This window comes from Canis lupus, chromosome 18, assembly GCF_048164855.1.
Source record: "Canis lupus baileyi chromosome 18, mCanLup2.hap1, whole genome shotgun sequence".
Classification (NCBI taxonomy): domain Eukaryota; kingdom Metazoa; phylum Chordata; class Mammalia; order Carnivora; family Canidae; genus Canis; species Canis lupus.
In genome coordinates, this window is record NC_132855.1 from 53,993,741 (window position 1) to 54,137,919 (window position 144,179).

General features: G+C 40.8%; 1 protein-coding gene across 7 annotated transcripts; it reads right to left on the reverse strand.

The window, feature by feature from the left end:
- Positions 1-664: 664 nt before the first annotated feature.
- Positions 665-109,794, reverse strand: UBE2H (ubiquitin conjugating enzyme E2 H). 7 transcript variants are annotated; one of them, XM_072784550.1, is made up of 7 exons: positions 109,282-109,779; positions 45,545-45,621; positions 44,817-44,891; positions 27,658-27,697; positions 26,282-26,334; positions 9,987-10,115; positions 665-4,985 (listed from the first exon to the last, which is right to left on the reverse strand). In XM_072784550.1, the coding sequence occupies exons 1-7, from the start codon at positions 109,332-109,334 to the stop codon at positions 4,861-4,863; spliced, it is 552 nt and encodes a 183-aa protein (XP_072640651.1). In that variant the 5' UTR covers positions 109,335-109,779; the 3' UTR covers positions 665-4,860. The 7 variants fall into 7 exon arrangements, with proteins under 7 accessions (XP_072640651.1, XP_072640652.1, XP_072640656.1 ...); XM_072784551.1 differs by lacking the exon at positions 109,282-109,779 and adding an exon at positions 108,790-108,929; XM_072784555.1 differs by lacking the exons at positions 45,545-45,621; positions 109,282-109,779 and adding exons at positions 34,548-34,810; positions 38,579-38,621 and having other exon boundaries at positions 44,817-44,886.
- Positions 109,795-144,179: the final 34,385 nt, after the last annotated feature.

Consider the following 144,179-nt stretch of genomic DNA (forward strand, 5'->3'; position numbering starts at 1 on the left):
CTGTTTAGGCAGATCACCCAGGCAGGAAGCTGCATTGCCTGTGAGCTCCAGGCCAAGTGGATACCCTTCGTTCAGCATTAGCTGACCGGCAACATGGAAGCCATACCTGTTGATCCACGTGGGGGCAGTGGGGTCCTTCAGGCTACAGGACTTCACAGAAGAGAAGGCCTTTCAAGGCTGTGGAGAAGCCTCACAGCCAGCCTTGTTCATATAGTCAGCAGTTACCTGCCATTCCAGGTACAGAGATGGGACCTGGAGGTGGAGCCTCTTAAGTTATTACTGCCTAAAGGTGACACTCCCTTCCTAAACTAACCCAGTCACTTGCCTTTGTAAGAGCTTCTGTCAAAAACAAAAACAAGGGGCACCTCGGTAGCTCAGTGGTTGAGCATCTGCCCCTTGGGCTCAGGGTGTGATCCCAGGGTCCTGGGATCAGGTCCCTCATCGGGCTCCTGGCAAGGAGCCAATGCCTAGGTCTCTAGGTCTTCTTCCTCTGCCTAGGTCTCTGCCTCTCTGTCTCTTATGAATAAATAAAATCTTTAAAAAACAAAAACAAGCCAATGTCTGCTGCTGAGAGGAGTCAGATGAATAAGGAAGGTGTTTGGTGGTGCCTTTTTAGGGCTAAGTAGTCATGGAGGCTATCATCTTATTGATCAAGGTCCAGCCATTTGCCAAGGTATATACACATTTTATTTAAAAAAGTTTACAGTTTTCATTATACACAACTATTAAGAGGTTATAGTCAGAGGAGGCATTTGTCCTGTTGACAGAAGTGCCCGCTAGATCATCACAATGCAAGGAAAAAGGTGGAAGAGAGGAGATAGGGCAAGGAAAAAATAAGCGGTAAAAAGCTTAGATTTCAATTAAGGGCTGGTAAGTCCCTTTTCTCTCTTCAAGTATCACACAATATGTACCAAATACAATCAGTAAATAATGGCCATTTCTTCCCAAGCCCCCAGCCAAGACGAGTATTTGCTGAAGTGAGAATCCTGGCCCTCTCTCAGGTGGGTGGAGAACTTGCCCACCCGAGGGCTGTTAGCTTCCCTTCCCCAACGGGCCTCCACTCCAGTCCCTGATGGAACAGCCAAGGTGTTCCATGGCCAGAGAAAATATGAACATGGATTCAGAAGTCCAAAGAAACGCAGGTCTTTGCACCCAATCGGAAATGATTTTAGTCAAGAAGGCCGTGAACCTGGTTAGGAAGTTGGTACAAGGAAATGGAACTCTTGCTAACTCTTGTTAATGGCTTTCACTTTTCTGATTGAGTCCCTAGAACGTAGAAGGGCCAGGCGCCATTTAAAATCAAACACCAGTTCCTAGGAACTTGGTGTCTAGCAACTTTACCCATGAAGGCTAGCAGAGGATCTGTCTTTCATGATTCTCAGCCATAATAGGAGGCCTAATAAAAAGCAAGTGTCAGGCCAAGGCCAACCAGGGCTTCAGGGAGCATTTTGAGGGGGAAAAAAAAAAAATCCTTCGAGGGGAGACCCTCCTCAGGAGCTTAGATCAGCCAGTTGGCAATCAGAACAGCTTCTGAAGTGGAAGAATGTTAGGTACTGGAGAGACATATGGCAACTTCTGAGAACTACCCTAGTATAAAATGCTGGTTGAAACTGCACAGTAACCTCAAGGAGGGCGAGAAGACTGAAGACAAAAGAGCGAAATGCCAGCATCTGGCTTGGCTACCACTAAATGCAACCTGCTGGGCCCCGGGGCTGGGGCTGCGGCCACCTCGCTTGTCGGTTTTGGCAAGAGCTTGAGCCCGGTCATTTGAACGGGGGCAGAGGATGGCTTGCGCTGGTAAACCACAAGGTAAAACTTCAAAAACTATGGGTACACTAAGAAAGGGAGGGAAACCGCCAGAAGCAACGCTGACCTGCTACCACCACCTTTAAGGGCAATAGTGTTCAGCCCTTCTGAGGGGCTCTGGATGCTTTTGAGTGTTATGATGGGAAACCTGGAAAAGCTTTTGGTGCTGTAACATCCCCTCTTCTAAGCCTTACAGTATCATCTACTAGTGGGGGCAGAATCCTCTGCTTCACAGCCAGGCCTTCTTCCAGCTCCCTCTGCACCTAGAAGCATGGTCTCCTTGTCCTACCCAGGTACAGGAAGGGACAAAAATAATAAAAAGGGATTCTGCTCAACCCCTCAAAACCAGTTTCTCAGAGGATACGAAGAACCCCACACAGAGCCAAAAGCTTGGCTCCCCCCAAGGTTAATGCCCAAAAAGGACAGATCTCCACAGAACGAGAGGGTACAGCGTGATTTGGGTGGCATTTCCAGAAGCTTCTGTGCTAATGGGAAGCCTAATTACACCTTCATCAGATGGACTTGGATGGACAAACATACACGCACACATGCTGCAGCCATGCTCAGATCTGCGGCTTCACACCTGCAACCTCCCCCAATATGTCTTCATTCGGAAATTCCACACCACCAAACTCCCAGTGCCAGAGCGTTCAATCCGCGACAAGCTGACTTCTTTTTTGTTTGAGAAAAATGTTTTCAGTTGGGGAGCAGAGCTGTGGCTCATATACATTCCCCCTCTAAACTTGGCTCTATTAGTTTGATGGGTTTTGTTTTGACAAGATTAAAAGCAATTATTATTTGGACATTATTTTTTTTTGAAAGGTAATTAGAACACTATTGTTTATACAATATTGAAAAAATACAATTTTTTATTGTTTGAACTCAAATCACCACCCAGCACTTTAAAGCCTACCCTAAGTCGCACCTACAATTTAAACGGTTATAGCACAAGCAAACTGCTAATTCGGCAGGTAAGCAGGTTAGACAGTGCCAGCAGAGACCCTCCCTCCCCCAAAATAATGAGAAGACAACGCGCTAGAAAAGTTAAAGCACACCATTCCATGTTAAATAGTTAACACTACCCCTCCAACAAGCCACAAATGCTAGATAGATAACTCAGTACGGTTAACTAACCACAGCCCTACATAACTGCACTTTAAATTTTTTTTTAAAGAAAACCTTTTGCTTCATGCCCGTAATTAACATAAAATAAGTAAATTCTTTGTCTTTTATTTAGGAAAATAATCATGCTAAAAGCAAGTTGTACTTTATATAGATTTTCAAAGAAAAGATTGATTGTGCTTTTTGAATAAAAAAAGATAGGATATCTTCCAACCTCACGGACTCAAATCTTGTAGAATAGATAGCACTTCTAAACTAAAAACACACATTAGAAAGAAAAATTCAATTATCCCGGTGGGACATTCAAAAATGGTCTTTAGAAGGTTTTAGGATTGGCTAATTCTGCTATTGTCCTATTGGTTGTGGCAAAAAAAAAAAGGTGGGGGGGATACAGACTTGCTGTCTAAAGTTCTCCAAATTCAGTAGGCAACACTCATATCTGAAAGAAACTCTGCCGGCAACCTGGACATATGGTGAGCTAAGTAAACATTTGATTAGCAGGCATTTTCAACTGTCTGATTTCCTCTTAACAAATACAGGAGAGAATATGTTCTTCCTTCAAAACCTGTTCTACTGCATCATATTTCCGAACTCTTTCCTCCTCTTCAGTCACACTCTGAAAAAAGTGGTTTGTTTTTCTCGTGTGGAGTCACTTTGGGTACAAGGACCTTTATATGTTCCAATTATTACTCATTTTAAATTTAGAATGTGTGTTGGTCTAAAAACACCCGTTTCCCACTCCCACAAGCAGATGATGACCAGACTCCTGCCAAGAGCAGCAGCAGAAGGGAAAATAAACCCCAAACATGAATGAGAGTACCCAGGAGTAACAGCCACAGGTGGGTCTTCTTGCTGAGTCTAATGGTCCACTGAGCGGCTATCCAAGGAGGAGGCCATCTCTTGGTAGGTGAAGATTAAATTTGCAACCTAAGCACAATTCACATGCACACACCAAAAAGAAAAAAAAAAAAGAAAGAAAAAAAAGAAAGAAAGAAAGAAAAAGGATGGGGGGGAAGCTCCAACCCAAACAAAACCACCCACAATCACCCTCAAATTTAAAGCTCTTAGTCCAGGGTAGTATCACAAAGTGGCCAATAAGATGAGGATGTGACTCTGCACGTGCTGGATGAGATGAAATACCTTCCCAGTCACTTTACTCCTCCTGTCCTGTCCTCTCAGAAAGGTATGGATTTCAAGCTCCACCCCAAGAAAAAGAATCAGGTTCAGAAAACACTTCCAAAAGGTTCTCCAAAGCAAAAACACTTGTGGGCTGTAGGGCCTGATAGCAAGACAGGCAGGAATCTACATATAAAAATGTACTTAAAATTCAGAGTCAAATGGTTTTAGGTTTCAACACTCCAATTAGCTCTCTGTCTTATACCGTTACTCCACAGAAATGGGGCCACCCAGGACTCACAGGAAGGAATGGCTGTGGCTCTGACACGGCTGGCTCTACACCTTCCCACAGCAGGCCTTTTCCTCCCCTGGCTCCTCCCGTCCATTTTGAAAAAGCACTATTCTATCTTCACGTCCAAGAGCTGGTTGGTTTGGTTTGTTTCTTTGGAACCATCAATAAAAGAAGCAACTTTTTCCTGTTAGTTTTACTCATGTCTACCTATCAGAGCGGCTATTTCTTTTGACAGTTCAGTAGCACACAGGCTGACTTGGCCAAAATGGACTTATGAATGCATGCATTCAGACCGCATATTGCTACCAAAATGGAATGTGGGAATATGCTATGCACCTCAGGTTGAGAAATGACCAAGAAATCAAGATCTAAAGGGTGATATATAATATATATATATCAATGCTATTATTCATAAAAACCTTGTTTAGTAATAAAAAAAATTGCTTTGTTTAAATATGAATATTATAGTCTGCTTCTCATGGTTAGGAAATAATAGTCTTTCTGAAAAGCAGGTGCTTTTTCTACTACAACTCCATATCCTGGGCCTCATCTTCCGAAAAGTCAGACATAGAACTCTCCGACGAGCTGTCACCGGTACCCTCTTCCTGCTCTTTCAGTGCCTCCTCCGTGGCGTATTTCTGGATGTACTCTGCATGGGGGAGGGGAAGGGGGAGAGGAATAAAGAAAACACAGGGGTGGTGACCAGGGAGGCAGGTGCTTCAGTGAACCCAAAGCTGGCAAAGTCCCAGGGAAGTTTGAGCCTTCCTTACTTGTTGGGGAGCCTTCCTTACTTGTTGGGGTGGGCTGGGCGAGGGTAAGAAAGGGGACCTTCTCATGGTCATTAAAGCTAAGGGGAAAATCCCATGGAAGACGTCTTTGGAGTTCATGCCTTTTGCCCCCTTAGTAAAAGAGGCAAAAGTAGCATGTCTGATATATACACACATATATACACACATACACACACACACACACACGCTGCACCTCCATCCCAGAACTCCCTTGGGCCATCACCTCCCAGGTGTGTGAGCACCTCCCAGGTGGATGTGTACAAGGCAGCCGACCCACCCCGGGCAGTGTCTGGTGTTGACTGGCCTCCCCTCCTGCTGCGTGGGCACCCTCACTCTTGCCTTGTTGCCTATCCATGTGGCTGCATTCCTCCAACCTTGCAGGACTGGGGAAGTGCAAACCCCATCCTTTCTTTTTCTCTCTCTGTTAATAGAACTATTCACCTCCCAGGTAGAGCAGGACTAGTTATGATTCCATAGTAATTTATAAGGAAATCCCCCATCATTTTTAGACTTGCAGTTATATAATTACAGTCAGCCCAAATCTATTATTTTAGGAAAAGATTTTAGTCTAAACAGATCCTGCCTGTCAGGTTTTTGAAGCAGCTGGTGAAAACAGTCTCTCAATCTGCTCAGGAATGAGCTGCTATCTGGAGACACAGTGAGCCCAAGTGACTTGATCATCTATTATTTACCTGAAGATTTATGCATCTATAGCCTAGGCTGAGAGAGAATTTTAAGAACTGCTGAACAAACAAACTTGTTCCTAAAAACTCTAAGTGCACACTGTTCTTAAGTAAATAGCCTACACACACACACAATATGAAAAGGTAAGACAGACCCTATCCAGAGCGCCAGAAGGGGGGAAACACGCCGGTCCTTACGTTTTGTTTCTTCTCCTATGGAATCACAGGGGCCAAATGCCAAAGATGAGGAACATGGTCAAAGGGGCCTGCCAAGTTTGAATGATGTCACACAGGGGCTAGCTAAGAATCTTTTTTATGTTTAAAGGGTTATATTTTTTAGAAGATTTTATTTATTTATTCATGAGACACACAGAGAGAGGCAGAGACACGGGCAGAGGAAGAAGCAGGCTCCATGCAGGGAGCCCAGTGTGGGACTGGATTCCCGGACCCCAGGATCACAACCTGAGCCGAAGGCAGATGCTCAACCACTGAGCCACCCAGGCGTCCCTGTTTTTTGTTTTTTTTTTTAAAGATTTTATTTACCCATTCATAATAGACACAGAGAGGCAGAGAGAGAGGCAGAGGGAGAAGCAGGCTCCACGCAGGGAGCCCGACATGGGACTCAATCCTGGGGACTCTGGGATCACGCCCTGAGCCAAAGGCAGACGTCCAACCACTGAGTCACCCAGGAGTCTCGGGTTATTTATTTTTAAAGATTTTATTTATTTACTTGAGAGAAAGAGAGTGAGCAAGCATGAATGGTGGGGGGAGTGGCAGGGGGAGAGGGAGAAACAGACTCCCCATTGAGCAGGGAGCCCAATGTGGGACTCAATTCCAGAACCCTGGGATCATGACCTGAGCTGAAGTCAGATGCTCAACCGAGCTATCCAGGAGTCCCTAAAGGGTTGTTTAAAAAAAGGGGGGGGGAGGGGGAGGAAAGAATATGTGACAGAGACTCTATTTGTGGCCAAATCTGGCCCTTTAGAGAAAAAGTTTGTAGACTTCTTAGAACCCTACAAACTCATTATAATAAAGTTTTATGTGGAGATGAGGTTCTAAAAGCTTCTGATTAGGTAAGAACTTACCTGAATTTATTCTTCAAAGAGAGAGAAATGTTTATTACAGTCTTAGAAATGTTATTTTTACCCTCTACTGGGTCAGCTATGTCCCTGCATTTGTAGAAAGCTGCTGCACTTTGATATTTCTCTCTGACGCTATAAGGTGATACTATTAGTCCTCTTTAGTATATTTGAGGAAATAAATAGGTCTTAAGTGCTAAGCTTACTAGGACAAGGGTTTTTAGGAGATAGAAGAATAAAGAGCAAGGTCACTAATGAGCAGGAGACACAGATGCAGATAAAAGCAGTTAGTGCCACCGGAGGGAAGTGTGGAGGAAGGGACCCTGGCCTCTGAGAGCCAGGAAGCCAGGCACACCTGACCTGACCCTGGAAGGAATTCTTAGCTGCAGCATAGGACATGCCACTCCAGGGGAATGCACAGCCTTGCCAAAAGCACAAGGGAGAAGGCCATGGCCGGGAGGTTAAAACAACACTGAGAACTATGTTTATATCTGAAACAAATAAGGCAAAATGTATAGGTCTTGCTGTAGTTAGATGGTGAGCATATGGTTAAGTTATTTTCTGGGTTTTTTTTGTTGTTGTTTGTTTGTTTTTGTAGGGTTGCAACTTTCCCTAAGGAAGGGAATATAGTTGGCAAACTCATCCAATTTGATGGTCACATAGTGATACATTTAGGAGTAAAGGCAAAGATGGAGCTCACCACACAGTGAGAGAGAGCCATGAATGGCAGGCTAAGATGTCACTCAGTAAAGGTTTCTAAGCAGGCAAGTGTCCTATCCTACAGGCAGCTCATACTTACACAATTTAAAAAATCAACTATATATGAACATTGACTAAAATCCACAGTAAGAAAGGTTACCAAGCGTGGAAATGTCTGGTAGCAGCCTGGGAGAGAAGGCCCATCTAGACACATTTTTGGAAATCACCTACCTGGAGGTAGCTGTGAAGGGTGAATCAGCTCCCCAAGTGGGGAGGGAGAGTGAGGGTGGGTTAAATGACTGAATCTTAAAAGAATGACCATTGACCATGTTTGGGAATGGAATGAGAAAGGTTTTCAGGAAGGGAAGGGGCAAAATAGCAAGGCTGCAGAGAAGTCTGGAAAATGGTTCTTGAGCAGGGTGCATATGATTAGGAAGAAATGAGAACACAGGAGGAGGGAAAACAAACTAGACCTCAGGAGTTTAGGGCAAGGAAGTGAGGAGTTTGAAAATGACAGGAAATAAAGAACAGGACTCCTCAAGAGGTCCATGGGAGCAGACACAGGCTTCTGAAGCAGGGATGCCTCTGACAGGCTGGGTGCAGGAGAACTGGGAGAACAACCTCAGGCTGGGGGCCAGGGGAGCGTGTTTAAGCAATCAGCCCTGATTTTCACATTACGCAGGAAGACAAAATGATAGCCAACACTGACATTTCAGGAAGCTCAAATTCCCTAAGCTAGAGCTTGCCATTCTAAAATAAAAACATAGGGTGCCTGGTTGGCTCAGGTCACACATGATCTCAGGGTCCTGGGATCCAGCCCCGCATCTGGCTCCTTGCCCACTGGGGAGTCTGCTTCTCTCTCCCTCTATCCTCCCCGCCCCACCCCGCCCTGCTTACGTGTGCGTGCTCTCTAATAAATAAATAAAATCTTTAAAAAAATGTAGATTGGATTCCTTTTGTAATTGGTGCTAGAGCAGATATGTACTAAAACAAGAATCATGTTGCTGAGGCACAATGAATGTAAGAACTAGAGAAATACGCTCTGCAATGAGGTATCTGTGGGCTGCAGATACTGTTAAGTGATGTTTGTGTCACAATTTTAACACAGTCTCATAATAGAACTTTATCTGGTTGAAATGGACTTTTTTTCCTTTGAAATACTTGTTTGGCTATACAGATATTCTGCTACATAAATTAGGTATTAATTTGCAAAATACCTGAGACTTAAGTAAATTAATTAGAGTAGATTTATTTCTATTTTATCTCAACAGAAGCGCCAAACAGTACCCTACAAAGATCAGGGGAGAATGAGAAAACAAAAGGAAAGCGTGAGATGTGCCTGTCTCATACCAGCACAGTTAAGAGGGAAGACCTATATATTCCAGGCGCTCGTAAATTATTCCTACTGCCATCTCCCGCAGATGGGCCCCAGAGGGGCCACACAATTGGCAGAAGTCATGCTAAAAATTAGGTAAATACCAATGCCTGTCACTTGGTAAGAAGAGCAGACCTACTTTCATGGACTCTGAATTCCTTTCCTTTCTGGTGGAACTTTATCTAGACTTTTCACTATGAAGGATCTCAAGCATGCAGAATAAAAATGAACACCAGTAAGCCAGGGTGAAGCTACAGATGTTCTCTTGAAACCAAAAGTTCATTTTAATGAACTTTATGTCTCATTAGCAGGTAAACTATTTAAGAATGAGAAAATAGTAGGATTCTAAATCCTAAAGGATGGACAAACTAGCACTACTACTACCAGCACACTTCTAACTTTGAACAGTACATTTCACGTTTTACTAGAAAGCTGGGCCCTGGGGCTAGGTATCTACAGCAGATAAATGTGCCCAGATGTAAACTTTCCAAAGTAAAAGAAAATCAGTATGGGGCCAAGAAAAGAAGCCAGCTGGGTATTCTTAATTCAACAGGTAAAATGATACAATAAAAAAAGTATAAGGATAAATTTGGCATTTCCCAACTTCCAAAGTTAACTGCTTTTCTGAAAGGCCAGGATGATACTATCTGTAAACAAATGTGAGATTATGCCCTTCAATTAATATTTCATTCTCGAATCCAATTTTCTAATTTTATAGGACAAGAGGAAACAAATGGAGGCTAAGATTCTTTTGTACAGAGGTCCATGGGGATTTCCGGCAGGGTTACATGTACCACCACCCAACAGGTGTCTCCCATTTTCTCATCTTTCCTTTTGCTCTTTCTCGCTCCTTCTCCTCTTCCTTGCTGGGACATTCAGGGGCCAGTGAGCTCCGCTCCAGCCCACAGACAGTGGTCTCTTTAAAGGCCTGAGAAAAATTATTAGTAACTAAGAAGGGCTTTTAATGATGAAAGCCCAGTACATGTAAGTTTTTCTGTCTCCAGGTTAAACTATTTGCCTTCTTACCTTTAATTTTCTGCTTGTATTCTTCTGGTCGGTGGAGATACATGGCTGCAGCATCACCATTGAGAGGATCTATGGGGTTGGGATAGGCCAACAACTGGGGCAGGAAGGACTCAAATATATTGGTAAGATCTGAAAAACAAACAGAAATATGTCATGCATGGAAAAAAACAAGTCACCTAAAATTCACTTGAGTTCAGTAGTCAAAACCGCTTATCTTCTGAAATAATCAACCACATGAAAGTGTTCCATAAAAGTGTGCTCCATTACATGTGATCTCTATAACATATTCCTTTTGATACCAATTTTAAAATTTAATATTTAATTTTAATTTAAAGAACCAAATAAAGGTATACCTGATACTCCACTTTCAAAGGCAATCATCCCAATTTGAATTCACTCCATGTTTTAAACCAAGAATTCAGAAATAGTACATACATCATTTAATTAAAATGTGTACCCCAAAACTCTACCACTCTATATCCTTACAAAATGGGTAGTCTCTTAATATTGCCTCTTTCTACAAATTTGAAAATCCCCACTCTGAAAAGTATTCAAGCACCAGATCTCAGAAGAACACAATTTTATAGGCCTGATGTTTAATTCAATTCTCATCACCTTCAATGGAGGTAAATAGAACCGGTTTTTAAATTCTTCTGGCTAATGAAAGTAGGAATCTACATAGGCCACTTAAAATCATAGATAATAAGACAGAGAAGTACCAATTTATTGAATTTATTGACAATCATTTTAATAAACATTTACTAACTCCCTTCTTGCCAGATGCAGCACAAGGTGCTGGGTATACACGGATAACATTTACACACACAGCAGAGTCAACAAGAACTCTGCCGTCATATAGTGTTTTATAAAGGAAATAGGCCTTGCAAACCTGTAAAATAAACTACATGTTCCCATCACTTCAGAGATGCTATAACTTCCATTCTATTTGCTGCTCAGCAGACGGTAAACTGTGGAATCTTAGTGCTTCCAGCTCTCTGCCCTAGTCCAGTTACTCTATCATGTTTTATAGAAAAATTTCTGTTTCTGGAAGGAATGCTAGAGTATAGCAGCATAAAACTATTCTTTTATTTATTCTGCTCTCTTAACATATTTTTTCCCCTTTAGAGTGAGCACTTTTATGCAGTATTATAAATGAATGTTTGGTCAAGCCACATCAATTTAGCTTAGTGATTCTTAGCCAGGGGTGATTTTGCTCCCCAGCAGACATCCTATAATGTCTGGAAAGATTTTTAGTTGTCACACCTGGATGGGGAAAGGGGACAGGTGGTGTACCAGCCGTTGTGGATAGAGGCAGTGATGTTGTTAAACATCCTACAATGCACAGGAGAGCCCTTTACAACACCTAATTACTTGGACCAAAATTCAATAGTGCTGAAGCTGAGAAATCCTGGTCTAGAGAAAAGGGATTGACTGACTTTTTCATAAATGGCCAGAGTAAATTAGACTTTGTGGGCAACATCTGGACTCTGTTGCATGTATTCAACATTTAGCTCTACCACTGTAGCACAAAAGCACCCACAAATGGATATGGATGTGTTTCAATAAAACTTTATATACAAAACCAGGCAGCCAATGTTTGTCATCTTCTGCTTTAGAAAACCCTACAAATATAACAGAAAGAGAAGCAGGCTCTACGCAGGGAGCCCGATGTGGGACTCGATCCTGGGACTCCAGGATCATGCCCTGGGCCAAAAGCTCAACCACTGAGCCACCCAGGCTTCCCTAATTTATATTTAAATAAGCTCAGGTCTAGACAGTAATGTCACGGAGAGTCCCAGGATGTCTAGCATAGTCCCATTCTCATGCACCAGGTACTGACAGAGCTTGTTTACCTTGAGCCCAGGTAAAAGAGACTTGGTATTATTACACAGACTGGAGCTATTTCTCCTTCATAAAGCTAACTTCCCAAATAACCACGATTCCCATACACCAGAAAATAAATGCAGAGATTCCTAATCAAAAAAGCAAAACAAAAATAACCTTTCAAGATAACTCAATCACACTGCTATTTTACTTACAATTATTTTTTTAAAAAGGAAGCAACATGTTCAACAAATCAGTAATTATTCATGGTATAAAACCACTGAAAACTATTCAAAGACTAGAGAATAAAATATACTTATTTTCCTTTTTTTTTTTTTAAATTTATTTATTCATAGAGACACAGCTAGAGAGAGAGGCAGAGACACAGGCAGAGGGAGAAGCAGGCACCATGCAGGGAGCCCGACATGGGACTCGATCCCGAGTCTCCAGGATCACGCCCTGGGCTGCAGGCGGCGCTAAACCGCTGCGCCACGGGGGCTGCCCTATACTTCTTTTCCTAATGTCAGAGGATAAAGTCCATAAAATGGTATGCTCTAGGGCAGCCCAGGTGGCTCAGCAGTTTAGTGCCGCCTTCAGCCCAGGGCATGATCCTGGAGACCCCAGATCGTGTCCTACATCAGGCTCCCTGCATGGAGCCTGCTTCTCCCTCTGCCTGTGTCTCTGCCTCTCTCTCTCTATCTCATGAGTAAATAAATAAAAAATCTTAAAAAAAAAAGGTATGCTCTATAGAATTATAACTATGTACAGTACGTGTGCATAAGAACATCTAAAATGTTATCTCAAGGTAATAGGCTTACAACTTCTACTCTTCATACATCAAGTGACATTTTGCTTTTTTTACCTTTAAAAATAGCATTTTCCTATGAATGTCCTTTCTACTTCTGCACATGTTTGAAATATTTAAATAAAACAGAAGTCTAAAAAATTAAGGTAAATAAACTCAAAAGAAAAAAAAAACAAGAGGAGAAGGTGGGCAGGTTTTACAAACACCATGAGTTGGGAGCAGAGGAGTTAACACAGGAATGGTAGCAGGGACAGTCTGCACTACAAGCCTTGTAAGTACTTTACATGCACTCTTAGGGTCACTATAGCCAATGAGCGAGGTACCATTACTATCTCCATACTGCACCTGGGAAAATTGAGGCACGGGGTGGGGGTGGGTAGGTAACTTGCCCAAGGAACTCGGTTTCAATCCTGGGCTTATCCACCACGCTGCCTCTGTCAACAGATGAAATGAGCATTGCCTAAACCTTCATGAAGAAACAAACTACCCACATCTTGGCATTAAAATTGCATATCCTCAGAAATGGCCAACCTCCCTACCACAAAGTCTTCCTTTCTTACAAGTTCAAGGCCAGAAGGGTGATCTTTAAGCAGAGAATGTTAAGGCATTTCTGTGGCTGAAATGTTTGATACTTTACAGAGGCCATGTGCTTGTTTCCAAGTAGCTAAACCACAGAAAAGTAGCCCACAGCTGTTTGCAGATACCTGCAGGTGGGGACCTGGGAGTTCTTCTGTCACACTGGCATTACAGGCTCTACTCAAAAAGATTAGCAGCTGAAAAGTTATCAAACAACATCAAAAACCTTTAAAATACACACACACACAGCCCCCCCCCCCCCGAAGTATAGGTTTTATTCTCTTTTAAGTAATGTTAAGGAGTGCTTTAGGACTTGAGAATATGGCAGACAACATGTTTCATAACTAGGTGCTTCCTGTGTTCCAAGAAGGAATTTTTATACCCTTTCCCCACTATTTTTAAGTTTTTCAAGCTACCGATAAGTGTCTTTGCCTAGATATTTGTTCTCAATAAGTAAAAGAATCCTCAATTATTTGTTCTACCTTCCTATGTCTCTCGTCTTCCTGCATTAACACACTTCTGGTCCATTTTACAGATGTGCTGTGTCACGCCTGTAAAACAGAAAAGCAGAAAAAGGAAAGTACCACAGCCCAGTTGTGGGCAGAAGAGGACAGAATTTGAAGACCAGGAAGTTGTGGTTATGGTCATTTTTATTTTATTTTTTATTTTTAGATTTTATTTAATTATTTGAAAGAGAGATAGCACGAACAGGGGAATGGGCAGAGGGAGAGGGAGAAGCAGACACCACATTGAGTGGCAGCCAGATGCGGGGCTCATTCCCAGGCCCTGAGATCAAACCCTGAGCCAAAGCCAGACATTTAACTGCCTGAACCACCCAGGCGCCCTTGCTATGGCTGTTTTAAAGCAGTTAACACAGCCCTGAAAGTGGCTAACAAAGTGATTCCTACTGAGAGGGTCTTCCCCAAGGAAACATCTCTCAAAAGTTGCAGATAAAAATCTTCTTTCAAGATAAATGTTGACAAAGAAATCTAAACTGTAAACTGAAAGTGAACTAAAGATAGTCACCTTTGGAAAAATCCATCATAAAATGAGTATTTTCCCCCTAGAATTGTTTATAATAGTAATAAAACTTCAACATCTTTCAGTTCAAAAGTCTCTTAAAAATATATTAATCTTCCACTTTTTGAAAGGGAGAGAACCAGACACACAGAGCAACCCAATCTCGAGATTATAGTCAGCTGGTTTCCATTACTGGCTGCCTTAATTTTTTAAGGAAGTCCAAAGACCCCTGAGAAGTACAGTTTATGATGAGCAAACAGCTCTTACTTTTGCTTTGGACTAAATCAGCACTTACAAAAATGCAGTCCATTAAGACAGATTCTTCAGCCTGATCTTACAGTATTAATATTAACAATATTACAACACTCATTCCTCAGTTTAGGTGCTTCAACTAATAATTTATATTCATATTTCATTTTTTAAACACTCAAATCATACTGATCTTTCATCAAAAGCAGCACCATTCACCCCCTTTAGTCCAGAGCAATGGTTCCTGGTGAGTCTGGATCCTTGCTGTTTGTCCATCAGAATTACCTGTGGCATTTTTTCAAAACATGCATGCTGAGGCCTCATTACCTACCCCATGGATTCTGACTTAGACAAGCTGACATCATTGTGTGTGTGTGTATGTGTGTGTAGAATTGCACAGCCAGGAAACACTACCTACCCTATACACCCCTAGCCCCAGAAAACAAAGAGGGCTGTTTGCTTGCAGGTTCTCTGAAAATGTTCAGGACTCTCAATTAAGCTGCTCAGGAGGCTCTAGTGAAGCCAACTCCCTGACCCTTTCAGTACTCCTTCCTGCATGATGCTATCATTGTCACTTCCTCTGGGTGGAGGTATTCCAAACTAAAGGTAGGAGAAAGTGAATCCATTTTTGAGGGCAGTAAAGGGCTGCTTCAGAGCATAAAGGGCAGCAAGAGATACCACCTAACACATTGTGGACATAGGGTAGAGCAAATTCCATTAGACTGAACTGTTTCTAGCAAAAGTTGTAAACAACAGATGGGAAACCTACAAGACCACAAATCTAATCTCAGGCCTTCCACTGACTTGCTCTCTTTGACCTTGGGCAGGTCTCTTCCTCTCTGCAACTTAATTTCTTCATCTACAAAAAGAGAAGTATAATACTGTAGTTCCTTACAAGGAAGAATTACACATTACTAAAAAGGACTATAAAACAGGCTTCATATGGCATCAAAGGACTAAAATTTTCATAAAAACATGCCATCTTCTTAGAAATTTCAGCTATCTGTATCCTTCAAAGAATACACATTAATTAAAATGAGTCACACTGAAAAAAAAAATGCACCAATTCTTAAAGTAAAGCCACCCTACTTCAGGTGACTCACAAAAAGATGGGACATGGCTTTAAGGAGAAAACACAGGAGGGGATGAATCACAGATCATGTTTTATTCTTGGCTGTTTATAAACCAGTGACCAGAAGTTATTTCTTCTTCCTCTATTTCCTTTGAATGTTAAAGTGGAAATTTTGGTAAAGCATGCTGCTATCTTCAGGTTAAAGCCCTCCAGATGCCCAGAGCTTGACGTGGCCTGCCCACCAGGAACCGTACACCAGGGACCTGTATCAGGCAGGCAGTCACCCCAGAGACTTTAACTTGCATAACATTCATCTGTTTTTCAGATTTAACACCTAAAATGCTGTAACTTGGAAACCACGGCCATCACACAGTACAGTCATGGCTACAGTCATGGCTAGGTGCCAAGTCGTCAAAGCCATCCCCCTCCTCCCACATCTCTTCAAAGGCCATCTATCCTACTCCTTCAAGATGCCCAATGCCCTGGGTTCCTTCCATTTAAAAGCAAACAACATACAGAAAAACTTGCTCAGAAAGACATCATTCACTTGCACAGTGTGTGAACTCTGTGGTGTTTATAATTTAAGAAGTAGCTTCATATACTCTTACTCTGGGAAGCTCATCATTTTACAATTTTAAAAAAATAAGTCTATGCTGTTAACTACCAAATCTTTCTAATCAGTCCTTTATATTTCTGGTCTTACCAATTAGACATGCTTAAAATTATTTCCTTGAAAACCTAACCTTTTCTCCTACTACCTAGGTAGACTCCAACACCCTTGTTCCTAGGCTCTAGGACTTTGATTAGGCTTTCTCCTTTATTCCATGTACTCAGTTGGTTTTCCAGACTCACTAATTGTCCTAACAAAATGCCTCTAGTTCCTCTTCTGTTTTCCCTCGCATGTAACTACACCAAGCCCAATGTACCATTCCACTTTGGATCAGGGCAACCACCTCCTTGATGGCGCTCTAGGATTCAAACTCTGTAATCAGAGAAATTTCCTTAAAACAATCACTCAGGTAATTTCCCTTCAAAAGCAAGTTCCTCTTGTTTTCCTTCAAAACTCTTCATATTCTAGAAGCATGCTATCCAAACAAACTTAGAGTTCATTGGCCCCTCTTCTCTGATGGAGGACCCCTGGCTTCTCGAGTTTCACTGTACCACCCACAACTCCTTATGGTATTTATTTGTTCCATAATTCAACAAGGAGCAAGGCTGAGAACAAGAAAATAAAGTCCTACTCATAATTAGAGAGGTTAAAAAGATGGAGAAAAATCACAAATTGTTGGTTCTAGTGGTCTAGAACTAATGATTTTCTAGAACTCACACAGATCTCCTATGTCTGTGGACTTCTGGCTATGATAGTTGAAGCTAATGGCTAAACAGTTGAGATCACTTGAGAATTTGAACTGTGTTATTCATATCCTTGATTTATTAGAGAAAAATCAGCAGCTGCCCTTTCAAAACCCCCTAATTCACTTTTGCTCATCTTATAAGCAATTGTAATTAATCAATCATGAAATGGTAATAGGCAAGTCATAAACCTATGATATATATTCATAATAAAAACCATAAAATTCCATTTCATTCTTTTTTTTTTTTTTTAAAGTTCTGGCTCTTTTTTTTTAAATTTATTTATTTATTTATTTATTTATGAATGATAGTCACACACACGGAGAGAGAGAGAGACAGAGACACAGGCAGAGGGAGAAGCAGGCTCCATGCACTGGGAGCCCGACATGGGATTCGATCCCGGGTCTCCAGGATCGCGCCCTGGGCCAAAGGCAGGCGCCAAACCGCTGCGCCACCCAGGGATCCCTCATTTCATTCTTTTTTTTTTGAAAGCTTTTCAAACTTTTTTTTCTTGGAGGGGGAAGAGGTATCTACTAGATGCATAAAAAATACATACAAATGTATATTAGTTAAATTTTTAACTAATTTAATGTAGTTAATTTTTTTTAAGATTACAACAGGGCAAATAAAATTTCCAGATTTCCTTCTGTTATTTAATAATTTTGGTTAACTAACTGATGTTTACTTTTCCACTCTTTAACTAGGTCCTAAGAAGTTTGAATATTAATAATGGATTTTTAAAATTTCTCCTGTTTACAGTCTGTGAATATGAAAGGAAGTGAAATTCTACCCTTACAAATGAGGAATCGTCAAAAACCTATATAGTTCTTCAACCCAAAGAACTGCATTCATATGATCAAGCAGTTGTTCTGTGTGAAGGACTCAGCAAGCAGGGGCCCTAGAGGCTGACAGATATCTTGAGGAAAACTTCAAAAAAGCTGGTCAGGAGGAATGCCCTTAGGTTGGGTAGGTGGACTTGCAAGAAGAAATGGCTTTGAAATTAAAAAATAACATTCTCTAAAATAACTAACTTGAACCCAACTTCAATGAGGAAAGCCTAATCCTATAGCTGCTTTGAGGGCACACACGTGGTGAGAAGCAGACCACTACAAAGACCTCCTGTGGTACTATGGCACAGAACCAGCTGGCCAACAGGGCTTGCCACGCCATATTTAGTTTACTGATGGCTGACATGCTGCTAATGGAATAGTATATCAAGCCACCAATCTGCTGGATGATAAATTCAAGACTGTATCCAATTACTTAACTGAGAGGGCCTTCTGTGTTTCTGTGTGGATAAAATATATAAAAAATATGAATTCATCAGATTTATAAATGTTCTCAAGGTTAGTCCATGCAGATCTTTTATTTTTTTAAGTAGGCTCCATGCCCAGTGTGGAGCCCAATATGGGGCTTGAATTCACAACCCTGAGATCAAGACTTGAGCTGAGATCAAGAGTTGAATTCTTAATCAACTAGGCCACCCAGGTGCTCCCCACGGCGATCTTTTAAAGACAGAATAAGGTCTTACTAAGAGGGTCATGCAAGCAAAAAAAAAAAAAACAAAACACACCTCCCTCTTCACATCTTTCAAGAAAAAAAAGTCCAATTAGGAATTAGTAAGAATTAGTAAATATTTGGGGGTGCCTGGGTGGTGGTTTAGTCAGTTAAGCATCTGCCTGTGGCTCAGGTCATGATCCTGGGGTCCCAGAATCAAGCCCTGTGTCAGGCTCCCTGCTGAGCAGACTCCCCTCACCCCACATGTGCTCTCTAAAATAAAATCTTTAAAAAAAAAAAAAGAATTAGTAAACACTCAGAATTTTTGCAATATGATTGATATACTTAATCTCATGAGGGGTAGCATTACAATTTTTAAATATTCCAAGGTAAACACAGGTATTTTTGCTCTATGTTTGAAATAGCAATGTCAAAGACATAGGGCCCTAAAGCCTGGAAGACTACCAGATACATTCTGCTAAGTGCCAGATCACCAGGCCATCAACCAGAGGTGTGTAGTTAAAAAACACAGAATGTTTTAAAGTACTCCACCAGACTTAGAAAATCATCTTCTGGGGCAGCCCGTGTGGCTCAGCGGTTTAGTGCCCGCCTTCAGCTCAGGGCCTAATCCTGGAGACCCGGGATCGAGTCCCACATCGGGCTTCTTGCATGGAGCCTGCTTCTCTCTCTGCCTGTGCCTCTGCTTCTCTGTGTCCCTCATGAGTAAATAAATAAAATCTTTAAAAAAAAAAAAAAAAAGAAAAGAAAAAGAAAATCATCTTCCATCCGTTGCAGCTCCCTCCCCTGAAGTACTTAACCTATAGAGGTCTGCAGAGCAAAATGAATGCTGTTACAGAGATGAGAATGAAGGAAACAGGCTCCTATTCCCCAAAGCCATTTCCCTTGTTGCCTTGTTGATCTCACACACCCCTGCCCCACTCAGGTACTCTTAAGAGGCCGTTCATCCTAATTCAGACATGGTATGACCTTGCTTACCTTACAAGACTGCCAGCTAAAACATAGTAATGGGATTTGTTATTAACTTTCCAGAAATAAGGGCAGTTAATGTACAATTAGCTAGCTAGTACTCTTACAGTCATACTAAAACTCATTATTAAAGTTTTTAATTACTAGACAATAATTCTGTTTGTCTTTAAGGTCAGGAAAAAAGATATTTTGTGCAATTACAAGGTAAGTGGTCACACACGGGAAAGAATTTACCTATACAGGGTGATCACAAGCAAATGGAAAGAAAACAAATCTACATCTTCACAATTGAGCCCTGAAACTACAGCCCCAACGAAGGTAGAATACAGCTGTGGCTATCTTTGGAGGCCACAGCCCGGCTCAGATCCCACCATCCACAAAACCTGGACCACTCCATGATCCTAATGCTGACTCTCAGCGAACATGAATGTGGTTTTTAATAAGTTTGTTAAGTTGTTTAACCTAAGATGATCCTGTTTTTTTGTGTATAGCTAATTAAACTCTTGGGCCACATACCAACACCACATCTGAGTAACTCCAAGCAGCCTGCAGAAGAGGTAGGCCATGGAGCTAGCTAAGTACTGTCCAAGCTGTCAAATCCCAAACTCAACATGTTATATTTTCTATAGCTGACATTTCCCCCACGGTACTAAAGAGAAATTGCTCCACTTGGCCTCTGTCTAGAAGACTCGTAATGACATCCAGCTATTCCAAAGGCATGATGACATTTTAGGATTCCAACGTGCACAGATCAATACCGAGTTCTCAAGCCTGTTCTCAGACAGTAGTTGTTGGCCAATCACCCATGCAGACAGATAGATATATCTCTTGTCTGTGTAACTACACTAAAAAGGGCTAGACACATAGTTAGCAAACACTAGTGGAGCATAAAGCATTATTTTAAGACACAGTTACCTTTGGCCAGAATTTTGTTTGGTAAGATTCACAGGCTACCTGACTGAAAAGGGGATGGAGTAAATATTTCCAACATGAGAAAGCTTAAAATTCATGAGGCCCACAGTATAGCATATTAAATAGATTTATGGTCTAAAATTCTCTAAATGCCTAGTAAAAGAAACTTTTGTTTCTCTTGTCTAATTTTAATCTCAAAGTCCCTGAAGCATTCCTTTTGTTGTAGTCAACTTCATTTGTCTGTGATTGACTCCCCAGATGACTCTAGGGGAAGTACTTTCCCAAATGTTGATTTTTCTCACCAGCAAAATAAGAGGAGTATCCAGTCCATTGGCTAGCAACCCTAAAGGTGAGAAAGAATAAAACTGTAAACTGCCCAATTTTATAAGAAAAGTGTTTTCGACCTTACTTGTCCACAACTTAATCCACAAAATAAGTAATCTACCAAGTCAGTCGAAAAATGAGTAAAATTAAATTGGAGAGAAACACAATTTACATGGTGCTGGGAAAATTGGACATCCACATGCAGTAGAATGAAACTAGACCACTCTCTTTCACCATACACAAAGATAAACTCAAAATGTATGAAAGATCTAAATCTGAGATAAGATTCCATCAAAATCCTAGAGGAGAACACAGGCAACACCCTTTTTGAACTCGGCCACAGTAGCTTCTTGCAAGATACATCCACGAAGGCAAAAGAAACAAAAGCAAAAATGAACTATTGGGACTTCATCAAGATAAGAAACTTTTGCACAGCAAAGGATACAGTCAACAAAACTAAAAGACAACCTACAGAATAGGAGAAGATATTTGCAAATGATGTATCAGATAAAGGGCTAGTTTCCAAGATCTATAAAGAACTTATTAAACTCAACAGCAAAGAAACAAACAATCCAATCATGAAATGGGCAAAAGACATGAACAGAAATCTCACAGAGGAAGACATAGACATGGCCAACAAATACATGAGAAAATGCTCTGCATCACTTGCCATCAGGGAAATACAAATCAAAACCACAATGAGATACCACATTCTCACACCAGTGAGAATGGGGGAAAATTAACAAGGCAGGAAACCGCAAATGTTGGAGAGGATGCGGAGAAAAGGGAACCCTCTTGCACTGTTGGTGGGAATGTGAACTGGTGCAGCCACTCTGGAAAACTGTGTGGAGGTTCCTCAAGGAGTTAAAAATAGACCTGCCCTACGACACAGCAATTGCATTGCTGGGGATTTACCCCAAAGATACAGATGCAATGAAACGCCGGGACACCTGCACGCCGATGTTTCTAGCAGCAATGTCCACAATAGCCAAACTATGGAAGGATCCTCGGTGTCCATGGAAAGATGAATGGATAAAGAAGATGTGGTCTATGTATACAATGGAATATTCCTCAGCCATTAGAAATGACAAATACCCACCATTTGCTTCGACGTGGATGGAACTGGAAGGTATTATGCTGAGTGAAATAAGTCAATCGGAGAAGGACAAACATTATATGGTCTCATTCATTTGGGGAATATAAATAATAGTGTAAGGGAATAGAGGGGAAGGGAGAAGAAATGGGTAGGAAATATCAGAAAGGGAGACAGAACATGGAAGACTCCTTAACTCTGGGAAACAAACTAGGGGTGGTGGAAGGGGAGGAGGGCGGGGGGTGGGGGTGACTGGGTGGCGGGCACTGAGGTGGGCACTTGACAGGATGAGCACTGGGTGTTATTCTGTATGTTGGCAAACTGAACACCAATAAAAAATAAACTTATTATTAAAAAAAAAAAAAAGAAAGAAACACGATTTACAGGGGACAGATGCATGGAAGGGTGCAAGAGAAATTTAAAGCTGTATTGCAGTGGAAGTACCAGAGCCTCCAAGGGTGTAGGCAGAAAAGCCAACAATGGGTAAAATATATATTTGTAAGTAAAAAGGAAAACTGGAGTATAGTAAGGAAGCTTAAAAAGCTACCTGTGGCTTAATGAACTTTCCTTCCATCACTCTTTAAAATTACAGTTGTTTCTGAAACTAAAATCCAGATCCCCTTGGCTGAATTTTAAGTTTTCCAGAGCTTTTATCAGTGCTGTCTGGAAGAGCAGGAAGGGATGCTAAAAAAAGAAAGAAGAGGAAAGAAAGAAAACAGAAAGAAAAAACAAAGAAAAAGATGCTATCATACAGGAAATGAAAATGAATCAATTTTGTTTTGTTTTGTTTTGTTTTTGTTTTTGTTTTTTTGAATCAATTTTGTGATGGCATCTGCTACTTTCCTTTAAATGTCACAAGAGTAACAATAGTTGACTTTATACTCAATAATTTCATATGCTGACAAGCATCTTTACAAAATTAACCATATTACCCACTATAATTAGCTCTCTTGCAAGGTTAAATAATATAAAATTGAAAATTACTGGGTGATTACACTACAATCATACCAATTCTAAGTTTGAATGAACAAACTATATGGACACTTGGCAAAGGAAAACAAAATAAGCACAGAAGCAATGAGTGAGAGGAACTAGAGGACTAAATTTGTTACAAACATGAACACTGATTAATAGCAGGTTATGCTAAGTATAAATCTGAAGTTTTAACTGGCAATTGCTGTTATACTATAACTATGTATATCCAGTGCACAGTCCATGCCTTGGGGCAAAGTTAATTGCAGGAAATTTCACAAGTAACTCCCTGCTCCTTACTATATTATATAGTAGAAGTGTTGAAACAAGTTTGCCAGGCTAAGCCTTTTGGTTTTTAGCTGAGTATTTGTGTTAACATGCCAACTTTCTCCTGTTAGTTGTCTTATATTAAATTAGTTTTTTTTGTCCTTTGAACTAAGATTCTCTCAAGAATCACAGGAGGAAACAGAATGACTCCAAATTCGCCAATTACAGACTAATCTTCAATGCCAAAAGCTTTAGCAGTTTGCAATAAAAATTCAGTTTCGACCTCAGGATCAGTTAAGCCTAAAAGAAACTTCAAGGTCATCTTGTACCAACCATCTCTATGTACTTTTATATAAATTGTAATTACCTGTTCTAAAACTTTCCATGAAAAAAAAGTTGAATTTTCTTGAGTAGTAGTTTGGGTTTGAACAAAATGTCAGCACAATTCTTCCTTGTTGAGTATATCTTAAGTAGGCTCCACACAGAGTGTGGAGTCCAATATGAGGCTTGAACTCATGACCCTGAGATTAAGAGTCAGCTGCTTAACCAATTGAGCACCCAGGTGCCCTAGGAGTATTTTTTGACTACATTCTAATAATACTTGGGTTCTTGCACTTACCTACAATGTTAGTGTTGTCCATGTTTACGTATTATGGAACACTTAATGGTAATTCATGCACATGTAATAGGGAAATAAAAGTTCACTTTGACCAATGTGATTTAATCCTTGTTACTTACTAAATGCTTTACAAAGCAATGCTCTACTAACATTCTATATATGGGATGAAATCTTAAGTCATATTGGGCTTCTGTTCTGAACCTCATACACCCTGCTGGTAAGAAAGCAAAATGGTACAACCACTTTGGAAAACAGTCAGTTCCGCAAATGATTGGCCAGAGAATTACCACGTCACCCAGCAATGCTACTCCTAGGTAGACACCCAACAGAAATGAAAACACACGTCCACATAGAAACTTGTGCACAAACATTTATACAGGCATTATTCAAAATGGCCAAAAGGTAGAGACAACCCAATTGTCCATCATCTGAGAAGTGGATAAAAATGTGATAGCTATAAAATGAAATATTATCTGGCCATACAAGGTATGAAGTACTGATTCACACTACAACATGAAAAATCTTGAAAACATTAGGGAACTGAAAAAAGCCAGTCACAAAAGACCACATATTATATATTCCATTATTAAAAATTCCAAAATAGGCTAATCTATAGAGACAAAAAAGTAGAATAGTCATTGCCTAGGGTTGGGGAGGAAGGTTAGGCGGATGAGGAGGTGAGAGCTAAAGGGTAAAAGATTTTTTCTTTTTAAGGTGAAGAAAATCTCCTATGATGAAAATGTAGTAATTGTTGTATACAACTGAGTTTGCTTAAAAACTGTCAAATTACATGCTTTAAATAGGTGAATTTCATGTATATGAATTATAATTCAATAAGCTGTTATTTTAAAAAATCTGTTCTGTGAATGTAAAGTACTTGATAATCAGCAAATCTCTTCCACAAAGCTCTTCTGGTCAACAGTCAAAGAATTAGCTGAAGTCCAATTTACTTTACTGTAATTGGAACCAGCTCACAGTATTTTGTTATGTACATTTCTAAAATGTGAATGCAGTTTAAGAAAATACATCATTACATCAGCTATTCCAGGCAGTCTGCCATGAGACATTTTTACAAAAAAAAAAAAAAAAAGAAAGAAAAAAAAATCTTAAAAGGAATCCATTTAACCAACCTCAGAGTATATGTTCTTTCTTGTTGCCTCATCTCCTTATAAGCCATCATATCCCTAAAATTCTCATGCTTAACAATACTAGGCATGATTTAGTTATTAATTCAACAAATATCTGAACCCTTATTGTACACCACGCACTGCTTCAGGCACTTGTATACCTTTGTACACACACATACACACAAGTACCTGCTCTTGTGGAGCTTACAATCTAGTAAGATAAAGAATAAACAAATGCTGGTTTTAAAGATAGGTTTTTAAAAAACAGAGTGCTATGCTATGGAGGAATGTTGTTTTTGATGGAGTATTTAGGAAAGGAGGCTTCCCTGAGAGATGTTTGAGGTGAGAAAAGAAGGTACTCAGCCATACAAAGACCAAGGAAGAGAACTCTAGGCAGAGGAAATAATTATTGAATGGCAGAATCAGGAGAAAAAAAAAACCAAAACAGAAGGATTAACCATATTTTGCCTGTGACAAGCTTCTGCTGTGAATCTCATGCACCGTCCTCATACAGGTATGTCTGGCAAAGCGGCTTGCCAAGTGCGGCTTCAATAAGATGTCTCACAATTGTTCAATAAGAAAGGTCACCTCTGGTTAAGTCCTGCTTAAAATGATCTTCTTGGACATCAGCGGTTTATTATGTGTACCTCCCATTCTTTCACCACACATGGGTACAAGGTGCTATATAAGAAATGCTGGGACACAGAGAGCAATCAGATACGCACTTCAGTTACTCCTATGGCAGATATAATCTAGTGGCACAGAAAGGTAGGCATGAACAACACACATAGCTAAAAAATAAAAGTGGGACACAAAAAAGAGATAAAAAATGTAGGAGCGTGCAGAAATCGCCTGCAGCTAGAGCATCAGGGGAAGCCTCATGGGGTGAGGGCATGAGAACAAAAAGTCTATGAGGCCTGAGAATTTGGACATGTTCGGGAATACAGATTGGTTTGCTGTATCCCTAATTAAGTATATTTCAAAATATTTTTAGCACCCCAACCAAGTTACAAGCTCAGGGAGAGAAGGCCTGATAGTCCTTACATCTCCCTGTGATACTTAGCATTGTATCATGCATGTGTTGATTCATCATAAGAGAGGAGATGTTGATTTATCATAAGAGAGGAGATGTTGATTTCAGCACTGAGGCAAGGCTAGATTATTATTTGCTTCATAACGAGGCTTTGGGCTTCAAAACAGAGGACTTCCCAAACCTCTTAATACACCATTTCACATCACAGGGACATTCCTAGAAGTTTTTTCAAAATTCAAAGGTTATTACAGGTAAACAGATATACAGTGTGCTTCTGAATATATACACATAAAATGTTTACATGTGTATTTGTATGTCTACATACATACATCACTATACCTTAAGTTCAGAATCTCACAAGATTATTTTAAACTTCTGCTGCTAAATCAAAGTTTATACTTGAGAGATAATATACTGATCAAACTTTCCCATCCAGGCCCTCATAATCCCTTCCCATTCCCAACAAAACATCTTAAACCAGAGAAGAAAAGCCAAACAACATTTTTTAGGCAGTGTCTCAACATCTCTAAAAATATGTATATATATATTCCATGGCCAAACTCACCATAGAGAGCTGTCCAAGTTTGATTAATTACATCTAGACACACAGTTCCTGACCTGAAACAGATGGAAAGAATGGCATTTTTTTAAAAATTAGAAAGCTAGTTGCATGTATCTGGCAACTAATTTTATTTATCAAGAAAAGTACTTTTAATAGATCAAAAAAAAGAAAAAGAATCCCAATTAGGGAAAGTATGAGGAGGAGCAGAATATATACAAAGTCTTAGTGTTTCCTGAGAGACTGAAAGGGAAACCAGCGACTCAACAATGGAGAAACCAGACAACACCTTCAGCAGGTGAGAATTCACACTGACAACCAGGAGGTAGACAAACCTATGGCCTCCCCAGGACTGTGAGGACACAGTCACACTTTGTGGTTTTCCGGGCCTTAAGTGCATCCTCGGGATCTAATGAGGAGGAAACCCCAGACAGCCCCGAATTGAGGGACAGTCTCTAAAACAACTCATCTATTTTCTTTTAAAAATGTCAACTTTAAAAAAGCTGAGGAACTATTCCGGATTAAAGTAGTTTAAAGAAACATGACAAGTAAATGCAATACATGGTCCTGGGCTAGACCCTTCGCTGAGGTGGGGAGTGGGGGGGTTAAAAAAAAAGGTACATTGCTAGAATGTGGCCATAGATTAAAAAGTACTGTATTGATATTCAATTCCTGAACCTGACGACTATACTGTGGTTACATAACAAAACATTCTTGTTATTAAGATGACTGATACACAGAAGCATAAAAAGACAACGAGGCATGACGTGTGTGTACAACCTATTCACACAGAGTTCAGAATATCTCATGTATATGTGTGTGTAACAGTAAAATTTAGATGCTGTGACAAGGAAAAACTGCAGAACAAAAAATCACGTATTGCAAACAGCATCAGAAGTACACAATAGGAGGCATTCGTATCACATTTTAAAATATCACTATAAAATATTAGAAGGAAAGGGTAAGTAAGATTCATTAACTGAAATGAAACTACAGCCATTCATGTTTGCTTTACTCTCAAGAACTAAGAAACACTGTAAGGGCTGATAATAGTAAATCTGTATGCAGAAAACTGATCTCTGAATTGTGTCTACACAAAGAGAATGGAGATGTGGAATATTACAAACGCTAGATACTTATCAGAGGGAACGAAGGACCCACTCATGACAATTGAAAAACTAAGCAGCCCAACAGCAGAATTTGCACTAAGTGGTTTAGAATATCATAACCCTGGGACTCCATAGTTTAAGTGACCATAGAGTTTTGTTGATAAAATCTGAAAAGATAATAGATTTTTAAAAATTTAATAACTGAGAGAGAGATGAATACTAGTAAGAGAGCAGTCACTGCTAAGATTTAAACATTTTTAAATAGTTACTTACGCTTCATCAATGTTGGGATGGAAAATTTTATTCATGAATCCTGTAAAAAGAGATGTTCATTAGCAGCAAAAAGTGTCCAGAGAACAATTCGTTTTCAAGTATTTCAGTACTGGAAACAATTTCAGTGTTGGAACAAGGAGATGATACCCATAACTCATTACTTTTAATCTTAGATGTTTGGTTACTGGTAAATTACATATTCTCCTGACAGCGTCAATTACTTAAAACTTCAGAGTTCTATTTAAAAAATGAGTAAACTGAGAGCAATGCAGCTTCTTATACAAAATAATCAGAGAAACTGTTTTCTGAGCTATGAAGGTACTTGCCAAGAAAATTTGTAGTACTAAATGCTGACTACTTTTATCAGAAAGTTAAGAAAGCTACTCTGACTTTCCTCCCAAAGGTTTTATTGTTCAGTCTCTAAATTTAGAGGTCTGCATTTGAACTTCTCCTTCTGAAGTTCAGTTACTGGTATCATACTGCTACACTGTGTGCGGAACATGAATGAAGCTGTTGAAACACTAAAGGAGTGCCGCTTCCAAACCACAAAGGATTTCATAAGAACAGTGACCAAAATATTTCCTTTAACTTTAGTCTACTCATTCCAGGAAACCCAGTTTTGATTAAAATTGGGGCAACCAAGAAATGAGGCAAGGAGTTAAAAAAAAAAAAAATCTGTCAGATAGCTATATCTGTCAGGGATTCAAGTTTTTTGATTTATTCCTAGAAAAACAAGCCAAGACTTTAACATACATATTTTTTAAGATTTTATTTTTAAATAATCTCCACACCAACATGGTACTCAAACTCACGACCCTAAGATCAAGGGTCGCACGCTGTACTGACTGAGCCAGCCAGGCATCCCTAGACCTTTTTTTTTTTTTTTTTTTAAGATTTTATTTATTTACTCTTGAGAGACACACACAGAGAGGCAGAGACATGGGCAGAGGGAGAAGCAGGCTCCACGCAGGGAGCCTGATGTGGGACTCAATCCTGGGACTGCAGGATCACACCTTGAGTCGAAAGCAGGCACTCAACTGCTGAGCCACCCAGGTATCCCTAGACTTTAATATATTGACATTTAAATTCCAAGAAGAAATTAATTTTTCTCTAATTAAAACCAGTGACTTAATCAGTTTGTGTATATGCAAATGACAATGTGCTAAAAACAGAGGTCCACTGTCAAAGCTGTCATCATCCTTATCTCATTTCAAGACTTCCTTATTCCATTTCATACTTTAAATAAGTTGAAGTTCCCTATAAAAGTGACCATCATTATTGTCCTTCCCAATCTCACCCTCCCTTCCCTCACCCCTACCTCATATTTCTCTTTCCTTTATTCAAAATATATTTGGTCAACACCTATTTGTCAGGCATGAGCTTGTTCAGAGTACAAGTAAAGCAGTACATTATTCTCCAGGAGGTCACCGCAGCAGTGAGACAAGACACAAGGAAGTAAGTGCAATGTGCACAAAGAATGGACACAGCTGAGGGAATGAGAAGGGGAAGAGGAAGATATCAGGGAAGATGTAGAGAAGTGGCTTCGGAAGAAGATCCTCAAGGACAAGTTCCAACAAAGGTCATCTCAGGAAATCTAAGAAAGTTCTCTAGACTTAGGAAACAGGGATAAGACAAAATCTCAGGTTCCAGTCTTTGTTTGCTCTAGTGACTCCAATACTATGTTTCTAACTTTGTTTTTTAACTTTTTGTGTTGAAGTAGCTTCATGTTTTCTCAATTGCTCAAGCAACGTTTAAATTACTAATGCAAAAGAAATGCCTTGTGTCCAATTACTATTGCATATTAATTTTTCATTAAGGAAATAAGATGTTTCCAAGTCTAGATTTAAGAAGTATGTGTTTATTGAAGAGATTAAACTAAGCCAATACAAACGTTCATGTCTTAATGTTAGGAGGATAAAAATTCTGTATGACCCTAGGAAAACACTAATAAATGTATCTAAGAAGACCCACAAGGATATTTGTTCTAGCCCTATTTATAAAAAAGCCAAGAACCAGATGCAATCCTATCCAAAGGGACTGGAAAAACTATACTACATCCATACTGTATATACTGGGAGTTTTACACAGCTAAGGTAATAAACTAGATTAAGTATCAATTTGGATAGACCCATAACTGAGGAGAGGAAAAAAAAAGTTGCGGAATAATATTTACAGCATGATACCCTATAGATAAATTAAAACAAAGCAATACTACCTATATCTATGGTAACAAGTATAAAAAACTGTACTGGACCAACATATATCAAACTTAGAAAATTGTTTCAGTGAGGGTGCAAGGTCAAGGTCACGGTGTGAACGGGGAACAGAATAGGAATGGTGATTAAGATGAATCCATATATAATACTATACTCCTTTTAAGAAGAGGTAATGTGCTTGTATATTATTTGCTCTTGTTTTTTTCTTTTTTTAAAGTGTGCATACAGTTAGGAAACTAGAAGCAAACATATACAACTGTTAATAGTGTGTAATTCTTCATGGAGGGAATACTTTCTTCATTATACTTTTCAAATTACATCACCACCCTGCTCCTCAATTCTGTACCAGAAGGTGGATCAAAGCAATGTAAAAAAGCTAGAAGGAAACAACCAAGTGTCAATAGTAGTCAACTTTGAGAGACTCCCACATTATTTCTACTATTCCTCTTCTGACTTTCCAAAATTTCTACATTGTGTAATTTTAATAGTTGGGAAAAAAACCTTCCAAGCTAAGAAATTGTAAACAGTAAACATTCTAAAGTGACTTAATTATACATAATCTAGTGCTGAATCATTTTAAGGAAAAGAGTCAGTCACTATTATCAACTATTTTTTTTATCTCAAATCTTACATACTCTTGTTTAAATATTCTGAATTCATTACCAAAAAAAAATTAAAAATATTCAGGTTATATGGTATGTGGTCCTTAAGATCTGTTACAAATAGGAATATACTGCTATCACAATTGCCAAGAAACTTTTTTTTTTTAATTTTTATTTTACTAGCCCTTCTTCAGGGCTCTTCCTTTACATCTGACTTTCTGATCTATATAATGTTCCTTCTTTCTAAAGAACTTTTTTACTTATTTATTCATGAGAGACACAGAGAGAAAGACAGAGACACAGGCAGAGAGAGAAGCAGGCTCCATGCAGTGAGCCCGATGTGGGACTCGATCCCATGACTCCAGGATCACACCCTGAGCCAAAGGCAGACGCTCAACCACTGAGCCACCCAGGTGCCCTGCCAAGAAACTTTCTGATGAGTGGGAAACACTATTAATGTTTAGCCACTAGATGGTTTAATTTAAGAGATTCATTCTATTATGTGAAAAGTATTTTGGCTTGAGACTACAATTAAGAACTTAAAATTCATTCTTGATGCTTAAAATTCTGCTTCTGATAGATTTCTCATGAGTAACACCTAGTGAAGCAACATCTATGGCAGAGGTCCCAATGCTATGGGTTAAGAATCACCTGGAGAGTTCTTTAAAAACAGAAGTGCTATGCTAGAAGGTGCCAAATATTATGGAGAAAAACACAGCAGAGAAGGGGACTCAAGATAGAAATGCTAAGGTGGGGGCTTCAGTTTTAAATGGGATGGCACCTGGGTGGCTCAGTTGGTTGAGCATCTGCCTTCGGCTCAGGTCATAATCCCAGGGCCTTGGGATGAAGCCCTGTGTCAGACTCTCTGCTCAGTGGGAGCCACCTTCTCCCCCTCCGTCTGCCTGCCATTCCCCCTGCTTGTGCTCTTTCTCTCTGTCAAATAAATAAATAAAATCTTTAAAAAATAAAAAAATATGTGGGATGGTCAGGGAGGGCCTTATGGAGAAGGTGTCAATTCGAAGGAGATAAGAATCATTCAGTATCTAGGGGATGAGTATCTACAAAACATGAACGACCAAGTACAAAATGCATCAGGAGTTCACCTGATGTGTTTGAAGACCAGTGCAGAGACTTGTGAGACTGAAGTACAGTGAAGAAGGAAAAGCCTAGAAGTAAGGTCAGAGAGGCGACGAGCATTTGTGGGCCCTTTTGAGGATGTGGATTTTCATTGAGTGAGGTGGGAAGCCAGAGGCTTAGCTAGAACAGTGACACATAACCATCCCTCTTTGAGATTTTTGTTTTCAACAAAAGCCTGATCTCTCTCTCTTTTTTTTTTTGATCTCTTTTTTTTAAAAACAGTTTATTTATTTATTCATGAGAGACACAGAGAGAAAGAGAGAGAGGCAGAGACATAGGCAGAGGGAGAAGCAGGCTCCATGCAGGGAGCCAGATATGGGACTCGATCCCGGGACTCCAGGATCACGTCCTGAGCCAAAAGGCAGACACTCAACCACTGAGGCTCACCCAGGTGCCCCAGTGCTGGGGACAGAACAGAGACCTCAAGCAAAATGGAGTGGGCTGTGTCTCCTACATCAAGAATGAAGCTTCAACAGTTTGATGTCACAGGAAACCTCAGAGGTTTAAGACTAGAAAACAGCCAGGGTCAAAAAAAGTTTTCAATGTTTATTACCAAAACGGTCTCTGAAAGATTAAGATGCCTCGCTCCTGGTACCATGCCTGGAGATTACATTTGAAATCAATGAAGTTTCCACAATGTTTTCAATAAAGTCAAGATTTTGGCTTGGTTGAATCCAAGAGTACATAACAGAGAGGGCCAAAAAAAGGACTTAGTAATAAACACACTCTTAGTAACAAATGGGTTGGAGCCCAGTCCCCAGTGTCCCTGCTAAGTATGAAATATCATCTAAGCTCTGAGATTAAAAAAAAAAAAAAAGCTCTGAGATAGAGGGCAAAAATCAGGCTGGATAGAGAAAAGTAACAAGGACTTGAGTTCTAGTCCCAACCTTACTATTATTTGCAGGCCTTGGGGCAAATCACTTCACTTCTATGGGCCTGTTTCTTTATCTGAAATAGTTGGACTGTATGATCTCCAAAATCTCCATTCTTATTCTGTTAATAAAGTGACTATCAGTTCTAAAAATCCAGGATTTAAATAATAACAATGGCCAGAGCTCTGACAACAGAGGACTTTAGGTCCCTAAAGGAAATTAATTCTGCAAGGCAAAATTTTAGGTACAGAAATATTCAATACAAAACTAACAACATGCTAAAATACCAAGAGACACAAAACCCATGGCCTATTCCAAAGTAGGCAGAAACAGAGTTTATAACCTTGCCTTTGAGGAACAAGTTCAGCCAGACAGATTCTATCCAAAAAAACAATCCCCAGACTACAACGATCCCTTTCCATACCAGGCTTTTTCAACTGTTAGAAAAATACCCAAAGCAAATAAACAGAAAGGAGTATATCTCCTTTACATTTTACATTTGCTCTTGGACAAGCTGTGAGGAGCGTTTCTGGCAAAGCCAGTCAGTCACTTTCTGGATAATGATGGCAACAATGGCACTTCTGGACGAGGAGGGGAGGAGACGGAGAAAAGAACAGGCTAGGAATTCAGAAAAGGAACATTCTCAGGACGGAGCGTGTTTGCCCTGGCATGTTTTCCTTCCTTTTGGCAATGCTATCACCACACAAATGAATACGTCTGCAACAAGAGAATTTTCCCAACACTTGTTTCCATTCAACCAGGAACTATTTTGAAGATATTTTAAGAAAACATATTTTGAAAACTGCTTTTATGAAAACACGGTAAGTGGAAGCAGCAAGTCATTTTTAATCTACATGGCTTAAGATTTTATTCACTACCAGACATTTTCTAATCATATATATATTTCAGTGATTTGACCCGATAAAATCCAGAACTCCTTCAAATCTTTTAGACAATTATTCTCTGGCATGACTCAGGCACTTGTAAAAGGGAGGACAATAGGAACAAAGGTTTATAGCTAAAGAGCTCACCACCTCTGTTCTCTATCTTTCAGCAGAAGGGAATCAGGTGATTTATAACTCTGGAGGAGGAATCCAAATCATGCTTAGTTGATGTAAAAACAAAATCTACACATCTTAAAAAATAACAGACTATTAAAATACAAAAATATGCCACGCTTTTGCCTGTTACACTCCAATACTCAATTGTTCTAGAATAACAAATCTTTTGACCCACAGGCTAATAGGCAGAGAAAGTAAATAACATCATGCCAAGTCATGCTGAAAACTGGTTTTTATTTTGGCCTGTTTCTGTGTCTACTCCCAGGAGGGGATCTGTACAAAGTTGTACATACTTTCAAGTAACTTCTGATAGTGGGATCAATATGTAAATAATAAATAAAAGTGGCAAAAATTCATCACTTCTGTTTTACTTGTAAGGATATTTTTAATGATCAACATTGTGGACAGAATGAAATACCTAAGGCCAGTCATCAATACAGAAATTCCCTTCAGAATAGTCTTAAGAAGTGAGAGGTCAAACAAGTGACTCATGAAACAAGGTAAACCCACCCTAAGTTAAGTAGGTGAAAAGCACCAAAGATCAAACTGGTAGCTTCTATCCTAGGGATAAAATGAGCTTGGACTGCAAATGGTTGAGGCAGCTGTGGCTGATACAATTTAATTATAAGTTTATGAATTCCTGTGAGAAAACAGTAAGTGAATACATTCAATTATTCTGATATTCCATCTTCATGATACATGCCCACATAAAGTAGACCATTCAGAATCAAACTAATTGTATTTTTTAAAGTAGATATAATTGTTCAAAATATATTTATTAAAGATTGAATCTTATCACCCCTAGCAGTATCTCCAACTATACTTTTTTTTTTTTTTTTTTTTAGGTAATAACTTGGATCTCCATTCCTAGCATGCAAGGAGGTGACCAGGGTTGGGACGTTCCAGCTAAAAGGGGTGGTGGAGGTGTCGCCAGCTTCACCAGCAACAGCCATACTGCCAGCTTTGTGCATGAGTGCACAATCAGAGAGATTGTCATCTTACCTCAGACAGCTAGGCCCAGCCCGTGGCAGCCTGCACCCAGGCAGAAGTCTCTTCAGAGAGCTGAGCCTTTCCTACTCAGGAGAGATGGACCTGGGCCGGTCTCTTCTTGGGTGAGGAACCAATCAAGGAGCTCACTCTCAATGCCCTGTGTCATGGGAACTTCTGAACTGATCCTGTGTGTGTTCAGGAGATCTAAACTCAACAAGGGGTCCTCTTTTCTGTTTCTTCCTTTCTCTCTGATAATATGGAATCTGAGGAATGGGCTGGATGGATAAGAAAAGTTCATTTATAACTAAGAAAAGGTGAAGTGTTATCCTTCAACAGCCTAACCCTGTTACCAACCTAGCAGATTACCAAAACCTACAGCTCTAAATCTACTCTCCTGTAGTTTCATTTTTGGAAGATTATAATATCTTTTCTGGCTCTACAATTTATCGTTCACTCTCCTGGTCATCCTTATAACCACACTGTCTGAATCAGGCAGTATTTATTCTCATGGTTAGAGGCAGTATAGAACACACGTGGCCAGCCACTCTTTATAAACAAAGTCGTGGTTAAAAGATGAGGCTCAAGTCAGACTACCTAAATTCCATCTGTGAGCCTCCGGCCAGTAAGAGTTACTCAATCTCTTTGCCTTTGTTTCTTTCTTCGTAAAGCTTCGTTGAATATCGCTATCTACACATTGCAGGACTGTTATGGAGAGTAAGTGAATCCAGGTACGGCATCTGATCGGCGACAGGCCCACAGTAATCACTCAACGTCACTATTAGCTTCATGAGCACAGGCAAGTAACTCCATCTCACTTTCCTCGTCATGAGGATGAAAATATCCACCCCTACCTACTCCTCTCTGAATCCTTTAGCAACTGTCCAGAGCATTAGAGGATATGTTGATTACTGGATATGAGGCGTTCTATAAGCCCACACTGGAAATAGCAAATACAGTGAGCTACTCTAACATTTGGTACTATAAAGACCATTCTAATTGCATTTGGTATGGGGGGAAATACTAGACCAGAAAAAAGAAGGCAGACTCTACAACTAACTGATAGTGATTTATCTCCACTTTCATATTTTTACTATCCTTAAAATGAGGCAACTGGGTGATAAAATCTGTGACATTCTTTCTAGCAATATGGTTTTCAGGGCTATGAACAAATCTTAAATTGTGGTAAACAAGCTTTTCAAAGGAACTAAGACCTCATTCTTATTTGTTTCTAAAAGAATCGCAGTTTTAACTAAAGAAAGAGGAAGCAAAGAATCCATGTTTTCATTGTAACAATCCAAAAAAGAAGGAGTCAATGCCAAAAAGATGTCAGAATTAGTAACTAGCTCAAAAACTAGAAGTCACTTACTATAATTAACGTAGGAAACAACCTAAAGAGCAAGTTAGATAGAATTCTTATACAGCAAATGGAAAGATCATACAATCATGAATCGCCAAAGGCAGAATTAAAATTGACATAAGCCAGCTTCAAGAAGAAAATGGACAAATCCTCTGACAGAAACAAGCCTGTACAGAGGCAAGACTCCCCTTACAGGTGGCCTGGGGGAGGAAAAAGCAAACTACTGTTTTTACTCTGGCTAATAGCAAGAAGAAGGTGAATGAATTTAGATATTGCAGACTGCTAACGGGATTTTTGTTAATAGGGCCAGTATGGCCACTAGTTTTTCCTTCACTGAGGACTTCAGTACCTGGTCTCCAAGTCTCTCTCTTGTCATTTTTAGTGACAGGTCATCTACACAGACCACACTACTGAAACTCTGTCCTCTCAGTCTCCGAAGCTTCTCCCCAGTGACCTTTTCCTCTATCACAATTCATTTACACTGCCAGGGCAGGGCATACCTTGAACTTTGTCATCTTACAGCCAGCTTCACCTCCAAAACCACAGACGCCTCCCGCCCACCAGTCTCCTATGAACTTGAATCCACTGACTCTCCCTCTTCTACCTACCAGTCCTCCTATCTTCACTCCTCTCCTTGCTTAGTTTAAGAGCCATCGCCATCATCACTTTGTAACAACCCTCTGCAAATCCTGGGCCCTCTCCCCTCTGAAACGTCCAGTTCATACTTGGGCTTGAAGGCACCACTAAATACTCATTCATTCACTTCCTTACTCCCTCACCTCAATACAGAGCAGGCAATGTATCAGAGGTGGAATAAGGAATATTAGTAGAACAGACCCACAGATGCCTTCACAGAGTTTCTATCTACCGGGTTGGCAGCAGGGAGAGACATAGGTGAACGTACCAACTTCAAGAAGTATGCTCAACAGCCTTTTGTGGATTCAACATCACGGATAATTCTCCTTTCTCCTTTCACTAGTGGCCTGTTCCCTATTCTTCAATGACTTGTGCATTGTACCGTTATTCTGCAAACCTCCTGGTTCCCTTTGCTCCTCCATTTTTCACTTTGACTTAAAAGCCCTGCCCATTTGCTTTGAGAAAATGGGAACCAATGAATAGGATTCCTCATTTTTCCCATCAAAATCCTCCCAGCATACATGCTCATTTCTCTTGCCTCAACTGCTCCCTCAAATGTTTAAGGTCTTCTCAAACACAAGTCCTCCATTTGTGTTCTGATCTTATCCCTTCTACCTTCTTTTTTTTTTTTTTTTTTTTTTAATTTTTATTTATTTATGATAGTCACACAGAGAGAGAGAGAGAGGCAGAGACATAGGCAGAAGGAGAAGCAGGCTCCAGGCACCGGGAGCCCGATGTAGGATTCGATCCCGGGTCTCCAGGATCGTGCCCTGGGCCAAAGGCAGGCGCCAAACCGCTGCGCCACCCAGGGATCCCTCCCTTCTACCTTCTTGAAGGCATCATGCCTTCAATCCTTCTTCTGATTCCCAGCATCACCAAGACTGGCCTCTTTTCTAGACAATTCCCTACAACGAACACGTCAACATCCTTCAGAATTTGTGCTTTCCTTCATACAGCCAAACTTCTTCAATGTATTATAGACACCAGAGTTTCTCGATCTCAGCACCATGATCCAAACCACCAGTATTTCTATTTTTTGCCCACAATAAGAGTGATCATTAAAACCTGCTTAAAGCCTTTCAATTATTTTTCCATTGCATTAAATATAAAACTCAAGCCCTTAACCTGGTCTACAAAGCCCTACAGAACCTCACTCAGCCTGCCACTTGGACTCTCTCTCCTATATCACTGTTCACCCATCCTTCCTCCTTTCTCGTGCATGCTAAGCTTCTATCTGCCTCAAGGTCTTTGTCCTCACAATTTCTTCTGCTTCTCATTCCTGACCTTGGAGGATTCAAGGCTGGCTTTCCCTGCTCCCTCCCCTTTTAATTTAAGCCTCAAGTTTAAATATACTTTATCAGAGAAGCCCTTCCCAAACACCTCATCTAAGGCAGCTATTATATCAATTTCACCACATCTATTCTCTGCATAAAGCTATCAGACATTTCAAAATTTTGTTTCATCTTTTTTTCTCAAAAAATATAAGGGTCAAGAGAGCGATCTGTTCACTTCTGGATCTCTAGCATCTAGAATGCACTGCACACAGCTGGTTTCTAATAAATTTATGGAGCTGATTAGAAGAAATGGGGTAAAATGTACCCATATTCTCAGAAAGTAGGTTCTGCTTCAGCTGCCGGACACACTCTTAAAAAAAAAAAAAAATCCATCCTGAAAATGTTCATTTTCAGAATAGCAGTAAAAAGAGCTTTGAACAAGGCCTTATAGTCTCATAGCACTGTCTAAAAAAAACTTAGGAAACTTTCCTACTAGAACTTTGTTTCTCTCTACTGGAATTCAAAAGATATAGATCACTACATAGTAGCAATTATATAACTGAGACAGAAGCTAAATTCACAACCAAGGTCATGAAAGTAGAGAAACAGAGAGGTGATCTGAATGGAATTTTGCTTCCTTAGTCAAAGAATTCATTCTATTTGTAGAAGTATAATGGTATAAACAAGGCTTCTGTTAAATGACTAACCCCAAACCTTTCAGAAATGACTACTCCAAATCCTGGTCCACCCCTGACAACACTGCTCTCTTAACTTACTCAGGGGCTAGTTCCGGAGAAGGTAATTGTATAATGTTTCCATCTAGGAAGACACAAAGTAAAATGGTAAACATTTTAAACTCTATAGTTTAGTCATACCGTATTATAAAATTCCATTCCAAAAACACTGTGAGGTAATTTCTGGCCATAGTGAATTAAAAATTTAGAAGTGTCTGCTATTCTGACAATGAAAAAGGTTAAAATCACTTTCCTTAGTTGCTGGCACAAATAAAAATAAGGTGAACTGATTATCAGAATATCTTCTAAGAACCTATGGCAGATTGGAGATTTAGAAGGTATTTTGATAGGTTTTCTAATCTAGTCTCCTTGAAATAGGAAGATCTAAACCATTCTATTTAGAGAATAGCTGACTTAAGTATAAAGGCCACTGGTTGAGCTCAATATAGTATTCCAGCTTTTGTTATTGTCCATGACCTTTGCATTTTGTCTCCATTTATTCATATGGGTTTGGCTAGCTTTTATTATATACCACTGACCATCGAATTCCACTGCAGAATCAGGGTGGTTTTTTCCTCTGCCCATTTTATCAACATTAAGTGAATTATTAAGCAGTCCCTCCAGAACCTTGTTTCTCAACCAACCATTCTTCTTACTCTGCTCTAGTATCATCACAAATTGCAATCCAGACACACAGCCTTCTCCTGAGAGAGAGTGCTCCTCACTGTTAATATGGAGATGCACATAGTATTTCAAAAGTTAGTTTCTAGACTTGTTAGCTGGATCTTACAATATAGTTTTCTATTTTTAAGAAATATAAATGAAAAAAAAACCCAATAAAGTATAAATGGCGACAGAGCTCTCACACTATAAGGCAAGGTTAAGGTTATTTATAAAAGATTCTAAATACTCCATAGTTCTATCTGAAATTAGTCAAATGCAGTTCTATTAATATACTGCCCATTAATCATTTAAAAATAAGATACAATGACAAATTCTTAATTTTCTCTTGAATATTAGTGTTTAAGTAAAGTAGCTATAGTGTGATGGAAACTACTGTAGATCCTGAAGGAGACTCCAAGGTATTTTTAAGACCTTTAGAGGCTAAAAGCCTTAAATCTAATATTTGTATTTGTATTTTATTAGAAGACATAATTTTTCCCCTGGGCTTAGGTTTATCAAAAATATTATTATTACTATTATTTATTAGCTATGAACAGGGACCTTTTTTGGTTCATATGAAGAGAAAAATGGAGCAAGAGGAAATACAGGTGGAAGAGTCAGGCTGAAAAGAGAAACAGGTAAGAACTGCAGGAGGTAGCATCCCAAGAGGAGGGACAAGGGGGTGAACAGCAATTATGTGTAAAGGTGTAAGGGGTGGGCTCACGATGGAATAAACTAAATTGCAAGCAGAAAAACAAAGGAAAGAGAACAGTCTGTACCCTTCTGCACACACATCATTCAAACTGAAAGGGAAAAAGAAAGGAAACTGTGGGGAACATAAGGGCCAGCAGGTGTTTTAGCATGCTACCAGGTGAGAACTCTGTCCAAGGAGAACTCTGGCCAAGGAAAGCTTCGTGGCTTTCTAGAACAAAGGACAGGAAAAGTGTAGACCCAGACAAAGATGCAGACAGGACATTCAAAAGACACGCATTTGCCATATGTTTAAAAACATATACTTTTATAATATAAAGGAACTTATGATAGAGTATTTAGAAATCATAGAAAAATGTTTTTATAATCCCCTTAACAGCCACGGATAACTGTATCGATATTCTGCCATTCATACCTGAAATTTCAAGGAAACAAAATACAAGTCACACTATAGAAGGTTACCATTTTCCTGTGGGTTCTTTTAAAGATGGGGTTAAAACATAAGTAGTGACTGTAAAACATTCTGTCCATTAAGCTATACCATAATTTAACTATTATCTGCTGGGTCACTTAGGGTGCTTCAAACTTCTAAAAATAAAAGTTTTAAGAATAACACTGCAATATGCATACTCTTGTACATTAATCTTAGTGCATCTCTCTGAATCTTAAGATAACTTAAATAAAAGCACTCAAAGGATATAAAATCTTCATCAAACCACATATACTGCTATGTTGGCTACATCATACCTGCCAATCTGACAAGTCCTATATCTCCCACTTTTAAAAATATGCATTCTTTGGAATAGACATAAAACCATTTTCTATCTTATGCTTATGGGTACTTTTAAATTTTTATTCAAAACTGCTCTATTTTACCCTCTTTGTGTATCAATCATCTTTATTTCAACCCCACAGCAACTGCAAGTCTGTGTTTTCTCTGACTTTCTAACAGCATTCTCGTAATAGATAAGCACATGCTGGAAACTAAACCTGGAGAAGTATGGCATATGGCAGTCTCCACAGCAACTTCTCTGCATAAAACAAAATCTTCATGGACTGCGGATTACTTGGGGTTTTTTTTTTTTTTTTAATTTTTATTTATTTATGATAGTCACACAGAGAGAAAGAGAGAGAGGCAGAGACACAGGCAGAGGGAGAAGCAGGCTCCACGCACCAGGAGCCCGATGTGGGACTCGATCCCGGGTCTCCAGGATCGCGCCCTGGGCCAAAGGCAGGCGCCAAACCGCTGCGCCACCCAGGGATCCCTACTTGGGGTTTTGAAAGAATGCTACTTCTATCTAAAGTCTTTATGCACTTTCACATCTCTGAAGCTTTCCAAAAACTATATTCTCAACACATGAAACATCTTTCTCGTAAAAGCCTATCTCCTTCCATACACACACTCTTTTCCCCAACTGAGGCACTAACTCACACCTCTCCTAAGAATCCATGAAATGTTGTCACTAAATACCATGCAATATTTTATTTACACTGGTCTTATCTCCTAACTACTGAGAGCCTTATGTGACCTTCCTAATTACCTAATAGATAGGTCATCTATCTTGAGGATCTAATATACTGGTCAGTATCAAACATGCAGAGTTCACTTAATTCTAATATCTCACTTTCTAGAAAAGGAAACAACGGTTCAGATGAGTATCATTCTCATGGTCAAGGAAAACCAGAGTGAGAAGTACTCTTTCCTGATAACCAGTCCACTAATGAAGCATACTCTCCTAACTCTACACAGCTGGTAACACCAGCAATACTAGCATTCTAGGAATGTTTCTGAATGAAAAAGATAAAGTCTGAACTTTCAAATAAATCAGAACTTAAAGATTTACATATGATTTATTTCTAAGCAGTCTCTCTGGAAAGCTATGCAAATATTTCAATGATGTTACAATTGATGAGAGGAGTTTTATAATTTCTCTTTGAAAGTGCTGCTTTGGCTAGTTCATGACAAAATCATAATCCTTAAACTTAAGCCAATTTCATAATCATATATCATTTTACACTCCAACTATGTCACTCAGTTTTTCCATTCATCTTATTCTGTGAAATTAAATGACCTTTAGCCATTTCAAAAATTTACATCCAGCTTCAAAGCATCAAGATGATTTCATAAACATCAACACTAATGATACTCAAAAAGAATGTAACATTCCAAAAGATCAGCTTAACATGCTTGAAACGATGGCATTTAGAAAGTTCATAACCTCTTTATATTCCCTATGTAAATAGTCTGTTTATGTTCCTTTTCTTCCCAAAGAGAATTCAAGATAGCTTTCTCGCTATTTTGAGAAAAAACAAAACACTTGTATGATAATATAAATTGTTTTTAAAGGACATTTTTAATTATAACTCAGGCAATAGGGTAACTACTGAAAACTATACAACTTAGAGGAAAGTCCAAAAGATAAGCATGTCCAATTACATTGATTAAATACTGAAATATAAAAAGAAAATTGGGGATCCCTGGGTGGCGCAGCGGTTTGGCGCCTGCCTTTGGCCCAGGGCGCGATCCTGGAGACCCGGGATCGAATCCCACATCGGGCTCCCGGTGCATGGAGCCTGCTTCTCCCTCTGCCTATGTCTCTGCCTCTCTCTCTCTCTGTGACTATCATAAATAAATAAAAATTTAAAAAAAAAAAAAATAAAATAAAAATAAAAAGAAAATTGCTTTAAAGTACATATACTGGAATGTAAATAATGATATCCATTGAGGGACAGGATTAGGAGACATTTTAAATTTTTCTTTATTTTTGGTCACCTGGACCTCCTTAAATTCCTAAGAATATGGACCATTTATACAATAAGTAAACAGCAAACAAATGTTTACATAATGTGTATGTATATTATATTCATATATATATATTTTTTTTTCCCAAGATCTAAGGAGTAAGGATGCTTAATCTAAATTTGCATATCTTACTATTTAAGAGCTCAAAATTTGGCTCAGGAAGAAGAGTATGCCTAGATACTACAGAGGCAGGATTTAAAAAGAATCTTAAGGTTGGGTTTATCTCATCTCTTTGCCCTTCTATATAATTCTACACCTACCTATACAACTCAAAAAGCAAACGTTGCCTATTCTAAATGAGCCAATACCTCTCAAAATGTTTAAAGCAAATTCAACAGTAATTACATTGTTGATGACCTGAAAATGGGTCACCCCCAACAACTGATTATAACTCTCTTATGTAATGTTCCTTTGGAGGAAACAAGCACAGCTTGTACAAATATTTCAACTAGATCTACTTCCCTAAGAGAAGATGGTACACATCTGTAGGTATTACCAAGTTCTGAAAGCACACAGAAAGGTAAAAAAAAAAAAAAAAATTATGAAGAAGTTAAATCAGCCTAGTCATTTGTCCCAAGCAATTTCATATTACATCATTAATTTAAGAAAGTACATAGGCATTGTGTCATTGGTTAATAAATAAATAATGCCTGAAGTTTAGACATGTTTACTTTAAAAGTTATGATGAAATAATTACATTATCTGGAAAAATACATTAAGATAAGGTTTGAGAAATAACTGCATTTCTACAGGATATGCAATTGCTTTTCTATAGTTCACTATTAAGCAGCTATTCTTTCTGACTAGGAATTTAGGGCTCAAAACTAGATTCAGCATGCCAATTTTTAGTCTTTAAGCAAATGGACATATATGAAATATATTTGAAAGAATTTATATGGCTTATACATTCCATTTGTAAGGATTTAAAGATCCTATCACTTAACTACACAAAGGTTCAAATGCCTGTATAGAAAGAAGAGACCAATGGGAGAGGCGACCACAACGTGAAGGAAAAGCCTACCTGGCTGGGTAAGTAACACCAAATTCCATTACCCTGGAATGAATTGGGAAAGACTGCCACCTCATCTATACAGGTAGTAGTAAGTCATAGGGATTATCTTACAGCTCCCTTCCTTCCTAGTTCACCACCTGATAACCCTACAACTCAGAGACCCTTGCAGCAAGGGGGAAATTTCAATCATTCATAAAGTATCTTCTCCATTTCTGAAACTTAGAAAAACCATTCAAGGGACCTTAAAAGGAAACCACCAATTTATTCCTAAATGAACGATAAGGGTTCCCAGCATAAGGAATCACAAGTGCTCTGTATTATTTTTAAATAGCACCAAGCTTGAAAGCAGTAGGGTAGCTAGCTAAGTAGTGGGGAAGAAGCTGCTACATTTGATTGAAAATTAGTCTTGACTGAAAATTAGTCTATGATGATCCTACCTTTCCCACATTATCCTAGGATAGAGGGTGTTGTTGGAAGGTGGGTGGGTGTGTGATGTCTAAACTCCAAGTGACCTGGAATTAGTTCCAAAGATGAGCATAAAAAAAGTGAGCCCATAGCAGTAGCAAGTTGTATGAACCCTGGTAATTCTGAACATGAGGTTCAGTGTGACTGTCAGAGAATGCATAATATATTCCAGTTTTATTTTTCCTTCTTTCTTAAAGTTGGTTAATACTTTATAATATTTCAAAATTATCTTTAGAATTAAAATTTTAAAAGCTAGCTTAACTTAGCTGAGTTACTACCATTCCACGATCTCAAAATCTTTAAAAAATATATCAACCTTCAATCAGATATACTTCTGTAGTGTCTGATGGTAAAACACCTAAATTTGTGTGTCTTAATGGGGGTGATGGGTTAATAATATCACCAATTAGGGCAGAGAGAAGATGACAGGGAAGAAAAAGTACCTCTTTATACAATCTCACTGAGGCTCCTACTCTACTTTCTTCATCTGTTCAGGGGGCTAAAAAGATGAGTAGAAAGGCAAAGGGTGATTTCACTGCTAGTTTAAGTGAACTACAGTTTAAGTGAACAAAAGCAAAGGAGGATCTAGAGAGCATCTTAGTAAGAGAAACTGAGTAGTTACATACCTATAGATGGAGATTTGAAAGGGTATTTATCAGGAAGATCCACTCTAACTTTCCATACTCCGCCTTCATATGGTGCTGAAATAAAAGTAAAAATGTTAAACATTACAAGTGTCTCCACATTAAAAAATAAACTCGAGTGTAAGTGAAACATTAAATCCTAATCTCTTTTGAAAACCTTGCAAATTAATTCTTTCAAGAGTCAGGGAGGTATATTCTGTGTTTAAATTAAAATAATTTTCTTAAAAAGATCTAGAGTTAGAAAATAAGCAAAGATTCTTTTCTCCTCTAAGTTTACTTGATTTTTAAAGTATTAAACACTACTGAACTAGTTGGTAAGTAATAGCCTCCTATTTCAATCTACCCTGTTGACTCCTCCCCATCAAAAAAATAAAAACCACAAACCAAACAAACAAAAAATAGGAAAACACAAAAAACATTCCCCTAAAACCATCCATGTGGCTAATCATTAAAAAAAAAAAAAAAAAAAAAAAAAAAAAAAAAACAGTACTCACAATTTGTGTTTAATACTGCCAGAGATGAAAAAGAAAAGCAATATAAAGTAATTATGGTAAGAGCAAGATTTCCTCACTGGTTCTAGAGTTCCAATAAACTTACTGTTCAAATACCACACACACCTCCACCTGTCACTGATACTCTCACTACCTACTAAGGAGTAGAGGAAAAAAAGAAACTGAAAAAGAAGAACACATATGAACACATGTACTTACTTCCTTGTGGTCCATAAAACTTGACTACAAATTCATTGAGTCCTCCCAGGATCGTAACCTCATGCTTACTCTCAATGCTAAGGTGGAAGGTAAAGGAAAGTACACAGGCTTTATATTACCTGGAAGAACTAAAGATGATATCCCCAAGATATGCTATGTAAAGTGGTATCAACATTTGATATGAAACTGATAAAATATCAAATATACATAGTCACTCTGGTCATTTAGAAGGAAACATACACTCTTGTGAAAAGTATGCCAATGACCTTTAGATTCAGACACTGGTGTTCAAATACTAAGACTGCCTCGTAGTGGGTTTGTGAGCCCACACAACATAATGTAAGCTCACTCCCCAAGCCTTTGTTATCTTTGTCAATCAGGAAATACCACTTCATAAGGTTTCTATGAGGATTAAATGGGTTAAGTATGCAAAACATGTAAACTGCATTTTGTAGATAATGTAAATGAAAGACAGGCACTTAGTTTTCATTTTTCTCCCCTCTGTGTTCTCTTCTCCCCTTTCTACCCCCAGGGAACCTTTAACATAAACTCCATTATTTCCTTTAGTCAAATTCAAAAATTTAGTAAAATACTGATTCTCCTAAACTAGAAATGCTATGCTCCTAAAATTATGGATTTACTTAAGCAAAGTCCCCACCTATTTTCCTCCTGGCTTAGACAATAATCAAATAATTTGGATACCACCTTGCTACAAGTACTGTTAAATGCGAGACCAGGGGGAAAAAAAATTAAATCTTGTCTGTAGTATTTATTTTCACCTACTCTTTCCCTCCCTTCCAAATCTTTCTCCTCCCATTTAGATTGGCCTCTTGTTTCTGGTGTGTTCTGAGGCTCTAATCACAGGAGTAATTCTGTGCTCTCTTCCTCAAAAACTTATCTGTCCCTGAGACTCTTAAATACTTTTAAGACACTAAGATTCATCTGTAAAAAAACAAAACAACCCTTATCAATAGAGAACAGGGCTACTGGTCTAATAGGTACCTGTTTTATGTTTCTTCTTTGTGGTCTAAACAAATAATGACTCAGGAACTTTAGGTGCTGGGCCCTGGGCGGGGCGGGGCGGGGGGCTCAAATCTCACAATGAAATTAAAGAACAAGAAAACCCCAAACTACCAGATATGATAAACTCATCTTACCTTTCTCCACCAGCAGTGCAAATCACAGTTTAATTACAAATACTATTATGCCAAAGAAAAAGCTGAAGAAATTAAAAATTTTTCTCTTACACAGAGAAAAATAGTATTTTTAAAGATTTGAAACTACATATTTGGCTCTCCTATCTGTTCTATAGGCCACAGAACAGAGGCTAGGTGTATTTTTGGCAAAATCCTTGCTCAAGAACCTTGAACACTCTCCATTACAGGTATAAGAAGACCATTTAGTCTATGCTAATTAGACCCCATTCTTTTCCATTTTTAAAAATATTTTTAGGGGATCCTGGGTGGCTCAGCAGTTTAGCGCCTGCCTTCGGCCCAGGGTGTAATCCTGGAGACCCGGGACTGAGTCTCACGTCGGGCTCCCTGCGTGGAGCCTTCTCCCTCTGCCTGTGTCTCACTTCTATCTCTCTCAAATAAATTTTTTAAAATTTATTTATTTATTTATGATAGTCACAGAGAGAGAGAGAGAGGCAGAGACACAGGCAGAGGGAGAAGCAGGCTCCATGCACCGGGAGCCCGACGTGGGACTCGATCCCAGGTCTCCAGGATCGCGCCCTGGGCCAAAGGCAGGCACCAAACCGCTGCGCCACCCAGGGATCCCCTCTCTCAAATAAATAAATAAAATCTTTTTATATTTAAAAAGATTTTTATATCTCTTTTTATATTTAAAAAAGATTTTATTTATTTATTTGAGAGAGAGTGCACATGCATGAGCAGGCAGGGGATGGAAGGAGAGTAAAAGGGAAAGAATCTCAAGCCCACCCCATATCTGAGCACAGAGCTTGATGTGGGTAGGGCTTGATCTCAAGCCCCTGAGATCATGACCTGAGCCAAAACCAACAGTCAGATTCTTAACCTACTGAGCCACCCAGGTGCTCCAGAAAAAACATACACTTTAAAAACATGTCATATTAATGTTATTAACAAAAAATGTCCCTTCTAAACTAAGGATATGTGACAACCATGTGACTTGTAAACATTACTTAATTCTACAGAAAAAGACACCAATAAGTGGAGAAAACACTTTTCATGGATCGAAAACTCAGTATCACACAGGTATCTCTTATCTCCTAGATTACTTAGACTCAATGACATGTCATTGAAAATCCTAAGTTTGACATGCTGATAAAAATTCATTTAAAAGAGCAAATACCCAAGTATGTCCAAACATTCATACAGAAAAAGATTAAGATGAGAAACTGCTAAACATCAAGAATTAAAACCATAATAATGAGGACCATATAGTATATTGGCTCAGGGATAGGCATATTGACTAATGGACTCAAATAGGCAGCTCAGAGGGCAGACTCATGTGTAAATGAAGGTCTCATTCTTTTCTAAATGAAAACTGTTTTAATAGCATGCACACTGAAAGGATTCATATAGTAACTACAATGGAAAATGAGCTTCATTTCTCACTTGGTCAAATGACACATACATAAATACTTTGGTGTACTAAATTCTTCCTGACCTGTCACCCTCTGACACCCGGCAAAATATTCCAAAAGGTAATGCTAATGTAACAGATAAAAGCATAACAGGGGCACCTGGGTGGCTCAGTCAGTTAAATGTCTGTCTTTAGCTCAGGGTCCTGGGATAGAGCTTCACATTGGTCTCTCTGTTCAATGGGGAGTCTGCTTCTCCCTCTTACTTTCCCCCTGTATGCTCTCTTTCTCTTTCTACCCCCCTTTCAAATAAATAAATTTTTAAAAAATGTATAGAAGTACAACAGATTAAAATTGTTTTAAAACAAACAAAAAAACACCTTGAGTTAGAAGTTAAATCTAGTTACAATAAACAAAATTAAGTATGAACAATAAAGCCTTTCAAGAAAACAGACTTTTTAAAAGATAATCTTGGGGTAAAAAGGCTTTCTTTAGAGTAACACTGAAGCCAGAAACCAGAGAGGAAAAGATTAGCAGATATAAGTGTACACAGATATTTGAAACTTTTATATTGTAAAAGACAAAATTAAAACAAAGAACTAGGAAGAAAAAATTATAGCATACGACCAAAAAATGTGAATTAAAATATAAAAGGTTATTACAAAGCAGCAAGAGGGACACCTGGGTGACTCAGTGGTTGAGCGTCTGCCTTCAGCTCAGGGCGTGATGGGTGGGGGGGGGGGGATGAGTCCCACACTGGGCTCCCTGCATGGAGCCTGCTTCTCCCTCTACCTGTATCTCTGCCTTTCTCTGTGTCTCTCTTGAATAAATAAAATCTTTAAAAAAAAAAAAAAAGGCAGTAAGAAAAATTAGAGGGGCACTTGGGTGACTCAGTTAAGTGTCCAACTCTTCACCTGAGGTCATAATCTCAGGGTTGTGAGATGGATCCCTGAGTCAGGCTCTGCACTGGGCGTGAAGTCTGCTTAAGATTCTCTCTTTTTCTGTCCCTCCCTTCAAAAAAAAAAGAAAAAAGAAAAATAAAAAACACCTTGACAAAGACCAGAACAGCCAAGAAAACTGAATGGGCTAAATTAAGCTTTAAAAAGTTCAACTCAGGGACACCCGGGTGGCTCAGTGGTTTAGCACTGCCTTCAGCCCAGGGCATGGTCCTGGAGTCCAGGGATCGAGTCCCACATCAGGCTCCTTGCATGGAGCCTGCTTCTCCCTCTGCCTGTGTCTCTGCCTTTGTCTCTGCCTTTCTCTCTCTCTGCCTCTCTCTGTGTCTCTCTCATGGATGGATGGATGGATGGATGGATGGATGGATGGATGGATAAATAAATAAATAAATAAATAAATAAATAATTCAACTGATTAGTTTAAAAATAAAACATTTTTCACTATAAATTGATAAAGATGAAAGAGATGATGAAAACTTAGTGTTCGGTGGAGTATAAATTTGTATTCCTAAGGATAAATTTAGCACTGTGTTCCAAAACTCAAAATAAATTTATTCTTTTATTCAAATTTCACTTTTATGAAGTTATTTTTAAAAAATTAACCAGACACTGCTGGTGGGAGTGTGATACAGTTTCAACCACTTTGGAAAACTGTTGGCGTGGTAAAACTACACATATGCACACCCTATGCCCAAGAGCACTATCCCACTAGATAGGTATAGCTACGATCATCAAAGCACAGTTTAAGAATGTTCATAGCACTATTTATAATATTCAAAAATTAGGTTACAACCCAAAAGCTCATCAACAAAAAAAGGATAAATTATGGTTGTCACCCAACACAATACTGCATCACAATGAAAAATAATTGCAACATGTAAGTATATGAGACTCCCAGATATTATAGTCAAAGAAACCATATACCAAAGAGCACACATTATATGATTCCATCTATACACATTTCAAGCAGGCTAAATGAATCAATGGTGTTAGAAATTAGGATAGTAGTTACTCTGATAGGGTCTGTGATCATTACAAAGTGGTTTGAGGGAGACTTCTAGGGTGCTGACTAAACCTTTATTTATTGTTCCATTTATCACTGAGCTACAAAGATTTATGGACTTCTCATATATATGCTATTGTTTAACAAAAAGTTTTCTAAAAATAAGACAGTGTATCTGAAACATGCAAATGTTTACTGGAATATGTGAAACTTAAAAATGGAAATTAAATATTTATTTAAGAGAACTGATTAAATGAGTTGTAAGTCACTTATACAATAGGCTGCCACTATGTCCACTAGGGTTTACTGGTACCCTCTCTACACCCAGAGCTCCTCTGATGTATGTTTCTGCTCAACTTGAGGTATACAGAAGCAGTCAACTGGATAAAGTAGTACAGGTAAAGATATCCCAGTCATTAAACAAAACCAAATAAATTCACAATAATAATGAAAGAACAGAGGAAGGTAGAGGATTTAAAGAGTTTAACAGAAGAAGTCATAATCTTATAATCTAAAAATATGTAGAAGGGCAGCCCAGGTGGCTCAGCGGTTTAGTGCTGCCTTCAGCCCAGGGCGTGATCCTGGAGACCTGGGATTGAGTCCCATGTCAGGCTTCCTGCATGGAGCCTGCTTCTCCCTCTGCCTGTGTCTCTGCCTCTCTCTCTCTCTCTCTCTGTTTCTCATGAATAAATAAAATCTTAAAAAAATATAAAATAAAGAAAAATATGCAGAAGCAGTATTTTCCATTGGTCAGAACTAATTTGCTTAGGAATAGTGTTGATGGATAGCAATTACTCTTAATCATTTAAAAGTTATCCACATGGATGTTTCTTCCAGAAAACTGAAGATATTTCTATCCTTTACGTGAATGCAATAAATCTGGGTTTCTTCCATTTTGTGATATGATTGAGAGTTAGTCCATGCTTTTATCTACTTTCCAAAGAAAATTTTCCTTCCCCAAGTCATACTGAAATGAGATTAGAAGTCAGTGCTCCAAACTTCCCTTTCCCACGACTGCTGGTACAAGCTTCACATCAGATATACGGGTCTGTCCTCAATTACACATTATACTGTAAATTAAAGAGTTCTTACAGTCTATTTCATGTGAAAAACTAGAAGTAAACTCAATGAAACCTTTAAAACCTCTACCAAGTTGGTAAAATGAAGAAGCTATGCTAAATTTATGCTGCCTTGGAACGGTACAGACAACTAAATCAGATGGAAAAAAAATTTTTTTTAGTCAAAAGAAAAACAGTGTATTAAAAATAAGCCATTTCATCACCACGAATGAATGACCTGCCCACAAAATATATAAAATTACTTGACTGCTGTTACCATGTGTATTTATGGTAGAGGCCACGAGTTTCTTTCTCCTCTCTGCTGCAAAGTCAAGGGCAAGGAAGGCAAATGAGAAGGCAGGTTACAATGACAAAAATAATGATCTATTTCTGAGATGTGCTGGTCAGGCTAGTAGACTGACAGGAACTCACTAGAAGGTTTCTTCACGACTTTCTCAGTTTCAAAACTTGAACACAGAAAATATCCTTCAGATACTGTTCCGGTAAACATGTTAAACCCATAAAGCCACTTTTTACTCACCTATAATCTAAGTTATTCACAAAATACTGTAAGCTTTCTACTTAGCATTTCACTATTAAGGACTATCAGCATTTTCGGTAGAATAATGATTAACATTCCCGGGAATCCAAGTTCGTTTCACTTTTAAAATGCCAACCACCCACCACCTTATTTTCCCTGAATGGCATTATGATTGCACAATTTAATATTTGAAGGTTAATGCCAAACTGTCAAGATAGCTGACGTTCTTGGCAAAACGTGTCTATTGGGATTTTTTAAAAAGATTTTTATATAGTTCTGGTATTTTCCAGAAAGGGAGCCAAGGACTAAAGCCTATGGTGCAGGATTGACGTTAACAGGTCAAAGACCTAGGAATCAGACAGCATTGTTTCCTAAGTTTACTGATAATGAGCTTATAAAATAAATGAGGGTGGCCTCCCTGAGCTGTGTCCATGGAAGGGAACAGGGTGAAGAATGCACTTCTGTGCAAAAGGTAGAAGCGGCTTTCTCTATGTTCAGACCAGTCTGTTTCCAACTCTCCTTGAGATGAATCACACTACAGAAGTTGAAGAAACTTGCCAACCTTTACTATCTAGTATTCTTGATAAAAATGCATGTCTATAAACCCATTAATGTGCAAAATATCATAAAAATAATACTTTTGGGGTTGTGTTTATAAGGAATCCTTCTCCTTTAGAGACATACGTTGAAATATGTACTAATTAAATGATATGATGACTAGAATTTGCCTCAAAATAAACCAGTGTGAGTGGAGTTAGAAGTATAGAAGAAGGCACACCTGGGTGGCTCAGTGGCTGAGCGTCTGCCTTCGGCTCAGGGCGTGATCTGGAGACCCGGGATCGAGTCCCACATCGGGCTCCCTGCATAGATCCTGCTTCTCCTTCTGCCTATGTCTCTACCTCTCTCTCTTTTTGTCTCTCATGAATAAATAAATAAAATCTTAAAAAAAAAAAAAAAAAAGGATAGAAGAAATGGTAAAAGCTTGAGGTAGGAATTACTGAATCCATGATGGGTGCCTGGAGGGGGGGGGCATTCATCACATTGGTTTTTCTTTTATGTTTGAAATTTTCCATAAGAGAACTTCTAAAACAAAATTAAAAATGTAGTCAGTTATTGGAACTTTAGCATTTAATAAGCATAACAGTGTAGAAGAACTAAGCTGCTTTAGTTCTATTTTCTTATAGATTTATTTATTTAGAGAGAGTACATGTGCATGTGGGGAGGGGCCGAGGGAGAGAATCCCCAAGCTGACTCCTTAATGAGTGTGGAGCTCCACACAAGATTCAACCCCACAACCCATGAGATCATGACCAGAGCTGAAACCAAGGATCAGACACCCAGCTGAGCAACCCAGGTGCCCCATAGCTCTTTTTTTTTTTTTTTTTTTTTTAATTTTGAGAGAGACAGAAAAGAGAGCTAGCACAAGTGGGGAGAGGGGCAGAAGGGCAGAGAAATGCAGACTCCCCACTGGGCAGGGGGCCCAATGCTGGGCTAGATCCCAAGACTCTGGGATCATGACTTGAGCCGAAGGTAGACGCTTAAGCTACTGCACCATTCAGGTGCCCCTCTGTCTCTGTCCCCACCCAGCGTGTGCTCTGTCTCAAATAAACAAATAAAATCTTTAAAAAAATAAATAAGAGCTTATAAAATGATGCAACATTTTTTTCCCTGAGGTCCAATACTTAGTCTAAGGAAGAAAAAAAATAGCAAGTGATCCAGTATATAAGAGAACAAAAACTTCTTACTGAAAGAGAAGCATACTCTGCCAAGAGAGCAAATCAACAAGTGACATTCTAGACAAATCAAATTTAAATGGATTCAAAATGATATCTAAGAAAAATCCAACCACCCTGAAGGAAGATGAGCATGGCTATTGCGTATCAATGATAAATAGCCAGCCCCTGGTCAAAATAATAGTTACACACATATTATATTTTTAAAGATTTTATTTTCAAGCAATCTCTACATCCAACATGGAACTTGAACTCATAACCCCAAGATCAAGAATTGCATGTTCTACTTAGTCTGCCAGGCGTACCAATAATTACTTATAATTTAAACAAAAGTACATCTGTAAAGAAAAATGGTCATGTAGAATAACAGAGGCTCCTGGGTGAAATGAAAGTTTAAATTAAAAAAAAAAAAAAAAAAAAAAAGAAAGGTTGGGTAGCCCGGGTAGCTCAGCAGTTTAATGCCGCCCTCAGCCCAAGGCGTGATCCTGGAGACCCGGAATCCAGTCCCACGTCAGGCTCCCTGCATGGAGCCTGCTTCTCCCTCTGCCTGTGTCTCTGCCCCTCTCTCTCTCTCTGTGTCTCTCATGAATAAATAAATAAAATCTTAAACAAAAAAAAAAGTTTTGAAAGGTTTGTATTCTTTATTTTGGGAGAAGGGAAGACTTTTACACAAAAGACAAATACTGAAAACAGCAGAAATAAAAAATTATAGAGACAATAAGCATGGGGAAAAGGATGCAAGGCAGTAAGAGGGAAGGAAAAAGCCTTCTACCAGTGATGAAATAAAATATAAATAAGAGCATATTTTCATCATTTATCTCAATCTGGGAGGCAATAATACAATGTCAAGAGCATTCAACAAAACAATATACAGGTGTTGTATCTCCTAAACTCAAGCAATTTTATTCCCTATATCCCCTCCACAAAATATTTTAAGCTTTCCACATGAAGTAATAGGAATCTATTAAGCTGAGCTATGGAGCATTCATTAAATCCAGTAAAGATCACAGGCTTTATTTCTATTAAAAGTTGGTTTACTAAATATTCTACAAACCTTCCCCACACAAGAGGCATAATGCAAACAAAAACTACCCTTAAATGAGTATACCTCCAAGAAGCTTAAAGTTGAGCAAGGGAACATGAGATCTGTACATTAAAGAGTAAATGCAGCAACAGTCTGCTACTAGGGTTTCAGGTAGGAATGGATTTCTTCCAGTTTGTGGATATAGACTGAGATGGATTTACATAGGCCTTAAGAACACCACAGGATCTGGGATGTGTAGGAGTGGGAGAGGCATTTAAAACAAAACCAGAAAAGTACAGGATAGGTCCACAAAATGAGACCACTGCATTTTTATTTTGATGAGTGGACAATGGGGAGTGTTAGAAAGTAGGCCAAGACCAGAGTATCAACTGCCCCAAAGCATGGATTTTATCTGGTGAACAGAGAGACAATTGGTTATTTCTAGGCATGGCATACACAAGTATGCCATATATATATATTGCCATATATATATAATAAAATATATACTTATATTTTATTATATATATTATCTTTATATATATATATATATAAATATGGATAACTGAGCCATGGTGTATAGGACCAGCTAAAGGTGTGATTAAACAGTTAAAGCAAAAGAGCAGAAAAGAAACGTTCAAGGCCTCAACTAAGGTTAACAGCCATGGGAACAATGGAGAGATAGAGACCTCATAGGCTTTATAACTGCCTAGATTTAGCAAAGCTGGTAGAAAGCTCCAGAATATCTCATTTTGCTAGATATTGCTAAAATATCTCATTTTCATGAGAAACCAAAAAACTAGATTTCTAAATCAATCTCCTAATTTCTAAATGCAAACAGCACATGTGCTCCAGTGTCTCTCCATGAAGCCTTCTGAGACCATCCTACTTACAACCACATACTGCTACATTGTTACCGACTAATATACTATGTACTTTTTAAAAGATTTTATTTATTTATTCATGAAGAGACAAAGAGACACAGAGACATAGGCAGAGGAAAAAGCAGGTTCCCTGTAGGGAACCGGATATGGGACTTGATCCCAGAACCCTGGCATCATGACCTGAACCAAAGGCAGAGGCTCAACCTCTGAGCCACCCAGGCGTCCCTATACTATGCATTCTACTTTATCACTTATCTCCTACTACTACAATGCAAGCTTCCTTAAGGGCAAGGATTGTCTGGTTTGTTCACTGCTGAGTTCCTGGAGCCTAAGAAACTCCCAGCACATAGTAGGCACTCCATTAACACTATATAAAATGAACACATGAATGAAGTTGCAAGACAGACAGAGCCTGAACCTGCCAGTCTGAGGTCTAAGTATAGTCCTAGCCTTGTCTGACAGGGAAGGTGATACTATTAATGGCAAAGTGGAACACAGGACAGAAGGAACAAGTTTTTTACGGAAGATGCTAAGTTCGGTCTTAAACACAGAAACATCTGAAGTATAAATAGATAAAACTAAATGGCAATATAGTATAAGCAGCTGGAAAACTGGTGATTTAAAAGTAGTGACCTTGTAAATCACTTAACTCTCAGCTTGTTTCCAATCTCTAAAAAAGAGAGAGGGAATTGAGGAGGGATTACTACCTCATTCACACAGATGCTGAAGATGAAACACTTACAAAGAAAGGTACCTGGCCCAGTATCAGACATAACAGGAATTCAATTTTTTTTAATGTAAAAAAAATATACAAAACTAGTTTCCACAGGACTATAATTTACTTAAGCAACATTTGTTTAAATATCAAGAAAAAGGGGATCCCTGGGTGGCTCAGTGGTTTGGCACCTGCCTTTGGCCCAGGGCGCGATCCTGGGGTCCCGGGATCAAGTCCCGCGTCGGGCTCCCGGCATGGAGCCTGCTTCTCCCTCTGCCTGTGTCTCTGCCTCTATCTCTCTCTGTGTCTATGATAAATAAATAAATAAATCTTTAAAAAAATATATTAAAAATTGTAAGTTTTCTTCTACATTCTTGAGACCCCCATTCACCCAAAAAACCTTTCCTTATGTTATCATTACAGACAATGGTTACTTTAAGGCACCATAGAACACAATGTGCCACAAGGAACTAACAAGGCACATGCTTATTTTCTAAAATAGAATCTTCCCATACTGTTATGCTGAAGGTTTTGGCAGGTTCTTTTCCTAATTGTTGTTGTTTTATTATTATTTTTTAAATAATCTCTACACCCAACATGAAGCTCGAACTCAAACCGCAAGACCAAAAGTCCCATGCTCCACCAACTGAATTAGCCAGGTGCCCCCCTAGTGTTTTAGTTTTGTTTTGAGCTAGGTTTGAGATGTTTATGTGTTAAAATGTTATCTGTGAGGGCACCTGGGTGGCTCAGTTGGTTAAGCGTCCAACTCTTGGTTTTAGCTTAGGTCATGATCTTCTGGGTTGTGGGGTCAAGCCTTGCATAGGGCTCCACATTCAGTAGGGGGGTCTGTTTAGGGATTCTCTCCCTCTGTCCTTCCCCCACTCTCCCTCAAACAAAATCTTAAAAAATAAAATGTTATCTGTGGTAGGTTATAAAAATCAGATAATCAAAGTTCATGAAATTTTGTTAATAAAAAAAGGGAATACATTCTAAAAAACATTCTCCAATAAATAAAATACTTTTTCTTCTTAGCTGTTTATTTGCAGGTTTACAACTAAATTAGTTGGCTATAGCTGCCAAAAACTTGAGTGACACAGGTATCACTTATTTAATGGGTCTTTTCGAAATAATTACGTATTGTTCAGAGGTTTGTAAAGCAAAAAACTTTGACAATTTCCTATGATATACTGAACACTTAGAGACTCATTATCAGGGGTGCCTGGGCGGCTCGGTTAAGTGCCTGTCTTCGGATCAGGTCATGATCCTGAGGTCCTGAGATCGACCCCAGCATTAGGCTCCCTGCTCAGCAGAGAGCCTGCTTCTCCCTTTCCCGCATCCCCATGCTTGTGCTATCAAATAAATAAAATCTTTTTAAAAAAAGCCTCATTATCTAAGGGATAAAAGACAGAATGTATTATTTTCTTAGGTAGCAAATATACATATTTTTAAAGATTTTATTTATTTATTCATGAGAGACACAGAGAGAGAGAGAGAGGCAGAGACACAGGCAGAGGGAGAAGCAGGCTCCACGCAGGGAGCCCGACATGGGACTCGATCCCGGGTCTCCAGGATCACACCCTGGGCCAAAGGCAGGCGCTAAACCGCTGAGCCACCCGGGTTGCCCGGTAGCAAATATTTTTAAAGTTTTACATAGTCAAAAAATTTAGTTAAAAAAAAAATTTAGTTAAACAGGGTAAGAAAGTCAAAAGCAAGTATGTTCATTACCACGCAACAGGGTATAAATCACACTAACCCTAGAAGAGATTTTTTTTTTCCCTCAAGTGTTATATTTTCATTTAAAGTTTCCATGTCAGAAACAAAAGTAAATACTGGTAAAATCTAAGTTTATTTTTTTTTAAATGGGAAAATCTTCATAACTTAGCTCTTCTCAGATGTATTATTCTGCTACCAGATTCCCAAATGAAGCTAAAAATTCAAAAGAAAAAATTGAGTCGTAAGTCACAGAAAATAATTTTTTTCAAATAGATTTCAGAAAAAGGAAGTATATTAGAAAGATATATAGAAAATTTAAGCCCCACCCGACCCCCAACAAAATGTTTTATAAAGCATACTTACAAAGTCTGATACTCAGAGATGTCCTAGCTACAGAAAAAGTAGTGAGAGAAAAGCAATGGGAAATATGGAAAAATGATGGCTTCTTGAGACCAAAAAAGTCAAAACAGAAAATTTAATATTATCTAAAAAGTTCATATTCCATTTAAGCACCTCAAAATATTTAGGTTATCAACAAAATATAAATAGTTCTTTAATAAACTTCACTGCTTTGCTATTTTATGGCAACTGTGCACTTTGTTTACTTTTAACTAAAAATGTACAAATCATATACATAAATTAACAGTATGTTAATTAAACAGTGTGCTAATCTTCAATAACTCATGCAAGGTTAATCAAAAGCTTAATTTTAGGAGTGGCTGCTGGCTCAGTCAGTAGAGCATGTGATCTCAGGGTTGTTAAGTCCGGGCCCGAAATTGGGCGTAGAAATTACTTAAAAATAAAATCTTAAAAAACAAAACAAAACAATAACAGCAACAACCCTTTTCACGACTTGATTTGTTACAGCTTAATTCAAAGGTAAAAAACACTGCTGAAAACAAATCATTTACTCAGAGTATTGCTTATAATCTTAAGCATGATAACAACATTATGGTTATTTACATAAATGTCCTTATTTTTAAGAGGGGCCACCTGGTTTATATAGTTGTTAAAGGACAATGTCTGGAATTTGCCCTAAAACATTACAGAGGAAAAAAAAAAAAAAAAAAGATGTGTGAAAAAGTCCTGATAATTGCAAAGTTTTAAGTGACAGAGATTCCCTAAATTAATATTTTACATTTGAAAAATTTAATAATAATAAATCAATTTCTAATACCTGTCACATTTTTTTTTATATCAAAAGGTTGTATATGTCCAACTACACTCTGCTTCTATGGAAGGTGACACTCACTGTCAAGGAACTAGTCAAACATCCAGTTTAAAATCTACAGATGAAGGGACCCCTGGGTAGCTGAGTCAGTTAAGCACCTGCCTTTGGCTCAGGTCATGATCCCAGGGTCCTAGGATTGAGCCCCACATTGGGCTTTCTCCTTAGTGCGGAGTCTGCTACTCCCTCTCCCTGCTGTTCCCCTTGCTTCTGCTGTCAAATAAATAAAATCTTAAAAAATAAAAGCTACAGATTCAGAATATAGCTTTGAACTATAGAGAAAAAATAAAGACTTAAAAAGATTCTCAAGACACAAGATACCCAAGAGACATCAAGTTCACTATGAACATCTAAACAAATGATCCAGAAAAAATTGTTTTAAAAAACTGGGGGGGTGGGGTGGGGAGTGCCTAGGTGGCTCAGTCAGTTGACCATCTGATTTTTTAATTTCAGTTCAAGTCATGAACTCAGGGTCATGAGATTAAGCCCCACATCAGGCTCTGTGCTGGGTTTGGAGCTCACTTAAGATTCCCTCTATCCCTCTTCCTCTGCCCCTTTCTCTCCATTAAAAAAAAAGTTTTCTCTTTTTTTGGGGGAAAAATTTTTAGAAGTGGATACATTAAAAGACACTGGTACTTAATTATAACTTTCCGTTTTCTGTTCTCAGTATGGAGGTAGATGAAACCACTGTCCACATGTCAAAGAAGTAAACAGAAAGAACCCTGTCATTCCAAAGGCAGACTACCTAATCACAGTAGGCTGGAGAAGAAAAACAAATGAATCACAACCTTGAGAATGACAACAGTACCTAAACTTGAGAACTTTGAAGTCAAAGGCAACATATACTTTCCCTATAAATGATACAGAAACATGCAAATAGTCCAGTGGCCCTCTGCAAAATCCTAATAGAAGCATCTATTTAAAATACATCCTATCTCCCCTTCTGGGCGATATGCTTCTTCATTCTGCCATCCACAGTGTCCATGACAAAGTGCATCATGAAGCAGCTTCTCAGTAAGTATTATAAAGCTAAATTTAATATGGCTTTATGGAATATCTTTGCAGTGTATTTGGTACTCATGCTTCCAATGTTCTTCTCTAATCATCTTTGAAAACTGTACTTCCTTTGTTTTAAATACAGTAGACCAGTTTTTACCCTAACACTTGACATGTAGACTGCAATGTCATTCAATGAAAACAGAGTTAAGTGAAGTGTTTAATAATCCCTACCCACAGACATTCTAATCAAGGCATATGTGAATCATTTACAGTAAGCAGTGATTTTTTTTTTTTTTTTTTTTTTTTTTTTTTTAAGTAAGCTCTATTCCCAACATGGGGGTTGAATTCATTACCCTGAGATCAGGAGTCCCATAACTCTGCTGACTGCCAGCCAGTTGCCCCAGCAGTAACATTTTTATTTATCTTTTTTTTTTTTTAAGATTTTATTTATTTATTCATGAGAATACACAGAGAGGAGAAAGAGAAAGGCAGAGGGAGAAGCAGGCTCCATGCAGGGAGCTCGACCGGGACTCGATCCTGGGTCCCCAGGATCATGCCCTGGGCTGAAGGCGGCGCTAAACTGCTGAGCCACCCAGGCTGCCCACAGTAACATTCTTAAAGGAAATATTTTCTTTGCCACTCTACAAGTGACATATATTATATTACTGCAAAGTGTTGTATAAAAATTAATAAATAGAAGCAGTGGCATCGTTCTATAGATAAAGATTATGGCAAAGTGAAAAAGAATGAATTACAGTAAATGAGGAAGAGGAGATATCAGATATGTGGTCATCTATTTCTTTTTATAAAATAGTTAAGAGATCTCAAAGTCATGGAGCTACTTATGGAAAGATCCAGGTCCATAACCCAGGCCATGACTCTCTCCTTTCCTTCTCTGTACTAATTATGAGTGTCTCTAGACACTAAGAATTCCCCACAGTAATTTTGTAACTTCAATAATCTCAAGAATTTCTTAAAGACAGTTCTTTAAAAATTCATATATAAGTGCCTGTAAACCCAGAGGAAAAGGGAAAGAGAATATACATGCACATACAAACCGTTAGTTTGCCCTTACAAATCACTGCTCTAAAGCTCTGGTCACAAGTACCTCTCCTCATTCCCTAGTTTCTTCCAGAACATAAAGGACGAATACTTGCTGTTCTCTTTACTACTCCATGTTCATCATGCATAGCAGGTGCCAAATACTAATAACACCTTCACCTCGATTTCATAAAAATTAAACAAGGGAAGAGAGCAGCACAGACTCAGGCTTTTTTAAAGCAATAAATGTACAAAGACTAAGCAACAGGTTCAAGATCACTGTCATGATTTTATACTAAATGAAGCAGAACTACAGACAAATACAAGCAGATAGAAGCTAAGTTAAAAGCACAGTCCACCAACACAGGGAATGCTGCATTCCAAAACGAATGTCTGTATTCAACTGAACCTAGTTTCTACTACCCATTTGGAAGACTTACCAGAAGTGGTACCAATTATGTGTTACAAGTTTAATAAAGGCTTTCACAAACAATGTTTTTAAAAAGGGAATTAAAATGTAGGGCAGCCCGGGTGGCTCAGCAGTTTAGCACCTCCTTCAGCCCAGGGCGTGATCCTGGAGACCCGGGATCGAGTCCCACGTCAGGCTCCCTGCATGGAGCCTGCTTCTCCCTCTGTCTGTGTCTCTGCCCACCCTCACCCCCCTCAAAAATAAAATCTTTAAAAAAATAAAATAAAAAATAAAATTAATAATCTAAAGTAATATGGAAAATAGCAGTGTCTTCTTGATATTGAAATTCTGCTAAAAAACTTTAAGAGTAGTTAGAAGGCAAATATCCTTTTTGATACGTTCAAGTAGCTATTATAAGCCATCTTTATTTATCATCTCATGAGTAATGAGGATGAAAGAACTCGGATGACAACTTTCAACGGAAACTAGAATGTTGCTTTTTTCAAAAAAGTCCATGGTGAAAATAAGCAAAAGATATGAAACATTAAACAGGGCGGAGGGGGGTGCTTTTAAAGAAAATACCCTACCATAAGAAAATAACCCCCAAAAGATTAGATAAGCACAGAACCCTGGAAAGCCAAGAGTTGTCAGGTGAAAGGGGGACTCTACACTAGGTGTGCAATGTGATACAACACGAGCGGCTGGAGCTGTTTAAAGCATCATACAAGTAACAGGTGACACTGCCAAGAGGACGCTTTCTCCCCATGCTAGCAAGACTGCTAGCTCAAGACCCACAGAGAAGATAACACACAGTAAGAAATGGGTTGTCAGGTACAATTAAGAAGTATCCAAGTGATAAATAGCGATAGGGAAGCTAGCCTAATAATGTCAAATAAAAAATCTGAGATTTAAATATCCACAAACAATGGGAAATAAAGGCTGTATTATTAGGAGGTACGGGAAGGAAATGAAAAATCAAGTTTCTTACAAGGAGTGTTTCCTTAATAATTTAACAATGTGGGGGGGGGAAGGGTGCTTTCTTTTTGTTTGTTTTGGTTTTTTTTTTTAGCAAAACAAGAGAAAACAAACCTAGACACACACAACAGTGAGTGTATATATAGTAAGAAAATTTGGCATTGAAAAGTGACAAAACGATTAGGTTTCCTTCTCTCATGTTTGTACCACGGGGTCAAACAGGACTAACAGGTTCAGATGCCACTAAGTTCCACAAACAGTTGGCTGGTGCCCCTACCACTGGGCAGAGTGCTGCTCTGAGAATACCTTTCAATACAACTAAACAGCCTCCAGTGGTGAAGCACAGAGTTTTAAGGCTTTTTTCCTAATTTGTCTTTTAAAATGTGAGTGGGGCCTAAAGCGGCCATCCCATCCCTAACCCCCTAGTCTCACTACCCACATATCACCAGTTTATTTTCTATAAAAATGTTTATACACATATACATTCACACCATGACATACACACAGACACACAAGTGTAAAGTGTTCTGAAAACACCTTTCTCCAAGTAACACATGGAGGTCATCTTTATCAGTACATACATATCTAAGCCTCCCCATCCCCCTGCTTTAAAGCTTGCACAATATCAAAATACCATAATTTAAGCAGCCATTAGTGAAGTAGTAATTCTTTGTCAGTTTTTGTGCTATTACAAAATGTCACAATGAACACTCCAATACATGTCTATTGCTATAACTTTTCAAGTTTCTGTTTGCAATTTCCAGAAGTGGAACTTCTGGGTCAAAGGGATATATACCTAATTCTGATAAATGTGCTTCAAAAAGATTACATCCAGTTACTTTCTACCATCATATGAGCCAACCTCACACCCTCACCAATACTGGTATTAAAGCTTTTACAGTGGAAATAAAGTTCATCTTTAAACACCACAATTGCCATCTGTACCTCAAATTGCTGTTCACCAATTCAACTGCAGCCATGGCTGGGTCACCCAAGAGGAAAGGATCCACTCTACTGACCTTCCTTTTTGCCTCTCTAACACAGCACCTACATGTGAATATGTGAAGGCAGCCCTTCAGTATTTATGAAAAAAAAAAAAAAAAAAAACCAAAAAAAAAAAAACCCACTAAAATACGAAGCACTTTCAGTAGCTAACTCAAAGACAAGACTAGCCAATTAAATCTCACTTAACCTAAGGCAGGTTAACTCCAGAACCTGGGCAGAAAAATGTGAAAAAAAGAAAAGAGTTTAGTCTGACATGTCATCATTTAATTAAATGACAGGAATTGTATTTTACCTATCTCTCTAAATACATAAAGTATTTGCACTTCCATATCTATGCCCCAAAGAGGATGTGAGGTTAATTTATTTCTTGGGTAGACCTGATACTTTATTTTTTTTTTATTTTTTATTTTTTTTAATTTTTATTTATTTATGATAGTCACAGAGAGAGAGAGAGAGGCAGAGACATAGGCAGAGGGAGAAGCAGGCTCCATGCACCGGGAGCCCGACGTGGGATTCGATCCCGGGTCCCCAGGATCGCGCCCTGGGCCAAAGGCAGGCGCCAAACCGCTGCGCCACCTAGGGATCCCTAGACCTGATACTTTAAATAGCTCCTTATACCAAACTACTTTTGCTGTTACAGCACACAAAATAATGAATACTCACAAAAGATTTATACAGATTTACATAGAGTATCTCAATAACAGATATTTAACATTTTAAGAAATAATGTTAGTCTCCAATTTACTAAAAGCCTTAGTTTACTCTTGACTACTTTGAAAACAAAGAGATCTTGGAGGAAATAATTCAAACATATAAAGTGGTACTTAGCTTCCATGTATCTACTTATTTATATACTATTTGACTTTCTAGTTACAAATATCATCAAATGACTTCCTCATTACATATATCAGGATTTTCACTTTACTCCCACATTCCCCCTCCCTAGCTATCCATGGAACAAAGGTATAGCACCACTGTTGGTCAAACTGATATTCAGAAATTACACTCCTAATAACCATGTAAATATGATTCACTGCTGAGACATACAGTATATGACCAAGTTTTTTCTTTTCAGTATTTTTTTCAAAGGAAATAATCACCGCTTTACACTAAGCAAACAAGAAACCAATGTATCCATCATTAATCTCTCCCTCAACTCTGATAGAACTGTCTCCACATGTTTAAACACATCAAGACGAGTACCTGTATTTGAATGCTTTCCCTCACAAATTTACCAATCTCACTCTTTGACTCGATCAGGGAGATGCCCTCCAGTCCCTAAGCATATGCTGGCTGGATGTTAAAGGAAGGGGACTCATGAATATGCAGTAGAAGGGTGCCAGAAAGGGACTGGTTCCTGACTTCAATGTGCCCAGGAGTAGTTAAGAATTTGTTAAAAAGGAACCACTAACATCACTTTAAAATAAACAGAAAATATTCAACATCTGCACTATCTAGACGGTAATATCTAGGACTGCAGAGTTGCATGGAGACTGACAGAACACCAAGGAAGTCCTAATGCCCAGCCACCTCTCTGCCACTCAGGTTCATAAAATCACCCCGTTTCAGGGATCCCTGGGTGGCGCAGCGGTTTGGCGCCTGCCTTTGGCCCAGGGCGCGATCCTGGAGACCCGGGATCGAATCCCACATCAGGTTCCCGGTGCATGGAGCCTGCTTCTCCCTCTGCCTATGTCTCTGCCTCTCTCTCTCTCTCTCTGTGACTATCATAAATAAATAAAAATTAAAAAAAAAAAAATCACCCCGTTTCGGAGCTCCCCTATTCCCAAAGAGGGCTTTTTTTCCCCCAAGAACAAAGACTTCAGAAGAAAATAAATTCAGAATTCTAGTGGTTAGAGGAGTGGACTCAATGTGAATCTCTGCCTGATCATTTACTTGCCATATGGTCTTGGGCAGGTCACTTAAATCTCTGTGTGCCTTTGTTTTCCTCAATGTAAAAAAGGAGCTTAATAAATACAAGATTAAGGAAAGGCTCAGTATGTGCTATTATTAATAGTCCAAAAATCATATCTGCATCTTTAACAGGGTACAGCTATCATTCTAGTCTACCTTGGTTACTATCATATAAAACTGAAATTACTTCTCTTCTCTTAAATCTTTTTTTTTTTTTTTTAAGATTTTACTTATTTGAGAGAGAGAAGAGCGAGAATGAGAGCAAGAACAAGAGCGAGAGGGGGAGCAGCAACCCCTCACTGAGCAGAGAGCCGAATGTGGGGCTCAATCCCAGGACCCCAGGATCATGACCCAAGGCTAAAGCAGACGCTTAACTGAGCCACTCAGGGGTCCCTGCTTAGAGCCTTGTTATATTGATGTTAGCAATTACTAACAAGGGGATTAACCTATAACTTGTTCCCAAAATGGCATTCTGCTCAACTTCTATGCTGAAGTCCCTTTCCAATTTTTTAAATTGCTACTTAGCGTTTTTAGTCACAAATATATATAACAGCTATCCCTTTTAGCACTCAAATGGGCTGAGTACTATTCTAAGCCTTTTGTACTAACTCTGTACCCTCACAACAGCCAGAGAGACAAGTTACTATTACAAAGACATATTTGTACCACATTCTTCCTCTCTGCGTTTCCAGCCAACACTGGTCGTCTTTCATTTCCTGAAACACAACAAGCTCTCACCCTCTTCAGGGCCTTTGCAATGGTTACTTCTGGCTGGCCCTGACTTCCCTGTTTCTACAGATAGCTTGCTTCCTCTTATCCTTTATGGTGTGTCTCAAATGCCACTTCCTCAGATACCTTTCTCATCACCTGAAGTACACACCCCGATCGACCCCCCAGTTATTCTCTACCTGTGTCTGTTTCTGTGAAGGTCTTACCAGAAATACTATTTTATCTGTTTATATGCTCCTTCACCTCCAACAAAATCCAAGTTCCAAGATGGCAGGAACCTTATCTGACTTGTTCTTTGCCTGTATTATAATTAGTGCTCAACAAATACTAGCTAAATGAATAATGTGAGAAAATAAAAATAAATTAACGTGAATAGGTACCAGGCACTATCCTAGACAGTGGGATCTGGAAATAAGAGAGCACCTGCCCTCAGTTCAAGTTCTAGTAGGAAAATGACAAGCAAACAATTACCAAGGAGTATTATGATAAGAGTTACCCAAAGGGTGCTAAGGAGGCTTAATGAAGGTGGTCCTAACCCAAGAGAGTGGGAAGGGAAAAGGTATTTTCAGGATGTAGTGATGCCAGCTGAACCCAAGAGGAGATTAGCCCTCTGTTCTTACGTGGCAGCTACAGGAAGTTTGCTCTAAACATGCAAAAAATAAGATGGTCCCCAAAGCTCAACTCAGTATCAGCACATAGTAACCAAGAAGAAAGGTGTGCAAGCCATCTGAAGGAGCCAAACTGAATATACTTGTGCATGTAAAGAAAAAGGTATCAACAGAAAGGGTCAGTAAGCACTAAAGGAAAAATCAGAGGAAAAGGTTGGCAGACACCACCGAAGAAACTGAGCAGGGGAGGAAAAGCTTTTGCTCATACACATGAGTCTTCTGGTCACAAGGGATCTCTTCATTATGGGATGATGGCATCATCAGATTATGACAAGCCATTAAACATTTCATTCATCTCATTGTTTTTGTTCTGATTCCTTCTCACATTACTTTCTAGTTATGGTATGGGCTGCTAGCGATGTCCTATAGGGAGAGCGCACACTGGTGCACACTGTAAATAATATACAGGCTTTTCAATTTTGCCTTTCAGATTCATGACCTTGGTTAATCTGAGGCCAAAAAAAAATTGGATCTGCCCCTAGTTCACCAATTATATACCTGGAGGTGGGGAGTCTTTCTCCTAACAAAGGATGAGGGTTAGCCGGATTTTAGAGAGAAGAAAAATGTTTAGGATTTAAGAAAAACATTTGAGGTGGATCTGACAGATACAGAAGGTGAAGAAAGAGGGCTGAGCCAAGGATGATTCTAATATTTTAGAACTGAGTTATCTGGAGATGGCAATACCCTTCACCAAAAGAGCAAGAACAATCAGAGGGACACAAAGACTTACAGAGATTTCCTATTTAGGACATGTTAAATCTGCAGCCTCCTAAGGACAGTTTAGTGGAGATGTCCAATAGGCATTTGGCCATCCAAGACTGAAATTCAAGGGATTTTAACTTTTAGAGACACTGTTTTAGGGCAGTAGATGAAATCATCCAAGAAAAGTGTGTCAACTAACAAGAGATGAAGACCGGGAATCCCTGCGTGGCTCAGCAGTTTAGTGCCTACCTTTGGCCCAAGGTGTGATCCTGGAGTCCCGGGATTGAGTCCCACATCGGGCTCCCTGCTTGGAGCCTGCTTCTACCTCTGCCTGCGTCTCTGCCTCTCTCTCTGTGTCTCTCATGAATAAATAAATAAAATCTTAAAAAAAAAAAAAAAAAAAAGAGATGAAGACCAATTGTGGAACCTGAGCAAAGCCAGTTTTTAAAGAGGAACCTGCAGGGTAGTCTGTGAAACAGAGACAGATATCTAGATTTGTTCTGAACACTTGTTAGGTGGTGGTGAGTCAATGTCATATTTTAACAATTATATCTGCAATTTTTTTTTTTTTTACAGAGAAAGTACAAGTTTTAAAACAAAAGTGATTTGCTAAAAAAAAAAAAACAAAAAAAAAAAACAAAAGTGATTTGCTTAAAGTTACTGAAAAAGACACAGGAGTTCTTTCTGAATATCATAATATAGCTTCCTGGGACAGGAAGGAAATCAATGAGATACACCCTCCTAACTTCTTAACAGCACTTCAAAAAGTGAAATAAAGCTTGTTGAAAGGAACAAAGAACGTTCTTTGGGGAGCTACTTTAAAATGTTTAAGTCTTGCCAAGAGTTTAAAGTCCATGATGCTAACTAACCACCTTTGGATGAATTTTCAAGGCGGAGAAAAAAGTTCCAATGTGTATTTTAATGACTAACATAGGTTTTGAGAGACATTACTACACATTCATATTCTATAACAAGTCAAACTTTCATCTTAGGAGGTCTAGGATACAGCACAGTATTATTCTCCCCAATGGCGTCACTGAGTTTATGACTCACTGAGTTGAAAACTTTGTCATCAAGAACCATTCATTCATTCATTTATAGCAATGCCAAGTGCTAAAAATTGAGCTGTACCACACTTCCTATCCTATCATAGCTGACAGCTTTGTTGGAGAAGACAAACTACTCCACAAAAAACCTGGGATTTCAATACAAGTTGCAAATTAAGTGCCAAATAGCAGTAGGATAGGTTAGATGAGGGAGTCATCACAAAAGACTGGATTGCATAAGAAGAAAATGGTGAGGGAGCCAAACTTTAAAGAAAGGCAAGACAGTCAAGAAGCAATATGAGGGGGATCCCTGGGTGGCGCAGTGGTTTAGCGCCTGCCTTTGGCCTGGGGCGCGGTCCTGGAGACCTGGGATCGGGTCCCACGTCGGGCTCCCGGTGCATGGAGCCTGCTTCTCCCTCTGCCTGTGTCTCTGCCTCTCTCTCTCTCTCTCTGTGTGTGTGTGACTATCATAAATAAATAAAAAATTTAAAAAAAAAGAAGCAATATGAGGTAACAGGAGTATTGCAAGCAAGACAGAGGTATGAGTGAAGGCACAGATGCAGGAACCAGCTGTTCAGTCTTTTTGGAATAAGAAATTCATGTAGCCAGGCAATAGTCAACAAGGCCAGAGAAGCAGACCACAAAGTTTTATACTTTATCCTATGGACAGTATACAGCCAACTGATGGTTTTACAAACAGGTAGGCAGTGGAAGATTTTGAAAAAGCAAGATTTTGGAAAAAATCTGGCAACTGTGTAATAAGTAATAACATATCATGATTGTGGTGGGGGTACACATGTCAAAACTCATCAAACTAGACACTTGAAATTGCTGAATTTTATTGTACATAAATCATACATCAGTAAGACCAATTTAAAGGTAAAGACAGAAATGATATTAAGTATTAAAAAAACAAGCTGTAATATATATATACATTATATATTTATAGCCTATATATAGAGATATAGTCCATATAAAAATTTGAATATTTGATAGCTGAGGTTAATTTAGCAGTGTGCTGAAACCAGCTGATTATATGCAGTTCTTCCCAATTTCAAGTTCAGTGACATCACATCTGTACTCTGAAACCAGACATGGTGGAGTATTTACACTTCAGAAATCAGCAAATGCTACAAATCAAGGCTTTATTCCCCGGGCAGAGGTTCAACATTCACCAGGACACCACTGTGTCATTTCTATACAAGGTCTAGTATGAATACGGCACTAAATGAAGAGTCCCTCAACATTTTCTTCTAATTCGAAATAATGACACAGTTCTGAAGCACCATTTCTTAATCTTATCCTCAGCAGATGGTTACCAAAAAAGTATTAGGTTTAAGAGCCTAACATTTTATTGGTTTGAAGAACTAAAGCATGCCTATGTATTAAGACAGAAACCTTTGTTTGCATCTCTCAATCAAGGTTTTCTAGCTATTATGTGGTTCCCCTGAGACTAACACCAATTGATGATGATAATGCACAAAAAATTCCAGCATTCACTCCATTATAGGAAAGGCTAATTGCATGGGCCTATTATTGGAATATGCTCTCCTAGTTTAAACTAGTTGCATTTCAATAGAGTAAAGAGCATTTTCTAGAGAAACCCTACTGTGAAAAGATGAACTTTTGTCTTAACAACTTTAGTTTCAAAAACTATTCACTTATAGATGCCTATTTCACATCTCTGAAGCAAAATGGCTCATTTGTTATGTAGATTACTAGGCAATCACTTAAGAATAAAGAGGTTTCTTCTTTAGAGGCACCAGCTCACTATCTGCACAGGCTCAATCTCAAAACCAGCCAAGTATACTTCTAAATATGACAGCAAATAACTATTTGAACCTTTGTGATTTAACTGTGGAAAAATACAAACGTGCACCTCCTTCTTATTCTCCTTCCCACCTTCCAGGGACCAATCTGGGGTTCCTTCCAAGGAAGGGTGCCTTTTAGAGCTCTTGGCGTCTCTCTGCAATGATATCAGGGTATAGGAGGCAGGTACAGCAAGAGGTACAGTATGCTGATCACTGCAGCAGGTCTGATTCCGTGAGTCCTTATTTAATTAATAGACTTAAGTTTTGTTTCAAAAGTTCCTAAGTCCATTACTTAATTCAGAATGTAATTCTTCATGAACGAAAGCCAATATAACTCACTTGTATCTGAAGTACACCACTTTACTTGGAACACTAATCCCCATCTATACCGAAGTTTCTACTAGGGAACACACATGCATTCGGGGTTCTGAGATGCTAACAATCTTCACCGTGTAGACCTCATAGCACCTAAAGCCCCTATACCTCAGAAGAAGGGAAATAAGAAGACATAAGAATTATCATGAAGAACTATGAAATATAAGGAGCAGGAAGAAAATGTCAGGGGGTACAAATGACTGGAAATGTGAGAAGAAATATGTAAGAATCACCAGGGTATTAACATCCCCTCCCCCACAGAGAACTAGGGGTGTGGAGAGGGTGGCAGGTATTCATCAGACATGTACACTTTGATAAAGCACCCCATGAGTTCCAATCTACACTACAAACGAAGAACTGCAGATTTAGGGAGGAAGCTGCCAGGCCATGAAGAGTATACAAGAATCAGTTCTAAGCCCCAGGCCTGTCCACTGAGCACTTTTTGTACCACAGGTCCTGGCCCAAGTATCTTTTCCTTTTGCTACTTTCTTTGGGCTTTTAGTTCCCCTGGAAGAGTAGAAATAAGAACGCCAGCCCCCAAAAGGAAAGAAAAATATACCTGTGGCCCTATCTCTTTACTAATATTTACCATTCTTCAAAATGTTCAAGCTCAGATGTTACAATGTACAATTCTAAGAGCTGGGGACAAAGGTATAACAGACACAGGATCTACCCTCCAAGGAGCAGCTTGACAAGGCAGGTGGGAGGGAGCTGAAGCCACAAACACACAGCTGATTATAAAGTGTAACTTCTCACAAGGAAACCAAGAACGCAATTGGAGTACACACAAGACAGGAAAAGCACCTGTGGCAGATATGGAGCTGGGTGTGGGACTTCCAGGAAGACTCTGAGGAAGATGGAAAGCTTGAGGTGAATACTAAAGAATAAAGGCAAGCTGGCCAGAAGAGGGACTATGCAGAACAGTCAGCAACCGTCCTTTGAGAAGACAGGCACAGCACCTGCAGGGTGGGCGCAGCTCCACATTTCAGCCCTCCTTCTCTACCAAAAGGACCTTCTAATACCCAGGTTGGGCTTTAAACCATAGGCACTGAAGAGCAACTAAGGGGTTTTAAGCAGGAAGTACCATGATCGGATGTACTAAACAGGATCAATCTAGCAGCAAAATGAAAGGCAGACTGGAAGGAAGGAGACACAGACTAGCCACAGGGAGCCCTGAAGTTGTGAGATGATCTGCAACAGGCCAGGTAGATCATAGGGCCTAAATAAAACAGTGGTGCTAGGGCTGGAGAAAAGTGGGGAGACAAAACATCTCAAGGAGGCAGAAAAAACAGGATGAAGGAGTTATGGGGTCATTCCGGTTTTTTACTTGGGTAACAGAAGAGTGAACACACACACATACACACACAGATCAGTCTGATTTTGGAGGATATAATACAGAAATCAACATTAGACATGGTAAAGTTTTAGAAGCCAGTTGGGATATCCCCAGGGAGAAGTCTGAAAGTCAGGAAGCTATACCAAAGTAGAGTTTGGGAAGCAACCAACCATGTAAACATCTGAATCTTTTTGTATGGTAAGGTTGTTACAGGAAAAGATTGATGAAGCCACCCATGGGAAAACCAATCTTTAATAAGTCTACATTAACCTAGAGAGAGAGAGAGAGAGAGAGATGTGGGACCAAGGTAGGTCTTTCCAGCAAAACAGAATGGAATGTTTCTTTAGTCCACGGGTCCATCAACTATGGCATTGTGGGTTTTTGTAAATAAAGTTTTATTGTACAATGCCAAATCCATCCACTGATTGATAGCTGCTTCTGTGCTGCAACGACTGAGTCGAGTAATTGCAAAAAGCCCAAAATATTTACTACTTGGCCCTCTATATATTATTTGGCCCATCCCTCCTTTAATTAATAGCCTTTGGGCCAAGCCTATCCCCACTTCCTACCTCAGTCTCTTCATTTGAGAAACAAAAAGTACATTGTGTTTAAATGCAGCAAGAACTTAGAAGGTTCATGAAGACTGTTAATATCAAAGCCATTCATCAAAATTTATGCTCACCCCTTAAAAAATGCTGTGCAACACAACTGAACAATATTTCCAATTAAAGTCAAGGTTTTAAAGTATATAAAAATTTACAACATATAATTTGAGGATGCAGTATTTAAATTACAAGGCAATTTACTGATTTACATGTGACTACAAAATAAAGGGAATCTCAATCTCAACCTTCAATCCAATTTAGAATGTTACACCACAGTCTACTCCAGAGAGCATTCACCTCACAAAAGCCTTTGATAATAGAACAGATGGAGCATGAAGCAGATTTAATCAGTGCCATCTCCACCACCACTGCCATCATTTCTTGAACACCTACCATGTCCAGTTAACTATGCTGAGCTCCCAATGCCTGTTTGTCTGACTTAAGCCCTACAATGAGGGCACCCAGTGATTTTACAGATGAGGAAACTGAGCCTCTGGGAAGTTAACAGCCTTATCTCATATCACCTGTGGAGGGTCAATGGGAGAACTGATAACTGGTCCAGGCACAGTTAGAACCAAGTCGGACCTCAGAGGCTCCGTGCTCACCCTCAACCCCATATTATATTAGTTGTTTCTTGCACCACGGCAAAGATCATTTGCAGAGACACAAGGAATCTGGAAACAACTAGGAACACCTATCTGCTTCTCTTCCTCCTCAGAACTCAAGAGTAGGTCTTAGAACTGGTTTTGGTATCATAGACGTTAAGAAGGTGAAGCATATCAACTGTCCCAATGGGCTCGGGCCTCAGAACCACCACCAGGTAGGAGGACCTGTTGCCAGCAGACAATGTATTCTAGTTTCCAAACTACTAACCTCACAGACGAACTTTTTAAACAACCCTGTCTATAAACTGAGAGTAGCCAGCACCAGAAATAAAAAAGATCTTAGTAAATCAGATATTACAGTAATGTACTCTAAGAGGTAATACAATATACTAACTCAGTGGAAAGAACACAGGCTTTCACTTCAAACTGACCCAGGTTTGAATTCTGGTTTCAACACCAGCCTATGACAGTGACTTATCTCCTGGGGACCATCTCCCTTGGGGAAATAAGACCACCCTTCTTTCCACATGGCCTGGGGAACTATCAGTACTGTTGTGAATTTTAGTGGGTTTAGAGTCAGACAGCCCAAGTTTATCACCCAGTCCTGCAAATTACTTGGCACGAGACTGGGGCCTAAGCCTCAGATTTCTCGTCTGCAAAACAGGAAAAATGACAACAGGATCTACCTCTCTGGATTATTTTGAGGATTAATATATCTAAAATGCTAGAAGCACAGTGCCTGGCATATAGCACTCAAAGAGGCTTATTTTCAGTCTAAGTTATAGACCGAATGATAACTTCTAAACCTCCTAGAACTGATCTTTAGGGGAAGTAGCATCTTTCCTTGAGGCTATGAAATTAACTTTTATAGCTTTATAAAGGAGTGGTAGAAACTCCTTTCCAAAAAAAGCTGGTGGCTTGGCTCTATTTTGTTAAATGGCAATAAGTTTTCTTCATCTCTTGCCTCAAACTTTAAAATAAATATTAAATAATACTACTGGTGCTTTCAGGCAGGCAACGCCCTTAACCTCCAAAGAGAACAAGACTCTTTTTCCCCCACATATGGTTTTCAGAGCACCAGGAAGAAACACTGGAAAAGGCATCTGCTGAGAAGCAGAACCTTAACTCTTTGTAAAACAGCCTGCCTGCACCTGTGGCCAAAGCCCAAGCAAAGAAATTATGTGGCCCAGACCCCAGTCAGCCTGTCTTTCAAAAGAAATCCCCCACCCCCAACATGCAGTCACCTTTGAGCCTCACCTTCCACCTCAAAAAGCCATAAAAATATTGAGTTCCAGAGTTTTCTTTCAATCATTAGTTCCGGATTTAGAAACAGATCAAAAGCAACACAAAGACAATCTATAATAAAGAATTCCTTGTCCTCTGCCAGCCTCCTAAGTCTGTCCGGCTAAAACGTGCCTTTTGTACCAAGTTCAATTATTGATGTCACAACAGAAGAAATTCATAAAACCCTCTGACTTTCAGAAGGTTTTCTCAGATGCACGTTTTCAGTTTGTATTCCTACACCTGTTAGTTTTTCTTCAAATGATTTTAGCTTTTTTTTTTTTTTATAGGCAGATAATCATATTTATTTAGTCCAGGACTCAAAGACTCTAAACACAAACGTTTAACATGCACTATAACTGGCTTAACATAGAAGTCTTCTGCCATTAAACATACCCAGTTCAAGGGGGATACAAGAAAAATAGGAAAACAGTCTTCTGATACAGCACTGGCTTTATCTACCACAGAAATCAACATGCTTACTTTATACAGACCATAACAGATCTGCTTTAAATTTCTCAGTCATTTGCTACAGAATCACAAGTGATAAATGTATTGTGCTTCTCACTTTTTAAAAACCATTTATCGGGATCCCTGGGTGGCGCAGCGGTTTGGTGCCTGCCTTTGGCCCGGGGCGCGATCCCAGAGACCCGGGATCGAATCCCACATTGGGCTTCTGGTGCATGGAGCCTGCTTCTCCCTCTGCCTATGTCTCTGCCTCTCTCTCTCTGTGTGACTATCATAAATAAATAAAAATTTATTTAAAAAAATTTATCTATGCTCAAGTTCTAACAGAACTTTTTTCCCCCTAAAAAAAAGAAAGAAAGCCCCACCAAAAATCAATTCAGGACAAGAACCATCCTCTACAGCACTATGCTACAGTCTAGGTTCAGATTTGCAAGCCTTACTTTTGTTTTGAAAGCTAAGGGGAAGGAAAGTAGCTTTTCTGTATTAGCTTTCATTCCTGGGGAAATGGAAATAGATGCAAGCCTTCAAGGTTATACAGTGCACACAGAGAACATCCTGTCCATTTGCCTAGCACACTGCTAGCATGCTCACAGCTAATGGCCAAACCACCTGCAAAAGTCTCATTTGCTCAGTCCCACATGTTGCCCACAAATTCAAGATTATGCTGTTTCATTTTGTTTATTTTAGAACAGTCACCTTGTATCCAACTGATCCAGCCCACTTCTGGTGCCAAGGTGTTAACATGTATTATTACATTGCTAAAGGCAGGAAATAAACAGTTCCAGCCCCTACCCTGAAGACAGACCCTTTACATCCCTACTTCTTCCTCACCTGCCCAACTGTTCTATGTGTGTTAGAGGCTGGGTAGGTGACGGCAGATGACAAGGTTGAGAGAACCAACACTGTGGGAGTGGGGGGGGGGGGGGGGGTGGGAGCGGTTTCTGAGAGGAAAGGGTGCAGGCAGGAATATTGGGCAATACAAACTTGTCAGTTCTTTTAACCCTAAACATGGTGCTCTCAAAAAATGTTCTCCCTGGATTAAGTCCTAAACTAATAAAAAGCCTTTTAGAGATATCATGGAGGGATGTGGGTATTTTTACAACACTAAGTAGCTAGGAAAGACAACTACAACTTTGAACTTTAAAGTTTAGAATAATTCTTTTTTAAAATCTACTTGCTTATGATTTTCCTAAATTAAAAAAAAAACCTTGGGCACCTAGGTGGCTCAGCTGGTTAAGCATCTGCCTTCGGTTCAGGTCACATTCTCAGGGTCCTGGGGTTGAGTCCCATATCCCGCTCCCTGCTCAACAGGGAGTCTCTTCTCCCTCTCCATCTGCTGCCCACCCTCCCCATGCTCACTCGCTCTCAAATAAATTTTTTTAAATATATATATATATATATATATATATATATATATATATAAATAAAAATAACATCTAAGCAGTACTCAATGTTGCCTCACCATTTTAATGAACATACCTTTGAATACTCTTCCTAAAACCACCAAGTGTGAGATTCATTACCAAGAGCTAAAACTATTTACTGTTTTGGGCTGTATGTTTAACATTTATTCTCTCAAAGCACAGAGAGTTTCAAAATCATACAACTACCTCCAACTTGGTTTCTAAAACTGCTTCTATTTAAATCAGGTGCTGGTAGGTCTCAATTTTCATACCTTAAAGCTTGACAAATGCTCCTATTAAAAAGTACTGGCAGAAGGATGCCTGGCTGGCTCAGTTGGTAGATCACAAACTCTTGATCTCAGACTCATGAGTTCAAATCCCACACTGGGCACAGAGATTACTTTTAAAAAGAAAAAAAAAAACAAAAAACAAAAAAAAACCTGGCAGCTCAGGAATGCCAAGAGACAGCTCATATCATCATCATCATCTACACACACACACACACACACACACACACACACACACACACACGGTTCATAAACAAGAGGAACTCAAGCTTTCTACAGAATTCTCACAACTATATTCATACTTGCTATAATGTATATAGCAAGAGACACAAAGATAAAAAATACCCTCATGAAAGATGATGTTCAAAAACACAAATTCTTAAAATTACCAAACCTACATCTATCCCAATTTGATGATAGAAAGAAAACACCAAGAAGACCCCCTGATGTCCCACCTAAAACCAAGGAGTGTAGGTGAGAGCGTATGTATCACATGATAGGCTACAATTATTTCTACTTCAGAAAGCAAATGACCAACTCCAGTTCAAAGGAAAAATGATCAATTTCTATTATCTACTTGCTTCAAAAGGGTAATAATAAATAAGAGTCAAACTAATGAATTTGAAACTGAAATTAAAACAAAAGCTTGATTGAACATAAACTTTATGTTCAACATAAATACCAAGATCCAGGGGATCCCTGGGTGGCGCAGCGGTTTGGCGCCTGCCTTTGGCCCAGGGCGTGATCCTGGAGACCCGGGATCAAATCCCACATCAGGCTCCCGGTGCATGGAGCCTGCTTCTCCCTCTGCCTGTGTCTCTGCCTCTCTCTCTCTCTCTCTGTGACTATCATAAATAAATAAAAATTAAAAAAAAAAAAAAAGATTTTATTTATTTATTCACGGGAGACACAGAGATCCTGAGCCAAAGGCAGACACTCAACCATTGAGCCACTCAGGCAAACCACATAAATATTCTTTATAGTATTATACATAATCATAAAAAACTGGAAGTAATCTAAATGTACATTAACAAAATGAGTAAGTAAAATATGGTACTGCATGTAACTTTTTAAAATAGGTATAAATGAAGTAGAGCTATAAATGAAATAGAACTTCTATCAGTATCGATAAATCTCAAAAGTAATACTGACCTAATATATAGGATATTATTTATTTAGATATACAAAACAGGGACTCCTGGGTAGCTCAGCAGGTGAGCATCTGCCTTTGATTCAGGGCGTGATCCTGGGGTCCAGGATCAAGTCCCACATCAGGCTCCTGCGGAAAGCCTACTTCTAAAAAAAAAAAAAAAAAAAAAAAAAAAAGGAAAGCCTACTTCTCCCTCTGCCTGTGTCTTTCTTTTTCTCATGAATAAATAAAATCTTTTTAAAAAATAATAAATATGCAAAACAATTATACATATTACTTATGGATACACACATATACCTAAAAGTAAAAAAAAATGACAAGAGAATTCCAGAAAGTAGTTACTTCTATTTCATGAAGAGAGGGAGGGGGGTGGAATCAGAGAGGACTACACAGGGGCTTCAATGTTAACTACAAATCTTCTCTTTATCTAAAATATAAAATTTCAGGGATCCCTGGGTGGCTCAGCGGTTTAGTGCCTGCCTTTGGCCCAGGGCGTGATCCTGGGGTCCCAGGATCAAGTCCCGCGTCAGGCTCCCGGCATGGAGCCTGCTTCTCCCTCCTCCTGTGTCTCTGCCTCTGTGTGTGTGTGTCCATCATAAATAAATAAAATCTTTTATAAATAAATAAATAAATAAATAAATAAATAAATAAATAAATAAATAAATAATTTCTGAAGCAAATATAGCAAAATGTTAAGATCTGACAAAACTGAATGGATCTTCTATTATCATCTTATTTCTTCATATTTGTTGCACTCAAAATATTTCATTTAAAAATTTTTAAATGAGCAAATAACTAGAACACATCATAAATAAAGCAAAACCTAACTCTGACAATGTCCTAGTGTCTATAGTTCCAAATCAGTACATATGCCATGTTATTTTTCTTGAGCTAACATTTGAATGCTTATGTGTCAGACCTTGTGCTAAGCCCTAGGTCCACAATCTCACTTCACTGGTATAATGGCCCTCTGTGTACTATTACTTTTCTATTAGGCTGACTGCATCACTGTCTCTGGTCTTTAATCCTGAGGGTCCAATTATATTCACCATTCCATATTTTCTGGGGGGGGGGGGGAAGGATGAATCTATTTCCAAAAGATTTTAATATAGATTCAAATCAAGAGAGCTTCTCCTGCTGAATTCTGTGAATCCAAAGATTCTATTCCAGTTTTACACAAATGAAATTTTATTAAATGTACCCGACCCTTCTTCAGTTTGAATTTTTTTTTTTAATTTTTATTTATTTATGATAGTCAGAGAGAGAGAGAGAGAGAGGCAGAGACACAGTCAGAGGGAGAAGCAGGCTCCATGCACCGGGAGCCCGACGTGGGATTCGATCCCGGGTCTCCAGGATCGCGCCCTGGGCCAAAGGCAGGCGCCAAACCACTGCGCCACCCAGGGATCCCCCCTTCTTCAGTTTGTGTAAAATTTATACATATACAGCAAAAGCTAACCTAGCCTCCATCTGATCACTCACTTTGCTTTAAAAAAAAGAAAATCAATTCAGTGCATATGGGTCCACTTCAAATACATTTGGCATAAATTGCTAATCTGTTTTTTTTTAGTAGGCAGCTATTGGGGTACCAGGGTGGCTAAGTTGGTTAAGCATCCAACTCTTTTTTTTTTTTTTAAGATTTTACTTATTCATGAGACAGAGAAAGAGAGAGATAGGCAGAGACACAGGCAGAGGGAGAAGCAGGCTCCATGCAGGGAGCCTGACGTGGGACTCAATCCCAGGTCTCTAGGATCATGCCCCGGGCTAAAGGCAGTGCTAAACTGCTGAGCCACCCAGGCTGCCCAAGCATCCAACTCTTGATTTCAGTTCAGGTCATAAGCTCAGGGGTATGAGATGCTGAGCAGGGAGTCTGCTTGAGATTCTCTCCTATCCTCCACCCTCAGGCATGCCCATACTTGCACTCTCTATGAAATCAATCTTTAAAAGAAAAAAAGGGCAGCTGTAACAGTTAATTTAAACTCTAAAAGCTTAATTTATAAGTTATCAGAATGTGTGAAAAATATTTTCCCCACTAGGGTAACATGCGTTTTAAAGCAATCTTTCTGGCATAACTTTGCCTTTCTAATACTGTTTAGAGTAAGAGTATGCTTTCTTACTCTGAAAATGAATAAATTAACAATCTCATCACTTGAATATTTCCTCTATGGAAAAAATTACATGATATCAGTGGAATTATTGTTAATATCCTCTAGTGTGATAATGGTACTGTGCTTACACAGGAAAAGTCCTGACTCTCTGAAGATGTATGTTGAAGTTAGGCAGAAATATTACGATACTTGCAACTTACTTGGAAAAGGCGCAACTAAAAATAGATGATCAAGCAAATACAGCAAAATATTGAGTCTACACAGTGGGAAGATAGATAAGAATTCATTTTATTCTTTCCACTTTTATGTATCTGAGATTTTTCATAGTCAACTATAAAGAAAATTTTTCAGTCAATATCTGTTGAACAAAAAACTTAATGCCAACTTTATGCAATCTATCTAAATTACCTCATCAACCAACTTGCAGAAAATGAAGTTTTCTCTGCTTTTGTAGTTTTACTCATTAAAACGTGGCAGTTGAAAGAAAAGATCTACAATAAGGCCAAGTTAAAGGCCTACTGCTACATTTTAACCAGTAAATATTACTGCCAACCTAAAATTGGTTCTGTATTATTATTAATCATAACTTAAAGTATCTTGGACAAGCTTAGACTCCTTAATGCCATAGAAATTATGTAGCAATCTAGAAAAATCATAAAACTGATAACCAATTTCCTCAATCATGGCATTTCCAATAAGCCAAACTTCAATAAAAGGATCTATAATGGGGGCACCTGGGTGGCTCAGTCAGTTAAGCATTTGCCTTTGGAGCAGGTGAAGATCCTGGAGTCCTGGGATACAGCTCTGAGTTAGGCTCCCTGCTCAGCAGGGAACCTGATTCTCCCTCTCCCCCTCTCCCTTCATGCTCTCTCAAATAAAATCTTTAAAAATAAATAAATACGGGGCACCTGGATGGCTCAGTCATGATCCCAGGGTCCCAGGATGGAGTCCCCACATTGGTCTCTCTGCTCGGCGGGGAGTCTGATTCTCCCTCTTCCTCTGCCCCCTCCCAACTCCTATTCTCTCTTGCTTGTGCTCTGCTTTCTCAAATAAATAAATAAAAATCTGGGGCACCTAGGTGGCTCAATCAGTTAAGTGGCTGCTTTTGGCTCAGGTCATGATCTCAGGGTCCTAGGATAGAGCCCCACTGTCAGGCTCCCTGCTCAGCAGGGAGTCTGCTTCTTCCTCTGCTACTCACCACCACCAACCCCCCCCACCTGCTCCACTCATGCTCTCTCTCTCTCAAATAAATAAATCTTTTTAAAAATAAATTTTTTAAAAATTAAAAAAAACTAATTAAAAACATGGAAGCAATCTGAAATCTATTGTTTGTTCGTAACACCAGGGATCAGGCAACAAAGGCGAAAAAGAAATGTACTAGCTTAAAATTACATTGTTTCAGAAAATTCTTTTTTAAGATTTTTTGAGAGAGAGACAGACAGAGAGAGCAGAGGGAGAGGGAGAGGGAGGAGGAGGAGGAAAAGAGAAGCAGCAGACTCTTTGCTGAGTGCGGAGCCCCATCTAGGGCTCAATCTCACAACCCTGCAATCATAACCTGAGCTGAAATCAAGAGTTGGATGCTCAACCAACTGACCTACCCAGGCACCGGTTTCAGAGAATTTTAACAAGGGCCTTGTCCCATTTACTAAAGCATACTGCCTCTCATGACACTCTTCATTAAAAAACAAAGCTAAAACAGGACATGGGTGAACCACAAGTCCCCTTCTCCTAAAACATACAGGGAACAGATACATTCACCCACCAGACAAAATCAGAAAGCATTCTTAATTTGGCAGCTCCCCATTACAAGGACCATAGCCATCTCACTTTAATTCCACCATCTGTAATAATGGTTTAATAACCAATTGATTCATAGTTAGTCAACGTTTGACTTAAAACATGGTAAACAAAGCATTTGAATTCTCAGGTGAGCAGTTAATGCCAAATAGTGTTTTAATAACTGCACTTTCATAATAATTCATTCCAGGGATCCATTTTTTCTAATTGCACTTTTTTACTTTTATTATTTTTTAAAGGATTTGAGAGAGCAGGGGGAGGGGCACAGGGAGAGGGAGAGGGAAAGGGCAGAGGGTGGAGCCTGATGCAGGGATCTCAGTCTCACAACCCTGAGATAATGACCTGAGCTGAAACCAAGGGTCTGACACTTAACTGACTGAGCCACCCAGGATCCCCTCCAGGGATCCATTTCTAGAAATGAAAAAGCAACAACTGTTACTAGCCTAAGACAGGGTCTTCCTAATCAACATTAACGCAGATTTCTAAACATGAAGCAACATTTTATCTCAAAGTCAGAAATGAAAATGTCAAGGGCTTCTTAAAAAGCCTTAGGAAATATTCAAACCAAGGAAGTTGTAAGTTGCAGAAGTTATTTTTACAATACACATCTGCAAAGATAATAAGATTAAGATTCAAATTAATGGGACACCTGGGTGGCTCAGTGGTTGAGCATCTGCCTTGGGCTCAGGGCGTGTTCCCAGGGTCCTGGAATCAAGTCCCACATCAGGCTTCCAGGGGGAGAGCCTGCTTCTCCCTCTGCCTATGTCTCTCCTGAATAAATAAAATCAATCTTAAAAAAAAAAAAAAAGATTCAAGATAAGATTTAAAATTTATCATAAAACTACTTTCTCTATTCCCTAGAAGGCAATGCCAGGTATATACATGGCTGTGAGGATCTTTCACATTTTACATATATATACACACACGTACTAAGAATTACATGCAAAATGTCTGCAGATAAAAATTTATAATATTCAAGTTGCAAACACTTAAAATCATTAGACCAACTCCTTATTCAATATATAAGGAATGGAATACCCAAGACGGAAGTGAAAGGAACAAGGTCTCACAGCACTGAGTAACAGGGCCAAGGGCAAGAACCCTGGATGGTCTGTCAGGCAGTCTTCTCTCATACTAACATGCTGCCCCTCCTCTACCAACCTCCCAAACTGATCCCAAGTTAAAGTGTGAAGATAAACTAGAAAAGAGACAAGTTAATGGTTTGTCTTCTTCTTTAATGCCCCAGAGTAAATAATTTTATCATGTAAACCCAATCCTCCAGCAAAGCAAAATCTAGAAGACATGGGATAAAGGAAAAAATAAAATTTATAAACCAGAATTCAAGGCATGGGAAGCCAAGCCTGAATGATAATACTCCCAAATATGTAAATGAAAGGAAAAAAAAATTCACTGTGGCAAACGCTGATGGTTACCCAACCCAGTATCTGTTCTTTCTTTCTTTTCATATTTTTTTAGTAATTTCTACACCCAATGTGGGGCTCAAACTCACGACTCTGAGATCAAGAGTCGCCTAGTCTTCCAACTGAGTAAGCCAGGCACCCTTCCCCTTCTTACTAATGAACTAATTTTATTAAGGGCAGTCAAAAAGTGATGTTTCCCAGCCTCTCTTGCATTTAGGGTTGGTCAGCTGACATTCCTGGTCCAGATATAAGTGCAATTCATAGAGAGGGACACTCAAAAAAGCTACTTAAAAGTTGGGGGTGGGGGAAGGCAGGGTTAGCTAGTTACTGTAAGTTTGTCTTAATCACCCCTTTCTTCCTCCTCCTGCACATAACATCAATGTGATGGTAGAAACAACCCTTTTAGGAGACAGTAAAGGTAACTGAGCCTAAGAAAACGGAAGGAATCTGGATCCTTGACAACTCAATCTTGCCTTTAACTGCTTACCTGCTAACTCCACATTAAACTACATTATTTCAGATCTTTTACTAACAGCCAGCTAAAATTCCTCAGTTATTTACTAAGCAACTACATACTAAATGCAGTCACATACATTATTTCATATCATCCTTCTAGCAATCCTATAATGTGGTATTTCATTTTTTGGATGAAGAAACCAAATGTAGACATAAATCTAAACTTATGACTGAAGCCTACAATCATTCCACTGTATTTTATTTTTTCTAATGCAGTATACATCTGAAAAGGTATAAGCATTTCAAAATGTTATCATTTTCGTATAATGTGCCACAAACCCATGCGTTCTCTTCTACTAATACCATTAAAACCTTGCGGGATCCCTGGGTGGCGCAGCAGTTTGGCGCCTGCCTTTGGCCCAGGGCGCGATCCTGGAGACCCGGGATCGAATCCCACATCGGGCTCCCGGTGCATGGAGCCTGCTTTTCCCTCTGCCTGTGTCTCTGCCTCTCTCTCTCTCTCTCTCTCTCTGTGTGACTATCATAAAAAAAAAAAAAAAAAAAAGCCTTGCCAACCCATGATCAGATTTCAATGTCTATGGGTAAATTCTTTAACAAGAGCCCTCCTTTAGTTGACATATGAGAAATACCTCCAGCAAGGTATCAGGTGTGGTTCTACTGGTTTCAGAGTGTCTATAGATCATAAAAGGCAAAAAAAAAAAAAAAAAAAAAAGCTCAGCCTATTCATTTTACAGCAACCCATATAATCTTGGTCACACACAATATGCTCTAGCACATAGATACTTACTTACAGTGACTAATTTACAACCTCTGATCCTTTAATCAAGTTAAGCCACCAACCACCTCATAACCCCACATGTGCCCTCTTGCTTATTTACCTCTTATCTCTAGTAGGACAGTCAGCTTCCTCCAGGAAGCCTTCTCTAATAGATTTAACTCCATACTTTTGCAAGGCCCTACACCCTCTTTTTAAAATTATTAAGGGTACCTATGTTATTTACTTGTACAATATCTTTAGATCTCCATGTTACGGTACTTTTTGTTTTTATACAGTATTAAATAGAGGCACACAGTTAATAACGGAATCCAATAACTCATCTTTTAATGGACCTCTTCAAGAGAACAGAAATTGCTCTAAAAATACACAAATGAGGGATCCCTGGGTGGTGCAGCGGTTTGGCGCCTGCCTTTGGCCCAGGGCGCGATCCTGGAGACCCGGGATCGAATCCCATGTCAGGCTCCCGGTGCATGGAGCCTGCTTCTCCCTCTGACTGTGTCTCTGCCTCTCTCTCTCTCTCTCTCTCTCTGACTATCATAAATAAATAAAAATTAAAAAAATAAAAAATAAATAAAAAAAAAAATAAAAATACACAAATGAGCACCAGTATCTCCCAGGTTCTCAGAACACCACAAAGAATAAATATTAACAGTGCTCAGGTTCAGAATAACAGAAGCCAAAAGTAATCTTACAACTTCTTAAAGCTTCAGTGCAGTATTAGTAAATATTGAATTTTTTTAATTAAAAAAATCTTAGGGGCACCGGAGTGCTCAGTCACTTGAGCAGCCAACTCTTGGTTTCAGTTCAGGTCATTATCTCAGGGTTGTAGAATCCAGCCCTGCACTGGGCAGCATGCGCGGCAGGGAATCTGCTTGAGTATTCTCTCTCCCTCTCCTCCCTCTGCTCATGTGCACACGCTCTCTCTCTAAAAGAAATAAATAAACCTTTAAAAAATATATTTTTAAAATCTCTCAATTCTGCTACTCTTCTTTTTTTTTTTTTTTTTTTTTTAAGATTTGAGAGAGCGAGTATGCATGCATGAGCAAGGGGAAGAAAGAGCAGGGGGAGAAAGAGAAGCAGTCTCCTCACTGAGTACGGAGCCTAACCCGGGGCTCAAGCCCAGAACCCTGAGATCATGACCCGAGCTGAAGGCAGATGTTTAAACCAACTGAGCCACCCAGGCGCCTCATTCTTCCTCATTTTCTAAGAGCCACACAGTAAAACCTCCCATGGCTTTCAATAATTCAATAATCAACATGATGTTCCTATCAACAATATTATTAAATAGAACATAAGCTTTGCATATGAAAAAATTTTACATCACATTTTACATTTTATTTTAAAAGCCTGAATTCTAGCAGTAGAATCTAGTCTTGTCCCATGGAATGAAGATATTTGCTTTATGAATGGGATATTCTAACAATGGATCCATTGTCAACTGCTTAGAGTCAACTCAGGGCCTGATTAAGTAAAACTTAATGTAACATATTCTGTATCCCAAGCAGTAAACTGCTATTCAATGTTTCCTCCTCAGCTCCAAACAAAAACATGCAGGGGGAAAAAAAAAGGATGCCACTTTATTTCATCATTTCTACATTATTTTATGACATCAAGAAACAAAGAACCTGGGACTCCTGGGTGGCCCAGTGGTTAAGCACCTGCCTTTGGTCCAGGGCATGATCCTGGAAGTCCCGGGATCAAATCCCATATTGGGCTCCCTGAATGGAGTATGCTTCTCTCTCTGCCTATGTTTCTGCCTCTCTGTCTCTCATGAATAAATACATAAAATCTTTTAAAAAATTAAGAAAAAAAAAGAAGTTGACAAAGTGTTTCACCACCAAGTGTAAGACATCTCAATTTCAAAGATGTTGAGATATGGAAAAAAAGGCATTAGAATCTATAAAACACGGTATAAACTCTAACACTCTTTACTAACATGAAAACACTTCCCATCTTCACACAATACCAATTTCCCTTCATGGCTAAATGTGTATTTATCTTATTTACTGTATAATTCAAATCAACCTGATTCAGGTTTTTTTTTTTTTTTTTAATTTTTATTTATTTATGATAGTCACACACAGAGAGAGAGAGAGAGAGAGGCAGAGACACAGGCAGAGGGAGAAGCAGGCTCCATGCACCGGAAGCCCGACGTGGGATTTGATCCTGGGTCTCCAGGATCGCGCCCTGGGCCAAACGCAGGCGCCAAACCACTGCGCCACCCAGGGATCCCTGATTCAGGTTTTTTGTTAAAGAATCTACTCTTGGAGCACCTGGGTGGCTCAGTCAGTTAAGCATTCAAATCTTGATTTCAGCTCAGATCTTGATCTCAAGGTTGTGGGATGAAGCCTTGAGTTGGGCTCCATGCTCAGCAAGGAGTCTGCTTGAGAGCCTCTCTCCCTGATCTCCCGCTGCCTCTTCCCCTGCTCATGCATGCTCGCTAAAATAAATCTTTTTTTTTTTTTTTCGCTAAAATAAATCTTAAAAAAAAGAGAGAGAGAGAGAGAGAGAGAATCTAAGCTTAACAATAAAGAACTAGGGATCCCTGGGTGGCGCAGTGGTTTAGTGCCTGCCTTTGGCCCAGGGTGCAATCCTGGAGACCCGGGATCGAATCCCAAGTCAGGCTCCTGGTGCATGGAGCCTGCTTCTCCCTCTGCCTGTGTCTCTGCCTGCCTCTCTCTCTCTCTCTCTCTCTGTGACTATCATAAATAAAAAAATAAAAAATTTTAAAAAATTAAAAAAAAAACAATAAAGAACTAAAGGTTGATGGAGGGAAGAGTTGGGGAATGGGCTAGATGGAGGGCGGGTATTAAGGAGGCCAAAATATGATGACTCACTGAATTCTACTCCTGAAACCAGTATTACACTGTATGTTAACTAACTAGAATTTAAATAGAAATTTGAAAAAAAAAATAGGAATCTACTATTTTGCCAACACTATGCAGTAGGTACAAATAAAGCATGTCCTAGACTTTGTACAACAGGACAACTTATCTTCCAAAATACAATTGGTAAAGTAGTTCTCAAGCTTTCTGGTCTTAGCACCCTTCACAGTTAAAAAAAAAAAAATGATGACTCCAGAGACCTTCTATTGATATTTTCCATTTTGAAATTAAAAATATCAATTCAGGGGATCCTTGGTTGGCTCAGCGGTTTAGCGCCTGCCTTTGGCCCAGGGCGCGGTCCTGGAGTCCTGGGATCGAGTCCTGTGTCAGGCTCCCAGCATGGAGCCTGCTTCTCCCTCTGCCTGTGTCTCTGCCTCTCTCTTTCTCTCTCTATAATGAATAAATAAAAAAAAATTTTAAAAAGTCAAAATAAAAAATATATATATATCAATTCATTTAAAAGTTAAATCTGGGCAGCCCCAGTGGCTCAGCGGTTTAGTGCCACCTTCAGCCCAGGGCGTGATCTTGGAGAACCAGGATCAAGTCCCACATTGGGCTCCCTGGATGGAGGCTGCTTCTCCCCCTGCCTGTGTCTCTGCCTCTCTCTCTCTGTGTCTCTCATGAATAAATAAATAAAATCTTAAGTAAAAAAATAAAAAATAAAAGTTAGATCTTATGCATGTTAACATATATCATTTTTATGAAAAATAACTTCCAAAACAATTTAGCAAATATTGTTAATGTCTGGCTTAAGAGAAGTGGGCTGTATTCTCATATATGCTTCTTTTTTTTTTCTTTTTTTTTTCTTTATGATACAGAGAGAGAGAGAGAGAGGCAGAGACACAGGCAGAGGGAGAGGGAGAAGCAGGCTCCATGCACTGGGAGCCCGACGCGGGACTCGATCCCGGGTCTCCAGGATCTCGCCCTGGGCCAAAGGCAGGCGCTAAACCGCTGCGCCACTCAGGGATCCCTCATATATGCTTCTGTATTAAATCTGGTATATTACATGTTGAATGTAGTTAGAAAAAAAATAGTAGAGTTTAATAGTCTTTTCAAATCATTCTGGACGTTCTCCATTGATATTATACCAAAACTTGACAAGTGGTAATTTCCTAAAGGCTAACTACAAGGTGGAATCTGGAATGGTACCAATGAATTTTTTCATACTGTTAAAGTCCACTTGTCTACCTAGTATTTTTAGTGGCTCTTTTCCCCAAGCATGATTTCCTATTTGATGGCCATTCCATTTCCATGATGGCCACTTGAAAAATACTGGTTCACAAACTTAGATGGATCTTCCTAATGCTGACACATTTCATTACACAATAACAAAAAATCATGTTTGTTAATATCACCACTAATCTCATCAAAATATAAGTATTAGACAATTGTCAAGCATGTGGCAGCAGAGAACAAGTTACCCAAAGTTCCAATTTTTGCTTTATTGTATCGTATCATCTATCATTTTATACACGTTTGTATCATTTTATACAAATTTTCCTTGAAATGATGGGCTCTCTTTATTTGGAGAAAATGTCTGCCAAACACCCAACTCTGAACAATTACAGTTGTTTCAAGTACATACTTGCAAGTACAAACGGTATTCCATAAAAATATATATATATATATATATATAGCTAGTTCAGTTGGCAACTCAAAATCACTTAAATTGTTTCTTCTAGAAACCATACTTTTGGGGGATCCCTGGGTGGCGCAGTGGTTTGACGCCTGCCTTTGGCCCAGGGCGCGACCCTGGAGACCCGGGATCGAATCCCACGTCGGGCTCCCGGTGTATGGAGCCTGCTTCTCCCTCTGCCTGTGTCTCTGCCTCTCTCTCTCTCTCTCTCTGTGTGACTATCATAAAAAAATAAAAAAATAAAAAGAAGAAACCATACTTTTGGCATGTAGGAAAGATGCTTCCCATTTCATCACCACAGAATATGAAAAGACACAAAATTGCAGGCCAAAATTTACTAATTATCTTTATTCCTCCTTAAGTATATGCTCAAATGAAATTGCCTCTTTTTAACGGCAGGTATGTGGTGGTGAAGAGTACATCGACTATGACCACAGTTTTGATTAGCTAAGGCATCAACAGTTTTACCCACCATTGGTTTTGTTCCATCAGAGCACATGTCAATATACCAAAAAAGGCAAAACAAAACAAGGTAACTATGAAACAAGTTTAGACCTTACAATGCCCCTGAAAGTGTCTCCAGGATCCCAAGGAGTCTGCAGGCAATACTTTGGAATCTGTGTTGAGAATTCAAGTGATTAAAGAGCTTACCAATAATATGAATAAAAATCTTTTCCTAAGAGCCCATGTACAAAGAAAAAAGTTCTATTTATATGTATGTACAATTTAAATATATCACTAAACCTCAAGTTTTGCACTTATGAGATTTTAAACATCTAGCTATTATATTTTCCCCATTACTTTGAGTAACTAAAAACAAGCCACATATAGTTTTTATAAAAGGTGTAAGCTATTACAGCATTTCTTAAATGAAATCTTCTCATTCCTCTGAGTATGGGTGAAAGAGCAAAAAAAAAAAAAAGAAAAAAAAACCAACAACAACAACAACAACAAACTCCTCCAGTCAGGTCTTGAGCAGACAAAAAAGTTGATAGTATCAAATCTTAAAAGTTGGTAAAAGCTACCCTGAGAATCACTAATTTGTAAAGGACAACTTGAGACATTTTACAAACTACAGAAATGTTAATAAGCTTCACAATTTGACAAGTTTAAGATTTTCTGTTTTACAAAGTAACAGAAGTTTCAACTGTTTCTCTCCCCAATCCACAATCCTAACAGCTTTTGTGATCTTTTCTTTTCTTTTTTTTTTTTTATTTTATTTATTCATGATAGGCACACAGTGAGAGAGAGAGAGAGAGAGAGAGGTAGAGACACAGGCAGAGGGAGAAGCAGGCTCCATGCACCGGGAGCCCGACGTGGGATTCAATCCCGGGTCTCCAGGATCGCGCCCTGGGCCAAAGGCAGGCGCCAAACCGCTGCGCCACCCAGGGATCCCAGCTTTTGCGATCTTAAATAAAACCAGTAATCAAAGAATCTTAAAAGGGAATTCATCTGAAAATGACTATTCATAAACTATCATCTGAAAATGACTATTAATAAACTAAAGCAGAGTGCTTGGGTGGCTCAGTCAGGTCATGATCTCAGTGTCCGGGGATCAAGCCCCACATCAGGTTCCTTGCTCAGCATGGAGTCTACTTCTCCCTCTCCCTGCCACTCTCCCCCTTTTTCTGTCAAATAAATAAAATAGTAATGGCATCTGCCATTAAAAAAACTGAAGTCCTCATCATTTGAGGAAGATTTTGCCTCTCCCCAGCATGATTTCTGTACACAAGTTTCTAATTTTCCATACAGGTGTCAAAGTTTAGTCTAAAACTGACCCAAGGACTTGGCAAAAATCTGTAGTACATTATGATCAAAATTCACTTAACAGGTAGTTTTCTGAGCACCTACTTCATATGCAAAGTCAAATGTGCGCCAAAGGAACAAAACCATTGACAAACTTTCATGGGCTTCAGACTCCTCACCAGAAGGACTTCCTCTATGATCTCAGCTCTTTCAGCCAATCTATGCAGCCCAGGTTTTTAATCCATAAAAAAGTGGGTCATAACAGCTCAAAGCAAGGATGCCACAAGAATAAACAAGCAGCAAATTATAAAGTATTAGGAATAGAATGGGCCAGCAGTATAAAATTAACTACTTGCTACTAAGAGATTTTTTTTTTTTTTTTAAGTACAAAGGTGAACCTGGAAAAACGAAGAACCATTAGAAAAATATTAGCTCTGTTCACTAAAAACAGCTCACCAAGGTGCATGGACAAACTAACTGTGGTACATCCATGCAATGGATTATTTGGCACTAAAAAGAAATGAGCTATCAAGTCGTGAAATGTCATGATGGAAACTTAAATCCATATTACTAAGTGAAAAGAAACTAATCTGAAAAGGCTACATCCTGTATGGCTCCAACTATACGATATTCTGAAAAGGCAAAATTATGAAGGCAATAAAAAGATAACTAGTTGCCAGGGGTTGAGGGAGAGGGGAATGAACAGGTGGGGTAAAGAGAATTTTTAGGGCAGGGAAAATACTGTGTAGGATACCATAATGACAGATATACCTCATCATATATATGTCCAGACACAAAGATACACAACACTAAAAACGAACTCTAATGCAAACTACAGCCTTTGGGTGATAATGACGTGTCAATGCAGATTCATCAGTCATAACAAATGTTATTACAAAGGGGCATGTTGATAATGGAGGAAACTGTACATGAGTGGGGCCAGAAGGATATGGTAAATTCTCTGTACCATCTCCTCAGTTTTGCTATGAGCCTAAAACTGCATTAAAAAAATTAAGTCTCAGGCAGCCCGAGTGGCTCAGCGGTTTAGTGCCGCCTTCAGCCCAGGGTTTGATCCTGGAGACCCAGGATCGAGTCCCACATCAGGCTCCCTGCATGGAGCCTGCTTCTCCCTCTGCCTGTGTCTCTGTGTCTCTCATGAATAAATAAAATCTTAAAAAAAAAAATTAAGTCTTGATTGTTTCTTTTCTTTTAAAGGTCCACTGGGTACACAAACTTAAGAAAGCAAATGAAACAAACACAAAAGAACCAGTTCAACATCTGGCACAGAGTCATCAAGCCAGTAAGATGGCCCTAAGTGCCACACGACTGACTCAGCATCTACATGACATCCAGGTGTTAGTGTTATTTAAGGCCAAAGGTCTAAAAGTATACCACTGGAGTTACTAAACCAATAAACAGCTGGTTATAAACACTTCTAACTTATATACCACACAAAAGTCCACATGTCCTCATGAGTTGATACACAAATTCTGAACTGTCTTCTATAATCTCAAATAACGTATTACATTTTGCTACTACTCTGTTTACAACTAGAAAGATATTCACCATTAATACTCAATTTCTACCCTTCCTCCTCACTATTTTCAAGGAAGCTCCTGAGATACTTTAGCTTAATATTTTAGCCTAGAAACCAAGTGGACTTAGCCAAATTTTAATATCTCACTATTATTTTCCAAAGGCTGCTTACCTAAAAGCCTCAACTATAAATATACTCTGTTCAGAAAAACAATGCATTGGAGCACCTAGGTGGCTCAGTCAGTTAAGTGTCTGACTCCTGGTTCAGTTCAGGTCATGATCTCGCAGTTCTGAGTGCAAAGTGCTTCAGATTCTCTCTCCCTCTCCACTCCCCACCACCATTCGTGCTCGCTCACTCACTAAAATTTTAAAAATCTTTAAAAAAAAAATGTTTTGTATATACTTTTATGACTTCCGTCATCAGTGTTATTCCTAGGGAGAAAGGAAAAACTGGCAGAAACATCCAAAATAAAAATACACCAAAAACTGCCAAAGTAAAAGGAGTTTTCTCATTTAAAAAAGTAAGCTTGGGGATCCCTGGGTGGCGCAGCGGTTAAGCGCCTGCCTTTGGCCCAGGACTCGATCCTGGAGACCCGGGATCGAATCCCACATCAGGCTCTCGGTGCATGGAGCCTGCTTCTCCCTCTGCCTATGTCTCTGCCTCTCTCTTTCTCTCTGTGACTATCATAAATAATAATAAAAAAAAAAATTAAAAAAAAAAGTAAGCTTGAATTGCTTAGGAAATTCTGAAGTAAAGAAAAAGTGAAGTTCTACATAGTTAATCTTCCCATAATAACTGAACTTCTGGTTAAAACTGACAACTACAATTATATTAAGATTTTCATCAAAACTACAAATAGAACTACTTTAAAGAAAAAAAAGAAAAAAGAAAAAAAGATATAAAAAATGGTGGAAAATGCATTCCTTTTAGAATAAAATGTTTCTATGGGCCAAAATAATGATCTTCTGCTTGAGTTAGCAGCTGATAAGAATATATTCTTCTCACTTATGAGTTAATTATGTAACTGGTTAATAACAAGAAACCATGCAGAATATAATAGCATTTTATCATTCCCCACCCTAAACTCTCATTTTGGTCTAAAACTGTTAAGATTATAGAATTCCTTGACTTATGAAGATTTTAACTAATACCACTGCAGCTCATTCTAAGTTTATCTTCATTTTCACATATAAATATTATAGATCTAAAAACAGCCAAATGTAGAAAGTTAAATCTGCCATGCAAATTGCTAAATAAACAAATCCAACAAATCTGTGTGCTCCCAGACCACATCCTCATATATTTACATCCTATTTTGTTTCCAAAAGGCCTACCAATTTATACTTCATTCAAAATCAAATGTAATTTTTGAACAGAAGGTAACAACTTAGATTAATGCACTAATTAATACATTACAATCAAAAGTCAAAAACAAGGACCAGGAAGATGGCAACAAAGTAGGACCATAGGTTCACCTCAGTCCAAGAACATAATTAGATAACTATCAAATCATCCTAAATACCCCAGAAATCAACTTGAAGACTGACAAAACAAACTCCACAATTAAAGGAAGAGGCCACATCAAAGAAGGAATTTAAATAAAAAAATTTTAATGAATTAAACAAAACTTTAGAAAGCCAAAAACAAAGCAAAAAAACACCCACACACCCACATCCATCAAAAACAGTAACTCCTCCCAGGAGCAGAACCTAATTTCTCTGGGCTCCTTGAATGTCAGCTACACTTAGTGACTATCTTCCAAAGAATAGAATACTGAAGGAAAAATAGTAACTTTATAGGAAAAACCTGGCAAGTATCACCTGTGATGTCATAAGGACCTAGGTATGTCTCTCACACACCCCATTAGTGATGAGAAGGGCATTTCACCTCTGTGGTATTCTTTCCAAAACTCCACAGTGAGTTTAACCAATTTTAATACCTTTACTATTACAAGGTCTAATCATAGAGGGGAAAAAAAAAATCAGATAAACCGAAACTAAAGAATACTCCAAAAAAACACATGACCGGTCCTCCAAAACTGCCAGTGTTCTATAAAACAAGAAAACAAAAAAATAAATAAATAAATAAAATAAAATAAAATAAAACAAGAAAACACACAACTGTCACAGACTAGAGAATACTAAGTAGACATGACCACTACATGTAATATGGTATCCTGGATTCAATCCTGGAACCGAAAAGAACATTTACGGAAAAACTAGTGAAATTTGACTAAAGTCTGTAGTTTATAGTAACATACCAACCAACAATGGTTCTTGGTTTTGACCAATGTGTCACTGCAACATAAAATAACATAGAGGTAACTAGAACTGGGTGAGGTACGGGAGCTCTCTGTACTCTTTGCAACTTTTCTATAAATCCAAAATTAAAAGTTTATCTAAGAAAAGTAAAAAGCTATCAAACATTAAGGCAAAAACAGTAGGAAATGAGAAAGGCTGCTTACTTCCCGAGCTTGCTTTCATCTCAACGTTTAAAAAATTAAGCATCCAGGGGAACCTGGCTGGCTCAGTTGGTAGAGCATGCAACTCTTGATCTCCGGGTCATGACTTTGAGCCCCACACTGCATGTGATGTCTACTTAAAAAATAAAAAATTATGGGATCCCTGGGTGGCTCAGCAGTTTGGCACCGGCCTTTAGCCCAGGGAGCGGTCCTGGAGTCCAGGGATCAAGTCCCGCATCGGGCTCCTGGCATGGAGCCTGCTTCTCCCTCTGCCTATGTCTCTGCCTCTCTATGTCTATCATGAATGAATAAATAAAATCTTTAAAAAAACAAATAGAAGAAATAAAATAAACTAAGCATCCAAAGTTTTTATACATGCTTAGCTATCTTGAGACCAATAACTAAAATTACTATACCATGGATCCAAACTGATCCATTATAGACACTCAAGAGTTTAAATATCAATAAAAATGTTGGCAATGGAGCACCTGGCTGGTTCAGTCGATAGAGAATGAGTCTCAGGGTCATGAGTTTGAGCTCCATGTTGGGTATAAAGATTACTTGTTAAAAAAAAAAAAAAGGTTAGCAACAAAATTTTCTACAAAATATATCTTCAAAATACCTAGAGAGTATTAAAAGACAGAAAAGTAAAATATCAAGTACTGAACTGCTTTAAACTCTCATGAGATCCTATCCTGGCTCTGGACATATCCTTTTACTCAACTGTATTCCCATTCCCTAAATTTACCTTTTAAAAAAATGATTTAGGTGGGCTGCCCCCAGGGCTTAGCGGTTGAGCACCACCTTCAGCCCAGGGTGTGATCCCAGAGACCCGGAATCGAGTCCCACACATCAGGCTCCCAGCATGGAGCCTGCTTCTCTCTCTCTGTATTTCTAATAAATAAAAAATATTTTTAAAAAAATGATTTAGGTGATCAAATACAAAATTCTGTAAGGAACAACATGCTGTCATTCTATGCTGATAAAAACTTCCATAAGTCAGACACTATTACAGGGCTTATTTTTTTTTAATTATTGACAGGTCACATACAATTCAGACACCTCAAAAAATTTAAATGCAATGCCATCTAATCTACTATTGTAAAAAGATACCAGAATGTTTATATTAAAACTTGCCTAATGTCATTTTTCATTCTCTAGGACTCTGACATTCATAAATAGGATTAACTAAGATATTTGGCTATACTATTTTAATTCTATTTGTCGTGTATGACTACTAAATAGTAAAACTGACTTTATAAGTCAGGAATGAAACACCAAAGAAACAAACAATCCAATCATGAAATGGGCAAAAGACATGAAGAGAAATCTCACAGAGGAAGACATAGACAGACATGGCCAACATGCACATGAGAAAATGCTCCGCATCACTTGCCATCAGGGAAATACAAATCAAAACCACAATGAGATACCACCTCACACCAGTGAGAATGGGGAAAATTAACAAGGCAGGAAACCACAAATGTTGGAGAGGATGCGGAGAAAAGGGAACCCTCTTGCACTGTTGGTGGGAATGTGAACTGGTGCAGCCACTCTGGAAAACTGTGTGGAGGTTCCTCAAGGAGTTAACAATAGACCTGCCCTACCACCCAGCAATTGCATTGCTGGGGATTTACCCCAAAGATACAGATGCAATGAAACGCCCGGACACCTGCACGCCGATGTTTCTAGCAGCAATGTCCACAATAGCCAAACTGTGGAAGGAGCCTCGGTGTCCATGGAAAGATGAATGGATAAAGAAGATGTGGTCTATGTATACATTGGAATATTACTCAGCTATTAGAAACGACAAATACCCACCATTTGCTTCAACGTGGATGGAACTGGAAGGTATTATGCTGAGTGAAGTAAATCAATCGGAGAAGGACAAACATTGTATGGTCTCATTCACTTGGGGAATATAAATAATAGTGAAAGGGAATATAAGGGAAGGGAGAAGAAATGGGTAGGAAATATCAGAAAGGGAGACAGAACATAAAGACTCCTAACTCTGTGAAACGAACTAGGGGTGATGGAAGGGGAGGAGGGCGGGGGGTGAGGGTGAATGGGTGACAGGCACTGAGAGGGGCACTTGACGGGATGAGCACCGGGTGTTATTCTGTATGTTGGTAAATTGAACACCAATAAAAAATGAATTTATTATTAAAAAAAAATAAGTCAGGAATGAAAAATAGGCTCCTTAATTCAACTTTGGCTTCTATTTTTGATATCTATAATAAAAACAAAGTTACCAGAATTTACTCTCCTAATCTGAAACAGTACAGCCAAGAATTAGTATCTCTCAAACCATTAAAGCCACAAAAGATATTGACTAGAAATAATACAATTATTAATCTCAACTCAAAGAGCCCTTATATTCAGAAAGCAACCATTGCTTTGTAATACTATTATTTGCATTCTAGATTTTCTCCAAGTAAAAAAAATGCTAAAATCTTTCTAAGTGTAATATCTACTGAAATTTAAATTTAGGGGACACCTGGGTGGCTCAGCAGTTGGGCGTCTGCCTTCGGCTCGGGCCGTGATCCCAGGGTCCTTGGATGGAGTCCCACATCGGGCTCCCTGCATGGAGCCTGCTTCTCTCTCTGCCTGTATCTCTGCCTCTCTCTGTGTCTCTCATAAATAAATAAATAAAATCTTTAAAAAACTAAATAAAATTTAACTTTAAATAATAAAGTGTCATCAGAACTTGATTAGAGCTGACAAAATACTGTAGGAATGACATTTAAGAAATAAAACAGCCAGAATTGACAGACTAAAATCCTTGTTTTATCCAATTCATTCAAATGAATAAAAGCCCCAATTTAAAAGCATACAAATCATACACTAATTTCTGATTCTATAAAAAACAGAATTTCTAATTCTATTACCCTTTAAGCAAATGGAAAGATAAGACATGTATCTGTGTCAATTAAGATAATCCAGTTCAAAAGCTTGTGCACATAACCAGGTCACCTCCCAAAAATGGACATACGCACAAGTTAACATGGTATTTCATTAGTCATTCTTTGAATTATAAAATGCAAATGGGCAAGAACTTAATCCTGGGAATAAGTTCCCACGGGGGTGGGGGACTGCTCCCATTTACCCTGCCAGAGAGCACAGAAGAATGCTGGGCGATAAAGATCTCTAGACTTCCTACCTTGAGGACTTATTAAAAGAAAATAGAGTCAACAGTTTCTGAATCTCAGAAACACTGACCAGATTATATAAACTAGCTTAGAAACACCAACTTCTTCAGAGGCAAGGAGAGATCAGGACCTTCAAAAGTATAAGAACACAAAATTCAGGTGCCAAGTTCCATTGTGTATGACTTCACTAAACAGAGTTAAAGCAAATCTAAGGCATAGCCTATTTTTACATTCAGAGGACACAGCAAAGTTGTAAACTACAATGTATTTTTAGCTTAAGTTCTAGTTTGATAAATAATTGCCGAATTGCACAAAATGAACTAGGTCAAGTATACTCTGATTTCCAAACTCCTAGAAAAAAGGACCTGGCTTCACTACTACTTCTGGTTAAGCTTGTGTAAGATAACTAAAGGATCTAGAAATAGCTTTTCTTCAAAGGTTTATTTCTGTACTTTCCTGTAAGTGTGTTTAACTTTTGTTCAAAAAAAAAAAAAACCTTTTGTTCAATTTTTAGAAATTAGTCAAAGTGTAAATGAGAAACACCAACAGAAAAACAGACATACAAATGGAAATATATGGAATAAAATTATAGTCTTGATGAGCTACAAATAGTCTTCTTGATATATCATGGTTTATAAGCTATAAAACTTTTATTTTTTTTTTAATTTTTATTTATTTATTTATGATAGTCACATACAGAGAGAGAGAGAGAGAGGCAGAGACACAGGCAGAGGGAGAAGCAGGCTCCATGCACCAGGAGCCCGACGTGGGATTCGATCCCGGGTCTCCAGGATCGTGCCCTGGGCCAAAGGCAGGCGCCAAACCGCTGCGCCGCCCAGGGATCCCTATAAGCTATAAAACTTTTAGCCAAATCTCAAAGGAAATGCCACACTAATTACTCAAGGATAGAAAGAATCTGGTACCTAACTATCCTAATTCAAGAGCCTATAGAAAGACAAGACAGAAGCAAATAAGTGTTCTCAAATATATAAATGGTTCAATACAGGTATACTCAAATATATGTCATTTGATCATCAAAGACAGCATTCAAGACCTGCCTTTATTAACTGCCAGGAGAAATGCGCAGCAACCCAGACAATCAGACTAAAGAACACACTCAGAGGTCTATTTCCTCTCTTTCTTCCACCCATAAAACAAATCTGACTTAAAAGTATTTTGTTTTTGTTTTTGTTTCTAATCTCTAAGGATACAAATGAATAGAGGGGCAAGAAACAGTTTTTTTTCCCTTTACTCATTGTGAAGATGGTAGCTGTAGTGAACTGAATGAATTGATAAAATTAACAGAAGTTAATAATGTCAACTGCTGCTGCCAAGATCGGTGATTTCTGTTATCAAACGTATCATGTTCTACATTTTAATGTACTTTGAATATGTGAATGTGAATATAATGTGTAATAAGGCCCCCAAATCTCCAAGATCTACATCATGGAATGATTTCATTATAAAAGCCTTAGTTTAAATTAGTGGCCTGACCAGATATTAATTCACAGCTGTGGGACCATATATAAAGGCCATATAAAAGTGACTGTTAATGATAAAAAAGTAAATCTTTTCTTTCCTTTGGAGTGAAACAAAAAGGGTTATGTAGTTTCAGGCTGTGCTGCCAAGCAGACTTACTAATTTATACACAGATTTACATAAATAGAGACCCCTGGGTGGCGCAGCGGTTTGGTGCCTGCCTTTGGCCCAGGGTGCGATTCTGGAGACCCAGGATCGAGTCCCACATCGGGCTCCCGGTGCATGGAGCCTACTTTTCCCTCTGCCTATGTCTCTGCCTCTCTCTCTCTCTCTCTCTCTGTGACTATCATAAATAAATAAAAATTTTAAAAAAATTTTAAAAAAAGATTTACATAAATAGACTAGCAAAAGGGTACTAAACATTCAGTAGTCTGTAAGGTCATAAAACAATATAACCAACTATATTATTATACCTAGTGATCTCTTACCAACACAATTCTAACTGAATCAGCTTTTTTTTTTTTAATTTTTATTTATTTATGATAGTCACACAGAGAGAGAGAGAGGCAGAGACACAGCAGAGGGAGAAGCAGGCTCCATGCACCGGGAGCCCGACGTGGGATTCGATCCCGGGTCTCCAGGATCGCGCCCTGGGCCAAAGGCAGGCGCCAAACTGCTGTGCCACCCAGGGATCCCCTGAATCAGCTTTCTACAGGTAACCACAATGGAAAAGTTTACCCAAAATTTTTTTTAACCCAAATTTTTATTTTAAATTAATCAACCTTCCTGAAACTATGCAACATAAAGTCATCTGATTGAAAAACAATATTCAGATAACCAAAGTTATACTGGCACCATTTGGACAAAACAAATTTATTTTCACTAAGCTGGGTAGTAACCCAATTGCTTCTGAGGTAACACGAACCAGGTACACTCTGGATCTATTTATATTACCTCAACTAAGATTTTATAATCCAAGAAACCTTGAAAAGTGTACATGATATATTAAAAAAAACATGATACGTGGAAAAAGAAGTATTTTGCCTAATGCTAAAAAGAAAACTGTAATTTACAACATTAATAACAATTTCAGGGATCCCTGGGTGGCGCAGCGGTTTGGCGCCTGCCTTTGGCCCAGGGCGTGATCCTGGAGACCCGGGATCGAATCCCACATCGGGCTCCCAGTGCATGGAGCCTGCTTCTCCCTCTGACTGTGTCTCTGCCTATCTCTCTCTCTGTGACTATCATAAGTAAATAAATAAAAATTAAAAAAAAAAAAAAAAACAATTTCACATGTAGAGAATCTCTCTTACTTTTATACATAATGCCTCCCTAAAAGTTAGAAACCAAGAAGTTGAACTAAAGATGTAAGATTCCATTCCCAATCAACTAAGCAATATTCTAAGTCCTAAATATGGTCCCTCCAAGTGCTACAGCCCAGGTACCTGTTCTGTGCCTAGCGACAGCCATGTCTGTCTTCCAGAAGATGACAAAGTCCAGCCAAGCCTCTCCCCTTCACAGGAGATGGGGACTCCTACTCCTCCCTGACTTCTCTGCAGGGCCAGGCCGAAAGATCAACAGCACCTGTACAAACCTCCTACTTTACACCCTAGATGGGCTAAAAAGCAGGAGAAGGCAAAAAAGACCCCTCATCCGCATATAGCTGCCCTGTAAGGCTTTCCACCACCTGGCTCTTAAAGGATTTGAGTTCTGCCAGGCAGAGCAGACTGCACAAGCACCAGCCTGCAAAAAACCAGACACCCTTTGCAAGCATCTGGTGAGGTATAAAGAAGAAAATACAATAGTACCTAAGCATAAAAACATAACAGTTCTGCTAAGACACCATGCCTCCCACCCTACCAGAAAATCACTAATGTAACAACAGTCTCTCAAAAAGTACACACTGATTTTTCTGTGTGTTCAAAAGGTTTCTATATTGCACTACTGGCAATGTGAAAGTAACACACTCTAATAAACCTGCTCAGAGCACCGTCCCTGTGTCTGAGGACTGAATCAAGTCTCTCCACCAAATAAAGTGTCATCAACTGCAACCTCCAACAGGTAGAAAGGCAGTTATCTTTTTTCGTTAGCCAACTTAAAAGTTTCAGCTGCCAGTAATACTAATTGTCAAAGCAATATGCATGTAAACATCTACATATAAATTCAAATGACTGTCGTTTATAAGAATGTAATAATAGAAAAAAAATGTAATAATAGCTACTGCAAAGCAATATCTATTTTTTTTCTTTATGTCAATGTCTATCAACCTATCAAATAACTTACATCAAATGCCAAAAAGTTAAAAGGCAAAAACAAAACAAAAAATCCTATTTTGTTAAAAATTAACTTTAAAAAAACATTCCAGGAAAACATATTAAGGAAATATATAATCTGTTTCCGGTTCTGCCACTAAGTTGCCATTTTGGTTCTTGAATTTAGTCCATATGAAAACTGAAGATACTATTCAGACCTCAACAGAAGTCCTACACCTCAGTATTTTTATTTTTATTTTTTTTAAAGATTTATTTATTTATTTATGATAGAGAGAGGCAGAGACACAGGAGGAGGGAGAAGCAGGCCCCATGCCGGGAGCCCGACATGGGACTCGATCCCGGGACTCCAGGATCGCACCCTGGGCCAAAGCAGGCGCTAAACCGCTGAGCCACCCAGGGATCCCGACCTCAGTATTTTTAAACTGCTATATATGTAATTGGAGGTGCTAAATAAAACTAATATAAAAAAAAAATTCTCATCAATACTTTACAAAAAGAAAGGGTACATTCAATAAAAAAGTGTGTTTATCTTTTCAGAAAAGTATAGTCTTCCAAACAAATGCAAAAATAAGTTATTTGTGACCATAGTTCCTGAAGTACCAGGTCAAAGGGCTGGCCACAAAACAAAAATATTCCACATGAAAATTCAATTCACTAATTCTGAATGGAGGAGAGGGAAAAACAGTTACAAAACTAGCTTCGACAGTCAGAATCACATTATTGAATGGGATTCCTTTAAAATACAAAACAGAAGCCACAGTTTAATGTCACAATTTAACTGTGTGAAATAGTCAAATTAAATTCAAGCTACCTGTTAAAAAGCAAAGTTTATACCTACCCCATGATTCAACTATTCCATTCCTATATATTTACCCAAGAGAAAAAATATCCATAGCAGCTTTGTGATAGTTCCAAACGAGAAATAACCCAAACACTCATAAAGAGGTAAATGTATAAACAATTTGTGGTATAGCTATACAATGACATACTACTCAGCAGTAAAAAGAACATGGTGATCTCAAAACATGATAAAAGAATTCATATAAAAGTACATACTATATGGTTATATAAAACTCCAAAAAATGCAAAATAATCTATAGTGACAGAAATTAGATCAATGGTTGACTGTGTTAATATTTCTTGGGTGGTATTTTGTCAAAACTTATCTAATTTATCACTTTAAATATAGTAATGCCAATTATATGTCAATAAAAAACAAAAGGAAAAAAAATTTCAGATACCAAAACTAATTCTATAGCTCTTGCCAGTCAGATCTAATCACAAATGTAATATATTTAATCTACCAACTCACAGTAGGCACTTTGAGAAGTACAAAAGTGTCCTTAAGGATCACCATTCTCTCTCTCTCTCTCAAACACACAAAGTTTAAAACAAAGAGATCAGAACTCATTTGTCATCACTATGACAGGTTGATTGCTTCACTGCTGAAATTGCACCAACTAAAACCCAACAGAACAAAATGAGAGCACACTGAGCGTGGGGCCTCAAGATTTTTAATTAAATATTTTAATTCAAATGGTTACTTTCTTTGATCTAGAAGAAAATAGAAAAAATAATTTTAATGCAAATGGTTTTCTTTGATCTAATAGAAAACAGAAATAATCCAAAAATACAAGAAAAGCCTTATGCACAAGATGTTAATTTCAATCTTATCACAGAAAAATGGCAAAGAATTAAATCAATGGCACAGGACTGGAATGGCATATTACATGACCTCTTCATTATGTTTCATACTTTTAATCATGGGGGAAAAGAAGCCACAAGAAGTAGTAAGCAAAAATAAGGCACATACAGTAGTATAATCAACAGGTTGAAAATAATATATGGGGAGAGGGGAGCAGAGATGACTGGTAAGAAAAAAATAGTATAGGGTCAATATTTGAGGATAACGGTTCTTAAAGTGTAATCCTTGAACCAACAGCATCAATATCATCTGGGAACTTGTTAGAAATGCAAGTTCTCTAGACCCACTGAATCAGACAACTCCAGGGCTGGAACCCCCCCGCAACTGGTTAATTTAACAAACCCTCCAGGTAATTAAGATCACACTCAAGTTTGGGAACCACTGTTTAAAGGACAGAATTATGGGTGACTGTTTTCTTTCCCTTTTTGTAACCTATACTTCCCTCAATATCTTACTACTTGCATAATCCAATTAAGTTTTTTCATTAAAGTGGGATCTCTGGGTGGCGCAGCGGTTTAGCGCCTGCCTTTGGCCCAGGGAGCGATCCTGGAGACCCAGGATCAAATCCCACGTCAGGCTCCCGGTGCATGGAGCCTGCTTCTCCCTCTGCCTGTGTCTCTGCCTCTCTCTCTCTCACTGTGTGCCTATCATAAATAAATAAAAAATTTAAAAAAAAAAAAAAAAAAAGTTTTTTCATTAAAGTATTTTAATGTATACTGTGGATCAGTAGTAGTAGTAAAGAAGCTATTATACCATAAGCACCTTTACAAGCCTGAATTGCATGCCAAAAGATGCAATGACTCTTAGAATCATCAAATCTGTTAAGAGTGACAAGATACTGGGATCCCTGGGTGGCGCAGCAGTTTAGCGCCTGCCTTTGGCCCAGGGCGCGATCCTGGAGACCCAGGATCGAATCCCACGTCAGGCTCCCGGTGCATGGAGCCTGCTTCTCCCTCTGCCTGTGTCTCAGCCTCTCTCTCTCTGTGTGACTATCATAAAAAAAAAAAAAAAAAAAATTAAGAGTGACAAGATACTAAATTTCATATATATCTGTGTGTATATACACACACACATATATCCATGTGTTCACACACATATTAAACACAGGTCAAGGTGCTAGGGAAATTGTACAGCACTGGGAAACTAACAAATCCAGGTTCTTTTTAACACATGCACACAAACAGGGTTAAGGGACTTTTATGGCTCACATTTGCAAAAGATTTTTTTCCTCCTAAAAGAGGAATTTTTAGGTTTGTGTGTAATTTACTAGAACTGCACTGCAGGACTCCGATGTTCTGAAGCTGTGAATGCTTACTCATGTAGGTTCCTGCTTAACAAAAATAAGTACCAGTGTGTTATATTTGTCACCAAAATCTAGGCAGAGAAGACAAATTCAGAACACTGGAAGTTGCCAAAGCTTCAACTTCTAGCTTGAAGACCATTAAACTGTTCCACCTTCCACCTCTTCATCTCACAAAAACAGAGGCCACAGGAAATAAAGGCAAAACAGAGGTTCTCTCAACTGATACTGGAGCTAGTTAAAAGATTACAGAATTGCCTACACTTTGAGCACAAATTAAAGAGTAACAAAGACTACGGATTTAGGGATAGAATAACTACTGATTAACAACAAAATACCAAAGTGATGTGAAAGACAAACAGCTAAGCATTTTAATGTTTTTGTTTCCATTTTTAACATCTTTAAAATACCAGAAATACATATCCTTATACATCCCACAGCATAAATTCATTTTAACCTTTCTACTCCTTGAAAAGTCAATTCTAAAAGTAAATACAAGTTATTCAAAATGCTGATACATAAAGTGTTGACCTACTATAAACAGCTTCTACTTTGATTTTTTTTTTTAATTGTTTAACCGGTTACATAAGCATCATGACCACCCACACTGAATTTTTCCCTACTAAACCCCCAGCACCTAGCACCAAGCCTGGCATAAAGAGGGTGCTCAAATGTTTAGGGGGATGAACTTGTTATCGAAAGCTTCTGCAACTCTAAAGCAGACACCCCGATTCTGTAGGATTTCACTAATGCTGTTAATGACTTTAGTAAAAGTCACTGCCCCTTTCTAGCATTCTTCAAGCTTTTGCAGGGAAAACTGACATTTCTACCATACTTTTGAATCCCTGCGTGAGTCACATAAGTACATTTAAAGTGGCAGCATATCCTATTTTAAGTTACAGCAACTCCCTTTGAAAAAGGGAATCTTTGAAAACTTAGTATTATAAAGTAAGTTCCAAAATCTCACCAATAACAAATACAGTGTATGCCAAGTCTCCATTATTATCAGGTTCATTTTTCTGATTTAACTTTGAATATTTATTTCTTGTAGCCTAAAAGATCATGTTTTGGTCTTTTTACCCCTTGATAATACACTTGATCCTGTAACACTACTCACAAGGCCTCCCCAGCCCCTACTTCTTTTGTATATAAACACACTCTGGTCACACACTCCATCAGCTGTTTGGTAGCTCCACCCCTCCTCCTTTTCCGGGTAGTAACAGAGCAGCCAATGAGCTGTAAGGAGCTGTGCCTGAGGCCTTTTGCCTGCATACGCTTTTCCAAAACAAGCAGCTCCAGCCTTCAGCAGGGGCCACTGGTTCACAGATAAAAGGATCACCAGGCTGTGCAACAGGGTGAGACGAGTAACCCCCACCAACTAGGAAACCCGTGTAATCTGAGCTGTTTGTTCCTCCACCAGGGAGAACTTAAACCGATATTCCTTTAGGGCAAATCACGCTTTAAGGTCACCAGAGTCCCAGTTCTCAGACAATCTAAATAATCAGAGATGGAAACCTCAACGCTTGCCAGCCTGGGAACAGCACAGTATATGACCAATCTACCTGACTTTGCAAACAAATGGCCACACTATCCACGACCATTCCACAGGATTTGGGCTGTTAAGTTTTTTGACTAGGACACATTCTTACAGGGCCCAAAAGTCAGTACATCAGTCTCTAGGCTCCTGGAGAGGTTTGCACAACCCTCAGCAAAGGATCAGAACAGAAACAATGAATGAGTCAGAGTTTCAGAACATAATCGCCCAGCAGATTATTAAGTGCATCGGTGCAAAACACTCACTCCCTGCATAACTTGAGAGTCAGCTCTCCTCCTACCAACCCGTCACAAAAGAAATATCACCGACTCCAAACAACAACCAGAGACAGTGTCTCTGAAAGAACCTAGAGAGCTGGTGGAAAGCAGTGGCCAATTAGTTACACATCCCCTTCTCTCCCTACCCCCACACTGCTACTTTCCTACTATATAGGTTCCCTGCCAAGCTATAAATCGTGGTGGCATAATTACACTCAGGAGACATCCAAAAATGGGCTGAAACAGGAGATTGCAATGAAACCAGCTATCGGCCTCCAAACCAAAGAAATCATCAAGGGGCACTGAGGGGGCAAAAAGCAAGTACATTCCTTCAGACCATCTCTACTTCCTCTCTACCATCTTTCATTTTCAACCCCCGGCCCTTTCACACAATTGTACTAATTTTAATGGGCTGGAAAAATTTTCCTTAAATCTTTTGCTAAGTATACCCTGCTCAAAAATTATTGGCTCCATTTGGGCCTACTAACATTAATTCAGCAGAGAAAAGAGGCCACAAAATCTCTCATCCCCAGAACACACATGCACACACAAAAGGAAATGCAAAAATTTTAACTTCCAAACTATGCTAGACCAGAAAATAACAAATACGAAACAAAGATAACCTCTGGCTTTTAAGTCCCGAGTCTGTTGTCCTCCTATCTCAGAGATCTATGATTTTAAAGCGCCTCTGCTTTCTTTTGTCAGAAAGGAGGAAGGTGGGGAAAGAACAGAAGGCCAATGCATCTTTGCCTTTCTTCATCTTCTACTAAAAATAAGCTATGAAATAAGCCACTTAGGGGAAGAAAAAAGAGAAAGACACCCTGCTGTTCTTTGTCTGTTTTCCTCTCCCTCTCAACCCCCCACACTCCGACTCCTAAATGCGGTAATCATTCTAGATGCCACAACTACTAAATGAACAAAAGGCACTGTATGGAAAAGGCATCAGGTCAAGTTAGGCCTCACCCTTTATCCTCAATCTTCTAAAAATATAGATGTATATAATTTGAGACTCTGACATTGATCAGAAACAGCTGGAATTCTCTCTCCACCTCCATCCCAATTAAACATTAGGTAGAAATTTGCATTAGGTGTGACAGTAACTCTCAATTCAGGATAAAAATAACTCAGATTCTGCCACCATGTCATTTCCTAGTTTCTAAACAAAAATAAAACCCAAAACTGCTTTGTGTAAAATGCACACACAGCCACAGTTACAAGTTTTCCTGCAACCATATGAAAAGCCAGCGTTACTGGGATCATTCACACATTTACAAAACTCAATCACAGTCACAAACAGCTCATAAAGAGTCAATTTCACTTGTGCCTAGACACATATTTGGAACACATATTATTTGCTCCTCTCTGTAATCTCCTCTCCCATCTCCCCAAAATTGTAAACTTCAAACCCTAAAACTTAGAAGTCTATCTAATGTTCCTAATTTCTAGCTAAGTTTTCCTGAGTGAAGAGAAAAACACCTTATTCCTGAAAAGATGAAAAAAAAATTTTTTTCTTGCCCAGGCAACTTCCCTCCCATCCCCCACTTCCAATCCAAATACAAAAACTACTTTTTTAAAACTTCAGAGAATTCCATAACTGAGTTGACAATAATCATCAATCTCTGAAAAGAGGGAAAACGTCCAATCAAAGACAGTAAGAAAAGTAAGAAAGAAGGAATTCACCTGAAGAATCTAGCCAAACAACTTGAGTTATATAAACAAAACCCTGCAACGGGGGAAATGGTGGGGGGATGGGGGTGAGGGAGAAAGAGAAGCAGGAGACAGGACTTTTTAACTGCGTTTCACACACCACCACTCCCCATCCCCGGTTCCCCTTCTCCCCAGGGATTAGTTGTTCAGAACACTGGGCTCATTTCCTCTCTCTCTCTCCCCTCACCCCCCCCCCAACCCTCTAAATTACCCCTCAAAAATTGTCTCGATTTGTCACAGGAACCCTCGCGAATTTCTCTAGCTGGTCATGAAATAATCAGTCTGGACTCCAACCAAAACCACTGCCTGAAGGGCCCTTATCAGTTACAGCTTTCCCACTGCTACCTCCAGAGTACATAAAGTTGGGGGGAGGGAGGAAAATAAAGGGTGTCACTTGGTAAAATCAGGGCAGTTATTCCACAAGAACCTTACCCTCATAGAGGGAGTTTGCTCGAGTGGCTAATACAGGGGCTATTTTGTCAAGGAGATCCTCTTTCTCACCCTCCCCCAGCTGTCATAACCACAATATGGAGGGTGGCTTGCTGGAGGGCCTGGGGGTCCTCATCACATCCAACTATGGGTGGGACAGGCTTTGTCAGTGAAAAGAAAAACGGTGAGGTTCTTCGAGGGACCAGAAAGCTTAACCGGGGTCCCTGATTTAAAACACTCAGCTCTTTATTACAACAGGGGGCACTGAGCAGACTACTCTTCCTAATATAGAAAGGAATTAGGGATAAAGGAGGTCACTTGAGTTACCCCAGTTCAAGAAGCATAGGAGGGAACAGAGGCATCTCAAGAAAGGAAGAAAGGCTTCACTCTCGGGGATTTCTATCACGAGTCCCTAAATCCAGAGCGAGCAAACAGGAGAGACCCCGAGGTGGGCACGGTGGTCAAGAGAGGTGGATGGTCCTGCAAAAAAAAAAAAAAAAAAAAAAAAAAGGCCGTCTCGGGAACCCAAATGTCGTGGAGGAAAGTCACGGGCAAGGGGGGTGCAGAAGAGCGAGGAACAACGCACATTTCGGGGTGCTGCAGATAAAGGGGGAGCTGAAAAGGCTCCTGGCTCCTGGCTCCTGGGAGGTGCCAAGGAGCCGCCGTAGGCACGGGGGTGGGGGGGAGGGAGGAGAGGAAGGGAGCCTCGGACAGTGGCCTGGAGTGCCCCAAGGCCCCTGCCTGGGTTTCAGGGGGTGCCCGGGGCATCCCCACACCGCCCCCCCTTGACAGCCCGAATCCCCCCTCCACGAAGGATACAGCTTGACCACGTCCGTGTCCATCCGCCTCTTGCCCGGACTGGGGGATGACATGGTGTCGCCGCTGCCTCCCCGTCGCCTGCGCCGCCGCCGCCTCTCTCCTTTCCTCGGCCCGTCTATCACGGGCCCCGGGCCCCGGCTCCTCGGTGGAGGTGGCAACACCCCCGCGGTCCTGTCGGGTCCCGTCAGCCGCCGCCGCCGCCGCCGCCGCCCCCCGCACGGGGGAACACCGGGCACTGTCCGGCCGGGTGGGGGTGGGGACCCCGCGGCGCCCGGCTCGGGCTGCCCCTCTCCGGCTGTGGGTTCCTCCGCGGCCCGGCCCCGGCGCTACTCTGCGCCGCGCGTCGCTCCCTGCTGCCTGCTCTAGCTCGCTCGCCTGCTCGCCTGCTCGCCCGCTCACCCTCTCGCCGGCTCCCTAGCAGCCTCCACGACAAGCGGACGACTCCTGCTCAGGCGGCCTCTCTACCCCAGCCTCGCTCTGGGCGCCGTGACGTCACCTCTGTGACGTCATCGGCGGGGCGGGCCCGGCTGGCGAAAGGGGTGGGGCGCCGCCGCCGCGGCGTGGACTCTCCCGGGTGGTTCTGGGAGATGTAGTTCTTCTTTCTCTTGCCCTCCCAGCCCAGTGCCCCCTCCCCCAACTCCCCCCACCCCCACATTTAATCGCTCAACTGCCAGTGTCGTTATCATCATCATAAATGATAATAGTAAAGAATGGCAATATTATTACATTTGTGTGTTTTAGGGTAGTGAACCTCCTTCTCATATACACTGTTAGAAAGGCTGTTTATTTGATTTGAGGTGGCAATTACTAGGATAGGCACCAAAATCTGGAAATTCCCACACTAGCAGGTCCCCTGCACCCTGCTCCCTCCTTGGATGGAAGGAATCTGTTTGCAGCGATTGTAGACTACAGCGAGGCTTCCTCAGAACTTGCAAACCAGGGTTCATTACCCTCCTTGTAGAGAGGGCCACAATTTCAAGGATTAACCTTGAGGCAGCTAGTTGGCAAGACCGGAAATAATTTGGTACTAGCATCCTTACCCCACAGAGTATGAGGTAATTTCACAAAGTGAATGACTGGTAGACGCAGAAACACCCCAAGTATGCTGTAGTTCGAAGGACAAAGATTGTTCTGCCTTCCACACTCCTGTACCAACCCTGTATATTCCATCATTCGTTCATAAATAGTTATTGAGCACCTACTGTGTGTGAATCACTCCACTGGGCATGAGGATATCATGGTGAACTAAGAAAGACTTTAAATTTACACAGCCTTCCCAATATGGTCTGCAGATCTAGAGCATCAGCCTCACCTGGGAACTTGTTAGAAATGCAGGCTAGAGCTTCACCTCAGACCTACTGCATTAGAATTTGCAGTTTAACAAGGTCCCCAGGTGGTTCCTATGTGCAGTGAAGTTTGAGAGTCACTGCTCTACAAAGCACTCCATAAGAAGTGGTATGGGACCCACCAGTCAACAAGGCAAAAGGGGCAGAAAAGAGTGATCTAGGCATCTCCTGAGGTTTATATCACATTTTTTGCTGCCATTGACTCTATTTTCAAAATTTTTATCTATTCTCTTGTTCCTATGAGTATACTTGTACTTTGTCAGACCACGTGCTGTGAGATGGGTCCCCTTCTACAACCTCCCATAGACACAAACATACACGCACACACACACCTAGGGCAGCAGCAATCAACTAATGTTGAGCATTCTTCATTCCTATCATCCCATTCTTCCAAAGGACTAGTAATTTGTGTATGTGATTAATATACATAACATAAATTTTGCCACTTCAGCCATTTTAAGGTGCACAATTCAGTGTATTAAATACATTCACCAATGTTCTACAACCATCACTACTCTCCATTTCCAGAACTTCATCATCCCAAGCAGAAACGCCATACCATTAGACAAGAATTCCTCATTCATTCTCTGCTCCCTGCCTCCACCCCCATCCCACCAAGTCTCTGATAACCTCTACTTCACTTTCTGAAAAAGACAGGCTATTTTAACTGCTTCTAAAAGGGGTACGTTGGTCTTTCCTACTGCACATAGCAATTCCATCAGAAGGAGGACCTGTCTGAGATTTCTGACCCCCTTTATGTGACCAGTTTGTTAAAGGGAAATAAAGATGGAGCAGAAAATTGTTCCCGACTGTCTCCTCTAGGCTCTCCAGGCTCCTGTTGCTACTACCTCCCCTCCCAACATTGCTCCTCCCTCTCCTTCACCTGAGTAGCCCCCACTCATGTGCTGAGAGTGGTTGTCAACCTTTGGTGTACTTCAGAATCACCTGGGGAGCTCGTTAGGCTCTCAAATGTCCAGGCCCCACTACTGGGGATTTTGATTCAGAAGGTCCGGGGTGAGGCTTGGACGTCCGTGTCTTTTTTTTTTTTAATTTTTTAAATTTATTTATGATAGTCACAGAGAGAGAGAGAGGCAGAGACACAGGCAGAGGGAGAAGCAGGCTCCATGCACCGGGAGCCCGATGTGGGATTCGATTCCGGGTCTCCAGGATCGCGCCCTGGGCCAAAGGCAGGCGCCAAACCGCTGCGCCACCCAGGGATCCCGGACGTCCGTGTCTTTAACAAGTTCCCCAGATGATTCTGATGCAGGCCAAAGTTTGAGAACCATTGTTTGAAGATTCCATCAGTGCTATCAAAACACTTGCCTAACCCCTCCAGTGAGTCCCATGCTTCTATAATATCCTATGCAAATAAGGACGCTTCCTCCCCACCTGAGAATGAGGTGGCAGGCTCAGGGGACCCAAAGTTATTGTTTCCAGAGCAGAGAGAACAGGTCAAGGATGGGACTCTTGAGAAAGAAGGGCATGGGGTGGATCTAGAAATTAGCCCTGGTGGGCTTTAATTTTTACGGATGCTATCCTGCTGTGATCTAAGAGTTCAACAAAAATTTAATCAGAGAGGTGTTTAGAGAAACTTGTTCCAGATAAGACTGGAGAAGGTGGGGCTGCTCTACCTAAAAATGCAATGGAGATTAAGCCCTCTGAGAAGTCACTGAAAAGCAATCGCCTAGAGAAGAGTTATTGTAGAGTAAGTATCTTAGCTCTGGGTTACTCAGGACAAACCTGCCCTTCTCCAGCCCTTAATTATGCCTCAGTTAATTGCATATATCCTCCTGGAGCCTTGGTGTTCTCATCTGTAAAATGTGGTCCATAATGTCCTACCCACTTGAGTGGGTTGACGGGATAAATGGAAAGGACGAATGTGAAAGCCCCTTGTAAACTATAAATTGCTTTTCATAAAGGAAACATGAAGTGTTGATTATAAGATGCAATATATTATTGGTGGTGGTATTATTGTATTATTAATCTCCACTTGCCGCACTCCTTATGCATTCTCTGTCATTCAAGGAGAAATGCATTCAGGTGGTTTCTTTGTGTTTTTTTTGTTTTGTTTTGTTTTTTAAAGATGTTAAGTGTCAATTATTTCTCTTTGTGGTAAAGTATGTTCTCACCTTTTAATGACATACCTTTTGTCTCTGGGCATTTTGCCATTTGCTCCTTCATAAACCCATTTCCTCTATTCTGACTTCATCCTCTTTCCTCCATGACAACCTTCCCCTCATCTTTCCAGAGATTTGGAGGACTCCTAAACCTACCCCTGACCAGGTAGGTTCAAAAGGGTGGCTCTAAAATGGTGCCAAATGGCAGACTTTGTTGGACTTATTTTTGGCTTCGAGAACCTGGAGCTCCTCTTGAACAAAGTAAGTTTGTGCTCACCTTTTATTGTTGTTTGCACTTGCCTTTTTATCCAGTGTTTTGGCCATTCAGTATGTCAATAATTTAAGACAACACTGGGGCCTGGGAATGTCTGTTTATATGTGTGCACACAGATGGCAATGTGCTGGAATGAGTCGTGTTTTTCCTTATCAGGTACAACCAGGGTGCCGCAAGGGAACAGCTGTCCACCCTGACTCACTACTGTTGCAATCTGGGAAGTGTATTTGGGCCTGTTTATCTCTCCCCAAGGCAGGGCCAAGCTTGACCAAGGAGCCTCCGATCTCAGGAGCTCAAAGGCAAACAAGTTTGGAGAGAATATAATGCTTGGAGAAAGACATCATTTGATGGAGTGAGTGGAATACCCTGGCCCAAAAAGCCCAAAAGCTACTCTCTCTCTCTCTCTCTCTCTCTGAAGTTACCTGTTAACACAAGAGCTCTAAAGTCAAAGTGAATTTATCACCATCCCCACCAGATGTGAAAATCCCTCAGATAAGGCTTCCTGATTCCATTTGACCATTTCTATAGGGAAATAGGTGCGTTTTGAGCTGGCACTCTCAGCGTCTGAGATCACAGATCCAGACCCCTCTAGGAGGCAAAATATCAGTAGTTTCCTTGCTGCTGTGGAAATAAAAGCTTAAAAATCACTTCAGGGGGGGCCTGGCTGGCTTATTCTCTTAATCTCAGGATCGTGGGTTCAAGCCCCGTACTGGGTGTAGACATTACTTAGAAATGCAGTCATTCCAAGCCATCTCCATGTAACCCTGTTACAATGTGTCCCCACAGACGCAGTCAGGGGGAGCTCAGGAACACGCAGGTCAGACAGCAGCGAGGATAGGAAGATTTCATCTCCTGCGCTATCATCACCATGGTTTGTTTTACTTGCTACCTGTGGCAACAGGCTCCTTGGACAAACAGCTATCCCCCTAAAGCGGCGTGATTCAGAGAGAACGTGGAACTTAGAGACAGACAACCCCTTCCAGCCCCAGGTCTGCTGCCTATTACTGATATCATCTGGGCAAGTAACCTAACCTTTCTGCTTCGGTTTACTCCTCTGTAAAATGGGGTGATAGTACCAGCACTACCCTTGCCTAGATCAAATAGAATAGATGCTGCATATCACCAACCCCATCCCCACCCACACCCCATACACATACACCAACACACACACACCCTGATGCCCAGGCTCAAGGAGGGAGAAAGATTGGAAATTATTTACTCGTCCATCTGGAGTGAGCTCACCTGGGCCAGCTACCAGCTGTAGCCTCCTGTGCTTTTGCTGCTTCCTTCCCTCCCTGATCTGGAAATGCTGGAGGCTCCAGACTCGGCCCTCGGGTCTCTGTTCTTCTTTAGCTACATTTCATCCCTGGATGACTTCATCCAGTCTCCACTTCAATTGCCATGAGTACTCTGACTCCCCCATGCACATTTCTGGTTACAGCCTTGCCCAGATACAGACTGTATGTTGCCTCTTTGATGTCTCCTCGTGTCCCAAAATACACTTCTGGCACCATCCCCACCTCTTTCTCCTATAGTTTTCCCCAGGCAGTAAATGGCAGCTATGATATTGAAATATAAGAAACTGCTGTTTTTATTTTTTTAAGATTTTATTTATTTGTTCATGAGACACAGAGAGAGAGAGGCAGAGGGAGAAGCAGGCTCCATGCAGGGAGCCCGACGTGGGACTCCATCCCGGGTCTCCAGGATCATGCCCCAGGCTGAAAGCGGTGCTAAACCACGGAACCACCTGGGCGCCCCTAAAAACTGCTGTTTTTAAAGTTAAGGACAATCAAATATTGGCCACTTCATTTGGTTCAGCCTAATACATCCTGCCAGTTGCTCACGGCAGAGTTGAAGCTACTATTCCTGATCTCTCTTTCTCTAACACCCTTCATCCAAACTATTAGCACATCTATGAAATATATCCAGAATCGTTTTCTTATCATCTCCACCGAGCCATCATCATTACTACAAACATTTCCCAACTGTCCTCCTCTCTTCAACTCCCAAATTCATTCATATAGAAGCCCAGTGATCCTTTTAAACCATAAATCAGATGTCTCCTCACTGTTCAGAGACCTCCCATTTCACTCTATGTCAAAGCCGAAGCCATAGCAGGCTTCCCAGGCCTTACAGAAGCTGCCCCTCCCCTTTTCCCTCACTTGTGTCTAGCCACAATGGCCTTCTTGCTGTCCCTCAAATATACAAGCATGCTCCTACCCCAGGGCCTTTGCATTTGCCACTCTTCTAATCTAAACACATGGCTGAAACACTGAAAAGGCAACAAAATATTAGCTTAAAGCAGTCCCTTGTGAGCTCACAACGTTCTTCCGTTTTTTTTTTTTTTTTTAAGTTTTTATTTATTTGAGAAAGAGAGAGAGAAAAAAATGGGTGGCAAGGAGGGGCAGAGGGAGAAGGAGCAGCAGACTCCTTGTTGAGCAGGGATCCCTATACGAGGCTCGATCCCAGGACCCCAGGATCATGACTTGAGCCTAAGGCAGATGCTTGACTGACTGAGCCACCCAGACACCCCACAAAGTTAGCTCTTCCTAATGGTCTCTGAAGAGTGGCAGGAAACCTACTCTGTGCCAGGCACTGTGCCAAGATATGTTACTTACAACCTAACCACCTGGCAGGACTGATGCTATTTGCCTATTTTACAGATAAAAAACCTCAGGCTCAAGGAAGTTAAGTAATTTGCCTGATGTCACATAGCCAGTAAATGGCAGCATCAGAATTCAAATCCAGGTCCTCAACTTCAAAGCCCATGCTATTTACAGTCTGCTGTGCCACCCTGTTTGTTAATTCAAATAAAAATGTAATTTGTTGACATCGATGAACTCATTACTTTGAAGGCCCAACCCAAATTCCACCTCCTTTGTTTTTTTGTTTTTTGTTTTTTTTTTTTAATTTTTATTTATTTATGATAGTCACAGAGAGAGAGAGAGGCAGAGACACAGTCAGAGGGAGAAGCAGGCTCCATGCACCGGGAGCCCGATGTGGGATTCGATCCCGGGTCTCCAGGATCGCGCCCTGGGCCAAAGGCAGGCGCCAAACCGCTGCGCCACCCAGGGATCCCTCCACCTCCTTTGTAATGAGGAAGACTTCCAGGTCATTCTACACCAAATTAATGTTCTTCTGAAAGATAAAAATTTCCAGTGTTCCCCATTTCAGCAGCTGGCACTACCATTCAGCCCATTGCTGACTGTCGTTAGAGTCTCCCTTGACTGTCTGTTCTTCACCTCTCAGAGGAATGAGTCCATCAGCAAACTCCATGAGGGCTGACTTCAAAGCATCTGTAAAACCCAACCCCTTCTCCCTGTATCCATCACCTCATCTGAGGTACCACCTTCTCTGCAATCAATCCATCTATTGGCCACTCTTACCCCCCATGACCCTCAGCCTCATGTCACTACCTATTCTCTACCCAGGAGCCAGACAGATGGTTGTTTTCTGTTTTTTGTTTTTTAGGACTTTATTTATTTGAATGACAGAGAGAGAGAGAGCACAAGCAGGGAGACAGGCAGAAGGAGACAGATAGGGAGGAGCAGGCTTCCCACTGAGCAGAGAGCCCAATTTGGGGCTTAATCCCAGGACCCTGGTATCATACCAAGCCAAAAACAGACACTTAACCAACTGAGCCATCGGGCACCCCCCAGATGGGTGTTTTAAAATATAATTCAGCTCAAGTCCTTCCCCACTCACAGCCCTTTATTGGATCATCCTTAAACTCAGAATAAAATCTCAATGCTGTGGCCTCTGTGACACTGTGTAATCTAAGTTTAAACTACATTCTCAACCTCATTCCATACCTCCCCCATAGCTGCTCAGACATTCTAGTTGCTTGTATTCCTGGACACACCAAGCTCATTTCCACTTCAAGGCCTCTGACCTGACTATTGCCACCTCCTGGAATGCACTTCTCCTACATCGCAGGGCCAACTCCCCCCTTTCCACACAGAGGTCTTCATTCATATGGCCTGTCTTCAAAGAAGGTACACCCCTAACTTTTGTCTCCTTACCTTGCTTTAGTTTTTTGGTCATCTTTTTAGATTTTTATTTTGGAAATGTTCAAATATGCTAAAAATTAGAGGGAATAATATAATGATCACCCAAATACCCACCATCCAGATTTAACAACTGTTAATTAACATTTTGCTATATTTGCTTTATCTGCCTACAGGCATGTGTGTATGAAATGTGACTACTTTTTTTTTTTGCTAAATCTTCTGAAAATAACCTTCAGACACTGACACTTCAGCCCTATATACTTCAACGTGCATGCCCTACAAATAAGGACCTTTTTCTTGATAACCATATCGTTATCACACATAAGAAGATAAGCAATGGGGGATCCCTGGGTGGCTCAGCGGTTTGGTGCTTGCCTTTGGCCCAGGGTGCGATCCTGGAGTCCCAGGATCGAGTCCCACGTCGGGCTCCTGGCATGGAGCCTGCTTCTCCTTCCTCCTGTATCTCTGCCTCTCTCTCTCTCTCTCTCTCTCTCTCTCTCATAAATAAATAAATAAATAAATAAATCTTAAAGAAAAAGAAGATAAGCAATGATTCCCTAATATCATCTAACTTCCAATCCATAATCAGATTTTTAAAAATCTTTTTTTATTGAAGTATAGTTGACAAACAGTATTACATCAGTTTCAAGTATGCAGCACAGTGATCCAACAGTTATATACATTATGAAATGCTTCACATGACAGGGGGAATGGCCATCTGATAATCAGATGTTCTTAACTGTATCCTCTATGCCAATTCTTTTTTTTTTTTTTTTAAGATTTTATTTATTTATTCAGGAGAGACACACAGAGAGAGAGAGGGAGAGAGAGGCAGAAACACAGGCAAAGGGAGAAGCAGGCTCCATGCAGGGAGCCCGACGTGGGGCTCAATCCCAGGACTCCAGGATCACGCCCTAGGCCAAAGACAGCACTAAACCACTGAGCCACCCGGGCTGACCCTCTATGCCAATTCTTTTTTGAGTTAGATCCCTCAAAGATTTATATAACTATTTTGGTTTTATATCTCTTTAGTCTGGTCAGAGGACAGCAGGGAATTATACTTTACATTTACAGTTCTTTTGGGTCTTGGTCGTCTTATATCCCCTCCCTCATCCCTACTCCCATCTCTGTGCTGTGTATACAATAGGCAGTTAATAAATGGTTGATCATGACTAACTGAAAAGTCCTACTCCTCAATACAAAAACTTGTATGTAAATGTTTATAAGCAGCGTTATTCATGATACCAAGAAGTGAAAACAACCCAAATGTCCATCAGCTGATAAATGGATAAACAAAATGTGGTCTGTCCATACAATGGAATATTATTTGGCCCTAAAACAAAATGGAACACTGCTACACCCTGTGCCATGGATGAGCCTTGAAGATATTTTGCAAAGAGAAGCCAGTCACAAAGCACCACATATTGTATGATTCTTTTTATGCCAAATGTCCAGAATAGGCCTATCTGTAGAAAAAGAAAATACATTGATAATTGCCTAGGGCTGGAGAAAATAGGAAGAACAGAGGGTGACTGCTAAGGGGTGCAAGCATTTCTTTTTGAGTTGAGGAAAATGTTCTAAAATTGATTGTGGTAATGATTGCACAGCTCTGTGACTATACTGAAAACCATTAAATTATACACTTTGAGTGAATTGTATGGTATGTGAATTAACTCGATAAAGGTATTATTAAGGGGCGCCTGGATGGCTCGGTCAGTTAAGCATCTGACTCTTGATCTTGGCTCAGGACATGATCTCAGGGTTGTGGGACGGAGCCCCGCATAGGCTCTGCCCTGGGCATGGAGTCCACTTGGGATTCTCTCCCTCTTCCTCTGCCCCTCCCCCTGCTCACAGGCATGCTCTCCCTCTCTCTCAATAAATAAATAAAATCTAAAAAGTGAATAAAGATGTTACGTAAAAAACAAAAAACAAACCAGTCCTGTTTTTCCTTGTTGCTCCAGATTACCACAGGAACAGAGGTTGACCAAACATCCTCTTTCCTCCTCTCCCATCCCCTCTCCAGACTCTCCTTCCCTTTGAACTTGCCGAGGTGTGGAGGACTGGAGAAATGGAAGCTTCACCTGCTTTGGTGGAATGGCCTTTTATCTTCTAGTCTGTTGACTGAGAAGAACCTCGACTTTTCTTTCCGCTAAAGGTGCTACGATACAGAGAGTCTCGTGTTGTCCCACTGGATGCAGGACTAGCCCTTTGCCCCAGCCTGTTGAGCTCATGCAGATCAAGGGCAAACACAGCTGCCCATCTGAGACCATCTCCTGGAGTCAAGGGTGTCCTTGCCAGGTTCCAAGTGTACACAGCACTTCTAGTTTGGAGTGTCATGTAGTTGGAGCAACTATTAATTTCAGGTCCAGGTTTCCTACTTCACTCCATGCAGGAAACAGGAACTGTCTTGTTCATCTTTGTATTTTCTGTGCCTAAAACAGACATTTGCATTTAAAAGGCAGAATGTGGGATCCTTGGGTGGCGCAGCGGTTTGGTGCCTGCCTTTGGCCCAGGGCGCGATCCTGGAGACCCGGGATCGAATCCCACGTGGGGCTCCCGGTGCATGGAGCCTGCTTCTCCCTCTGCCTGTGTCTCTGCCTCTCTCTCTCTCTCTCTCTCTCTGTGTGACTATCATAAATAAATAAAAACAATTAAAAAATAAAATAAAAAATAAAAGACAGAATGTATGGAGTCAGGGTTTCCACCCCCACCACTCCAATCTGGCTCTCTGGGAAGGGATGGGGAGGCACTGGCCCTGAGGGAAATGGCTTCAAAATCTGGGGTTCTGAATTCCAATCCCAGCTGTCACAGACACCTGAGGAGTTCATCTGCTTATCTCTGAGAGACTTATAGGGGGTGGGGGGATAAGGACTGGCTAATACTGGAAGGTTACTATTTTGATAGTTTATAGTGAATCAGGAACTTAAAAAAAATTTTTTTGTAAGATTTTTTTATTTATTCATGAGAGACACAGAGACAGGCAGAGACACAGACAGAGAGAGAAGCAGGCTCCATGCAGGGAGCCCGATGTGGGACTTGATCCCAGGATCTGGGATCTGGCCCTGAACCAAAGGCAAATGCTCAATCACTGAGCCACCCAGGTGCCCCTTAACCAAATTCTTACTGCTCTCAATGCTTGCCAGGTATCTTTTGCTACTTTTGCTGGTGGAGAAGTGGAGTTGCACTGAGGGAAAGTGAGATGTATGAATTTGCACAGCTGACCAAAGATGAAGAAAGAAAAGAAACCTGGACTCCTGGTCCCTTTTCCTCCCTAGATTTGTCTTCTTTGGCTTCTCCCAATGTCTCAAGAGGCAATTAGGTTCCCCTCAGGGCATATGGGCTGCCCTGGCCAGTGGTCACAGGGCAGAGGGTCAAGGAAATGTGCCCTCAGCTGACTGGCCCGTGATGGCAGGCAGGGGAAGGAGAGAGGATTGTTACCAAACTCTACCATGATTGGGGTGTCTGGGTGGCTCAGTTGGTGGTGTCCAACTCTAAATTTCAGCTCAGGTCATGAACTCAGTGTTGTGGGATCCAGCCCCCTGTTGGCCCCCTGTTGGGCCCACACTCAGTGGGGAGTCTGCTGGAGATTCTCTCCCTCTCCTTATGCCCTTCCCCCCACTCACATGTGCTCTCCCTCTCTCTCTAAAATAAATAAATCTTGGGATCCCTGGGTGGCTCAGCGGTTTAGTGCCACCTTCAGCCCAGGGCGTGATCCTGGAGACCGGGGATGGAGTCCCACGTCGGGCTCCCTGCATGGAGCCTGCTTCTCCCTCTGCCTGTGTCTCTGTGCCTCTCTCTCTCTCTTTCATGAATAAATAAATAAAATATTTTTAAAAAAAATTTAAAAAGATAAATCTTGAAAAGAACCACACTGTACCATGATTGTTGTGATTCAATCACATTTTCCTTGGTTAAAAATGACCATTTTGCAGTTTGTACATATATCAAATCACTATGCAATACATCTGAAATTAATATAATGGTATATGTCAATTATGTCTCAAGAAAGTATACCTTGATATATGTACACATAAAGTAATACAACGATATGCATCAGATACATATTTTTTATTTTTTAATTATTTTTTTTATACATATTTTTTTAAAATCGAAAAGTTTACAGGTGGGGCAGCCCCAGTGGCGCAGCGGTTTAGCGCCGCCTGCAGCCCAGGGCGTGATCCTGAAGACCCTGGATCGAGTCCCACGGCTCCCTGCATAGAGCCTGCTTCTCCCTCTGCCTGTGTTTCTGACTCTCTCTCTGTCTCTATGAATAAATAAAAAAAAAAAAAAAAAAAAGTTTATAGGTACCTGGGTAGTATAGTCTGTTGAGCGTCCAACTCTTGGCTCAGGTTGTGATCTCATGGTCATGAGATAGAGCCCCACATCAGACTCTTCACTCTACACAGTCGGCTTGAGATTTTTCCTCTCCGTCTCCCTCTGCTACTCTCGCTAGGGCTCTCTTTCTCTCTCTCTGAAATAAGTAAATCTTCTGGGATCCCTGGGTGGCGCAGCGGTTTAGCGCCTGCCTTTGGCCCAGGGCGTGATCCTGGAGACCCGGGATCAAATCCCATGTTGGGCTCCTGGTGCATGGGGCCTGCTTCTCCCTCTGCCTATGTCTCTGCCTCTCTCTCTCTCTCTCTCTCTGTGTGTGACTATCATAAATAAATAAATTAAAGAAATCTTTTAAAAATTGAAAAGTTAAAAATATATTTTTAAAGATTTTATTTATTTATTCATGAGAGACAGAGAGGTGACGCTAAACTGCTGAGCCCAAAAAAATTTTTTTTAGATTCAAAAGTTTTGTACTTGAAAGAACACATCAAGAAAGTGAAAAGACAAGCCACACAATGCAGAAGGTATTTGCAAACATATGGCTGACATGGTTCTACTATTCAGGATATGTAAAGAATTCTTACAATTCAACAACAAAGAGACAAATAACCCAATCTTTAAAATGGGCAAAGGATCTGAGTAGAAACTTCTTCATGGCCAAGAAGTACATGAGAAGATGCACATCACTTGACATAAGGGAAATGCTCATCAAAGTCATACTGAGGTACCTATCCCTTCTCACCTATTAGGTTGGCTGTAATAAAAAAGACAAGGGACACCTGAGTGGCTCAGCGGTTGAGCGTCTGCCTTCAGCTCAGGTCGTGATCCTGGGATTCGGGATCTAGTCCCGCATCAGGCTCCCTTTGAGGAGCCCGCTTCTCCCTCTGCCTATGTCTCTACCTCTCTCGAATAAATATATAAATCTTAAAAAAAAAAAAAAAAAAAAGACAGACAATAAGGATTGATGAGGATATGTAGAAATTAGAATCCTCCTTCGTAGCTGGTGGGAAAGTAAATGGTGCAGCCACTTTGGAAAACAGTCTGGCAGTTCCTCAAAATGTTAAACATACAGTTAATGTATGACACAGCAGTTCTATTCCTAGCTATGTATCCAAGAGAAATGAAAACATAAAACTTGTACATGCATGTTCATATGAGTCTTGTTCATAGTAGCCAAAAAGTTGAAACAACCCAAATGTCCATTACCTGATGGATGGAAAAATGAATGTGCTATATCCATACAATGAAATATTAATCAGCCATGAAAAGGAATGAGATTTTAACACATACAGCAACATGGATGAACCCTGAATACAGGCTAAGTGAAAGAAGCCAGTCACACTGTGCCACATATTGTCTGAGTCCCCTTATCTGAAATGTCCTGAACATTTATAGACAGAAAGTTTCCTGGGCTAGGCCAGGGGGAAATGGGAAGTGACTGCTAATAGGTGATGAGATTTCCTTTGGGGGTAATGATGTTCTAAAATTCATTGTGCTGCAAATTGTACAACCCTGTGGATATTCTTAAACTGTGGAATTGTACATTTTAAGAGAGCAAATTTTAAGATATGTAAATTCTATCTCAATAAATAATGATAATAGTATCATAGTTTGAAAAAAAAAAAAACGAAAATGATGGTCTTTCACTGTCACGCTTTGGGCTAACTGGCTACTGGTGGGGCCAGTGACTCAGGCCTTCTGTACATTTTCAGGCCCAGCTCAGACTGGCAAGGCCTACTGGCCCTTGCAGACAGTTGGATTATTTCATCAGGAAAGAGCACAAGAAGTCTCTCAAATCACATCCTTTTTGTTTTTCCTTTAACCAGTGCTTATCAAAGTTGCAGTCATGAGACATCTCATTGCTCCAAGCATCAGGGCCTAATCAAATTCAGAACTCAGATAGTTTTTTTTGTAAGTTCGTGTTCTGGGCCCAGTTTATACATCTTCCTAGACTGGCCAAGCCCCACTCCTTCCCAAGCCATCTTGCCCTGTCTTGCCCTGCTTCCCAGTGGGAGAGGCTGCAGCAGTGACTTTCTGTGGCTCTAGAGTCACAGCCACCTCCATTGCCCCATTTGGCTCAGGTGCTGTGTCAATCTCCCCTAGGGAGTCAAGGCACAGAAGTCTAACTTAACTGGACTCAAGGAGCCTTGGGCTTCCCAGCAGCTGCTCAGAGGAGCCCATACAATCCACACACAGGAAGTTAACACCTATGGAGTAAACTTTGACCAAAAAGGGAGGGGAGACCGAGAGACACTACCCATTGTTTGTTCTGCTTCTCTCACCCCAACTCACTCTTCCAATCTTTGGAGCTATCCCAAGAGACTGAGCGACAACCATGTGTATTTTCTTGTGAGGCCCTAGCCTGCTTGATAGCACGTGACCTCATTATTTGTTCTCCTTCCTTCTTTTTTATTTTTTATTTTTTATTTATGATAGGCACACAGTGAGAGAGAGAGGCAGAGACATAGGCAGAGGGAGAAGCAGGCTCCATGCACCGGGAGCCCGACGTGGGATTCGATCCCAGGTCTCCAGGACCGCGCCCTGGGCCAAAGGCAGGCGCCACCCAGGGATCCCCGTTCTCCTTCCTTCTTTACATCCTCTCTCTTCCTCACTCTTGCTGCCCTGGGCTTGCAACCTCCCCAGTGAAACATTAACCCTTAAGCTTTGCCTCAAGCTCTGTTTTCCAGAAAGTCAAGACAGACAAACTATGCATTTACTTGAGACTAAAGTGTTTCTAAGCCCTCAAATGCTTTTTGGGCTATTTTCATCACTTTGCATCCTACCTTGCCCCATTAGAGATTTTGTTTGCTTCTCAGGGAGGGAATGGTACCGGGAAAATAACATTAATCCTTCTCCTGATATCCTGCACTCCATGGGGTGAGCCACCAGTCCTTGGCAGGAAGGATGGGGGTGTCTGCCCTGCAGCTATCCAGATGCTTTGCTGAAGACTGTGTAAGTTTAGTTCAGGGAATTAAAAATAGGAAGCCCGTTTGGATGTAGGTACTAGCTACATTTCTTCCAATCCATATTTTATTTATTTATTTATTTTTAAGTAGGCCCGGAGCCCAACACAGAGCTTAAGACATAAGCTGAGATCAAGGGTCAGTCACTCAAGTGTTGGAGCCACCCAGATGCCCCTAAAACTATATTTTCATTTCAATCTATCTGATTCCCAAGCCCTGTTTTCATTTGGCTTTCAGAACCTGTGGTAGCAGGGGAGACTATTGTTATGAGTATTACAATAATGGTGATGAGGGCAGCCCGGGTGGCTCAGCAGTTTAGCACCCCATTCAGCCCAGGGCGTGATCCTGGAGACCAGGGATCCAGAGTCCCACTTCGGGCTCCCTGCATGGGGCCTGCTTCTCCCCTCTGCCTGTGTCTCTGCCTCTCTCTCTCTCTCTCTCTGTGTCTCTCATAAATAAATAAATAAATAAATAAATAAATAAATAAATAGAATCTTAAAAAATAATCATAATAATGACAATGAGCCCTCACACCCCCACTGGCTAGAATAGATATCTAAAGAACACCAAATCTTCTATGGCCCCCAAGCAGGCTGCCCCTAGCCAATGGCTCTCCCAGTGTAGTCCCATTGTAGCATGCAGGCAGGGACTTCATAGGAATGACACTGGTAATAGAGACGACAATGTCTTATTAAAATGTCCATATTTTGTTTGGGGTACGCATTTATTTTTTTTTTTTTTTTTTTTTTTTTTTTTTTTTTTTTTTTAAATTTTTATTTATTTATGATAGTCACAGAGAGAGAGAGAGGCACAGAGACACAGGCAGAGGGAGAAGCAGGCTCCATGCACCGGGAGCCCGACGTGGGATTCGATCCGGGGTCTCCAGGATCGCACCCTGGGCCAAAGGCAGGCGCCAAACCGCTGCGCCACCCAGGGATCCCTGGGGTACGCATTTAAAACGTGTTCCCAGTATTTAAGATATATAGTTTAGGTGATCATTGTGTCACTGACAGGCATACCTTCCATTGATGAGTTCTAAGGATTTTTTATTACTATTATTTTCTTTAGTGGGTAGGCTCCAAGTGTCAGATTGGAGATCCCAGTGGTGTGCCAAGATGTGGGTTACAGGTGTGTGGAGAAAAGATGGTGCCTGACAGCCCTGGAGCAGCTAGCTCCTGGTGACTGCATCCAGCCTCACACATTTAGTTTATCCCGATACAAATATTTTGGTTTACCATGACATGAGCTGTGACATGTGTGCCATGACATGAAAAAGTCTGAGAAGCACCGAAATAAATCATGCTTTTAATAAGAGATATTTTGCTCCCCCTGAAGTGGCCCACAAATAGAAAATGTTAGGGAATTACTGATGTAAGAAGCAGGCCAGAGGAATATTCCTTGAACGAATCTGAGTCAATGAAACGAAGACAACCTGTGCTTCCTGTGTCCTCTTAGTGGAGAAATAGGTGGGAAATAGATCTGGTTTATCTGAATAGACAGATGATTTGGAACAGGGCAACAAGGGAGAATGAGTTGGAAGAGAAGAAAAACAATGTCCTGAGTTTTCCCCTCAGGCCTTCCTACTCCAGTCCCTAAAACTCTTTCCTGGCTACTTTTGTTATTTGTATCTCCTGCCCCAGAAGTAACACATACTCTGGCTCTGCCTCCTCCAATGTGTGGTAGACTTTCTGGTCCCTTGAGGCCATGTTTCTTCTCCTCCCACCTCTAGGTAGATTATGCTGGCTTCCCCAGGAGGCCCCCAGTCCTCCCTTCCTCCCCACCCCTCAAATAGTGGCTGCGAGGCTCCCACAGGTGTGTGTGCCTTTGTTTGCTACTGTGTTTGAACTCCTGGAAAGGAAACTCTTTTTGGTATTCATTGTCACTGAATAAAAAAAGACAGGAAACACTCTTGCAGCCTCCCAGCAAGCATCCTAGTATGTGATACATTGTCCAAACTACCTCCTTGCCTGAGATTTTTGACCAGTACACACAGAGAAGATAAACCTCCAACACTCCAACACCCTCTACCTCCCCCCCCCCCCCCCCCCCCCCCCCCCGCCTCTTCCTACACACAAGTCAGGTGACCAGCTGGGTACAAGTTGCCCAGTCCAGACCCAGCCAGGACTGATCTATCATCCTCATTCTTTTTTTACACTCCTGACATCTAGGTTATCCCAAATATCTCAAATATTCCTCCCTCACCTTGAGAAGGAGGAAAGGCGTGCAGTAGCTGTTTGGAATCCCTGTCTTCAGCACAGGGAGGCTGCCAATGTCCCCAGAGACCTCTCAGCTTGCTCTGGCCCCAGACACTTCATTCTCCCTGAGCAACTTCCCTCTCCCACTTCCCAACCCGTCTCAGAGCTTTTTGCTTCCTCCTGAAGCCCAAAACTAGGCCTCCTGCTAGGCCTTCCAGGTATGTGTTCACCTGGTGTCTGCCTGTGTCTCCCTAATTCCCTCTGAGGGAGGGAGGGAGGGAGAGAGGGAGGGGACAAGGGCGACCACGACTAGGAGAGCAGTTATTTTCAAGGGGTGCCAGGAGGCCCCAAGAAGCTTAGTAACTAAATACCCACCCCTACCTTGTAGGCCCACAGTTCCTCAAATGGGAGCACAGAGAAAAGGGAACCAGGCAGGAAAATGGAAGAAAAACTTTGAATTCAAAACTCAACCATAGCTCCATAGACACCTGAAATTCTTTTTTTTTTTTAAGATTTTATTTATTTATTCATGAGCAACACAGAGAGAGACCGAGACACAGGCAGAGGGAGAAGCAGGCTCCATGCAGGGAGCCCGACGTGGGACTCGATCCCAGGTCTCCAGGATCACACCCTGGGCTGCAGGCGGCGCCAACCCGCTGTGCCACTAGAGCTGCCCGACACCTGAAATTCTTATTTTTCATTTGTAATAATCCTTGTCTGATTTTAAAAGTAGTATCTTCTGGGGAGCCTGCCTGGCTCAGTCGGGAGAGCACATAACTCTTGATCTTGGGGTCATGAGTTCTAGCTTCACGTTAGATGTAGAGATTACTTTAAAGATGATAGATAGGGGATCCCTGGGTGGCGCAGTGGTTTGGCGCCTGCCTTTGGCCCAGGGCGCGATCCTGGAGACCCGGGATCGAATCCCACGTTGGGCTCCCGGTGCATGGAGCCTGCTTCTTTCTCTGCCTCTCTCTTTCTGTGACTATCATAAAATAAATGAATGAATGAATGAATGAATGAGTAAAAATAAAGATGATAGACAGATAGATAGGTAGAATCCCACATCAGGTTCCCGGTGCATGGAGCCTGCTTCTTCCTATGTCTCTGACTCTCTCTCTCTCTCTCTCTGTGACTATCATAAAAAAAAATAAATAAAAAAAAATAAAGATGATAGATAGATAGACAGATAGATAGGTAGATGTAGTATCTTCCCAGCGTGAAAAACTTAGAACACGTAAAGAAAATAACAGTCATCCATAATTCTACGTCCCAGGGGAAAATGCCTTGATATTTGGCATATTTTCATTTTTATGTTTACATGGTTTCACGTAATTGATGTATACTATATATATGCATTTGTATCAATTTTTTACACTTACTAAATCATATGCACCTGCTCCTACCATTGTTTTTAGCTGTTGCAAATTCTTCCATCACACGGATGTACCATCATGTATTTGTTGATCAGTTTATGGATACTTGCTCCCTCCCTTTTTCTCTTGTTATAATTAACACTGTGTGCTTGTATATCACATTCCCATTTTTTAAAAATGTCTTAGGACATATTCCAAATAAAGTGGAATTCCTGGGCAAGAGGTGTGAACTGGATTTTCAGAAGGTTGTACAGCTGCAATCAGTAATGAATCATGGACGCCCCTTCCCCGCTCAAATGAACTTGGTTCATTAACAAGTTTGCTCTTCTGGGATGCTGAAGGAGGAAGGGAGCCTTCCCCCGAGATCTTCAGAATGTTGTGCTAGAGCTGAATTGGTGTTGGGCCACAGCTGGAGGCTGTACTCGGTGTGGCCTGAGGCACGGCCCCAGCCAGTCCAAGAGACTAGAATACTTATGGAAAGTCAATGTTCACAATTGTTTTTGTGGATCTGAGTGATCATATCCATTTGTCTCACAGTACTTAGAAGCTCCACACGGGTGAGAACTGGTCTCTCTTACATAGATTCTCAGTACCCGGCACAATCAACTGGTGTACACAGTCCAAGTAAGGATTTATTATATATGTGCTTAGATGGAATTCCTCACCTTCCTTTTCATTTCACTAAGGCCCCTTTCTAGATTTCTTTTTTTTTTTAATAAATATTTTAGTTATTCATGAGAGACACAGAGAGAGAGGCAGAGACACAGGCAGAGGGAGAAGCAGGCTCCCCACAAGAGCCCGATGTGGGACTCGATCCCAGGACCCTGGGATCCCGCCCTGAGCCCAAGGCAGACCACTGAGCCACTCAGGTGTCCCTCCTTTCTAGATTTCTATCTCAGGTGGCCATGGCCCATTTCTGTGAAGAATTTCTCTGCTGGCCTTCCTTGCCATCTAAGAAAGAAGGCCCTGGGAGTTCCTGTGGCACAGAGGCATTCCGTCCAACAGCATCAGTTCTCATCCTCTTTCCTTCCCCTGTTCTGTTCTGCTCCCTCACCGCTGCATTCTGTCTGTATCAGACACACGGTGACCCCCTCAACCCACCGCACCCCCGCCCCACACTGACTTCTCACATCACACCTTCCATGAGGAAGCCACTGCTGCCAGGCCCACCGGTGGGCCCTCTCTTGTCTCCCTCCCCGTCACCCAAGCAGGACCCTCTCAGGCCTAACCTGAGCGCGAGTGTGCCCGCACTGGGAGGAAAATCACAGTGTTAGAGTTTGCTTCCCACTGCCTTCCAGCTCTCTACCAGATCAGTAATTAAGTCAGGGAGAGAAAAGAAAAGAATCTGTAAATGTGTTTGGTACGACTTGTTTTGGAGAAATAAATGTTTGTTGGTTATTAGATACCTTTCTCTCAAACCCTGCTGGGTTTTGATTGGTGTCCCTTGAGCTCCCACACACAGCTTGCTAGAATTAAATTTCTCTCGCTGAGGGATAACAATGTGTCTGCTCTTGAGATAACAGAGTGCATTTCCAACCCCTCCTCTGTTTCTAGGGGAAAGGAAGGAGATACTGAGTCAGAAGATTATGCCAAGGAGCCTTCCTTTGGCTGCCTGCCTTCTGGAATGAAATAACCCTGCTTGCAGTGGTCAGCTGTGCTAACAGTGTTCGTTTTCAGCACGGGTGGAACACTTCATCCCATGGTACCTTGGTTTCTGGGGCAGTGCCGTTTCAGCTGTTTATTATTTGGTCAGTTTTATTAATACCTGGAAGCCAAGGGTTTGATGGAGCAATCCCTAAACAAATAAAAAACAAAACAATCATTTACATATACACAAGGAAACAAACAAAAACCTGTCCAATCACACAGATGGTCTTCCAGTGTTTTCCTCGGGTGAAAATTTCCTCAAATGAGACTATATTTGCTAAATTATGAACACATTGACTATTCACTGCCTGGAATCAGGAACATTGAGTCTACTGACTAAACATGAAACTGATCTTCACAAGCTGGCAAAGATTTGGCCAGATATGATAGAAAATTCCAGTACAAACTTTCAACTTTACGCAGACCCGTCCCCAGTCTCGGAAGACAAGCTGCTACTACTCGGTGAAAATCAGAAGCTCTCTGTTGGTGGAAGAGAATGCCAAACGGAGACCTTGATATTTATGCCTTGCAATGTGGCCCGTAAGTACAATATTGTCCCGAGGGTTCTGAATTCCACGGGCAACGTGTTCATTCATCCGACATTTATTATGCACTCATTTTGGGAATAAAAAGATTTGTAATATGAGATATCTGGCCTCAAGATATTTCTAAGGCTCTTAGGGAGACTGAAACACAATTATAACACAGGTGAATCTTTTTCTTTATCTCTTTTTTTGGTTAGGACACATGTAAATGCATGACATATGTAGTAGAGTCATCTAAGAATCCACTTGTGTTCCTTTTTGCTGCTGTGAATGCCTTAGAGGGAATGAAAGGCATTTCCCCTCCCAGTATGGTAGGGCAGGCCTCTATTCCAATTCCTGGGAAATCTTTACCTTCAGAAAGTGATAATGGGAGGTACTATAATCTCCTATCAGTTAGATTAGATTTTATTGTCTAAGAAATGGGTGGGATATTCAAGGAGTTGGAAAGAGTCTGAAGCTAGGTTCCTGGAGAGGTTCAAGACTGGAACGAAGAATTAGGTTGGTTAAGATCAGGAGGCCTGGGGGAGGGGTGGAGATGCAGGGAGCTGAACCAGGAGGCAGCTGGATCCTATGGAACGGGTCAGTGACTACGACAGTCTAGGATGGGGCCTGAAGCAGCAGCTCCGGCTCATAGCACAGAAACAGCAGAGCAGAAAAAAAAAGGGGTGGTGGTGGTTGGACACGCCTGGGTGGCTTAGTGGTTGAGCATCTGCCTTTGGCTCAGGTCCTGGTCCCAGAGTTCTGGGATCAAGTCCCGTGTACGGCTCCCCATGGGGAGCCTGTTTCTCCCTCTGTCTGTGTCTCTGTCTCTCTCTATGTCTCTCATGAATAAATGAATAAAATCTTAAGAAAAAGAAAGAAGAAAGAAAAGAAAGAAAGAAAGCAAGCAAGCAAGCAAGCAAGCAGAGCCAACCAGGGCCTCTTTGTGCTGGAGGACTAGGAGTCTGGGGTATGCCTTCTAAGCACTCCATGGTTGAGTGATGATCCAAAAGAGTGGAACCCATCTCTGGAACAATTAATATCAGACTTCTCTCTAATCCAGGTGGGTGGGCTTGGAGTGCTTCTAATTAATGCCGAAAACTTTTTTTTTTTTTTTAAGATTTTATTCATTCATTCATTCATGAGAGACACAGGCAGAGGGAGAAGCAGGTTTGTGTTGTCTGCTTGGTCTTCTCACTCTGCAGTCTCAGGATTATTTCTGTGATGAGAGGAGCACCAAACATTAGTTTTGTTTTGTTTTGTTTTTTAAAGATCTTATTTATTCATGATAGACATAGACATAGAGAGAGAGGCGCAGAGACACAGGCAGAGGGAGAAGCAGGCTCCATGCAGGGAGCCCGACGTGGGACTCGATCCCGGGACCCCAGGATCATGCCCTGGGCTGAAGGCAGGCGCTAAACTGCTGAATCACCCAGGGATTCCCCCGCCTTTTTAAAAAAATAACATAACTGACACTCTCACTGTTGTTGAACAGTTCATATCTGCTACCTGTGCAGGATGCTCAGTCTGGACATGTAGCCCAAAGTGAGGAATTTCAAGGAGGGCTTCCTGGAGGAGGTGACCCTTTAGCTGAGAGCTAGAACATCTAAATGAGCCAGGCTAAGGAGGGATTTGGGATAGCAAAAAAAGAAGTATTTAGGGAACAAGAGGCACAGTTAAAGGGCATGAGGGGAGACAATGGGGTACCTAGAACACAACAGAACATGTTAGATGGGCTCCTGGTAGTTCAGGGAGGCTGGGGAGCAGGGAGGGAGGAGAGAAGAAGAAGTTCCATATTCCATCTACCACAGGGTCTAGAGGTAGGTCAGGTAACTTTCAGGATGTTCCCAAACCACTTCTCTGTCCTTGCCCAGAACCCCCATCTCCTCAAAGCGTAAGCTATCAGTCTATGACAGCTGCCAGCCTTTGGTAGCAAAAAGTACTGAGCACACAGCCTTCCTTTCCTTCTAGCTAGGATAACTCCAATTTTGTTGGGGAAATCCATCTTCCTTCACACTGATACATGTCAGTGTGAAGTGATACGCTAAACCAATAATAATCATCTCTTTCCCGTGCTAGAGATTTCAGAATAGAATGTAATACAATTTCTGACCTCTGAGACATAAAATGGAGACAATGCAGGCCTTCTGGGAAAGAGCTCTTTGTTCCTAAAAAGCAGTGGAAGAAACGGAGCCTCCTCTTTTGAGAGATGTTAGTGGGTCTGCTTGTGACTCTGGAGCTGGGTCAACCATCTTAGGGGCCATTTGAGAAGCCAGCCAGAAGGTGGCTTGACACTTTGAGGATATGACAATCTGTTACTCTTGACCATCACTTCCTACTTTGCTAGCTCACTTGCTCTGGGACCTTCCACTCCATGGATCGTTCATCGTCATCAGGACAACACTGCAGTGTCACTGTCCACACCCTCTTCAGGTACTTACATCCTTCTTATCCACTTAGGTTCCTTGGTCCATTGCTGTATTTGTTTGCTAGGTCTGCCATAGCAAAATCTCATAGACTGGGTAACTTAAACAACAGGAATTTATTTTCTCATAGTTTTGGAGGCTGGAAGGCCAAGATTAAGGTGTCAGAATGATTGGTTTCATCTGAGGTCTCTCTGCTGGGCTTGCAGAGGGCCACCCTCTTGTTGTTTCCTCCCACAGTCATCTCCTTGTGGCCCTTGTGTGTCTTCCTCTTATACAAACCCCACTCGGATTGGATTAGGGCTCTATCCTATGGGTCTTATTTTAACTTAATTGCCCCTTTAAAGATGTTAGCCACAAATACAGTTACACTTTGAAGTACTGGGGACTGGGACTTCAAAATATGGATTTGGGGGATGCCTGGGTGGCTCAACAGTTGAGCATCTGCCTTTAGCTCAGGGCATGATCCCGGAGTTCCAGGATTGAGTCCTGCATTGGGCTCTTGCAGGGAGCCTGCTTCTCCCTCTGCCTGTGTCTCTGCCTCAGCTCAGACCCAAACCATGACAGTTGTTCTTTGTTGAATAGTGTAAGCAAGGCACAGAGTATGCTGATACCCGACCCCCACACCCCCACACCCCCGTAAATTCTCAGCCCTGAAGTTAGGTAAAATCTCCCCTTTTATCTCTGTTTCTGTCTCTCTGTCTCTCTGTCTGTCTCTCTCTCAGGCTCCAACTGGTACTACTTTGGATCATTAGCAAGCTGAGAAAATGGACACTCTGGTCATACGTATTCAGGAGCTAAGTCATACAGGGTAGGCATACAATCCTAAATAGATAAGAGACTGTAGAACACTTACCTTCCAGAGCTGGTGCCCCAGATAATGATCACAATATCTCACATTGTATATAATTTTACACGCTTTACAAAGGGTTTTTACAAATGTTTCCATATTTAATTTTCACAGGAATCCTGTGAAAAAGACAGTACAGGTGTTATTTATCTTAATTTTTTATGAGGAGAGACATTGGATTGCCCACCACATCCTGTGTACAGAGCTACTCAGGTACTGAGCCTTGATCTTCTCACTCCAGGCCACCCCTGATTCTGTAAGGGCAAGCAAGGTCATGGCCCAGATCTCCACGCTCTTAGATGTTGAGATTCCCGTAGAGAGATGATTATGTGCTGGGGTCTTCAAACGTATGTATGTATATATTTTTAAATATTTTATTTATTTATTCATGAGAGGCAGAGACACAGGCAGAGGGAGAAGAAGAAGCAAGCTCCATGCAGGGAGCCTGACGTGGGACTTGATCCCAGGTCTCTAGGATCACGCCCTAGACTGAAGGTGGCGCTAAACCACTGAGCCACCCGGGCTACCCTTCAAATGTATTTAATATAGATACATTACCTGGGCTCAAGGACTTTTCAATCTAGTAATGAAAAAACAAGAGCAGTTCTAGACATATGCAGAAATAAGAAAATTCTGAAATAGAATGTAACAAGGTCAAAAGTATTAGAGCACAAGTATTTGCAACCTTACTCTCCTCCCAAGTTCGACCTAAGAGGCTGAGTTCTGAGTGTTTGCATCCACCCCAAACCCATATGGGACCTTTGGAAGGTAATTACATTTGGATAAAGTCAGGACGCTGGGGTGGCTCAGTGGTTGAGCATCTGCCTTCGGCTCAGGGCATGATCCTGGAGTCATGGAATCGAGTTCCACATTGGGCTCCTTGCATGGAGCCTGCTTCTCCCTCTGCCTCTCTCTGTGTCTCTTATGTATAAGTAAATAAAATCTTAAAAAAAGAGAGAGAGAGAAAGAGAGTTGGATGAAGTCATGAGAATGGCCCCCTATGATGGATGGGATTAAGTGTCCTTATAAAATGAAGAGACCAGAGTGCTCTCTCTCTCCAGCGTATGAGGAGACAGCAAGAAGGCAGCCATCTGCAAACCAGGAAGCAGGCACTCACCAGACACAGAATCTGCCAGCACCTTTGTCTTGGACTTCCCAGCTTCCACAATGGTTCCCAGCTTCCACAATGGTGAGAAATAAATGTTGTTTAAGCTCCCCAGTCTATGGTATTTTGTTACAGCAGCCCAAGCTAAGACACTGAACTTCCTCAAAATCAGTTGTGTGGGGTGAAGCTCTAGGGCTGGAAGAAGTTTAGAGAGGGGTACCTGGGTGACTCAGTTGGTTAGGCGTCTGCCTTTGACTCAGGTCATGACCCCAGAGTCCTGGGATTGAGCCCCACCTTGGGGTCCCTCTCAGTGGGGAGTCTGCTTCTCCCTCTCCATCTGTCTGCCACTCCCCCTGCTTGTGCTCTCTTTCTCTCTCTGTCAATTAACTAAATAAAATCTTTTTAAAAAGAGAGAAAGGAACTTTAGAGATGTATGGAGGGTGGGGAGGACAGGGAGGTCGGAGCAATATCTCTACCACAGGAAGCATGACGGTAGAAGCAACAGATGCACAGAGACTTCAGAGCAAGCCTGTGGTAGAGGGTGAGAGCAAGGCTTATTTCCACCTCCCAATCTTGGCTAGAGAATCTGATTTAGGAGCTACTCTAACTTCCCTCCAGGTCCCAGGTGTGCATACATGCATGTGTGCGTGCATGCGTGCGTGTGTGTGTGTGTGTGTGTGTGTGAATTTCTTGGGGACAGGGGAGGTCATAGAGCAGAGACATTCAAGGTGAACTGCCCATCAGAGATACCTCCATCATGGACTTTGGGAACGTAGTCCCCGAAGGGATCCACCAACAGGTTTCCAGACGAGCGAGAGGAAGAGTGAGGGCCCCGGCTGCTCTGCACCTGCTCCTTCCTTTCCTTTCACCCCAGGGCTGAGGAAGAGTCATCTTTTTTGCCAAAAGGAAGAGCTCCTCACCTAGCTACAGGACTGTTACCAAAGAAGAGGGGCACAGAAAGGAGAGTCACTCAGGCAATTTGGGAGGATATGTGTAAGTGCTCTGAGTTGATTGAACAGGAAAGACTCAAAAGTAGGAGTAGATTTTGAAAGATAAGATGTAGAATCACTGGGGTGCCTGGGTGGCTCTTTTGGTTGAACACTGGACTCTTGGTTTTGGCTCCGGTCATGATCTCTGGGTAGTAGGATCGAGCCCCACGTTGGCCTCCACACTCAGCGCAGAGCCTGCTTTGTATTCTTTGCCTCTCCCTCTGCCTCTCCCCCACCTCGAAAAAACCAAATAAATAAAATTTAAAAATCTTTAGAAATGTATTTTATTTATTCATTTGAGAAAGACAGAGAGCATGAGTCAGGGGAGAGGCAGAGGGAGAGGGAAAAGCAGAATCCCCAGTAAGCAGGGAGCCCAACTTAGGGCTCGATTCCAGGACACAGAGATCATGACCTGAGCCAAAGACAGATGCTTAAGCATTTGAGCCATCCAAGCCCCCAAATTTAAAAACCTTAAAAAAAATAAAAGGTACAGAACCACCACTAGCCTGGGTAGAGACTACAGTTCCAGGATCAGACATCAGCTTGCATGAATGAAGTGATGTCAAAGCCTGGAAGGCATTGAGGTGACCAGCCATGGTTACACACACACAGCAAGTGAGTGATAACAACTTTGCTGATCATGTAGAGTAGATTGAAATGAGGGTGAAGAAGGAAGCTTCTTTCACGAACCCCAGGTGTACATTTCCAGGTGTCTGTTGGAAATCTCCAAACAACATGCTTGAAACCCCATCCAGTGTCTTTCTCTCAATCCTGCTCCAGTGTCCCCTGTGTGTATTCACAGCACTCTTATCTTCCTACTTACCCAGCTTAGATGCCTCTGCCCCCTGCCTTCCCCTTGCCCTATCCATTATCAAGTGCCATGGATTCCACCTGGAGAAGGTCTTCTAGCCCTCTCTCCTGCAGGCCTGAGCCAGGTCTTTATCTCCTGCCCAGATCCCACCCATTATAGCAGCTGCCCGTGCCCTCTTCTTTTACATTCCCTTCTGAGTTACCCTTTGCCCTGCTGCCAAGCTTCCTGCCTTCCTAAAGGTGGGTGCCTAGCCCTTGGGTCTAAAGTCCTTGAAACTCTCCTTCTGGGTGTCTACCAGAACCTCGTCCACAATTGAAGACATGGTAGATATTACTGATGGGATTGTGGGGAGGGCGACAGAAGGCTCCCATCCCCAAAGAAAGACCATTCGCTGATAGGATAAAAAGCCCAGTGCAGTAGCTGTGATATTGTAGCAGAGCCCAGCCAAGACAGGAAGGGATGATTCCATGTGCAATGTGGAGGCTGATTCTAGAAAACAGTTATGTCACCTCCTGGCTTGATAAACATAGGCTGGCCCGCACTGGCTATGGGATAAAACCCCAACTCCTTTGCTCGGTCTACAAAGTCATTTGCAATCTGATCTCACTTTCTCTCCCCTGCTTCCCTCCCCTGTCTGCCACCCCCACACTCTCACTCCACCCTTCCTGAAGTGCTCTCATTGCTCTAAACAAGCCTTGACTCTCTATAACAACTTATATTTGCCCATACATTCTTCTACCTGGAATGCCCTCCTTTCTTTATTTCCTGGGCAGACACTTGCTCCCCCTTCAAATGACCTTTGCCTCTGTGAAGCTCTCCCTAACCCCCAGGGCTGGATTCACTCAGACCTTGGCTCATTGTTTGGTGCCAATCATATCTGCCATAATTTATGTTCTTGCTTGTTTACCTCTAAAAGTTGGTATATTTTAGGGACACGCCCTTCAGTGTCCCTTTTTGGAAAAACACCTTCTCTCACAGGCACGGAAGGAGCTGTATTTCAAATCTTTTTTTTTTATTTTTATTCATGATAGGCACACAGTGAGAGAGAGAGAGGCAGAGACACAGGCAGAGGGAGAAGCAGGCTCCATGCACCGGGAGCCTGATGTGGGATTCGATCCCGGATCTCCAGGATCGCGCCCTGGGCCAAAGGCAGGCGCCAAACCGCTGCGCCACCCAGGGATCCCAGGAGCTGTATTTCAGACAGGACTCTGCTACCTGTGTCCACAACTAACTGGGCTAGAGCTGGAGCCTGAGCCAAGGACGGCTATCAGTAGGCTGACCATCAACTGTGACTTGCAGCCGCCTCCAGAAGATAAACCAAGGCAATCAGATATCTTTTTAATTTAATTTAATTTAATTTAATTTAATTTTATTTTATTTTATTTTATTTTATTTTATTTTATTTTATTTTATTTTATTTTTTAATTTATTCATGAGAGACACAGAGAGAGACAGAGAGAGGCAGAGGCACAGGCAGAGGGAGAAGCAGGCTCCATGCAGGGAGCCCGACATGGGACTTGACCCCCGGATCCCAGGATCCCACCCTGGGCTGAAGGTGGCGCTAAACTGCTGAGCCATCAGGCTACCCTCAGATATCTTTGTTGGGAATTTAAAAGTAGAGAATTGAGAAACTGAGTCAGTTAGCAATAGGGATAGAAGCTGAAAGAAAGACTGCCTCAAGAGTAGCCATGGAATGGGGGAGCCACTGGGGCTAGTGTTCAAGATGGGATCATGCAAAGGTGAGGGGCACAGTAGGGCAAGAAAGAGCAGCCTGGCACAGAAAGGCCGTGAGATCGGGGGCAGGGGTGGACACAGAAGGCTCCCCACTTTCTGGCTTTCTTGGCTCCTCTACTGGGCTAGAGGAGGTTCCTCTTCCTTCAACAATCCTCCTTCCTTCCTCTTGAAAAAACCTCTGTCCCTGTAACCAAAAAAGCCTGAGATATTTGGCCCTGGACTGTAAGAGCTTCAGCTTTTCCCACAGTGTTGGCACTGGAGTCAGTGCTTATTGTCTGAAAGTTTTTTCTTTCTTTTTTCTTTTTTTTCAACTTATTCATGAGAGATACAGAGAGAGGCAGAGACTTAGGCAGAGGGAGAAGCAGACTCCCTGTGGGAAGCCCGATGCGGAACTCGATCCCAGGACCCCGGGATCATGACCTGAGACGAAGGCAGGTGCTCAATCACTGAGTCACCCAGGCACCCCTGAAAGTTTTCTTAGTGGCACTTTTCTGGTCTTTGGGTCAGAGAAAGCAGGCTTCTGGCGGAACTTCATCAGTGCCCATTCACTTTTCTGGTTTCTGCCTTCTTCAGCTCCATCTCTGAGATATATGAGGAAAAAAAAGATCCAGGGAACTCACCAGAGTATCATTCTTTGGGATATGAAGTCCCTTTCTGGCTTGACTTCTGCCCACCTTTCAAAATCTTCTTATATTTATTTCATGTTGAATAGCTGGGGCTTTGGGCACCTGGTGGCTCAGTTGGTTAAATGTCTGCCCTTGGCTCAGGTGGTGATCCCAGGGTCTTGGGATCAAGTCCTGCATCAGGCTCCCTGCTTCTCAGGGAGCCTGCTTCTCCCTCTCTCTCTCTGCCTCCCTCGCTCTGTCTCTCATGAATAAATCAATACAAATCTTTAAAAAATAAAAAATAATAGCTGGGGCTTTTAGTTGCAGCAGTGGGAAGAACAGGGAAACGTTTGTCTACTACATCTTCTGAGAAGCCGAAGTTCTTCGAAGAAAAATTTTGCAAAATGACCACCAATTACCTTGCACTTAGCCTGAGAAAGAACATATCTGCTGTGCCTGTGTGCCTCTGGCTGTCCCTTCTCAGGTGGCTTCCAGTGGGAACCTCTTCCCTCCACTTTCTCTCTCTCTTTTTTTTTTTTATTTTTTTTAAGATTTTATTTATTGGGCAGCCCGGGTGGCTCAGCGGTTTAGCACCACCTTCAGCCCAGGGCGTGATCCTGGAGACCCGGGATCGAGTCCTGCGTCGGGCTCCCGGCATGGAGCCTGCTTCTCCCTCTGCCTGTGTCTCTGCCTCTCTGTGTCTCTCATGAATAAATAAATAAAATATTTATTTAGTATTATTATTTTAAAGATTTATTTATTTATTTATTCATGATAGACAGAGAGAGAGAGAGAGAGAGGCAGAGACACAGGAAGAGGGAGAAGCAGGCTCCATGCAGGAAGCCTGACGTGGGACTCGATCCTGGGATTCTGGGATCACAACCTGAGCCAAAGGCAAGACACTTAACCGCTGAGCCACCCAGGAGTCCCTCCTCTACTTTCTTTATAGTTTCCCACACGTGCATATTTGCTTAAATGACATTGGATTATCTTTTAAACCTTATATAATTGGGACCATGCTGTATTATCCGGTCAGCCTTCCTCACTCAGTGGCGTATCATGAGTTCACCAATGCAGGTGAGAGCGGCTATCATTTATGTATTCGTTGCTGTATCGTAATCCCTTGTATGAATGTACTACGGTTCACATAGATACTCTTTTATTTATTTTTTAGTTTTTTAAAGATTTTATTTATTTGTTCAACGGGAGACAGAGAGGCAGAGATATAAGTAGAGGGAGAAGCAGACTCCCTGTGGGGAGCCCGATGCAGGACTCGATCCCAGGACCCCGGGATCACGACCTCAGCCAAAGGCAGACACTCAACCACTGAGCCCCCCAGGTGCCCCTGGATACTCTATCTTCAATGATGTTTGCATGGTTGTCAGTTTTATGCCCCTGGAACGGTGCCACCACGCGTATTCCTGCGTGCATCTTCTGGTGCAAGTGTATATAACTTTCTCTCTTTCTCTGGGTACATACCTTGGAGTGCAGTTGCCTGGTCATGGGATAAGGACCTGCTCACCTTGATGGGGTAAGGTTACCTTCCAGAGTGGCTGTACCAACATTACCAATGGGACTTTTACCTGTTTAGCCCTATTTATGACTGCTTTCTGTTCACTTTTTATGAGACTATAAATATTTTTAAACGTTTTATTCATTTATTTCACACACACACATACACACACACAGAAAGCACAAGTGGGGCACGGCAGGCAGAGGGAGAGGGAGAAGCAGGCTCCTTGCTGAGCACGGAGTCAGATATGGGACTTGATCCCAAGACCCCAGGATCATGACCTGAGCCAAAGGCAGATGCTTAACCGACGGAGCCACCCAGGAGCCCTAAAGAAATATTTTTTAAAATATTTATTTATTTATTTATTTATGATAGACATAGAGAGAGAGAGAGAGAGAGAGAGAGAGAGAGAGAGGCAGAGGCAGAGGCGGAGGGAGAAGCAGGCTCCATGCCGGGAGCCCGACGCGGGACTCGATCCTGGGACTCCAGGATTGCGCCCTGGGCCAAAGGCAGGCGCCAAACCGCTGAGCCACCCAGGGATCCCCATAAAGAAATATTTTTAAGTGAGAAAAGAAAAATGATAGATGAAGCAGGGGGACAGGTGACCCCTGATGTCCCTTCCAGCCTGACATTCAGTGAGGCCATACCTCTGCCTTGATGCTGGACACATACTCCTTCCTGAGTTCTCCTGAGAGACTGGGGTTTGCTCCCTACAATCTCCCCGCCTCCCTGCCCAGGCAGAGGTGATGGGCATGAGATGGAGAGAGGTGCAGACAGATGGCAGGTGAAAGTTACCTTCCCGGAGGACCAGGCACACGTTTCCCCAAGTACCCAGGGAGATGGAAAACTCCAGATGGAGGCCTGTGCAGGTGTCCTGGTGAGCGAGTACCATGGAGCTTTCCCACTGGGGAAGAATTTACAGTCTGAAGAAAAGAAGGCTACAGAGAAGGCATGTGCCCCAGGTGTGTGACTGTTCCAGGGACTGTGACCTCCTTGTGGCAGTAACTGTCCACCCCTGGTAATTACTCAGGAATATAGGGGTGATTGTGTTGTCATTGAGCCTTGTTTTGGGGTAGGTAGACGGAGGCAGAGAGGGAGGAGAGGAAGAAGGGAGAGAAGAGAGGAGCTAAGGGTAGGTTTGGCTAGAGGCGTGCAGTTCTATACCTTCCGGAAGCTGGGATATATAGCCAGCTTGCTTCAACCCCGGGCCTTTGCAGTTCCACTGCCTGGAATGCTTCATGCCTGGTTTTGCTCACTGTCTCCTTCCTGTCTATCAGGGATCAGCTGAAATGTCAGCTTCTCAGAGAGGCCTTCCCAACCTCCTCCTCTAACACGGTTGCCTCCATCCCACCCCACCCCCACTCTTTATCATGCACTTTTATTTTCTGCAGAGTACTTCATAGCCGGCACTGTTACCTGTCTCCCCAAAGGCCATCCCCCTTCTGCCTAGCCAACAGAACTCTGATTTTGTTCAGGTGACTCTTCCCACCCCCACTCATCTCAGGAGTGAATTTTTTTTTTTTTTAAAGATTTTATTTATTCATGAGAATACACAGGAGAGAGGCAGAGACACAGGCAGAGGGAGAAGCAGGCTCCATGCAGGGAGCCCGACGTGGGACTCGATCCCAGGTCTTCAGGATCATGCCCTGGGCCCAAGGCGGCACTAAACCTCTGAGCCACCCGGGCTGCCCTCAGGAGTGAATCCTAATTAGCCTGAGCCAATTCTGGTGCTCCCAGTCCCCTTGCCAGTTTGGGACTGATATGTGATGATGTCCTGACCAATGAAAGATGAGGGAAATCTATTGGGGGACTCCTGGGAAATCCTCTTTTAGTTTCTGAAAAGGAGAAACGTGGCATGAAACAGTCCCTCTTTCCTTCCAGAGAATTTTGTCCTGAGTGGGATGACTGGAACTTCAAAACACCCTTCAGGGGCACCTGGGTAGCCCAGTCAGTTACGCGTCTGACTTTGGCTTGGACCACGATTTCCTAGGCAAGTAGGAAATTCTTTATTTTGGAGATTTGGTGTCTGCATAATTTCAACAGAAACCTTACTTTTTAGAGGGGCAGAAATGATGTTTGGCTCCAATCAAAGCGTTGGGGATTTCCAGTTGCAATCCAACAAGGAAGTGAGCTCAAAGAGAGCGTGACGGGTAAGGGCATTGACTCTGAGGTTGGCGTGAATCAGAATCACCCGGAAACTTGTTTAAATAATTCAGATGCCTGGCTCCACCACATGGACTCTGATTTAACGAGTTTAACGTGGAGCCCAGGCATCTGTATGTTTAACAAGCCATCCAGGTAACTTTAACAAGCTACCTATGTTTTGAGACACGCCTGACCAGGAAGGAGTCTGAACTGAGGAGGGCTGGGAAGAGAGGGGATTCAGCTGCTCTAAGGCCTCAGGCTGCGAGGGAAACTTGAGTCAGGTCCGTGAAGGCCAGAAGGCTTAGAGGTTGGGACCACCTTTCTGTTTAGGTCCAGTTGGGCCTGAAGGTGTTTGGACCACATCAAGCATGAAGAGCAGGTGATTACCTCAGGCCCAGACCTGCCCCCTCCAACAGGAGGCTGGACCTTTGACCTGCTATCCTTTTCTCTGACCCTTACATTTTCTGTTTTCTGGTCAGTTCTAAGGAGGGAACAGACCTGGCTTGAGTTACTGAAACTTCTGCCGGTAGCTTGGGAGTACGTGAGGACTGGAGATAATCCAACCTGCCACACGTGTCTAAAAATAGAACCAAGCCAGCAAGAAGCCAGCTGGTTAGTGATCCTGAGGCCTTCCTGCGTGATGGAGATACCTCTGAGGCATTGCAGCCCTCTGGAAACCATAGCCTTCTTTTCAGCCTGGCCCTTGGCAGCTCCCACTGTGTCAGGTAGCTACCACCTGACCCCGAAACAAAGCCACTCTTCTCTGGAGCAGCCAGCCATGCAGGTTCAGCTCTACTGTCATGTTGGGTCAGTTGGGTTCCAGTGGGCCTTTTGAGTCTGCCCTGGCCACCAGGAGGATTATTTTATTTTATTTTATTTTATTTTATTTATTTTATTTTATTTTATATTTATGTATGTGTTTATTTATACTTATTACTATTATTATTTAAGTAGGCCCCATATCCAGCATGGAGCCCAACGTAGGGCTTAAACTCATGACACAGAGATTAAGACCTGAGTTGAAATCAAGAGTCAGACACTTAACCAGCTGAGCGACCCAGGAGCCCCATGGTGGGGCTCTATTTTAAATTGTGACAGGATGGTCCCCATGGAACAGTTGAAGCAAGTACTTAAAATAGAGGGCCCTCTGTTTCCCACTCCTACTTCACTCTTGGCTCACCCTGCCTTCCAGAGAGCAGAGAACTGCCTCAGTCTCTTCATTTGTTCATACCATAGAGAACCAAGGTGGAGGGGAGACATTATCACAGTAAACATACCCAAGGGGAAAGGAGTTGGCAAGGGGCTGCTATCTGCTGAAGCAGATCTGTGTGTTGGGACCTTGAGCTCTTAGAGGTGTATGTGTGTGTGCTTTATCCTAGAATTTTTTTTAAGTTTTTTTTTTAATCCAGAGAGATTTTTATTACAACAATTTGATTTTTACATCAATAAAATCTTAATATATACTAATACAGATGAAAAACTATTTTTGAAAGTTTTTTAATTTATTTTTTTAAGACTGTATTTATTTGATAGAAAGACAGCACAAGCAGAGGAAGCAAGAGAGGGAGAAGTAGGCTCACTGTTGAGCAGGGAGCCCAATGTGGGGCTCAATCCCAGGACCCTGGGATCATGACCTCAGCCAAAGGCAGATGCTTAACCAACTAAGCCACTCAGGCGCCCTTAATAACTTTTTTTAAATAAATGTAAAAAAAATTTTTTTAAATAAATGTTTTTATGGATGATGTACCTTGTTGATAGATCCATGCTGGGGACCATGAAGCACAAAAGAACAGCTCTGGTCCCTGCTCCTGGAGAACTTGCAATGTGCTGGGAAAGTTACTCGCTCACTGAGCTCGACCATGTGCCAGGCACTGTTCTCAAGGCCTTCCAATACCCTAACTCATTTGATTTTCACAATTATCTTATGTAGCAGTTATAAGGT

Coding starts and splice junctions, on each gene's coding strand:
- UBE2H (XM_072784550.1), bottom strand. CDS start 109,334: ATGTCATCCCCCAGTCCGGGCAAGAGGCGGATGGACACGGACGTGGTC. Junction 45,622..109,281: donor GACACGGACGTGGTCAAGCT/GTATCCTTCGTG, acceptor CTTCCACCTTAG/CATTGAGAGTAAGCATGAGG. Junction 10,116..26,281: donor AACTTGGACAGCTCTCTATG/GTGAGTTTGGCC, acceptor TTTGTTTTTCAG/ATCTTACCAATATATTTGAG.